This window comes from Canis lupus, chromosome 2 (assembly GCF_048164855.1).
Source record: "Canis lupus baileyi chromosome 2, mCanLup2.hap1, whole genome shotgun sequence".
Taxonomy (NCBI): Eukaryota; Metazoa; Chordata; class Mammalia; order Carnivora; family Canidae; genus Canis; species Canis lupus.
Window position 1 is genome coordinate 36,998,339 of NC_132839.1, and position 144,179 is coordinate 37,142,517.

Here is a 144,179-nt window from a genome sequence, read left to right on the forward strand (position 1 = left end):
TTATGTACATTGCCTGTCAGTTTTGTTGAGTGTTTCCTTCATGACACAGAAGCTTTTTGTTTTGATGAAGTCCCAATAGTTCGCTTTTGCTTTTGTTTCCTTTGACTCAGTAAAAAGTTGCTATGGCCAATGTCAAAGAGGTTACTGCCTGTGCTCTCCTCTAGGATTTTGAAGGTTTCCTGTCCCACATTCAGGTCTTTACATCCACTTTGAATTTATTTTTGTGTATGGTGTAAGAAATTGGACCACTTTTGTTCTTTTGCATGTTTCCAGTTTTCTTAACACCATTTGTTGAAGAGACTGTCTTTTATGATTGAGTATTCTTTCCTGATTTGTCAAAGATTAGTTGATCATAGAGGTGTAAGTCCATTTCTGGGTTTTCTATTTTCTTCTACTGCTTTATGTGTCTGTTTTTGTGCCAGACCATACTGTCTTGATGACTACAGCTTTGTAACATAGCTTGAAGTAAAAAATTGCCATGCCTCCAGCTTTGGTTTTCTTTTTCAAGATTTCTTTGGTTATTTGGGTTTTCTTGTGGTTTCATTCAATTGTTAGAATTGCTTGTTCTACCTCTGTGAAAAACGGTGGTGGTGTTTTGAGTGAGATTGCATTAAAAGTGTAGATTGCTTTGGGTAGTATAGATTTTTTAACAATATTTGTTCTTCCAATCCATGAGCATGAAATGTCTTTTCATTTTTTTGTGTCATCTTCAATTCTTTCATCAGCATTTTATTGTTTTCAGAGTACAGATCTTTTATCCTGGGTAAATTTAATCCAATGTATCTTATGAGTTTTGGTGCAATTGTAAATAAGAGTGATTTCTTCATTTCTCTTTTTGCTGCTTTGTTCTTTATGTATAAAAATGCAATAGTTTTCTGCACCATGATTTTGAATCCTGTTACTTTACTGAATTCATTTATTAGCTCTAGTAGTTTTTGGTGGAATCTTTACCATTTTCTTTCTTTTAAAGATTTTATATATTTATTCCTGAGAGACACACAGAGAGAGGCAGAGACATAGACAGAGGGAGAAGCAGGCTCCTCACAGGGATCCTGATGTGGGACTCAATCCCAGGACTCCAGGATCATGCCCTGAGCCAAAGGCAGATGCTCAAGCACTGAGCCACCCAGGAGTCTCACTTTACCATTTTCTAATGAGAATATTATGTCATCTACAAAAAAGGTTTTACTTTTTCCTTACTATTTTGAATGCCTTTTATTTGCTTTTGTTGTCTAATTGCTGTGGATAGGACTTCCAGTATTATGATTAATAAAAATGATGAGATTGGACATCCTTGTATTGTTCTTAATCTTAGCGGGGGCACTCTCAGTTTTCCCCCATCAATGATGATGTCTGCTGAGGGTTTTTTGTATATGGCCTTTATTATGTTGAGGTATGTTTGCTGTAAACCTACTTTGTTGAGGGCTTTTTTTCATGTATGTATGTTATATTTTGTCAAATGCTTTTTCTGCATGATTAAGATGATCATATGGTTTTTATCCTTTCTCCTATAGAAGTGATCTATCATGGTGATTGATTTGAAAATATTGAACTACCCTTGAATCCCAGGAATAACTTCTACTTGATCATGTTGAATAGTTTTTTAAATGTATTTTTGGATACTATTTGCTAGCATTTTTTGTTGAGGAATTTTGTATCTATGTTCATCAGAGATATTGACTTGACTAGCTCTCTTTTCTTTGATGCCTTTATATTTCTGGTATCACTTGCCTCATAGAATGAATTTGGAAGTTTTATTTCTTCTATTGTTTAAAGAGATTTGACTAACATAGGTATTAACTGTTCTTTAAATGTTTTGTAGATCATACAGGTAATATAAAAAAAGGGATTATAGGAGAAAGTAGAGAAAATGAGTAGGAAAAAATAGAGAAGATGACAAAATATGAGAGACTGCTAACTCTGGGAAATGAACAAGGGGTAGTGGAAGGGGAGGTGAGCGAGGGGATGGGGTGACTGGGTAATGGGCACTGAGGGGAACACTTGACAGGATGAGCACTGGGTGTTATACTATATGTTAGCAAATTTAAGTCCGATAAAAATATATTTTAAAAATGTAAAAAAATAGAAAAATAAATGTTTTATAGAATTTGCCTGTGAAGCTATCTTGTCCTTGACTTTTGTTTTGTTTGATTACTTATTCAATCTCCTTGCTGGTAACCAATCTGTTCAAATTTTCTATATTTTCCTGCTTCAGTTTCGGTAAGTTATATGTTTCTACGAATTTATCCATTTCTTCCAGGTGTCTATTTTTTGGTATATTGTCTTTAATAATATTTGTTTATAATTGTATTTATGTGGTGTTGGTTTTTATATCTCCTCTTTCATTGATGATTTTGTTTATTTTAAGTTCTATCTCTCTCTGTCTCTCATATGAGAGAGGCCAAATGAGAGAAGCTAGAGGTTATCATTTTTTTTCATATTTTCAAAGAACCAGATCCTAGTTTCATTGACCTGTTTGTTCTATTTTGTTTATAGTTTCCAGACCATTTGTTTCTACCCTAGTCTATAATTTCTTTCCTTCCACTGGTTTTTAGTTTTGTTTATTGTTCTTTTTCTACCTTCCTTAGATGTAAATTTGGGCTATTTATCTGAAATTTTTGTTGCTTCCTGAGGTAAGGTGTAGTGGCTACAAACTTCCCTCTTAGAACTGCTTTTGCTGCACTCCTAAAGTTTTGGACTGTTATGTTGTTGTTTTTAAAAATATTTTATTTATTTATTCATGAGAGACACAGAGAGAGAGGCAGAGACACAGGCAGCGGGAGAAGCAGGCTCCCTATGGGGAACCTCATGTGGGACTCAACCCCAGGACTCTGGGATCACTCCCTGAGCCAAAGGTAGACACTCCATCACTGAGCCACTCAGGGGTCCCTGGACTATTATGTTTTAATTTTTACTTGTTTCCATGTATTTTTTTTTGTTTTTTCTTTGATTTCTTGATTTATCCATTCATTATTTATTAGTATGCTATTTAACCTATGTATGTTTGTGGTCCTTCGAGTTTTTTTTTTTTTTCTGGTTGGCTTCTAGTTTCATAATATTTTGTTCAGAAAAGATACATGATATAATTTTGATTTCATATTTGCCTAAGTTTGTTTTGTGGGCTAATTCGTGATCTATCCTGGAGACTGTTACATATGCACTTGAATTAGAATATGTATTCTGCTGTTTAGAATGGAATGCTCTGAAAATATCTACTAAATCCATCTGGCCCAGTGTGTCATTCAAAGCCATTGTCTTTTTACTTATTTTCTATTTAAATGACCTGTCCATTGATATAAAGAGACTGTTAAATTCCTGCTGATTATTTCCTTTGTGTTTGTTATAACTGTTTTATGTGTTTGGGTGCTCCCATGTTGGGTGCATAAATACTTATAATTGGTATATCTTTTTGTCCAATTGTCCCCTTTATTATTATATAATAATTTCTTTGCCTTTTATTACAGACTTTATTTGAAAGTCTATTTTGTGTGATATAAGTTTGCTACTCTGGCTTTCTTTTGACATCTTAAAAATTAAATTTGTATGTTAATATTTGCATGTTAAATATTTGTATGTTACATATTTTCCCATGCCCTCATTTTCAATCTGCAGATGTAAAAAGAGTAGGCAGCATATTAGATGGGCTTTGTTTTTATACCCACTGTGACACACTCTGTCTTTTGATTGTAGTATTTAGTCAATTTACATTCAAAGTAATTATCGATATGCAATTTTTGCCATATTGTTACTTGTTTTATGATTGCTTTTGCAGTTTTTCTCTTGCCGTTTCTTCTCTTTCTCTCTTTCATGGTTTGCTTTGTTTCTTTAGTGTTATACTTGGATTTCCTACTCTATTTTTTCCATATGCATTACTGTATTTAGACTTGTGGTTATCATTCTGTTTTATTTTTTATATTATATATTTATAAATATATTTAATTTTTTTTATTGGAGTTCATTTGCCAACATACAGCATAACACCCAGTGCTCATCCCACCATTGCCACCCTCATTGCCCATCACCCAGTGACCCCAATTCCCCCTCCCACATCCTCTTCCACTACTCCTTGTTTATTTCCCAGAGTTAGGTGTCTCATGTTTTGTCACCCTCACTGATATTTTCACTCATTTTATCTCCTTTCCCTCTATTCCCTTTCACTAAATTTTATATTCTCCAAATGAATGAGACCATAAAATGTTTGTCCTTTTCCGATTTACTTATTTCACTCAGCATAATACCCTCCAGGTCCTACCACGTCGAAGAAAATGGTGGGTATTTGTCGTTTCTAATGGCTGAGTAATATTCCATTGTATACATAGACCACATCTTCTTTATCCATTCATCTTTCAATAGACACTGAGGCTCCTTCCACAGTTTGGCTATTGTGGACATTGCTGCTAGAAACAATGGGGTGCAGGTGTCCCAGCGTTTCACTGCATCTGTATTTTGGGCTAAATCCCCAGCAGTGTAATTGCTGGGTCAAAAACTAGCTCTATTTTTAACTCTTTGAGGAACCTCCACACAGTTTTCTAGAGTGGCTGTACCAGTTCACATCCCCACCAACAGTGCAAGAGGATTCCTCTTTCTCCACATCCTCGCCAACATTTGTTTCCTGTCTTGTTAATTTTCACCATTCTCACTGATGTGAGGTGGTATCTCATTGTGGTTTTGATTTGTATTTACCTGATGGCAAGTGATGTAAAGCATTTCCTCATGTGCTTGTTGGCCATGTCTATGTCTTCCTACTGAGATTTCTATTCATGTCTTATGCCCATTTCATGATTGGATTGTTTGGTTCTTTGCTGTTGAGTTTAACAAGTTCTTTATAGATCTTGGACACTAGTCCTTTATCTGATAGGTCATTGGCAAATATCTTCTCCCATTCTGTAGATTGTCTTTAAGTTTTGTTGACTGTTTCTTTTGCTGTGCAGAAGCTTCTTAACTTGAGGAAGTCCCAATACTTCATTTTTGCTTTTGTTTCTCTTGCCTTCATGGATGTATCTTGCAAGAAGTTGCTGTAGCCAAGTTCAAAAAAGGGTGTTGCCTGTGTTCTTCTCTAGGATTTTGATGAAATCCTGTCTCACATTTCGATCTTTCATCTATTTTGAGTTTATCTTTGTGTATGGTGTAAGAGAATGGTTTCGTTTCATTCTTCTGCTTGTGGATGTCCAATCTTCCCAGCATCATTTATTGAAGACTGTCTTTTTTCCAGTGGATACTCTTTCCTGCTTTGTCGAATATTAGTTGACCATAAAGTTGAGGGTCCACATCTAGATTCTCTATTCTGTTCCATTGATCTATGTGTCTATTTTTGTGCCAGTACCACACAGTCTTGGTGACCACAGCTTTGTAGTACAACCTGAAATCTGGCATTGTGATGCCCCGAGCTATGGTCTTCTTTTTTAATATTCCCCTGGCCATTCAGGGTCTTTTCTTAAGATGATTTATTCCAACTCTCTGAAGAAAGTCCATGGTATTTTGGTAGAGATTGCATTAAATGTGTCAATTGCCATGGGTAACATTGACATTTTCACAATATTAATTCTTCCAATCCATGAGCATGGAGTATTTTTCCATCTCTTTATGTCTTCCTCAATTTCTTTCAGAAGTGTTCTGTAGTTCTTAGTGTATAGATCCTTTACCTCTTTGGTTAGGTTTCTTCCTAGGTATCTTATGCTTTTGGGTGCTATAGTAAAGTGGATTGACTCCTTAATTTCTCTGTCTTCAGTCTCCTTGTTAGTGTATAGAAATGCCACTGACTTCTGGGCATTGATTTTGTATCCTGCCACACTGCTGAATTGCTGTATGAGTTCTAGCAATCTTGGGGTGGAGTCTTTTGGGTTTTCTAAGTACAGTATCATGTAATCTGGGAAGAGGGAGAGTTTGACTTCTTCTTTGCCAGTTTGAATGTCTTTTATTTCTTTTTGTTGCCTGATTGCTGAGGCTAGGACTTCTAATACTATGTTGAATAGCAGTGGTGAGAGTGGACATCCCTGTCTTCATCCTGATCTTAGGGGATAGGCTTCCAGGGGAAGGGGATCTTACGGGATAGGTTTCCCCACTGAGAATGATATTTTCTGTGGCTTTTCGTAGATGGCTTTTAAGATGCTGAGAAATGTTCCCTCTATCCCTACACTCTGAAGAGTTTTCATCAGGAATGGATGCTGTATTTTGTCAAATGCTTTCTCTGCATCTATTGAGAGGATCGTAGGGTTCTTGTTTTTTCTCTTGCTGATATGATCAATCACATTGATTGCTTTACGAGTGTTGAACCAGCCTTGCATCTCGGGGATAAATCCCACTTGGTCATGGTGAATAATCTTCTTAATGTACTCTGGCATCCTATTGGCTAGTATCTTGTTGAGAATTTTTGTATCTGTGTTCAGCAGGGATATTTGTCTATAATTCTCCTTTTTTGGTGGGATCTTTGTCTGGTTTTGGAATTAAGGTGTTCTGGCCTCATAGAGTGAGTTTGGAAGTATTCTATCTCTTTCTATCTTTCCAACAGCTTTAGTAGAATAAGTATTGTTTCTTCTTTCAATGTTTGATTGAATTCCCCTGGGAACCCATCTGGCCCAGAACTTTTGTGTCTTGGGAGGTTTTTGATGACTGCTTCAATTTCCTCCCTGGTTATCACCATGTTCAGGTTTTCTATTTCTTCCTGCCCTAGTTTTGGTAGTTTGTGGTTTTCCAGAAATGCACCCATTTCTTCTAGATTGCCTAACTTATTGGCGTAAAGCTGCTCATAATATGTTTTTACAATATTTTTATTTCCTTGTTGTTGGTGGTGATCTCTCCTTTCACATTCATGATTTTATTAATTTGAGTCTTTTCTCTCTTCTTTTTATTAAGGCTGGCTAATGGTTTATCTGTCTTATTAATTCTTTCAAAGAACCAACTCCTGGTTTTGTTAATCTGTTCCACAGTTCTTCTGGTCTCTATTTCATTGAGTTTTGCTCAAATCTTTATTAACTCTCTTCTTCTTCTGGGTGTAGGATCTATTTGCTGTTTTTTCTTCAGCTCCCTTAGGCACAAGGTTAGCTTTTGAATTTGGGTTCTTTCCAGTTTTTGGATGGATGCTTTTATTGCGATGTATTTCCCCCTCAGGAATGCATTTGCTGTATCCCAAAGATTTTGAATAGTTGTATCTTCATTCTCATTAGTTTCCATGAATCTTTTTAATTCTTCCCTAATTTCCTGGTTGACCCTTTCATCTTTTAGCAGGATGGTCCTTAACCTCCACGTGTTTGATATCCTTCCAAACTTCTTCTTTGATTTAGTTCTTATTTCAAAGCATTATGGTCTTATATTCAGGGGACAATCCCAATCTTTTGGCATCGGTTAAAACCTGATTTGTGACCCAGTATGTGGTCTATTCTGGAGAAAGTTCCATGTGCACTGGAGAAGAATGTGTATTCAGTTGCGTTTGGATGTAAAGTTCTGTAAATATTTGTGTAATCCATCTGGTCCAGTGTATCATTCAAAGCTCTTGTTTCTTTGGAGATGTTGTCCTTAGAAGACCTGTCGATTGTAGAAAGCACTATATTCAAGTCACCAAGTATAAGTGTATTATTATCTAAGTATGTCTTAACTTTGTTTATTAATTGATGGATATACTTGGGGCATAAAGATTCATGATTGTTAAGTCCTCTTGTTGGAATGATCCTTTAAGTATGATATAGTGTCCCTCTTTATCTCTTACTACCATCTTCAGGATAAACTTTTTTATCTGAAATAAGATGGCTACCCTAGCTTTCTTTGAGGACCATTTGAATGGTAAATGGTTCTCCAACCTTTTATTTTCAGACTGTAAGTGTCCTTCGGTCTAAAATGCTGTCTTGTAGACAGCAAATAGATGGGTCTTGCTTTTTATATCCAGTCTGAAACCCTGTGTCTTTTGATTGGGTCATTAAGCCCTTTCATGTTCAGAGTTACTCTTGAAAGATATGAATGTAGTGTCATCATGATACCTATTCAGTCCCTGTTTTTGTGGATTGTTCCATTGGACTTCCTCTATTATAGAATCCCCTTTGGTATTTCTTGCAGAGCCAGTTTGATGGTGACATATTCTTTCAGTTTCTGCCTATCTTGGAAGCTCTTTATCTCTCCTTCTATCCTGAATGAGAGCCTTGCTGGATAGAGTATTCTTGGCTGCATGTTCCTCTCATTTAGGACCCTGAATATATCCTGCCAGCCCTTTCTGGCCTGCAAGGTCTTTGTGGAGCAGTTTTCTGTTATTCTGATTCTTCTCCTCATAAAGGTTATGGATTTCTTTTCCCTTGCTGTTTTAAGGATCTTTTCTTTATCTTTGTAATTTGCAATTTTCACTATTAAATGTTGAGGTGTCAAGTGGTTTTTATCGATTTAAGGGGGGTATCTCTCTATCTCCTGGATCTGAATGCCTGTTTCCCTTCCCAAGTTAGAGAGGTTCTTAGCTATGATTTTTCAAATCCACTTTCTGGACCTCTGTTCCTTTTGGCGCCCTCGGGAACTCCAATTAAACAAAGATTTTTCCTTCTGAGGCTGTCATTTATTTCCCTTAACTTATCCTCATGATCTTTTAATTGTTTGTGTCTTGTTTTGTCAGCTTCCTTCCTTGCCATCAACTTGTCTTCTATGTCACTCACTTGTTCTTCCACCTCATTAACCCTCGTCGTTAGGACCTCCAGTTTGGATTGCATCTCATTTAATTGATTTTTAATTTCTGCCTGATTAGATCTAAATTCTGCAGTCATGAAGTCTCTTGAATCCTTTGTTTTTTCCTAGAGCCACCAGTATCTTTGTAATTGTGCTTCTGAATTGGCTTTGTGACATTGAATTGTAATACAAATTTTGTAACTCTGTGGGAGAGAGGACTGTTTCTGATTCTTTCTTTTGAGGTGAGTTTTTCCTTGTAGTCATTTTGCTCAGTGCAGAATGGCCAAAAACAAGTTGTACTGGAAAAAGGAGAAAAAGAGAAAAAAAGTAAAAAAAAATAAAAAACGGGGGGGGGTAGGGGTGGGGAAACAAACAGAAAACAAAAAACAAGGGGGAGTATCCTCTGATTCCATATACTGTAATTCCCTCGACTTCCCCTGAACTTTCCAGTACTTCTTGGTCAATAACTTGCTTTTCCCCTGTCCTTCTAGCTGGTCTTCTGGGTGTGGGGCCTGCTGTGCTGATTATCAGGTGTGTGCACCTGGGGGAGCTGCCCAACCCCCTGTCAAGTGCACGGCTCAGTGGGAGCTGTTTATCCTGTGAGGCCCCTGCTCGGTTCCAGGTACAGGGTGACACCAGGAAGAACAACAACAGTGGCAGTGTCGGGTTCTCCAACTCTGGAGGCAGTTTCCACAGTAACTACCCGCAGCTCCCAGTCTTCAGGGGCCTGGATGCTCCGGGGGCGGGGGAGCACCGATCTGCACAGCTCCGGGCCTCTGGCTGCAAGAGCATCCTTGCTGCCCTGTGTCCTCCTGACCTTTGCCTGTCTCAGGGGGAACACCGGATCTCCGTCTCTGTCCCCCAGCGCTCTGGGCTCTGGGGCCTGCACCGCTGGAATTGCACTCCCGGGGCTGCGCAGCCCCCTCCGTGTGGAGAGGCCGCCTGAGCCACCGCCCAAGCTGTTCCCGGCCCGCTGGGCGCATGCTCTAGCCCTTTAGGGAGCTCGGCCTGCAGTGTGTGGTGTGCTCTCCCCCAGGGCGCAGTTCCTCTGTTAGTGCCCCTGGGATCCTAAGGGCATCCCTGCCCATCCTAGGATCCTGCCTGAGTTCCTGCCAGTGCCTTTCCATCGGAAGATTGGTAAAGGTCCTGCCTCTCCGGGTCTAGGCTTTCCTGTCCTGGGGGCACTTGCCACGGGGCCTTAGCCCGGCTCTTCGTGGAGGCCCCTCCCCTTTGGATGCTTTTTTATTTATTTTTTTTCTGTCTTCCTACCTTGATAGAAGCGTAAATTCTTCTCACTGTAGCATTCCAGCTGTTCTCTCTTTAAATCTCAGGCTGAATTCATAGGTTTTCAGGATGATTTGAAGGTTATCTAGGTAATTTGGTGGGGACAGGTGATTTGGGGATCCTACTCTTCCGCCATCTTGCCCTGCCTCTTCATTTTGTTTATATATAACATTTTCTGCATATACCAGAATTTTGTACTCATTTCTTCTTTCTTCACCACATTTCAGATATTTGGTATCATATTTGATATCCTTTTATTCTGTGCTTTTCTTAAGTGATTCTTACTGATATATTGGTAAGATATTACTAAGATACATATTGCTTTTGTACTTTCTTTCTTACTCTTTCTTATGTTTTTTTGTTTTGTTTTGTTTTGTTTTGTTTTCCTCTCACAGTGTCCTTTAACACTTTTTTTGTAGGGCTGGTTTAATGGTCATGAATTCTTTTAGTTTTCGCTTGGTGAGAAACTCTTTATCTTTGTTTCTATTCTGAATGATATCCTTGCTGGATAAAGTATTCTTGAGTACAGATTTTTCCCTTTCAGCACTTTGATTACATAATGCTACTTTCTTCTGGCCTGCAAAGTTTCTGCTGAAAAATCAGCTGATAGCCTTATGGGGTTTCCTTTGTATGTAACTGTCTTCTTTTCTCTTTCAAACTTTAATATTCTTTCAGTATCACTATTTTTGCCATTGTAATTACCACGTGTCTTGCTGTGGACCTCCTTGGGCTGAATTATTGGAGGATTTCTATGCCTTCCAAATCTGGATCTCCATTCCCCTCCCCAGATTCAGGAATTTTTCAGCTTTTAATTCATCAAATATATTTTGGGCCCTCCTTTCTCTTCTTCTCCTTCTGGAAACTTTATTATGTGAATTTTATTATATTTGATGAGGTCAGTGAGTTCTCCAAGTTTATTCTTATTATGCGATATTTGGCTCTCACCTGTTCAGCTTATTTTTCATTATTCTCTCTTCCAGGTCACTGATAATTCCTCTGCTTCTTGTAGCCACTATTTATTCCATTTATTGTATTTTTAATTTTACTTATTGAGTTTTCCATCTCTCACATGTTATTTTTATCTCTTTGTCAATGATCTCACTGCTGCCCTCCATCCTTTTCTGAAGTCAAGTGAATATCTTTATCATCATTATTTTAATTATGTATCAGGCATATTACTTATTTCTCTTTCACTTAGATATCTTGCTGTGATTTTGTTCCGTTCTTTCATTTGGCACATATTCCTCTGTCTCCTCATTTTGTGTAGCTCTCCATTTGTTTCTCTGTGTTACAAAATTCAGCTATGTTTTCTGTTCTTGCAAGTAGTGGCTTTGTGAAGAAGAGATCTTGTAGTGCCCTTTAGTGCAGTGTCTCTTCTCTTGTTTACCAGAAACCAAACTTCAGTTCAATTTCCTATGTGTGTTGCCTATGTTGCTTTTGTGTCTGAGTCACTTTTCCTTTCAGTTCAGACATCTAGTGCTGACTCCTTGCTTGCTGTGGGCTGTGCTTGCTCTCTGTGATATTAGTGAGACCCAGGCAGTCAAGCTTTGAGGGGGTGTGACAACAGAAGAGCTTGGCATCGCATTCTGAATAAGTGGCTAGGCAGGTTGTATGTGGCCATCATGAAATTTATGGTGAGCTAAGGGCTGGGGTCAGTAGGTTTGGGGTGGGTGAGTCCTCAGGACAACTTATGCATGGGGTGTACTGCTAGCAGGTTAGGTAGCAGTTGTCTGTGCAGTGCTATCTCCCACAGGTGTCTCTATTTATGTTGGGGATAGAGGAGGAAAATGGCACCTGCTAGCTCCTTTGTTTCCAGAGAAGTCTCCCAACACATTGTGAAATCAGTATAAAGAGATCTCTTTCCCTTTCTGCAAGCTATTGCTTCTACGTTGCCTCTCTTTGGGCTGTTGTCTCTTTTTAAGGGCAGGAAACAGCTATCACTGGCCCTCTCAGCTTGCTCAGTGCTGAGTCAGCTGACTTTTAAAGTTCCAGGCTCCAAGTCTTGCTGGTTATACAAACTCACAAAACTAACCCCTCTGGTTTTCAAGGTCAGATGTTATGAAGATTTGTTTTCCCCATGTGGGCTCCCTGGTGCTTAACCTGTCCATGATTATAGCTCCCTCCTTCCTGTGAGCAGCTTTAGACCACCATTTTTCCTTTCCCAACCTCTCTATTGTGTATTCCTCTCTACATTTAGTTATGGAGTTTCTTTACTTGTCTTAGGATCACTCTCCAGTTTATTTATTCATACATGAGTGATACCCAGTTGGAAGCATGGGACAAGGTGAGCTTTGGGTCCTACTCTGCCATCTTTACATGTCTGTTTGATAACTGAGATATTTTCTTACATTTATATTAAGAAGACAGTGAGTTTTTTCAGACTGTATGGTGATATCATAGTTAAGGATATGGCAATGTTGGACACACACAAAAATTGTAATAGACTAAACAATGTGGCAGAAATTGATTTTCAAAATTTACGACTTAGATTATTGGAGCAAAAAGTGATCCACACCAAAACAACATTTTATATAAACTCGCTTTCAGCAACTTTTTCTCTCTTCTATATCCTAAGCCATATTTTCCCACATTGAAACAATATTTCCACGAAGTGCTCATCTGCTGATTACATCCCTAGAACTAGCTTTATATTTTTACTCAATCTGTGCTTATGGTTCCTTCTTTAAATTTTTGTCTCCATTAATATCAAAAACTTAAATTTAGTGGCATTATTTATATTACACACATGCACACACATAAATGGCTAAACTCTGTAGATAAAGAAGTTATATATATGCTTTCCTGCCATATATATTTTTCCAATTTTCTCTTAGATCATCTTAAGCCAAACCAAGAGCATCATTACTTACAGTTCAATATCTCTACCATCATGCCAACTTTGTTTTAATATCTCTATGTGGTTATCATTTTTTAAAAGTAAGCAAGAAAGCAAGTAATGACCTCAACACATACTAACGCAGGCCTGGAGAAATGACCTTGGATTTATTTTAACCCAGTATATTTGGCAGATAATAATTGTGAAGCATTGTGTGTAAAGAGACTTTAATCTGCTATCTCTACTTGGAATGCATGACCTGTAGGCTCAATCCAGAGGCATGGCTGATATGTAAGTCTGACTCAACATGACCCTGACTATATATATATATATATATATACACACACACACACACAAAGTACACTGGCAACCAGATTTTCTTGTTTCCCTGTACCAAGTTCTCATACACACACACACACACACACACACACACGCATGCACACCTAAGCCCTCACATGAATAAGTCATAAAATGTTTAAAGGGTGATTGATGTAAAACAAAACTTGTGTATTAGTAACTATTAGATATTTCAGTGAGATGATAATGTCCATTCTGTATATTCTATTCTACACATTTCTTTTTTTTAAAGATTTTATTTATTTATTCATAGAGACACAGAGAGAGAGAGAGGCAGAGACACAAGCAGAGGGAGAAGCAGGCTCCATGCAGGGAACCCAATGTGGGACTCGATCCTGGGTCTCCAGGATCACATCCCGGGCCGCAGGCAGCGCTAAACTGCTGCGCCACCAGGGCTGCCCTCTACACATTTCTATAAAGCTAAGTAAACATTACACTAGATTCAAATTCTCTGTATCCTACATGATTAATTTACTACCTCACTCAGGTAACATAATTTATGCACTTATATTTATTTTCTTATTTTTTCACTCTCAAGTATGCATTGCCAGCACTAAAGATAAACAAATGAAAAGTAAAACCCATATACCAAACACAAATCTCAAACTTACCTGAAAAGAAATACGCACAATGCTTGAATCTTAAAATTTTTCACTATGGAAGCTTGTCCTGATTAATTATCCATGGGAACATTTTTAAAATCAGTGTTATAAATTTTGTTTTCTCGTTGTCATCCTTGCATGTATTGTCAGAATATAAATTATTATAATAAAAATGTTATAAAAACTGTGATTTATCCATATAATGGCTTTATCAGAGCATATGAATCTTAATATACAAGTTTTGCTTTGCAATTAATAATAGTGCTTAAGTGATTGTTAATGAAAATCTATCTTGGTATGACTGTCAGTGTAATATTATGGTTTACTGAAAATGTCAGTGTTTGGAAGAGAATGCTCAACCTATACTGAAGACATCAATCTTTAGATCTTTAGATCCCAAGTTAGCACATTACCAATATTAGACAATATTCCTAGGAAATGTACTTTTGGACTAATTTGATGGGATATTTAAAACTTTCTATTAATATATGATATGTTTGTAGAAAAATCCATGAACATACATTGTACAGCTCAATAAATTTGATCATCCAAATAAAACAACTAACGAAGACACAGATCAATACACAAATATTACAAGCATTCCAGGAATCACCAAAGTGTCTTATTTCCATGACTATCTCCCACATGTCTTTCCATAAGAAACTTATTTTCAGATCATAGACTAGTAAATATACAACAGATATAGGTAAGGCAATTTCAAAATAGAACTAACTGACATATATAAAACACTGAATCCACAATGATAAAATTACATAATAATGTAATTATAAGTGCAAATAGAATATTTATTAAATTATGCCATATTCTGGACCATTATAGATATACATAATTATTCAAAAGTAATAAAATCAATTCAGAGTTTGTATTTCCATCATATGGAATTAGGTTAGAAATCATTAATAAAGACCAAGAGAAAAAGCCAAACTTCTTGGAAATTAATCAGTGATCTTCTAACTACTCCATAATTCAAAAATAAATCCACACAGAATTTAGAAAATATACTTATATTAGTAATAGAAAAGATGTAAATGCTAAACTTGTAATCATGCAGCTAAAAAATGCTTACAGGGAAATTTAGAGTGAAAAACTATATATTAGAGTTGAGGAAGGCTTAAAAAATCAATAAATTATATTTTACAAGAAGCTAAATTAAAAGAGTCAAATAAAAATCCAGAAAGGTATAAGGAAAAATTAAAGAGGTTAAGAGCAGAAATCAGGAAAATAGAAAGTAGACTTAAAAAGGAAAAAGTAACAACAGAAAATAATAATTTGAAGCAATTAATACGATTGAAACCCTCCTATCAAGAATAATCAAGAATGAGAGGTAACACAAAATATTAATACCTAAAAGATATACAAAATAAGAATATATTACTAAAAAACTTATAGTAATGAATTTGATATTTCAAATAGAATGCTCATTTGACTAGTAAGAATCTTAAGCAAATGATGTAGTCCCAAAGATATCAACACTATATAAGTGCCTTTTTATAAAGAAAAAAAAGGAAGAAAAAACCTGAAATTTGGGGCATTTGAGGCAAAGAGGGTGGAGTTGTTCATTAAGGAAGAATCTAATGTGTCAGTTATATTTTTCTTCTATATCTGAGTCCTGTGCTATTATGTAGCATCATCATATGGACAAGTTACTGCATAGATATTATGCATCAATATGCTATTACATTGCTTGGATTGAGACAGTAGCACCAACTTTATGAATGGGTGAATCTATTAATGGTAACAAATATACAAGTAGGGGCTTGTGAGAATATGCTTTTTAAATAAAAACAGGCCCTATTGTCCCTATTTATATGTCTGTTCAAAGGCTGTTCATGTTGAGGTTCTAGAGTTCACTTCAATATCTGGCAGAGCTAACTTCCTCTTTGATGTAAGACTATTTCTTAGTAGTTACTCAGTTCTTTAGAATCGTTCTATGGTTCTAGAGAATAAATGTAGATTTAAAAATTATAATAAATGAATACAAAAATAAGTATATTACTTGATGAGTTGTGACAGAACTTTGTCAAGAAAAAAAAGTTGCCTGCGCTTAAGGCAGTAACCACTAGGTCCCACGTAACATAAAATCTTCACCAAATCCTGCCAGGAAATATATAAACCACTTTTCTTAGGGATTTGTATTTCAAGTTTTAGTAAGAAATAATAACAATATGATATTTCCATATCTCTACATTCAATATCTCTAACATAATATCCTTTTTTAAAGGCCTAGAACAGTGTTGAAAATTGAACTATTTTGTGTTTCAAAAGAATTATTGCAACTTTTATCATATAAAAACTTAACAGTCTTAAAGAGATCTAACAGAATTTCACATACAACTTCCCATGTTGCAAAAACGAGAAACAACCCATGTCAATCTTCAAAGATTAAAGTAGAAGCAGAAATATAAGGCAATATGACCACAAAAACCTTATGAATCGTAGAATCTCTGTTCTTAAATTTCAATAATTAAGCAGATGAAATATGATAATATTTTGGCATATTTGGATTTCACTATAATAATTTTTGATCCAGTATGAAACTGCTAAAAAATTCTCTAGTATTCTGTATCCTTCTATTAAAGCAGAAAATAATTAAAATGAAAGAACAAATTTTAAGGATACAATAATGTAGGTAACCTTGATTAAGTCTTCAATGAGGAAAAAGGCACATTATAAGAATATTCTTGAATAAGCTTCTGAAAAAAATGAACATAGAGACCTCAAGACCTGGCAAACACAATATGACATATGAGCTTCAAAGTATCTTTGTTTAGTCACTCACCTCTATTCTCTGAAGTCAAAGCTCTGATCTCAGTTCTTCTAACTCAGCAAAACATGACAGAAAGAAAAACAGAGTATCAGAAAATATTCAACAGTAAAATTAACAAAAAGCTAAAGTTGGTTTCATTGTCATTATTTAATATAGGCATACAATCTTTTCTTCTTTTGGCCAAAATGAGAATCTCAGTATCCATTACAGTTGCTTCCTTCCTTCTTAATTCAAAATTTTTATTCCCTCATTGGTTACTCAAGAACATATTTTCTCTATGTAAGTATCTATTGGCAACTTTTGTTCAAAGTAACCAAAACAAAGGAAGTCTTGGATCACTGATTGTGTCTAAAGGTGAAGAGGATCCATGGGTGGCTCAGCGGCTTAATGCCAGCCTTCAACCCAGGACATGATCCTGGAGTCCCAGGATCCAGTCCTGCGTCGGGCTTCCTGCATGGAGCTTGCTTATCCCTCTGCCTGTGTCTCTGCCTGTGTCTCTGCCTCTCTCTCTGTGTGTGTTTCTCATGAATAAATAAATAAATAAAAATATTTTAAAAAGGCGATAGTACTTATAAAACAAGACACAAGCCCTGTTCTGGGGAAAAAAAAGAAAAAGCATGCTAACAGTGGTGTTATGTTGTCACTGAAGGGTTACTACAGACAGCCAGGTTCTGAGAGTCTTATTTGTCCTAGTAGAGGGCAACTCATCTGGACCTCAGATTGACATCTGGAATGAGTCCCTCAGCATCCTCAGACAATTGTGCTCATCATTGATCCAGACAAGCACCCTCCCAACAAATAAGCATTTCCATAGCCAGGCTTATGTTGTGCAGGTTTGAATAAAGAACAGTAAATGTGTGGTAGACACTTTGTTTAGTACCTAAATAATGAAACCCATATAGCTTTTAAAATGCTACTTTTGATTGGTCTAATAAAATTAGGTAAGATCTACAGGGGATATAAAGAAACCCTTTAGTCAACTAAAATTTTAAAGTGAAAATGAGGTACCAAAATAATATAAAATGTGATTATAGTGTAAATATTAGTAGAAGCATCTATGTTGCGAATATTTCAGATAAAGATAGAAAATCAGTATTTAGCACAGTTGAATTTCACTACACGATTATTTTCATCCAATGCGAACTTGTGAAAAAAAAAGAGGGAATAATCTCCTAAAGTTACTTGGGTTACTTTAAAAATATTTTTAAAAGGGTAGAAAACATGAGGATTCCTTGTTCCATGTAGGGATACTCACTGGGAAAAATATCTATCATAAAAATACTCTTCCTTAGGCCTCAGAAAGAATGAACTAACAGATTTGAAATATTGACATTACTAGTCATGAAACATATAATTTCAAAAGCACCAGGATAGCAACTCACCTTTCTTTCCTGAAAGTAACTTATTAACTTGAAAAAAACCAGACACCTCTTCTACCATTTGATCTGTAAAACATTACAAAAAAATAGGTCATATGAGACAATGCATGAAATTAAAATAATACATAATATTAGTTCTGCTTTAATTAATCATACAGACACCCCTTGCCACAAACACCACAGTTGCTAGATCCTTCGTCATTTCTGTCATATCATTTATTCATTTGTTTCCTCCTTGAGTTCTTTACTTTGCAAATGGCCAATAATTCTCTCTGCTGAGCTATTTAAATAAGTATATGGTAGTTATTTCTACGGAAATTCTAAAGCTGTATTCACTCAATAAAGACTGAAAATACCTTGTGATGTTAAAAATGCCCTGTGATGTGAAAAATGAAAAGAATATAGTAGGAGTATTGTGAGATTATTGAGGATTATTAGAAAGGGGTATATGAGAACTTTTATGAGGATTACTGATGACTTCATCAATTGAGCAGTACTAAAAGTGAGTTTTATTTGTCTTATTAGAAGGCCACTTAGCTGGACCTCAGCAACCCCAGGTACTTATGCTTATTCTTGATCCAGACAGGACCAGAACCAACCAATTATCATTCCTCATACCACACTAATGCTCTTAACAGTTTACTACTTGTCCTTATCTTACAGTAGAAAAAAGGACAGGTAGATATTGAACTTGACTTCAGTATATCTGGTTATAATGGCAGCTCCAGAAGCTTCCCAGAATCTTCATTAGAGTGACACATTAAGTGATATTGCAGTTGGAGAGTTTTTTTTAATAATAAATTTATTTTTTATTTATGTTCAATTTGCCAACATACAGAATAACACGCAGTGCTCACCCCGTCAAGTGCCACCCCTCAGTGCCCGCCACCCAGTCATCCCCAAACACTGCCCTCCTCCCCTTCCACCAGCCCTAGTTCATTTCCCAGAGTTAGGAGTCTTCCATGTTTTGTCTCCCTTTCTGATATTTCCTACCCATTTCTTTTCCCTTCCCCTTTATTCCCATTCACTATTATTTATATTCCCAAAATGCATGAGACCATATAATGTTTGTCCTTCTCTGATTGACTTACTTCACTCAGCATAATACCCTCCAGTTCCAACCACGTCTAAGCAAATGGTGGATATTTGTCATTACAAATGGCTGAGTAATATTCCATTGTATACATAGACCACATCTTCTTTACCCATTCATCTTTCAATGGACACCGAGGCTCCTTCCACAGTTTGGCTATTGTGGACATTGCTGCCAGAAACATTGGGGAGCAGGTGTCCTGGCATTTCATTGCATCTGTATCTTTGGGGTAGATCCCCAACAGTGCAATTGTTGGGTCGTAGGGCAGATCTATTTTTAACTCTTTGAGGAACCTCCACACAGTTTTCCAGAGTGGTTGCATCAGTTCACATTCCCACCAACAGTGCAAGAGGGTTCCCTTTTCTCCACATCCTACCAACATTTGTGGTTTCCTGCCTTGTTAATTTTCCCCATTCTCACTGGTATGAGGTGGTATCTCATTGTGGTTTTGATTCGTATTTCCCTGATGGCAAGTGATGCAGAGCATTTTCTCATGTGCATGTTGGCCATGTCTATGTCTTCTTCTGTGAGATTTCTGTTCATGTCTTTTGCCCATTTCATGATTGGATTGTTTGTTTCTTTGCTGTTGAGTTTAATAAGTTCTTTATAGATCTTGGAAACTAGCCCTTTATCTGATACGTCATTTGCAAATATGTTCTCCCAAACTGTAGGTTGACTTTCAGTTTTGTTGACTGTATCCTTTGCTGTTCAAAAGCTTCTTATCTTGATGAGGTCCCAATAGTTCATTTTTGCTTTTGTTTCTCTTGCCTTCATGGATGTATCTTGCAAGAAGTTACTGTGGCCGAGTTCAAAAAGGGTGTTGCCTATGTTCTCCTCTAGGATTTTGATGGAATCTTGTCTCACATTTAGATCTTTCATCCATTTTGAGTTTATCTTTGTGTATGGTGCAAGAGAGTGGTCCAGTTTCATTCTTCTGCATGTGGATGTCCAATTTTCCCAGCACCATATAAGAGACTGTCTTTCTTCCTGTGGATAGTCTCTCCTGCTTTGTCGAATATTACTGGAACATAAAGTTGAAGGTCCATTTCTGGATTCTCTATTCTGTTCCATTGGTCTATGTGTCTGTTTTTCTGCCAGTACCACACTGTCTTGATGACCACAGCTTTGTAGTACAACCTGAAATCTGGCATTGTGATGCCCCCAGCTATGATTTTCTTTATTTAAATTCCCCTGGCTATTTGGGGTCTTTTCTGTTTCCACACAAATCTTAAAATAATTTGTTCTAATGCTGTGAAGAAAGTCCATGGTATTTTGATAGGGATTGCATTGAATGTGTAAATTGGCCTGGGTAACATTGACATTTTCACAATCTTAATTCTGCCAATCCATGAGCATGGAATATTTTTCCATCTCTTTGTGTCTTCCTCAATTTCTTTCAGAAGTGTTCTATAGTTTTTAGGGTATAGATCCTTTACCTCTTTGGATAGGCGTATTCCTAAGTATCTTATGCTTTTGGGTGCAATTGTAAATGGGATTGACTCCTTAATTTCTCTTTCTTCAGTCTCATTGTTAGTGTATAGAAATGCCACTGATTTCTGGGCATTGGTTTTGTATCCTGCCATGCTACCAAAATGCTGTATGAGTTCGAGCAATCTTGGGGTGGAAGCTTTTGGGTTTTCTATGTAGAGTATCATGTTATTGGCGAAGAGGGAGAGTTTGACTTCTTCTTTGCCAATTTGAATACCTTTTATTTCTTTTTGTTGTCTGATTGCTGAGGCGAGGACTTCCAGTACTATGTTGAATAGCAGTGGTGAGAGTGGACATCCCTGTCTGGTTCCTGATCTTCGGGGAAAGGCTCCCAGTGCTTCCCCATTGAGAATTGTATTTGCTGTGGGCTTTTCGTAGATGGCTTTTAAGATGTTGAGGAATGTTCCCTCTATCCCTACACTCTGAAGAGTTTTGATCAGGAATGGATGCTGTATTTTTTCAAATGCTTGCTCTGCACCTATTGAGAGGATCATACGGTTCTTGGTTTTTCTCTTGCTGATATGATGAATCACATTGATTGTTTTACGAGTGTTGAACCAGCCTTGTGTCCTGGGAATAAATCTTACTTGGTCATGGTGAATAATTTTCTTAATGTATTGTTGGATCTTACTGGCTAGTATCTTCTTGAGAATTTTTGCATCCATGTTCATCAGGGATATTGGTCTATAATTCTCCTTTTTGGTGGGGTCTGTCTGGTTTTGGATTTAAGGTGATGCTGGCCTCATAGAATGAGTATGGAAGTACTCCATCTCTTTCTATTTTTCCGATCAGCTTTAGTAGAATAGGTATGGTTTCTTTAAACGTTTGATAGAATTCCCCAGGGAAGCCATCTGTCAGTGGACTTTTGTGTATTGGGAAGTTTTTTGATGACTGCTTCAATTTCCTCCCTGGTTATTGGCCTGTTCAGGTTTTCTATTTCTTCCTGTTCCAGTTTTGGTAGTTTGTGGTTTTCAAGAAATGTGTCAATTTCTACTAGATTGCCTAATTTATTGGCATATAGCTGCTCATAATGTTTTTAAAATCGTTTGTATTTCCTTGGTCTTGGTAGTGATCTCTCCTTTCTCATTCATGATTGTATTAATTTGAGTCTTCTCTCTCTTCTTTTTAATAAGGCTGGCTAATGGTTTATCTATCTTATAAGTTCTTTCAAAGAACCAACTTCTGGTTTTGTTGATCTGTTCCACAGTTCTTCTGGTCTCAATTTCTTTGAGTTCTGCTCGAATCTTTATTAACTCTCTTCTTCTGCTGGATGTAGGATCTATTTGCTGTTTTTTCTCTAGCTCCTTTAGATGTAAGTTTAGCTTTTGTATTTGAGTTCTTTCCAGTTTTTGGATGGATGATTGTATTGTGATGTATTTCCCCCTCAGGACTGCTTTTGCTGCATCCCAAAGATTGTGAATGGTTGTATCTTCGTTCTCATTAGTTTCCATGAATCTTTCTAATTCTTCCTTAATTTCCTGGTTGACCCTTTCATCTTTTAGCAGGATGGTCCTTAACCTCCACGTATTTGAGGTCCTTCCAAACTTCTTGTTGTGATTTAGTTCTAATTTCAAGGCATTATGGTCTGAGAATATGCAGGGGACGATCCCAATCTTTTGGTATCAGTTAAAACCTGATTTGTGACCCAGTATGTAGTCTATTCTGGAGAAAGTTCCATGTGCACTTGAGAAGAATGTGTATTCAGTTGCGTTTGGATGTAAAGTTCTGTAGATATCTGTGAAATCCATCTGGTCCAGTGTATCATTTAAAGCTCTTGTTTCTTTGGAGATGTTGTGTTTAGAAGACCTATTGTGTGTAGAAAGTGGTAGATTGAAGTCATCAAGTATAAGTGTATTATAATCTGTCTTAATTTTGGTTATGAATTGATTGATATATTTTGCAGCTCCCACATTTGGGGCATATATATTGAGGATTGTTAAGTACTCTTGTTGGATAGATCCTTTAAGTATGATATAGTGTCCCTCTTAATCTCTCACTACAGTCTTCGGGTAAATTTTAGTTTATCTGATATAAGGATGGCTACCCCTGCTTTCTTTTGAGGACCATTCGAATGATACATTGTTCTCCAACCTTTTATTTTCAGGCTGTAGGTGTCCTTCTGTCTAAAATGAGTCTCTTGTAGACAGTAGATAGATGGATTTTGCTTTTTTATCCAGTCTGACACCCTGCCTTTTGATGGGGTCAAAAGCCCATTCACGTTCAGAGTTACTATTGAAAGATGTGAGTTTAGTGTCATCATGATATCTATTCAGTCCCTGTTTGTGTGGATTGTTCCATTGGACTTCTTCTTAAAGGGGAATTTTAAGAGTCCCCCTTAAAATTTCTTGCAGAGTTGGTTTGGAGGTCACATATTCTTTCAGTTCCTGCCTGTCTTGGAAGCTCTTTATCTCTCCTTCCATTCTGAATGAGAGCCTTGCTGGATAAAGTATTCTTGGTTGCATGTTTCTCTCATTTAGGACCCTGAATATATCCTTGTAGCCTTTTCTGGCCTGCCAGGTGTCTGTGGAGAGGTCTGCTGTTACTAATACTTCTCCCCCATAAAAGTTAGGGATTTCTTGTCTCTTGCTGCTTTAAGGATCTTCTCTTTATCTTTGGAATTTGCAAGCTTAACTATTAAATGTCGAGACGTTGAACAGTTTTTACTGATTTTAGGGGGGGATCTCTCTATTTCCTGGATCTGAATGCCTGTTTCCCTTCCCTGATTAGGAAAGTTCTCAGCTATGATTTGTTCAAATACATATTCTGGACCTCTGTCCCTTTCGGTGCCCTCGGGAACCCCAATTAAACATAGGTTTTTCTTCCTCAGGCTGTCACTTATTTCCCTTAATCTATCCTCATGATCTTTTTTCGTCTCTTTTTCCTCAGTTTCCCTCTTTGCCATCAACTTGTCTTCTATGTCACTCACTCGTTCTTCCACGTCATTAACCCTCTTCAGTAGGACCTCTAGTTTGGATTGCATCTCATTCAATTGATTTTTAATTTCTGCCTGATTAGATATAAATTCTGCAGTCATGAGGTCTCTTGAGTCCTTTATGCTTTTTTCTAGAGCCACCAGTAGCTTTATAATAGTGCTTCTGAATTGGCTTTCTGACATTGAATTGTAATCCAAATTTTGTAACTCTGTGGGAGAGAGGACTGTTTCTGATTCTTTCTTTTGAGATGAGTTTTTTCTTGTAGTCATTTTGCTCAGTGCAGAGTGGCCAAAAACAAGTTGTATTGGGGAAAGGAGAAAAAGAGAGAAGAGAAAGAAGGAAATAAAAAGAAAAAAAGCAAAAAGAAAAAAAGGAAGAGAAAAAGGGAAACAGAAAAAAGAGAAGAAAAAGAGAGAATAAAGAAAAAATTGGGGGAGGAAGGAAGCAAACAGAAATCAAAAAGAAAGAAAAAACAACAAAAAAACAACCAAGGGGGAGTATCCTCTGATTCTGTATACTGTAAGTTCCTTGACTTCCCCTGGAACTTTCCAGTGCTGCTTGGTCAATAATTTGTTTTTTCCCTGTCCGTCTAGCTGGTCTTCTGGGGGAGGGGCCTGTTGTGCTGATTTTCAGGTGTTAGCACTTGGGGGAGCTGCTCTGCCCCTTGCCTGGTGCAGGGCTCAGTGAGTGATGTTTATTTTGTTTATTCGGTGCGGCCACTGTGAGGCTCAGTGGGGGTTGTTTACCCCGTGAGGCCCCAGGGGGAACAACCATAGTGGCAGCAGCCAGCTCTGGAGCCCTGTAGTCAGCTCCCACAGTAACTACAGAGCTCTCCATCTGCAGGGCCCGGATGCTCCAGGGACGGGGCCGCTGATCTGCTCAGCTCGGGACAGGAGCGTCCTTGCTGTCCTGGGCACTCCTGGCCTCTGCCTCTCCTGGGGGGAGGCCGGATCCTGGGCTGTGTCCCTGGCCCCTGTGCTCCCGGGCCTGCGCTCCAGCCACATAGACCCCTCCGCGGTGCCGCCCGATCCCCTCCCAGCTGCTCCCGGGTCCAGCCCTGTGCGCTGCAGCCTTTTAGGGAGCTCGGCGCACTCTCCCCGGGGCGCAGGCGTCTGTTAGTGTCCCAGGGAGCCTGAGGGCATCCCAGCCCTCCTGGGTCCTCCTCTAACTCCCTGGGAGCGCCTTTCCGCCCGGGAAGATTGGTGCAGTTCCTGCTTCTTTGGGAAGGGGCTTTCCTATCCTGGGGACACTCACAGTGGCCTTAGCCCGGCTCCTCCCCCTTGGATACCTTTTGTTTCTTTATTTCTTTTTTCCCCGCGTCTTCCTACCTTGATAGAAGCGTGAATTCTCACTGTAGCGTTCCAGCTGTTCTCTCTTTAAATCTCAGCCGAATTAATAGATTTTCAGGATGATTTGAAGGTTATCTAGGTAATTTGGTGGGGACAGGTGACTTGGGGACCCTACTCTTCCGCCATCTTGCCCCTCATCGTCCAGTTGAAGAGTTTTTAATCCTGATATATTTATTCAATAAGATAGAAAAAAAAAAGAATCAGGAGTTAACCAGGAGGTTGAGTTATATCTCTTAAAAGATTAATAAATTATGTTAGGATCTATCTGACAATGTGATAATACTTTCATTTGATCAATCTATAGTCTCTGGAGAGAAAATATATGTCCATATTGAAAGTATAGGACCATTACCCTATACCATTCTCTGTTTTATCTCACTTGGAGCAATTATTTTAATACACAACACATACAAACCAAATCTATTCTATGACTTGCCTTCATTAATCTGTAAATGCTCCCAAATATCTAGATATTTTAAAACAAAATCCATTCCTCATTACCATTATCCAAAATATATTTCCTTTTAGAAGTCACAAAAAATACCCTAAGAAAAGAATACTTTTGTCATTTTCCTGATCTGGCTGACTTCCCAATATCTGCATTTAGTTTAATGCAGTTTCTTATTTTTTTATTTTTTCTTCTTTTTAGTTTAATGCAGTTTAATGCAAAAGCATCAAATATTAACAGCAAATAATTGAAAATAAATAGATATAATAAATACATCTATTAATACATGTAAAATATTAACAACTACATTGACCAAGGGAACAAATTAGCAATAATTAGTATTGGTACTAATACCATTTAATTGCTACTTAAAATGCACTAGAAAGGTGCTAATATTCAAATCAAATTCCTCAATATAGCAAAATATCTAAAAAGTCAAGATAACATTTATGATTTACAAATATAGCATGCACACAAAGAAAAATATAGATGTACTTAAAAGGATGAGCAGATGATATAATATAAAAGCCATTCCTCAGCTCTAGATAAGCTGGACTTATGGTAAAATCAGAATAACTCCTTCTCCCTAAGCAACTAGATACTGTCTGAAAACAAAACAAAAAGGGCAGTGCAAGTAAGTTTCCATTCTTATTCTAGTCAAAATGTATAATGTACAGAAAAGAATAAGGCAAGATGAAGCAAAAAATGTAAACTGTAGTCCTTAAAACTGACAGGGAGATGACCATATTTTAGGAGGAACACAGAAAAAATTTTAAGTCTGTTCTGTAGAATGCATAGAAAATTATGACTATGTGTTAATAGATCTCATAAGAAAAATGGAAATTATAAGCATGAATAAAATAGTAATTCTAGAACTTAAAACTACAATATATTTTAAAAAAATAATAGATGGAGCAAAATGACAAAGTAGGAAATTCCTAGCTTGTGTGCCCCAAGACAAACAGTGGATGGCAGCCATCCATGGATAAAAATGGTTTTGTGAGAGCTTTGGGATCTAGGTAGGAGATTGTGAAATTCCAGTAGAGACCCAAGACTAAAGAAGGCTGCTTTAAGAAGGCAGGCTCATACCCCCTTAATGGTAAACTCACTAAATGTAGTCCTCTTTGCAGATTAAAAATAATATCATCCCACTATGGGTTCAGCTCCAACTCTGCTTCGTTGTGGTCTTGCATGCAGCCTCGTTCACCAAGAGACCCTAGAAGAGCTATGCTCACCTGTGACCCTGGTAGTAGTTTGTCAGTCTCAGACCTGACTGTGAATACTGAAGTGGCTCTATGGACTGGCCCTAGAACTGTCTGCCACAGTCTGGAGTCATTCTTGCCCACTCAGATACATGGGAGGAAACACACCCATCTCTGCTTCTGGTTACTGACCCACTGACTTTAGTCTCAACTGCAGATCCTCACATAGCCCTAAGACTGATCTACTGACAACAGTGTATAAAGAAAGGAAGACAATTTTTTCTGTCAAATATATGGACATCAGTGCTACTCTACATAAATCATGAATCAAGAATCAGGCAAACATGAAACCACCAAAGGTAACTAAACAAGCTTCAATAAATTAACCCCAAGTAAATGTAGATTTATGAATTTCCTGACAAAAAAGTCAAAATTATTGGGTAAGGGAAGATGGTGGTGGGCTAGGAGGATCCTAGACTCACCTCATCCCATGAACACAACTAGATAATATCAATCATCCTAAATACCCCAGAAATAGACCTTAAGGGTGACAGAACAAAATCCACAACTAAAGGGAGAGAAGAGGCCATACTGAAGAAGCTAGGAAGTGTAGAGACATGGTTTATGGGAGAAATGGGTTTCAGGTGCTTCAGAGAGAAGGGAACCATGGTCACAGAGAGCAGGGAGAGAGACTGGAGTACACAGGGGAATACACAAGGAGAACATTTCCCCAAAGCCATTGGCTTGAAAAATAAGGTGAGTTGAGCTTTACAAGTTCTTACAACCAGTGGGGCTTAAATACTGGAGTCTTAAAGGTTAGTATATTTGGCAGGGATAGAGTCCCAAGGACACTATTCTGCTCCTGGAGAGAAGGTAATCAAAAACAGTATAAAAACAGCAATATGAAGAAAGCCTGGGGCACACAGTGGGAAGATTATTTTCTCTTCTTGGAGCATACCCCTGATAAGGATTATTCAGAAAGATACCTCTTTGGGAACAAAGAGCTGGCCAGAGCCATTTCTGTCGCTAGACTCTCAGCAAAAATACACAGCCACCTGTGGGAATCAGCACTCATTGACACTGGATACATAACTTGCATGTACCAAGACCTACCACCCTGGGACTGGTGGTAATCTGTAATCTGGTGGGACTGCCTCCTCAGTCACACATGCATCAGGCCCAGTATAGTGAGCCCATTCCCCCAAAAGACCAGCACAAATTACTCTCACACCATGTCACCAGAAAGTTCTGTAGGGCTTCAGATCCAGTGGAAGTGGTGACAGGTATAATTTCACAAGCAAACAAAAGCACACCTAGTTAAAACTTGCCACATTAAGGTCAGGGACAAACATTGCCCATAGCAGGCAAGGAGAGCCTCTGCAGATGACTGACCTGAAGGATAGAACATCCAAAATGCAACAGCAGAGCACATACAACACACCAGACACACTCCTTGAAGTGCCAGGCTCTGGGCACTAAAAGACTTCTTCTTCATAAGGCTATTGCTTTCAGGAGTAGTACTCATAACTACCACAAGGAAGAAGGCAGAGACTTCGACAAAATGTGAAGATGGAGAAGGTTATCCCAAATAAAGGAACAAGCTAAGGTCATGACCAGAGATATAAGCAAAAGACATAAATAACATGTCTGATGGAGAATTTAAAGCAACAATCATAAGGATATTCACTGGGTTTGAAAAAATAATAGAAGATATCAGGAGACCATTATCAAAGATATCAAAAAGTTAAAAAATATCCAATTAAAGATGAAAAGTACAGTGTTTAAGATTGGAAATATACTTGATGAAATGAACAGAAGGCTGAAGGAAAAACACAAACAAATAGTGATGTAAAGACAAGGTAGTGGAAAGCAATGCTAAAGAAAAAATAGAAGTATGCAACACAAGAATAGACTTAGGGAACTTACTGACTACATCAAACATAATAGCATTCATATTATAGGAGTCCTAGAAGAAGAGAGAGAAAAGGGGGATAGAAATTTTATTTGAAGTAATAATACCTGAAAATTTCTCTAATCTGGGGAAGGAAACAGACATCCAAATCTAGGAAGCAGAGAGAACTCCCATTGAAATCAACAAAAGCAGGCCAACACCAAGATATATTGCAACTAAATTTGAAAATATATTAATAAGGGAAAAATCTTCAAATCAGCAAGACAAAAGAAGTCCTTGCCTTACAAGGCAAAAACCTAATAAATCTACCTGGAGATTTCTCAACAGAAATTTGACAGGCCAGAAGAGAGTGGCATGATATATTCAAGCACATATATTCATGTGCTGAATGGTAAAAATGTACAATCAAGAATACTCTACCCAGGAAGGATATCACTCAGATAGAAGGAGAGAGAGAGAGATAAAAAGTTTCCCAAACAGAAATGAAAGGAGTTGTAAGGACTAAACCAGTCCAGCAAGAAATATTAAAGAGGACTCTGTGTGGAAAGGAGAGACCCAAAGTGACAAAGATAAGAAAGGATCAGATCAGAGAAAAATCTCCAGAAACATTATTTTATTGTAATAGAATCATAATAAAAATATCTGTCAATTATTACTTTTTAAAATTTAAATTCAATTAGCCAACATATAGTATATACTTGGGTTAAGGTGGAGTGTTCCATACTTTATCAACTGTATATAACACTCAGTGCTCCTGTGCCCTCCTTTATGCTCATCACCAAATTACCCCACCCCACCACCTCTGCTCCAGCAACCTTCAGTTTGTTTCCTATAGTTAATAGTCTCTCTTGGTTTTTCTCCCCTGTGATGACTTCCCATTTAGCTTTCTCTTTTTTAATATGTATATTTTTATTGGAGTTCAATTTGCCAATGTATAGTATAACATCCAGTACTCATCCCGTCAAGTCCCCCCTCAGTGCCCATAATCCAGTCACCCCATCCCCTTGCCCGCCTCCCCTTCCACTACTCCTTGTTCATTTCCCAGAGTTAGGAGTCTCTCATGTTTTGTTGCCTTCTCTAATTTTTCCCACTCGTTTTCTCTCCTTTCCCCTATAATCCCTTTCAGTATTTTTTATATTCCCCTTATGAGTGAAACCATAAAATGTTTGCCCTTCTCCGAACTTAGCATAATACCCTCCATTTCACTTAGCATAATACCCTCCATTTCCATCCACATCGAAGCAAATAGTGGGTATTCATCATTTCTAATGGCTGAGTAATATTCCATTGTGTGTGTGTATATATATATATATATACCATATCTGTGTATATATATATATATATAAATATATATATATATATATACCATATCTTCTTTATCCATTCATCTTTTGCCCTATGATCCTTTGTGTTTTTGCTTGTATTCCCCATATGAGTGAAACCATATACTTGTCTTTCTCTGATTGACTTATTTAATTCAGCATAATACCCTCCAATTCCACCAACATTGATGTAAATGGTAAGTTTTCATCCTTTTTGAGGAGTAAGAAATATATATATATATATATTATATATATATAATATATATATATTTGATTTGTGAATGTTGACATTTTATAGACATTTTAATAATATTTATTTTTCCAAATATATATATTTTATTATCCATCTTTCTATCTCTATCTATCTCTATATAGATCTTCTTTATCCAGCCATCTGTCAATGATATCTTGTCTCTTTCCACATTTTGGTATTGTGGACATTGCTGCTATGAATATTGGTGCAGGTGCCTCTTCAGATCACTACATTTATATCTTTGGGGTAAATACCTAGTAGTTCAAAATTGCTGGGTAGATGTAATTTTAACTTCTTGAGGAATCTCTGTACCATTTTCCAGAGTGGCTGTACCAGCTTGCATTCCCACCAATAGTGTAAGAGTATTCCCCTTTCTCCACATCCCCTCCATTTGTTGCTTCCTGTCTTGTTAATTTTCACCATTCTCACTGGTGTAAGGTGGTATCTCATTGTGGTTTGGATCTGTTTTTCCCTGATTGTAAGTGATGTGGAGCATTTTTTCATCTCTTGGCCATTTCTATGTCTTCTTTGGAGAAATATCTGTTTATGTCTTCTTCCCATTCCTTGATTGGATTGGTTTTGGGGGGTTGAGTTTGATAAATTCTAGATCTTGGATGCTAGTTCCCTATCTGATATGTCATTTGCAAATATCTTTCATGAATAAATAAATAAAATCTTTTCCCATTCTGTAGGTTGCCTTTTACTTAGGTTGACTGTTTCCTTTGCTGTGCAGAAGATTTTTATATTGATGAAGTCTCAATTGATTCATTTTTGCCTTTGGAGATGTGTCTAGCAAGAAGTTGCTGTGGTCAAGGTCAAAGAGGTTGATGTCTGTGATTTTGATGGATCCCTGTCTCGCATTTAGGTCTTTCAAACATTATGAATTTATCTTTGTATATGGTGTAAGAAAATGATCCAGTTTCACTTTTCATAAGTGGCTGTCCAATTTTCCCAACACCATTTATTGAAGATACTGTAATATTTCCATTGTATATTATTTTCTGCTTTGTTGAAGTTTACTTGACCATAGAGGTGAGAGTCCATTTATGGGTTCTTTATTCTGTTCCACTGATCTGATCTGTGTGTCTGTTTTTGTGCCAGTATCATACTGTCTTGACGATTACATCTTTGTAAACACAGCTTAAAGCCAGACATTGTCATGCCCCTGGCTTTGGTTTTCTTTTTCAACATTCCTCTGGCTATTCAGGGTCTTTTAAGGTTCCATAAAAATTTTAGGATTATTTGTTCCAGCTCTGTGAAAAATGCTGATGGTATTTTGGTATTGTATACATAAACCACATCTTCTTTATCCATTCATCTTTAGATGGACACCGAGGCTTCTTCCACAGTTTGGCTATTGTGGACATTGCTGCTATAAACATCGGGGTGCAGGTGTCCTGGCATTTCATTGCCATCTGTATCTTTGGGGTAAATCCCCAGCAGTGCAATATCCACCATTTGCTTCTACCTGGATGGAACTGGAGGGTATTATGCTGAGTGAAATAAGTCAATCGGAGAAGGACAAACATTATATGGTCTCATTCATCTGGGGAATATAAAAAATAGTGAAAGGGAATAAAGGAGTAAGGAGAAAAAATGAGTGGGAAATATCAGAAAGGGAGACAGAACATGAGAGACTCCTAACTCTGGGAAACAAACTAGGGGTGGTGGAAGGGGAGGTAGGCGGGAGGTGGGGGTGACTGGGTGATGGGCACTGAGGGGGGCACTTGATGGGATGAGCACTGGGTGTTATTCCATATGTTGGCAAATAGAACACCAATAAAAATAAATTTATGTAAAAAAAGAGAATGATATTTGCTGTGGGCTTTTCATATATGGCTTTTATGATATTGATGTATGTTCCCTCTCCCTCTACACTGTGGAGAGTTTTAATCAAGAAAGGATGGTGTATTTTGTCAAATACATTTTCTACATCAATTGTATTATATGGTTCTTGTCCTTTTATTAATGTGATGTATCACTTTGATTTGTGAATGTTGAACCATCCTTGCAGCCAAGAAATAAATCTCACGTGGTCATGGTGAATAATTATTTTAATGTACTATTGGATTCTATTGGCTAGTATCTTGGTGAGAATTTTCATCCATGTTCATCAAAGATATTGATCTGTAATTCTCCTTTTTGGTGGGGTCTTTGTCTGGTTTGGGGATCAAAGTAACGCTGGTCTCATAGAATCATTTTGGAAGTTTTCCTTCCATTTCTATTTTTTTAAAACAGGTTCAGGAGAATAAGTATTATTTCTTTAAATGTTTGGGAGAATTCCCCCCAAAAGCCATCTGGTCCTGAACTATTATTTGTTGGGAGATTTTTGATGGTTCAATTTCTTTGCTGGTTACGGGTCTGTTCAGGTTTACTATTTCTTCCTTTTTCAGTTTTAGTAGTTTTTTTTTAATTTTATTTATTTATTAATGATAGTCAGACAGAGAGAGAGAGAGAGAGAGGCAGAGACACAGGCAGAGGGAGAAGCAGGCTCCATGCACCGGGAGCCTGATGTGGGATTCGATCCCGGGTCTCCAGGATCGCACCCTGGGCCAAAGGCAGGTGCCAAACCGCTGCGCCACCCAGGGATCCCTTTTTTAAAAAAATTTATTTAGTTTTAGTAGTTTTTAGGTCTCTAGGAATGCATCCATTTCTTCCAGATTGTCTAATTTGTTGGCATATATTTGCTTCTAATATGTTCTTAAAATTGTATTTTCTTGGTGTTGGTCATGATCTCCTCTTTTTCATTCATGATTTTATTGATTTGGGTCCTTTCTTATTTTTGATAAGTAATGCAAGGGTTTTATCAATTTTATTAATTCTTTCAAAGAAAGATATGTTCTACTGTTCTTTTAGTTTCTATTTCATTGATTTCTTCTCTAAACTTTATTATTTGTCTTCTCCTGCTTGGTTTTTAGGCATTATTTTCTGTTCTTTCTCCAGATCCTTTAGGTGTAAGTTTAACTCTAGTATTTGAGACTTTTTAAATTTTTTGAGAAAGGGTTGTATTGCTATGTGCTTTCTTTTTAGGAATGCCTGTACTGCATCCAAAATGTTTTGAACAATTGTGCTTTCATTTGTTTCCATGAATTTAAAAAATTCCTCTTTAATATCCTAGCAGATGCATTCATTTTTCAGTGACATGCTCTTTAATGTCCATGTGTTTGAGTTCTTTCCAAATTTACTCTTGTGTTTAAATTCAAGTTTCAAAGCATTGTGATCTGAAAATAAGCAAGGAATAATCCCCATCTTTTGGTATCAGTTGAGATCTGATTTGTGAACGAGCATGTGTTCTATTCTGGAGAATGTTCTATGTGCAGGCAAGAAGAATGTGTATTCTGGTGCTTTAGGAATGCTTTGTATATATCTGTGAAGTCCATCTGGTCCTGTGTGTCCTTCAAAGCCCTTGTTTTCTTGTTGATATTGTTGAAATGGTAGATTATCTATCCATTTCTCTGAGAGGAGTGTTAAAGTCCCCTACTATTATCGTATTATTATCAATGTGTTTATTTTTTTAATAATACATTTATTTTTTATTGGTGTTTAATTTTCTTCAGAGAGTTAGAACAAATTATTTTAAGATTTGTGTGGAATCAGAAAAGACCCCGAATAGCCAGGGGAATTTCAATGTGTTTCTTTAAATTTGTTATTAATTGGTTTATATAAGTGACTGCTTTTATCTCCATGTTCTTGTTGGATGGGCCATTTAGGTATGATATGCTGTTCCTCTTCATCCCTTACTACAGTCTGGTTTAGAAACTAATTTGTCTGATATAAGTATTGCTACCCCAGCTTTCTTTTGATGTTCATTAGCATGATAAGTCATTCTCTACCCCTTCACTTTCAATGTGGAGGCATCTTTGGTTCTATAATGAGTCTCTTGTAGATAGCATATGGATGGGTCTTGCTTTTTTATCCAACCTGATACCCTGTGTCTTTCAATTGGGACATTTAGCTCAATTACATTCAGAGTAACTATTGAAAGGTACAAATTTAGTGCCATTTTATTACCTATAAAGTCCGTTTCTGTAAATTGTCTCTGTTCCTTTCTGATCTATATTACTTTGGGCTCTTTCTTTGCTTACAGGATCCTCTTTAATCTTTCTTGCAGGGCTGTTTTAGTAATCTCAAATTCTTTTAGTTTCTGTTTGTCCTGGATGCTCCTTATCTATCCTTCCATTCTGAATGAGCCTTGCTGGATAAAGTATTCTTGGATGCATGTTTTCCTCATTTTGTAATCTGAATATATCATGCCAGTCCTTTCTGGAATGTTAGGTTTCTATGGATAGGTCCTCTGCCAGTCTAATATTTCTACCCTTGTACATTAAAGACCTCTTGTCTGAGTTACTTTCGGGATTTTCTCTTTATCTCTGAAATTTGAAAGCTTTACTATTATATGTCAGGGTGTTGGTCTATTTTATTGATTTTGAGGGGGTTTCTCTGTGCCTCCTGGACTTGACTGCCTGTTTCCTTACCCAGATTAGGGAAGATTTCAAGTATGATTTGGTCAAATATACCTTCTGTCCCTCTCCCTCTTTCTTCCTTTGGGACCCCAATAATTCTAATATTATTTCACTTTATAGTATAGCTGATTTCTTGAAGCCTTACCTAAAGGTGCATTAGTTGTTTTACTTTCTTTTCCTCAGCTTACTTCCTTTCCATCATTTTGTTTTCTATGTCACTGACTCTCTCTTCTGCCTCATTAACCCTAAGCTGTTAGAGCATCAATTTTAGGCTACATTTCAGTTAAAGCATTTTAAATTTTGACCTAATTAGATGTTATTTCTGCACTAAGAGATTCTCTACTGTGTTTTATGCTTTTTTTTTGCAAGCCCAGGTAGTAACTTTATCATCCTTATTCTGAATTCTAGTTCTGACATTTTACTTATATCCATATCAATTAGATCTATGGCAGAAAGTTATACCTCTGGTTCTTTCTTTCACCATGAATCTCTCCTAGTCATTTTGTCCAGAGAAGAATAGATGAGAGAACAAAATAAAAAATATCAGTGAAATACACACTAGACAAATCCAAAGAGGTCAGAAACCAAAGAAAAGAAAAGAAAATTAAAAGGGAAAAAAGACAACATATAATTTCACACGTGGACGAAACAGAGTGATCCACTTGGTCCTGGGTGTATTTTGGTCTGTGTCAGAGGACACGAAATCCCAAAATTGTAAAGAAAGTTAAATATATATATATATATATATATATAAATTGAATACAGGGCAACCCGGGTGGCTCAGTGGTTTAGCACCGCCTTCAGCCCAGGGCTTGATCCTGGAGACCCAGGATTGAGTCCCACGTCAGGCTCCCTGCATGGAGCCTGCTTCTGCCTATGCCTGTCTCTCTCTCTTTCTCTCTCTCTCTCTCTCTCTCTCTCTGTTTCTCATGAATAAATAAATAAAATCTTTTAAAAAACTGAATACAGTAAAAGGGAGCAAAAATGAATATATCTATAAAATATAGATGTAAAAATGAAAATTAGAAAAAGACTTAAAAATAGTTGATAAAATAAGAAATGAGTTGAAAAGAAAAAATTTAAACTGAAAGACTAAAGATTCATGAGAACAAAACCCTCAAATTCTATATACTATTTTCCCCAAACAGGAGTTTTTAAGTCCTGAATGATCCATATAATTGGTATTGGACTGATATTCCTGCTGGTCTTCTGAGAGTGAGGACTGTTGCACTGATTCCCAGGTGTCTTTGCCAGGGCAGGGTTGCACCACCTCTTGCCATGAGGCCAGGTTCAGTGTAAGTTTCTTTGGGTTGCATTATGTGGCTTTTGTTCCTTGATGGCTTTTTGCACCCTTTAGAGGATGGGGGGAGAAAAGTAAAAATTGCAGTGCCCTGCTCTCCAGCCCAGAGCTGAATGATCACCGCTCCCACTCTTCAGTGCACCCTTAGGGGAAAAGAGTCAATCTCTTTTGTGTTCATCAACCTCTACAGACTCTTGTGGTGCACACCCACACCAATTCCCCAGGGGAGGGTGGCAGGTCTCACTGTGGTCCCTGGCTTGCTGGGCCCCTGCTCAGGGAATGTTTATCAGATAGTGGGTGCACACATATGCTCCTCTCAGTGGAAGGAGCAGGGTCTCCCACTGGTATAGCTTGCTGGACCCCTGCTTTAAGAGCAGTTGCCCAATTGTGCTGTGACTTGTGGTTTATGGTACCACCTGGCTGAGGGGCTATCCAGGGCTCATTAATTGTAGCCAGTTTCCCTGTTCCCATGCTTGGTAATTCTGTCACACTCAGGCACCCCTGTCCTTTATGTGACCCTGGGGATCCTGAGACTACATTGTCCGACCTAGGATTCTACCCTGCTTTGCCACCTGAGCATTCTTCAGGCAGGGATATCCCTCAGAGGAACAGACTTTGAAAAGTTCCAATTCTGTATTCCATTGCTATATTACTTTACCATAGCTGGCTTGTGGAGGCTCCCTCCCCTCCGTGGTTTATCTTCCTATATATCCTCTCAGATTCACATCTCTGCACCTCTTACCTTTCAAAACGTCATCGCTTTTCACTTTTAGAATTGCAGCAATTCTTTTCTTAGATCTCAGGTTGAATTCACAAGTTCAGAATGATTTGATAGATAACTAGATGAATTCAAGAGACCAGATGAAATGTAGGCCCCTTATTCTGGTACCATATTCCATCCCTCCAGCATGGTAAAATGCTTCATGATGTGGTTCTTTTTAAATATAAGTTAATGCTAACTTGTGTCAAATAAATATCAAGGTAATGTTTAGTGAGTGTGTTCATGCTCAGGGGGTGCCAAAATTCACTCAGGCTCTTTCTGAACTGTGGTTCTGAAGATCTAAGAAGTTCCAATTCAGCAATAGAATTGAAGATGCAATTCACTCCTGCCTAGTTCTCTTGGAACACTTTCTCTTGAAATCCAGCCACTGTGCTGTAAGGAGACAAAGCCTGCAGCCTTAAGCATGATGGTCTACAAGACAGCAACTGAAGGAGGCCTCCCCATCTGAAAGCACAAGGACAAGGAGCAAGTTGGCAACCACTGAGGCTCACTATGGGCTTGGAGGATAAGCCACAGGCACACCTGACAGGCTTCTGTATGTGGAAGGCGGAATGGCAGAAGACAGTCACTGAGGAGATGGAGCCACTCCTTGAGGAGTAACAGGAGCAGCTCAGAGAGGAGCACCACCAGGAATACTGAAGATGCTGATGGGGAGATCCTGAAGGGGGCAGACAAACCACTAAAAATCACTTATTAAAACAAAAGTAAGAGAAAGCATAAAATTGTACCTTCATTCAACCATTTACAAATTTATAAAAATTATTAAGATGAAATAAAAGGGGGGGCAGGGCAAAATGGTGGAAGTGTAGGGTCCCCAAGTCACCTGTCCCCACCAACTTACCTAGATAACTTTCAAATCATCCTGAAAACCTATGAATTCAGCCTGAGATTTAAAGAGAGAACAGCTGTGAATGCTACAGAGAGAAGAGTTTGTGCTTCTAACAAGGTAGGAAGATGGAACAAAACTAAAAGACAACCTACAGAATGGGAGAACATATTTGCAAATGACCTATCAGATAAAGGGCTAGTTTCCAAGATCTATAAAGAACTTATTAAACTCAACAGCAAAGAACCAAACAATCCAATCATTAAATGGGCAAAAGACATGAATAGAAATTTCACAGAGGAAAACATAGACATGGCCAACAAGCACATGAGAAAATGCTCCGCATCACTGGCCATCAGGGAAATACAATCAAAACCACAATGGGATACCTCACACCAGTGAGAATGAGGAAAATTCACAAGACAGGAAACAAATGTTGGAGAAGATGTGCAGAAAGGGGAACCCTCTTGCACTGTTGGTGGGAATGTGAACTTGTACAGCCACTCTGGAACCTGTGGATGTTCCTCAAAGAGTTAAAAATAGATCTGCCCTATGACCCAGAAACTGCACTGCCGGAGATTCACCCAAAAGATACAGATGCAGTTAAAACCCGTGTGATTATGTCCACAATAGCCAAACTGTGGAAGGAGTCTCGGTGTCCATTGAAAGATGAATGGATAAAGAAAATGTGGTCTATATATACAATGGAGTATTAGCCATTAGAAATGAATACACACCATTTGCTTCGATGTGGATGGAACTGGAGGGTATTATGCTGAATGAAGTAGGTCAGTTGGAGAAGGGCAAACATTATATCGTTTTACTCATACAGGGCATATAAAACATAGTGAAAGGGATTATAGGGGAAAGGAGAGAAAATGAGTGGGAAACATCAGAGAGGGTGACAATACATGAGAGACTCCTAATTCTGGGAAATGAACAAGGGGTAGTGGAAGGGGAGGTGGGCGGTGGGGGATGGGGTGACTTGGTGACGGGCACTGAGGGGGACACTTGACGGGATGAGCACTGGGTGTTATAGTATATGTTGGCAAATCAAACTGCAATAAAATATACAAAAAAATTTTAAAACAAACAATGGAAGAATAAATAAATGAAAACAATATACAGAATAAATAAAGAGCTAAATATCTAACTAATGTAATAAATAGAAACATGAAGTACAGTGAGCTCATGGATTCCCCACTGAGCAAAAGGCCTAGCACATTGACATTATCAATGGGAAAATTTTCGAGATGTGTCTTTCAGAATTGAGAGTATCCTGCAAACCAATCTCTCTTTGCAAAATGAGTGGTATATGCATCATTAAGATTACCTTACTGCCCCAAAAGAAACATCAAATGATACTAAGAAGTCATATAAAATTTATTTTCTTGTAAACAGATATCTAAAGACATGTCCTAACCACATATCTAATATAAGCCCCTCCATGGGAACATTCTGGCTGAGGTAAAAAAGCTGTCATCATTTTATTTCAATGCCTGCAATGTCTTACTAATATCCTCAAGTGTGAACTCATATATTCTATTATTAGGATATATACACCTGCTCCTCTCATTTAGACAAATATGATCTTACTACAAAGAGGCTACCATGGTTCTGAATGAATGTCAAAATCATTTCCATGAAAGTACATTGAAAAGCAGTTTTGGACTTTCGAGGGAAGTCATTCAGAAAAAAATGCTAAAAGGGATGGACACCAGATGCCTCACTGGGCAAAGTTTAATCAATCAGAGAACACATCAGAAAAACCTGGCAAAACCAAGAAAGCACAGTTTCTTAAATTTATATGATGAAGAAGTAGTCAAACCTCAGCCTGCAATACAGCTATCAGAATCTTCAGATAGTCCCCAAGTGTAACCAATGGCATGAGTAAATTCCTACATCTAACAAGCTGGATGCCATAGGTGTAAAACCACGACAATAGAAACTCTATTATGACTCAAGTGAAAACCATGGCATTCATCATTGATGAAGCTTACAGAGTTACTGGCTTCAAGCTCACCATGCATGACAAGGGAAAATGTTAACTGGGGCCAGTGAGAAAGGAATGCCTTACATTGAGAGATGATTCCATTTAGGCAAGTTAAAAATGTTTCATATTTAAAAAAAAAAGTTTCATATTCCTGACATGATATATTGAAGGCCTAACACTCAAGAAAACTTTTAATCTATACTTAGGTAACCAGAAAAGTAAAAATTATTTATTGTTTTGTGTTTAATCTTTTTCTATTAAAGAGCATTCATTTTTTATTCAACTTTTTACTTAAATTCTAATTAGTTAACAAATGGTGTGATATTAGTTTTAGGTGTAGAATTTAGTGATTCAACACTTACATACAATACCCAGTACTTATCACCCTAAGTGTCCTCCTTAATCTCCATCACCCATTTAATCCATCTCCCCTTTGGTAACAATCAGTTCGTTCTCTATAGTCTGTTTCTTCATCCCCACCCTTGATGTTCATTTTTTTCTTAAATTTCACATACGAGTGAAATAATATGGTATTTATCTTGTTCTGACTGACTTATTCCACTTAGCATAATACTCTCTATCTATCCAGTTCATTGCAAGTGGCAAGGTTCATTCTTTTTGATGGCTGAGTAATATTCCATTGTGTATTTGTGTGTGTGTGTGTGTGTGTGTGTGTGTACACACACATCTTTTTCTATTCATCAGTCAACAGACACCTAGGCTATTTCATAATTTGGCTATTGTAAATAATGCTTCCATAAACATCAAGGTATATGTATCTCTTTGAATAAGTGTTTTTGTATCCTTTTAATAAATACCTAGTAGTGCAATTGCTGGGTCATAGGGTAGTTCTAGTTTTAACTTTTTGAGGAACTGTTTTCCAGAGTGGCTGCATTCCAAAATGCATCCATTTTGCACTCCCACCAACAGTGTAAAAGATTTCCACTTTCTCCACATCCTCACCAACACTTGTTGTTTCCTGAGTTGTTAATTTTAGTCTTTCTGACAGGTGTGAGGTAATATCTCATTGTAGTTTTGATTTTTTCCCCCGATGATGAGTAATGTTGAGTATCATTTCATGTGTCTGTTTGCTATCTGAATGTATTCTTTGAAAAAAAATGTCTATTCATGTCTTCTGCTCACTTTTAAACTGGATTATGAAACTTAATACCAAAAACCCAAATAAGTTCTTTATAGATTTTGGATTACTGGCCATTGGATATGTCATTTGCAGATATCACCTCCCATTCCATAGGTTGCCTTTTAGTTTTGCTGATTATTTCCTTCACTCTGCATAAGCTTCTTATTTTTATAAAGTCACAATAGTGTATTTTTCTTATTATTTCCCTTGTTTCAGGGGTCATATCTAGATCCTAAGTTAAGATAGTGGAGTAGTAGAGGGACCCTATTGTTGGCTCATCTCTTGAATAGTCAGTTAAATATAAAATCTTTTTGAGCACCCAAGAAATCTGAGGACAGAGAACAAATTGCATATCTAGAAAGCAAAATGGCCACATTGTGGAAGATAGGAGGTGCAGAGAGTTGATTTGGGGGACAAAAGAATTGTGGGTGCTGTGGAAGAGAGGGAGCCTCGATCACTGAGAGAAGAGAGAGAGAGAGAGAGAGAGAGAGAGAGAGAAAGCAGCACACACGTGGGATTGCACACACATGAAAAACTTCCCAAAACAATTGACTGGGAAAAGAGAGAATATTGGATGGATCCAAAAGGTGAAATGAAACCCGGAAGAAAAGGTATTTCCTTTAAATCCTGAGCAATGGAGCCAGCTGAAGGAACAGACTTCTGACATTGATGACGCAGTAAGAAAACTGTAAAATCAGAGCCATATAAAACTTGTACTGTTCTAGTTGTTTTAATCTGTTTTTTTTACATTGGCTTTTGTTTTCTAAACATTGTTTTCCAATATATTGTATATTTGGATTGCAGAACAATTTGTAAGATGAATACTTTCTTTTTATGTGTATTATTAAAAGTGTTCTGAGTGAAGCTAATTGTCAACTTGATTAAGGAATATTGCTTTGTGCCCACCACCTAGTGTAAAATAAAATTGAGTAATACAATCTTAAAAAAAAATTATCCGTTCAAAGCCAGCTCCCTTGCCAATGCTGGGAAAAGGAGAGGGATTAACTACCACAGTGTTTATATGCAACAGAGCTCAAAGTCTGAAGTTTTGTAAGTCAGTGCCATTGGTCAGGGTTGTGCCTAATGGATTTAGAGGGGGAAGGAGGGCAGAGACCTGGGAGTATGGGCAGTGTGGTTGGAGGATCCCCTGGATCACATCGGGAGAAATAGTTCCCCTCCTTGGAGTGCATTTGGAGGACCTAGCTTCTTTTAGCAAGCTAAACAAAGCACAACTAGTTACAACTTGCCACACACTGGACAAGGTCTAAACATTCCTCACTGCAGACAAGAAGCAACTCTGAGAGGACAGACCTGAGGGAAGGATCAGGCAAAACACAACAGTAGAGTGCACACTCTGAAACACTTTCTGAAGACCAGGTCCAAGAAAGACAACACAGGACCTCTTCTTAATATAGTCATCACTCTCAGGAGCAGGGATAAAACAGGTTTCCTGATACACAACCCCCACCCCACACATACAGTGACCTAGACAAAATAACAACATGGAGGGATTCACCCCATAAGAAATATCAGGAAGAAGTCTCAGACAAGATTTAATAAATCAAATGTAAGAAAGATGCCTGAACCAGAATTCAAAGCAACAATCATAAGGATACTCGTCTTGAGAAAAGCATAGAAGACACTACAGAATCCCTTAATGCAAATATCAAAGACCTAAAAACTAGTCAGGCTGAAATTTAAAAATGCTATAAACCAAGACACAATACCTACTAGATGCAATGACAATGAGGATGGGTGAAGCAGAAGAAGAAACCAGTGATACAAAAAATAAAATTATGGAAAATCATGAAACTGAAAAAAATAGGGAAAGGAAAGTATTAGATCATGAATGTAGACTAAGGGAATTTAGTGACTCCTTAAAATATAATAACTTTCACATCAGAGGAGTTCCAGAAGAAGAAGAGAGGGGGAAAGGGCAGAAGATTGGAGGAAGGGTTAAGATGACAGAGAAGTAGGGGGAACCTGGGTTCTCCTTATTGCTCAAACATAGCTGTATTGAGATAAGATCACTTGGAACAACCAGTAAATCAATCTAAGGACTGGGAGAAGGATCTCCATGATTGGAGAGAGACAGACTCACAAGTGTGAGGTGTGTGGAAGTGAATTTTGGTAGAGTAAAACTGCATTTCTGTGGAGAGAAGGTAATCCTTTCCGTGGGGAGAGAAAAGGGAGAGAGAGAGGGAGGGTTTGAGAAAGTGCAGTGTCAATGCAGTGTTTTATACAGGATGAAAACCTCCACAGAACTTGGACTGGGGAGTGAGAGTGAGGGAAACTGAGTGTCACAGGTGTTTGTTTGTTTGTTTTTTCAGATAGTGTGTGAAGCACAAACTCTGAGGTTTTGGAAGTGTGGGACTTTTTCCAGAGCGGAGCTGTGGTGTGCACTCCTGGGGAGAGGGCCTGGAATGCACAGAGTGGTGTAGGGTTCTCCTGGGTTGCACTGGGACAGAATATTTATTCCCCTTCCTGAAGTACATTTGGAAGAGGTAATATTGACTCTCCAAGGACAAAAGATCCTACAGACACTCCTCTTTCATTGTCAGGGGACTGCACAGGCACAGGACTGTTTTTCTTGGATGAAGGACACCAGACATAGGACAGCGAGGCTGTGCTTCTGAGGGTGGGGAATGGTTCCCCATGGTGGCTGGTCTGGTAATATTTGGTTTTTAATCCCAGCTACATGCTGAAGATAAAACACAGGAAAGCTGTGATGCTGGGTGCACTGACAGCCCTCACTTTTCCGTGAGGGCTTCCTGAATGGTAGGGGGTGTGAGATCTCCTGTCTGGGACAAGAGAGTGGAGTGAAGCCATTTCCCCCCTCACCACCAAAATGAATGGACTTCAGAGAGCAGCACAGCAGCCCCCTGTGGAGATAGAAGCTGCTTACACTAAACACAGCCCTTTAAGCCTGTCAAATATGTATTCAAGAATACTTTATCTAGTAATGCTGTCATTCAGAATAGAAGGAGCAATAAAGCACTTTCCAGACTAACAAAAACTAAAGGAGTTCATGACCATTAAGCCAGTCCTGCAAGAAATAGTTAAGGGGACTCTTTGAGTGGGAAAGAAAGACCAAAAGCAGCAAAAACTAGAAAGTAACAAAGAACATTACCAGAAACATCAACTCTACAGGTAACACAATGGAACTAAATTCATTTGTCTATAATAGTTACTTTGAATGTAAATGGACTAAATGCTCCAATCAAGATACAGGGTATTGATTAAAAAAAACAAGACCTATTTATATGCTGCCTAAAAGAAACTCATTTTAAACCTAATGTCATCAGCAGACTGAAAGTGAGGGGATGGAGAACCAACTACCACATTAACGGATGTGAAAAGAAGTCCAGAGTAGCCATACTTATATCTGAGAAACTAGATTTTAAACCAAAGACTGTAACAACAGGTAAAGGAAGGCACTATATTATATTAAGGAGTCAATCCATCAAGAAGATATAACTGTAAGTATGTATGCCCCTAAATTGAGAGCATCTAGATACATAAATCAATAAAAACATAAACCTCAATCATAATAATACAATAATAGTAGGAGACTTCAACACCCCACTTACAGTGGTGGACAGATCATTTAAGCAGAAAATCAAGAAGGAAACAAACAATGGTGTTGAATGACACGCTGGACCAGATGGATTTAATAGATATATTCAGATCATTCCGTCCTAAAGTACCAGAACACACATTCTTTTTGAGTGCACATGGAACATTCCCCAGAATAGGTCACATATTGGGTCACAAATCAGGTCTCAACTAATTCGAAAACATAGAGATCATGCATGCATATTTCCAGACTACAATGCTATGAAACCTGAAGTCAACTACAACAAAAAACTGGAAACACCACAAATACATGGAGATTAAAGAACAACTTGCTAAGGAATGAATTAGTTAACCAGGAAATTAAAGTAGAATTAAAAAAAAAGACATGGAAGCAAATGTAAATGAAAACATGACAATCCAAAACCTTTCAGATGCATTAAAGGCTATCCTAAAAGGGAAGTATATTGCAATACATGCCTACCCCAAGAAGCAAGAAAGGGAAGTATATTGCAATACAGGCCTACCCCAAGAAGCAAGAAATGTCTCAAGCACATACCCTATACTTAAAATTAAAATAAGTAGAAAAGGAACAGCATATATAGCCTAAAGCCAGCAGAAGATGGGAAATAATAATAATTAGAGCAGAAATAAATGATATAGAAACAAAAACCAGTAGAACACATCAATGAAACTAAGAGCTGGTTCTTTGAAATAATTAATAAAATTGATAACCTTATAGCCAGACTTATCAAAAAGAAAAAGGAAAGGAAGCAAATAAAGGAAGCAAATAAAAAGATCACAACACCAAACAAATGCAAACAATTATAAGAGAATCTTATGAAAAAAATACATGCCAACAAACTGGGCAATCTGAAAGAAATGGATAAATTCTTAAATACATACAAACTGCCAACACTGAAACTGAAGGAAATAGAAAATTTCAACAGACCAATAACCAGTAAAGAAACTGAATCAGTAATCAACAATCTCCAAACAAACAAGAGTCCAAGGCCAGAGGATTTCCCAGAGGAATTCTACCAAACATTTAATGAAGAGTTAATACCTATTCTTCTAAAATTATTCCAAAAAGTAGAAATGGAAGGAAAACTTTCAAACTCATTCTATGAGGTCAGAATTACCTTGATTCCAAAACAAAGACTCCACCGAAAAAGAGAATTATAGAACAATATCTCTGATGAACATGGATGCAAAAAATCCCAACAAGATACTATCAGATCAAATCAAACAGTACATTAAATAAATTATTTACTATGGGGCGCCTGGGTAGCTCAGTTGGTGAAGTGTCTGACTCTTTGTTCCAGCTCAGGTCATGATCTCAGAGTCATGAGATAAAGCCCCATGTTGGACTCTGGGCTCACCATGGAGTCTGCTTGGGATTCTTTCCTCCTTCCTCTTCTTCTCCCTCCCTCTCTGATTGTCCCCCCTCATCTCCTTCTCTCTCAAAATAAATAATTGAATAAAATTTCTTAAAAAAGAATATTTCATTATGATTAAGTGGGATTTATTCCTGGGCTCCAGAGGTGGTTCAATACTTGCAAATCAATCAATGTGATACACTCGTCATCAGGGAAATACAAATCAAAACCCAATGAGATACCACCTAACACCAGTCATAATGGCTAAAATTAACAACACAGGAAACAACTGGTGTTGGCGAGGATGCAGAGAAAGGTGAACCCTCTTCCACTGTTGGTGGGAATGTAAACTGGTGCAGAGACTCTGGAAAACAGTGTGGAGGTTCCTCAAAGAGTTAAAAATAGAGCTACCCTATGACCCAGCAATTGCACTACTAGGTATTTACCCCAAAAATGCTGACGTAGTGAAATGCTGGGAAACCTGCACTCCAATGTTTATAACAGCAATGTGTGCAATAGCCAAACTGTGGGATGAGCCTCAGTGTCCTTCAACAGATGAATGGATAAAGAAGATGTGATATATATATCACATGTATATATATATATATATATATATATATATATATATATATATACACACATATATATATATATATATACACACAGAGTACAGGTCTTTTACCTCTTTAATTGGGTTTATTCTTATGATTTTGGGTACAATTGTAAATGGAATTGATTCCTTTATTTCTCTTTCTGCTGCTTATTCATGTATAGTAAGGCAACAGATTGCTGCACATTGATTTTGTATCCTGTGACTTTATGAATTTGTCTATCAGTAATACCAATCTTTTGGTGGTTTTGGCTTTTTATATAGAGTATCACGTCATCTGAAAATATTGAAAGTTGACTTCTTCCTTGCTGAGTTGGATGCCTTTTATTTCTTTTTGTTGTGTGATTGCTTCCAGCTCACCAGTCCAGTGGTGAGACTGGACATTCCTGCCTTATTCCTGATCATAGATGAAAGCTCTGTTTTTCTCCACTGAGAATCTGGGTTTTTCATTTATGGCCTTTATTTATGTTGACGTATGTTCCCTCTAACTCCATTTTTTTGAGTTTTTTTTAAATCAAGAATGGATATTGTACTTTGTCAGAAGCTTTTTCTCCATCTATTAAGATCATATGGTTGTTATCCTTTCTTTTACTAATGATCCTTTCTTTTACACATTGATGATTTGTGAATAATGTTCTACTCTTTAGATCACACCAATCATCTTGAATGATTCTTTTATTTGATTTGCTAGTATTTTCTTGATAATTTTTTCCTCTGTTTATCAGTGATATTGGCCTATAGTTCTGTTTTTTAGTGGAGTCTTGATCTGGTTTTGGTATCATATAATGCTGTCCTCATATATTGAATTGTGAAGTTTTCCTTCCATTTCTATTTTTTTGGAGTAGTTTGAGAAGATAACATATTAACTCTTCCATGAGTATTTCATAGAACTTAATTGTGAAGCCACATAGCTGTGGATTTTGTTTATTGGGAGATTTTTTATCACTGATTCAATTTTTTTTTTTTTTTTGCTGGTTATCCACCTGCTAAGGTTTTCTATTTCTTTCTGTTTCAGTTTTGGTATTTTATATGTTTCCATGAATTTATCCATTTCTTCCAGGTTGTCCCTTTTGTTGCCATGTAGTTTTATATAATATCCTCTAATAATTCTTTGTATTACTCATCTCTCATTTGTGATTTTACTAAGTCTAGCTAAGAGTTTATCAATTTTATCAATCTTTTCAAAGACAAGCTACAAGTTTTATTGATCTGTTGTGGTTTTTAGTTTCCATATAATTTATTTCTGCTGTAATCCTTATTATTTCCCTTCTTTGGCTGGCTTTAGGCTTTATTTGTTATTCTTTTTGAGCTCCTTTAGGTGTAAGATGAGGTTGTCTGATATTTTTCTTGCTTCTAATGCAGGCCTGAAGTGCTATATACATCTGTCTTAAGACCATTTTGCTCCATCACAAAGATTTTGGACTGTTGTGATTTCATTTTCATTTGTTTACATGTATGTATTTTTTTTCTTTGATTTCCTTGTTGACCAATTCATTGTTTAGTGGCATGTTGCCTAATCTTCATGCATTTGTGGTCTTACCATTTTTTTTCTTGTGTTTCATTTTGTGTTTCATAGAAACATATGAAACATGAAAATATGTACAGGGGATACCTGGGTGGTTCAGCGGTTGAATGTTTGCCTTCAGCTCAGGACACGATCCTGGGGTCTGGGATCAAGCCCTCCATTAGGCTCCTTGTGGGGAACCTGCTTCTCCCTCTGCTATGTCTCTGCCTCTCTCTCTGTCTGTGTCTCTCATTAATAGATAAATCTTTTTTAAAAAGAAAATATGTATGGTATGATCGCAGTCATTTTGTTCTGCTGAGATCTGATTTGTGAACTAGTATGTGATCTATTCTGGAGAATGTTCCATGTTCACTCAAAAAGAATCTGTATTCTGCTGCTTTAGAGTGAAATGTTCTGAATATATATGGTAAGTCTATTTGGTAGACATTCAAAACCATTGTTTCCTTATTGATTTTCTTCACAGATATCTGTTCATTGATGTAAGTGTGGTGTTTAGGTGCCCTACTATTATTGTATTATTATCAGTGAGTTCTGTTAAACTTGTTATTGTTTTATTTTTTTAAGGATTTTATTTATTTATTTATTTATTTATTTATTTATTTATTTATCCATGAGAGACACAGAGAGAGAGGCAGAGACACAGGCAAAGGGAGAGGGAGAAGCAGGTTCCCCCCAGGGAGACTGACATGGGACCCCAGGATCACACCCCAAGCAGAAGGCAGAGCCCAACCGTTGAGCCATCCAGGCATTCCGTTATTAATTGTTTTATATATTTGGGTCCTCCAGTTTGGGAGCATAAATATTTGCAAATGTTAGATCTTCTTGTTGAATAGATCACTTTATTATGATATAGTACCTTTCTTCACCTCTTGTTAGAGTCTTTGGATTAAAATCTACTCTATTGAACATAAGTATTACTATTCTGTCTTTCTTTTGATGTGTTATTGCATGGTAAATGTTTTTCCACCTCTTTACTTTCAGTCTGGAGATGTTTTTAGGTCTAAAATGAGTTTTTTGTAGGCAGCATATAGATGGGTCTTGGATTTTTATCCATTTTGACACCCTAGTCTTTTTTTGTGACTTTATTTTTATAAATTTATTTTTTATTGGTGTTCAATTTGCCAACATATAGGATAACACCCAGTGCTCATCCTGTCAAGTACCCACCTCAGTGCCTGTCACCCAGTCACCCCCACTCCCCGCCCACCTCCCCTTCCACCACCCCTAGTTTGTTTCCCAGACACCCTAGTCTTTTGATTGTGGTATTTAGTCCATTTACACCCAGAGTAATTATTGTCAGATATGTATTTAATGCCACTTTATTACTTGTTTTATCATAGTTCCTGGAGATTCTCTCTGTTCCTTTATAGTTATTGTCACTTTTGGTATCTCCTTTCCACCCAGAGTCCCCTATAATATTTTTTGAAGGGCTGAGTTAATGATCATGAACTTCTTTAGTTTTTGTTTGTCTGGGAAACTCTTCATCTCTCCTATTCTGAATTATAGGTTCGGTGAATTCTTTGCAGTAGATTTTTCTCATTTTTAAAAAGATTATTTATTTATTTATTATTTATGATAGTCACACACAGGGAGAGAGAGAGAGGCAGAGACACAGGCAGAGGGAGAAGCAGGCTTCATGCAAAGAGCCCAATGTGGGACTCGATCCTGGGACTCCAGCATCATGCCCTGGGCTGAAGGCAGGTGCTAAACCACTGAGCCACCCAGGGATCCCCAGATTTTTCCCATTTAGCATGTTGTATATATCCTGCCTTTTTTTCTGGCTTGTCAAGTTTCTGTGGAGAAGTTTGTAGCTAGCTTTATGGGTCTTCCTTTGTAAGTTAGGTACTTCTTTTGTCTTGCTGCTTTACGATTTTTTCTTTATCACTACAATTTGGAAGTTTAAATATGATGGGTCTTGGTGTTAGCCTGCTTTTGTTGATTTTAATGGGAGGTTTCTGTTCCTCCTGGATTTAGATATCTGTTTCTTCCCCACATTGGGGAAATTTCCAACTAGTATTTCTTCAAATAAATTAGCTGCCCCCATTTTTCTCTGTTCTTATTCTAGATACCTATAATATAAATGTCATTACATTTTATGAAGTCCTTGAGTACATAAGTCTATTCTTGTGTTCTATAATTCTTCTTTCTCTTTTTTCAGCTTCATTTTTTCCCATTATTTTGTCTTCTATAAAACTTATTTGTCCTCTGCTACTTCCATTCTTTTTTTTTTGCTACTTCCATTCTAATGGTCATTACATTCGGTCAGTTTTGAATCTCGGTTATTGCATTTTTAATTTCTGACTTTTTAAAAACTCTTTTATTTCTGTGGTAATGGTCTCCCTGATTTCTTTCATGCTTTTCTCAAACCTAGTGAGTGTCCTCATGATTATTGCTTTCAATTCTTCATAAGGAGTATTACTTATATCTGTTTTGATTAGATCTCTGGCTGAGGCCTTATCTTGTTCTTTCTTTGGGGATGAGTTACTCTGTCCTGACATTATGTGTAAGTCTCTGTCTTCTCTGAGTTAGAAAACCTGTTATGTTTTCTGCTTCTGGAGGTAATGGCTTTGTTAAGAAGAGATCATATAATGCTCAGGGCCTGGCACTTCAGGAAATGTCTCTGATGTGTGCTGTATGCACTCTGCTGTTGTGTTTTGGCTGGTCTATCCTGTAGGCCAGTTGCCTGCAGATGATCTTCTTGCCTGGACTGGGTAGTGTTTGGAACTTGGTAGTGATTTGACTAGGTGTGCTCTAGTCTCCATGTTAAATGATGTCTGATACTACTTCCACTAGCAATGAAACTTTGTAGAACTCTATGGTCAGATGTTGTGGTGTGACTAGGGGTTTATGTTCATCTTCTAAGGAAGGTGTCCACCACACTTGGAATGGGGCAAATTTGAACAATAAGGGCAGTATTGGAAATGTGAAGAACTGTGTGACCTGGTTTAAGCAGGTTAGGCAGTAACTGTTGGCATTGTGCTATTTATGGAAGGTGGTTATGTGTTTGTTCTGAGGGGTGGTGGAAGAGAAACAGTGCCAGCCAGATGCTCTTGCCCTGGAAAGGGGTTTTAGTGCTTGCTGTCCTCAGGGAGGCACCCTAAGGGTGAATTATCTCCTCCGTGAGTGTCTCAGCTATTTTTCAGTGTCTGTTTTCATACTGTATGACTCCATGTAGTTTACTTACTTTCTTGGAGCAACACAGTATTGTCCATATGCTATCTAAACCAATCCAGCTATCACTTGAGAATCCAGACTTTAGGGACACTTGGGTGGCTCAGTGGTTGAGCATTTGCCTTTGGCTCAGGGCATGATCCTGGAGTCCTGGGATTGAGTCTTACATCGGGCTTCCTGCATGGAGCCTTCTTCTCCCTCTGCCTATGTCTCTGCCTCTCCCTCTCTCTGTCTCATGAATGAATGAATAAATAAGTAAATAAGTAAATCAATCAATCAATCAATCAATCTTTAAAAAAGAATCCAGACTTTAGGTACATGGTATGGGCAGAAGCCTGTCCTGGTCTTCTGGAAGAGGGATTCAGTGTGCTAAAACTAAGGGAGTTTTAACCAAGAAGGGCAGTCTTGTCAGAGCACAGGGCACTAGAATGAGGAAGAAGCAACTATGCAGCCAGTAATGGGGATGAGCTGCACTTGGCAGGTGACTCTGCATAGATGCACTTGCACAGCAGAAAAATGGAAATCACTGGATCCTTTGTCCACTGAAAGGCCATTCTATGAAAGTGACCTATCAGAAGTATGGTCAGAGAGGAGTAAATCATCTCTCACTACTGTGACCCACATGATACTCAGATCCCACCATTGGGCCAGAGATTTTGCTTACATTTTTGCCAAGAGAATGGCAATGCCTTCAAATTTCTATCACAAAAAATGCCTGCTGACTATAAAACTACAGTTCTCAAAACCATCTGGTTACAAAAATTAGTCTTTATGCTTTTTCTAGGCAATGTATTGAGAGATCTGTCTCCCTATGTGTTTCCAAGTGTACTCCATTATATTTGTCTTTTCTACAAGAGCTCCAAACCAGTCATATATCAGTGATAAATTTCTACCAAAACCATCATATTCACACAATTTAATTTTCTCCATATGGCATCCTTTCTCTTCAATGCTGTGGAGAAGGATAAGTCAGTATTTACTATGATTTCCTGCTTATTCAGAATGATTTGACAATTATCTGTTTCACTCAGAGATTACAACTGGATTTGCCTGAAAAAACAGTGTTGACCTAAGAAAATGTGAAGCACACAAGAAATGCCAAGTTCATGTTTCAGAACACTGGCTAAAGTGCTCAGCTGGGAAGTTCCAACTGGGAAGCCCCGCACAATTCAATTCCCTTCAGTGACTCCTATGGTTGTCTTTGGCACACGTCAGTTCCACGACACATAACACGATGAAACAATGAAAACTGAAAGAAACATAATTACTCAAGCACAGCATTCTATAGTTGGGCATTTAGATTGAGGAGAAAGAGGCCAAAAGACCAGGGGTGGAGTAGACTTCTCCAGATATTCCAGACATTGTCAAATGTACAGGGAATATTTGACATCTGGGCCAAAAGCAAGAACAGAATTGGTGTATAGTGTCCAGCAGGAGGCCTGGAACTCCTGCTTACCTATATGGACAAACATTGGCATAGATGGTGAACCACTTGGCAAGCAGTGATAGGAAGGGCCAGGAAAAAGTTGATGTGATGTGAAGAGTGGGGCAGGGCAGGATGGTCATGTGGGTTCAGGATCTGTGGGGAGGGAGTTAGGCCAGATGTCCAAGAACCCCAACAGCATGGCAAATGCACTAGGGGCCCTGAGATGTGGGAACACAATGCAGGGCAAAGGTTTCCAGGCTTGAGACCGGTGGCCTACCTTGGGGGACCTAAGGGAGGCCATGGGGGATTGAGGCATGGAGCCCATGTCAGGATACCCAAAAATCAGGATGACTGCTCCACCAATGGGGGCCGAGCATCTGGGACCACTGCCCAGCAGCAACACCCTGGCACAGGGGCTTCACTTGGGGGCTCGCCTTGGGTCAGAGGGCAGGGTAATGCTTGGTGGGCCACGACAGGCAGGGGTGGGACCTGGCCTTATCCCAAAATCTGGTCAGGACAAGATGCCCAGGGTGGGCCCACAGCCCTAGAAGACTTGGGAATCCAGGCCACCCAGCACCACAGGAGAGCTGAATGAAAACTAAAGTTCATGCAACCACAACATGCTTCCCAAGCAGACAGAGCCCTATTCAGGATTGGGAGTGAGGGCTCCCCTAACAGCCGCTGGAGTTGATGTCCAGGACTACTGTCCAACACCATCCCCGATGGCCTGAAGGCATGCCCGGGGGTGCCTTCATGGGCCCTGGGTTGGTGTTACCATTCCAGCAGCCAAGGCCAGGTCCCTTGATGGTGCAGGCCGCTCTGAACATACTTCAGAGCTGGCTAGCTGTAAGGGGAAGTTCGTGTTATCTGTGCCCACGGCACCCTCCAAGGTAGAAGTAGCTCCATCAGCATGGCACAGAACAGGGACTTGGCTGAAACTGGCCAAGGAGATCTAACGTTGACCCAGGAGGTCCACCATCATTCTCAACAGGGAGCAGCTGAAGCACACAAAGCCAAATGGCCTGGCATGGTACCTCCCTATATGGCACATGCAAGTGACTCTGGGCTGCCCTGGCCACATTTGGCCAGCATGTTCCAGTGCTCTAGGGAGGGGGAGATCTTCCTAAGGCACTAAACCATTTCAGGTATTGCAGCAGTCCAAGCTATACATCTGGGCACGAGTCTCACAAGAAAAGATTCTGAAAATCGAGGTTGGTTGCAGCCTGTAGACTATAAATATGGCATACAAACCTATATGATTGAAGTAGAAGCGAGACCCCAGGAGGCATGGTACAATAAGACACAAAGGAACCAGAGAGGCAGAGCAAGAAGCCAGGGGGAGGCATGACTGAAAAGCAATGGGTTGGGACCAACCCAAAGGCCTGAGCCAGCTCAGGCACCTAGAGGCCCAAAGCCACGACCTTGCCATAAAGGGCAGTTTGGAAAGATTGGTAACCTCAAGGCCCAGGCGGAGGGGAAGCATACCCAGTACCAACTGTAGGTCCAGAATACTAAGCATGGAACAATATCTTCCATTGGTCCAAAGCTTAATCCTATTGAGCATGATCTTCATGTCATCATCTCTCTTTGAGACAATATGAGTTCTCATCACTGACACAAGCACAGTACTGGTCATGTGTGTGGGCCTCTGCCCCTGAAAAGGCTTACCGGTGGTGCTTCATGCTGAGCTGCATGCCTTGTGGACTGGAGCATTTGGGCCTCTTCTCAAGACTGGACCCAGCTGATGTAGTGTGTAGAAGGGTGCAGTGGCATGATCCACTGGGTTCAGGGTCTGTGGGGCTACGAGGCCCTCCATCAAGAAGCCCATCCCGGGGGCAGCTAAGTTTCCAACTGGAGCAGACCCGTGGGGGCTCAATGAGGGTTTTGGGGTTCAAGATGAGGTGAATGGCCTGCATGGTGGAAGCAAAAAAGGGCCCAATAGGGCATGTGGCCCCAAATCTGTGCTGGGATACACGAATAGTCCATTGAGGGCTTCCCTGAGGGGGCTGAGGAATGGGACCCACTGACCGGCAGCAGGTTGGGCACCAGGGTTTCTCTTGGTAACCCTCAGATTGTGGTGGTAGGCAACACGGCAGACCAAGAGTAGGATGGCTGGGACCTGGTCTTGGTCAGCAATCTGTTTAGGATCATATGGCTGCAGTAACCTTGGGGCACTCGAGGACATGGTGAGCCAGGCCTTTGGGCATCTTGGGAGGCCACAGGGCATGCGGAGTTCTTGTAACCCCACCTTCTGCCCAAGAAGGGAGAGCCCTGTCCGGAAATGGGAGGAAGGGTGCCCGGGATGCCTGCAAGCAATTGAGGGCCCAGGGCTGGGGCCCTGCACCATCCCTAATGGCCCAAAGGCATGCTTGGATACCCACCCCATGGCCCCAGCTAGCCCTTGCCTTTCCAGATCCAAGGCCAGTTGAAGGAACCAAGCTGCCACCCTGGGCAGCCAGTTCAAACCTCCTTGGGAGGCGGCAGGTCCAAGGGGAGGTCAGTGCCCTCACAGGCCAGGAAAACACCCAAAACAGCAGTGGCTAGATGCAGCAAGGCCCAGATGATGGCTCCAGGGCCCCAAAGGAGAGGGGACCCCAAGTCCACCGAAGCAGAGCCCCATAGTGATAAGCAGGGAGCAGCAGGAGTCCGCTGGCTCCCGTGGCCTGCAGTTGCCCCCCAGCTGTGCACACTGGGGTCCCACTGGGCTACCCTGGCTACATTTGGGCCCATTCTTCCCTGCACCTTAGGGATGGGAGGCCTTCAAAGGCAGCAATGTTATGTGTCCCTGCACAGGTGGGCCTGCACACAGGGACCCAAATCACCCTCAGGCTTGCCTCCCGAAGGCCCCTTGGTCCCCTGGACTTCGACTCGCCTCGTGGCATCAACTCACCAAACTTAGTTGAGGAGGGGGTGAGAGCCTGGACAGCGCAGCCCCCTGAAAAACACAAGGACACCAGAGAAGCTTAGTAAGGGTCTCAGGGCAGGTGTGGTGGGAGGAGCAAGGGTTGGCCCTCAGGCCCAAAGGACTAAGTTCTTTAGGGCAGACAGAGACCCATGTCCAGACCCTAGCCAAAAAGGGCAATTAGGCAGGACCCGTAGCCTGAAACTCCAGGCTGAGGGGAAGCACCCCCAGCACAACTGGAGCACCCGATTCCTCCACCCAGGACAGTCTCCTCCATTGGACCTCAGCATAATACTATTGAGCATGATTTTTATGTCATCATCTCTCTTTGAGACAATATGAATTCTCATCATTGACCCAAGCACAGCCCTTGCCAGGTGTGTGGGCGTCTGCCCCTGAAACGGCTTACTGGCGGTGCTTGCTGATGAGCTACATGCCTTCGTGCTGGAGCCTTTGATCCTCCTCTCAAGACAGGAGCCAAGAGATTTGGTGGGCAGAAGGGTGCAGCAGCACGATCAACTGGGTTCAGAGTCTGTGGGTATACGAGAAGCCCTCCGTCTAGACACCCATCCTGGGGGGACCTAAGCTTTCAACTGGAGCAGACCCATAGGGGATAAACGAGGGTTTGGGGGTTCAGGATTGAGGTGGATGGCCTGCCTGGTGGAAGCAGAGGAGGGCCTAAGAGTACAAGTGGCCCCAAAGATGTGCTGGGATACACAAAGAGCTAGAGGAAAGCTACAAAAAGGGGACTAAAACATGGGGCCCACACCCCAACATCCAGTCGGGCACCAGGGTTTCCCTTGGGTCCCTTCAGGTGGTGGGTAGTGGGCAACATGGCAGGCAAAGACTAAGATGGCTGGCACCAGGACTTTGTCAAAATTCTAGTCAGGGCGGAATGGCTTTAGTAGATTAAAGGCCGGCAGGACTGGGGAGCCAGGGATTTGGGCATCAAGGGAGGGCCCCAGGGCGGTCTGACTTCTGCAACCAGGCCCTCCGCCCAGCATGGAGAGCCATGAGTGGAACTGGGAGTGAGAGCGCCCGGGATGGCCTCCAGAGGTTAGGAGCAAGCCCCCCGTCTAGACGCCCATCTGGGTGGCTGCTATGCTTTCCTGTGGAACAGAGCCGTGGGGGCTCAACGAGGGTTTGGGGTTTCAGGATTGAGGCGAGAGTCCTACCTGGTGGAAGCACAGAAGACCCAATAGGGCAAGTGGCCCCGAAGCTGTGCCGTGGTACACAAAGAGCCAGACGAGGGCTACACCAAGGGGCATGAGCAAAGGAGCCCAACGCCAGGAAGCAGGTCAGGCACCAAGGTTGCCCTTGGGAACCCCTGGGGTTGTGGGCGGTGGGTGGCGGGCAGCCTGGCGGACTAAGTCTAGGATGTTGGGGACCGGCCACAGCTGGGCATCTGGTCAGGACAGTATGGCCTTAGTAGACTCGAGGGCCTCAGGACTGGGGAGCCAGGGCTTTGGGCATCAAGGGAGGGCCCCAGGGTGGTCTGACTTTCTGCAACCAGGCCCTCGGCCCAGCACGGAGAGCCATGAGTGGGACTGGGAACGAGAGTGCCCGGGATGGCCTCCAGAGATTTAGGGCCCAGGACTGGGGCACTGCACCATCCCCAGTGGCCCAAAGGCACGTCCGGATGCCCAGTGCAGGGCCCTGGCGAGCCCTTGCCTTCCACAATGCCAAGGCCATGTGAGGGAATCAGACCCCGGACCTGGGCAGCCATTGCCAACCTCCTTGGCAGGGGGCAGGCCCCAGGGGATGTCCGGGGGATGCCAGCCGAGGGCACCACCGCAAGCAGCGGTGGCTAGACGCTGCACGTCCCGGTTGAGGGGCTCCAGGTATCCACAGGAGAGGGGACCCCAAGTCCACCGAGGGGCACCCCATAGTGATTAACAGGGGGCAACAGGAGTCCACCTCCTCCCGCAGCCTGGTTTTGTCCCCCATCCCCCACCCCAGCCGCACACGCTGGGTCCCTCTGGGCTTCCCTGGCTACATTTGGGCCCATTCTTCCTGCACCCAGGGGATGGTGGCCCTTCAAAGGCAGCGACACTATGTATCCCTGCACGGGTGGGCCTGGCCTTCACACAGGGACCCAAATCACCCTCAGGCTTGCCTCCCGAAGGCCCCTTGGTCCCCTGGACTTTGAATCGCCTCGTGGCATCAACTCACCAAACTTAGTTGAGGCGGGGCCGAGGGCCCGGACAGCACGGCCCCCTGAAAGACACAAGGGCACCGGAGAGGTTGAGCAAGGGTCCCAGGGTAGGTGTGGTGGGAGGAGTGGTGGGTCGGTCCCAGGCCTGAACGACTAAGCTCTCTCGGGCCGACAGAGGCCCACGTCCAGATGCTAGCCGCAAAAGGCAATTTGGCAGGATCCGGGGCCTGAAACTGCAGGCTGAGGGGAAGTACCCCCAGCACAACCGGAGCACCCGGATCCTCTGCCCGGGACGGTCCACTCCACTCCACTGGGCCTCAGCGTAATCTTATTGAGCATGATTTTTAAGTCCTCATCTCTCTTCGAGACAATATGAATTCTCATCACTGACCCAAGCACAGCCCTTGCCACGTGTGTGGGCGTCTGCCCCTGAAACGGCTTACTGGCAGTGCTTGCTGATGAGTTTCGTGCCTTCTGGGCTGGAGCCTTTGATCCTCCTCTCAAGAGTGGACGCAGCTGACGTAGTGTTCAGAAGGGTGCGGCGGCACGATCGACCGGGTCCAGCCTCTTTGGGATAGGAGCAAGCCCTCCGTCTAGACGCCCATCTGAGTGGCCGCTAAGCTTCCCTGTGGACTTCCCTGAGAGAGGAGGAGGCTCAACGAGGATTTCGAGGTTCAGGATTGCGGGGGGCAGCCCACCTGGTGGAAGCAGAGGAGGGCCCAAGTGTTCACGTGGCCCCGAGCCTGTGCTGGTATACACGAACAGCCACACGAAGGCTCCCCCAAGGGGGTTGAGCCACGGGACCCACAGCCTGGCACAGGTTGGGCACCAGGGTTTCCCTTGGGTACCCCTTGGGTGGTCGGGCTGTGGGCAACTTGGCGGGCTGAGACCAGGATGGCTGGTACCTGGCCTTGGCCGGCATTCTGGTCAGGGCAGTATGGCCTTAGTAGATGCGGAGCCCTTGAGGGCTCGGGGAGGCAGACCTTTGGGCGTCATGGGAGGGCCCCATGGCACGTCGAGTCCCGGCAGACCCACCGTCCGCCCAAGCAGGGAGATCCCTGTGTGCCCAGAGAGCGAGAGCTCCCGGGAAGGCTGCCAGAGCTTGGGTGCTCATGGCTCTTGCCCTGTGTCAACCGGACTTGCAGAGGGCATCGGGCTTGTTGGTGGATGTGGCCTGGACACACTGGTGCTCTGAAAGACACAAGGGGACCATAAAGTTTGAGTAATGGTTCCCTGTCATGATAGGACGGATGCTCTGCAGCCAGGATCGAAGGCCTCACCCCACTCAGGCAACTGGAGCCCCATGGCCAGGCCCCAGCCCTCCTTGCAATTTGGCAGGACCTGTGGCCTGCAACTCCAGGAGAAGCACCCCCAGCTCCCTTCTAGCCTCCATATCTTCAGCCTGGGATGGTCCCCTCCATTGGGCCTTAGCATATTTTTTTGAGTTGGTTTTTATGTCATCATGTCTTAGAGACAATATAAGTACTCATCATTGGCCAAAGTACATTACTGGTCATGTGTGTGTGCATCTACCCCTGAAGCAGCTTACCTGTGTTGTTGCTGACAAGCCATGTGCCTTGTGGGTGGAGCCTTTGGCCTCCTGTCAAGACTGGACCCAGCTGTCGTGGTGTGAAGAACAGTGCAGCGGCATGATCGACTGCATTCATATTCAGTCCAGATCGGAGCAAGCCCTCTATGTAGTTGACCTTCCGGGTGGCTGCTAATCTTCCCTGTGGAGCAGAGATGTGCGAGCTCATTGAGGGTTAGTTTCAGGATGTAAGGTGGGAAGCCCACCTGTTGGAAACAGAGGATGGCCCATGAGGGCACGTGGCCCTGAAGCTGTGCTGGGATACATGAATAGCAGATGCGGGCCCCCCAGGGGTTCTGAGCAATGAGGCGCAACACCAGGCAGCAGGTCTGCACCAGGGTTTCCCTTGGGTACCCCTTGGGTTGTGGGTGGCCAGCAACTTCATGGGCAAGACTAGGATTGCTGGGCCCTGGCCTTGGCCGGCAATCTGTTCAGGGCAGTATGGCCTTAGTAGGTTCAGGGCCCTCAAGGATTTGGGGACCCAAGACTTTGGGTCTCATAGGAGGGCCCCAGGGCATGTCAAGTTCTTGCAACTGCACCCTCTGCCCAAGCAGGGTGTGTCCTGTCTGGGACTGGGAGCCAGAGCACCTGGGACAGTCGCCAGGGCTTCAGTGTCTAGGGGCTGGAGCCCTGGGCCATCCCCACCACCCAAAGCCCTCCAGGATGCCCACCCCAGGGCCCCAGCTAGCCCTTGCCCTCCCAGTTGCCAAGGCCAAGTCAGGGAACTAGGCTCCTGCCCTGGGCAACCAGTCCCAACCTCCTGGGTGGCATCAGGTCCAAGGGGAGGTCAGTGGATCCCAGCCCAGGGTACCACCCCAAGCAGCAGTGTCTCAACCTTGCACGGCCCAGCCATGTGTCTCATCAGTCCACCACAGGAGGGGGGACCCAAGTTCCAACAAGGTGGCATCCCTTGGTGATCAGCAAGGAGCAGCAGGAGTCCCCTGCTCTCCGTGGCCTGGCTTGGCCCCCCATCAGCCCAACGTGGGTTCCCTCTGGCCTGCCCTGGCCACCTTTGGGCCCATTCCTCCCTGCGCCCTGGGGATGGTGGGCCTTCAAAGGTCAGTAACACTATCTGGCCATGCATGGCTGGGCCTGCATGCAAGGGACCCAAGTCGCCCTCAGGCTTGCCTCCCAAAGGCCCTCTCGTCACCGTGGCCTGTGACCCACTTCACAGCATCCACTCACCAAGCCTTGTTGAGGTGGTGGCGAGATCCTGGCCAGCGCAGTCCCCTGAAAGACACAAGGGGACCAGAGAGGCTGAGCAAGGGCCCCAGGGGAGGCATGGTGGGAGAAGCGATGTGTCTGCACCCAGCCCAAAGGCCTGAGCCCTCTCAAGCACCCTGAAGCCCATGGACAGGCCCCAACCCTGATGGGCAGTTTGGAAGGTTTGGGGGCCTCAAGGCCCAGGCTGAGGGGAAGCACCCCTAGTGTCACATGAAGACCCGCCCGGTATTTGCAGCCCTGGGCAGTCCCTTCCATTGAGCCTCAGTGTAATCCTAGTGAGCATCATCATCTGTCTTCAAGACATTATGAGCTCTCATCATTGACCCAAGCATAGCACTGGGCACGTGTGTGGGCGTCTATCCCTGAAGCAGCTTACCAGTGGTGCTTGCTGCCAAGCGGCATGCCTTGTGTGTTGTAGCCCTTGGAACTCTTCTTAAGACTGGACCCAGCTGACGTGGTGTGCAGAAGGGTGCAGTGGCATGATCAATTGGGTTTGGAGTCTGGGGTGATAGGAGCAAGCCCTCCGTCTAGACGGCCATCCAGATGGCAGCTAAGCTCCCCTGTGGAGCAGAGCCATAGGCACTCAGTGAGGCATTGGGTGTTCAGGATTGAAACTGGCAGCCCACCTGGTGGAAACACAGGAGATCCCAGAGGGCATATGGCCCCGAAGCTGTGCTGGGAGACACAATAGCCAGACTAGGGCTCCCCAAGGTGGCTGAACAATTGGGCCACCACCAGGCAGCAGATTGAGCACCAGGGTTTCCCTTGGGTACCCCTTGGGTTGCGGGTGGTGGGCAACTTGGCGGGCCAATACTAGGATGGCTCAGACCTCGCCTTGGCCCAGAATCTGGTCAGGGGTATATGGCCTTAGTAGACTCGGGGCCCTCGAGGATGTGAGGAGCCAGTCCTTTGGGCATCATTGGAGGGCCCCAGGGAAGGTTGAATTCCTGCAACCCCTCCCTCCACCCAAGCAAGGAGATCCCTGTCTGGGACTGGGAGCAAGAGCACCCGGGATAGCCACCAGCTCTAGAGGGCCCAGGCCTGGGTCCCTGGCCATCCCCAATGGCCTGAATGTATGCCCGGATGCCCATCCCAGGGCCCCAGCTTGCCCTTCCCTTCCGGAATTCCAAGGCCAGGTGAGGGAACCAGTTTCCCCCTGATCAACCAGTCCCAACCTCCTTGGGAGGCGGTAGGCCCCAGGGGACATTGGTGGCTACCAGCCCAGGGCTCCACCCCAAGCAGAGTTGGCTAGATGCAGTACGGACCAGCCAAGAAGCTTCAGGTTCTCACAGGAGAGGGGACCCCAAGTCCACTGAGGTGGTGCCCCTGTTGATCTGCAGGGAGCAGCAGGAGTCCCCTGCTTCTTGTTGCCTGGTGTGTCCCCCCAGCCACCCACACTGGGGCCCCTCTGGGCTCCCCTGGCCACCTTTGCGTCCACTCCTTCCTGCTCCTTGGGGGATGGCAGGCCTTCAAATGGCAGGAACGCTATCCATCCCTGCATTGGTGGGCCTGCACAGAGGGACCCAAGTCCCCCTCAGGCTTTCCTCTCTAAGACCTCCAGGTCACCTAGGCCTGCAACCGGCCTTGTGGCATCCACTCACCAAGCTTAGTTGTGGCGGTGGTGAGACCCTGGCTAGCATGGCCTCCTGAAAGACACAAGGGGACCAGAGAGGCTGAGCAAGGGCCCCAGGGGAGGTGTGGTGGAAGGAGCAATGGGTCAGCACCCAGGCCCGAAAGCCCTAACCTTCTCAGGCACTCGGAAGCCCATGTCCAGGCCCCAGGTCCAATGGGCAATTTGAAAGGATTGGGGGCCTCAAAGCCCAGGCTGAGTGGAAGCACCTCCAGCACCATTTGGAGTCCCCATATCCTCTGCTGGGGTTGGTCCCCTCCATTGGGTGTCAGTGTAAGCCTATTGAGCATGATTTTTATGTCATCATCTCTCTTCGAGACAATATGAGTTCTCATCATTGACACAGCACAGCACTCTCCACGTTGTAGGCCTTTCACCCTGAAGTGGCTTACTGGTTTTGCTTCTAGGGCTTGGTTGGCTGGAGACTTCAGTTCACCTTGACCAAGCTGAGGTGGCCTTGGGAGGGCTTGGCAGGATGGGTTAATATATTTGGTGTCCTTTGGCAGAGAGAATGCCAGTCGTCTAGAAGTCAGCCTTGTGGCAGCTATCCCAGGGTGCAGAGCTGTGGTGGGTCAAGCATATTTCAGTGCTCTGTACGTTAATTTCAGGCCCATCTTCGGGACCAGAAGTATTTTGATAGGGTGCAACCCTGGACCCCATGTCAAATTTAACAAGCCTCAGTTCAAGGGTTCCCCCAAATGGTGCTGAGCATATGTGCCTACCATCCTGCAGCAGCCGTCCAAACACCAAGGCTTCCCATTTGGACCTGTGTTGGGTCTTGGGCTATGCCAGGGAGGGGATGGACTTGGAATTAGCCCTCATTCTGGTCATAGCAGGATGGTCGGGGTGGGCCTTGGGCTTTGGAGGACTCTGGGACCCAGGGCACAGGGCAGCATGGGATGGCCCAGGGCACGCTGAATTCTAGCAACTCCACCCTGCCGCCCAAGCTAGTGATCCCTGTCTGAGATTGGGAGGGAGGGCTCCCTGAGTGGCCCCGTCAGTTTAAGTACCCATGGTTGGGGCCCAGCACCATCTCCATTGACCCAAAGGCTCACCTGTGTGCCTCCTACCAGGTCCAGGGTCAGCCCTTGCCATCTTGGCAGCCAAGGGCAGTAGAAGCCCATAGCTCCACTTGGTCTGGCACAGCCGCCCTGCCTGGGACACTGGGTTCCCTCTGGGCTGTCCTGGCCACCTATTGGTCCACCTATTCCTGCACCTTGGTGATGCCAGACCTTCCTGGAACTGTCAACATTTTCTGGTGTTGCAGGTGTTTCACCTGGATGCTGGGTCTCGTGTCACCTTCAGGCTTGCCTCCCCTTGGCCCCGAAGTTGGCTGCAGCCTGTGTCCTAGCCCAGAGACATTTGCTCACCTCACGTGTTTGTAGCAGAGTTTAGAGTCTGGCCAGCGTGTTCCACTGCAAACCTCAAGGGTACCATCTATGCTATTCAACTGCATCTGTATAGGAATCTTGGGTTGAGCAATGGGTGGTTACCAAGGTGAATAATTGAGTTTATCTTGTTCACTTGGTGTTCTTCAGACATGTCCCTGCTACAGAGGGGAGTCTGAGGTATCATTTTTCTTATTCCAAATCTACAATGCCCTCCAGGTCATATTGGCAAGGATACAATATGGTATTGTCCTGTACATTCATTCTCAATAGAATTTCTTCAAGCATGATTATGTCATCCTTTCTCTTCGAGTGAACATTTTTTTTTTGCTAATGTCCTATGCAAAGCAGGTCCCATTCATAAGGAATTCCCCCTTGAATCTTCTTACCATGGTTTCTTAATGCATATCATGATGCCCAGGTTGTTCCTGATTGGGCTGCTTCCCTCCCTGGTCTGGAATTAGGTGATATGGAGTTCTCCATGGGATCTTCATTTGAGGACCTGTTCTCAGAGTGTTAGGCTTGCTCTTCAAATATCCTAGGCAGTTTCAGTTGTCTTTGTGTGCCAGAGTTGCTTGTTCTTAATTTTTGGTGCTGGGATTCAACATGTGATACCATCTTGCAACCACAGGAGACCTGAGGGAAACATCAGAGTGCAGAAGATCCTGTGCCCTTGCCTTAAATGATATACCATGGAATGTGGGACCCCAATGATGAGCTGAGTATGATTGATTCACCACCCATCAGTGGTCCAGGGTTACTACAGGGCATGATGCCCCAGTACACACAATTTTGGTCCTCTTCTGGTAGCTTAGCAGTGCTGATATATGCTTGAGTATTTTGGATTTCTTCCTTCTCCAGAGCCATCTGTTTAATGAGAAGTAGGGTTTTTTTTCAGAAACACCTTTACAGCTGTGTCATTTTCCCAATGCATTTTCTTTATATGTGTATCAACCATTTAATACACAAATGTGTCCAGAATAAGTGAACTAATGGATGTTTTATTAGAATGTAGCAATAAATCCATATATACCTACTTTCCTAAATACATGTTAAATTTGCCCATAGTCTTCTTTTATGTTTATAGATTTACCCTCATCTATAGGCCTATCTCTTTTGATTCATTATATAAACTCCGCTGTTTTAATGATTTTACTTTTTAGATTTTTTAATTTTTGGCTTCAATTTTGTTTTCTTTGAAGAACAATTTAATATATCTCTGGAACACTTGTGAACTGACAATGTAATTTAATATAGATTTATTTTTCAGGAAACCATATCTCCCATCATTAAGAGATACTTTCCTTAAGATCAAATCCCTGCCCTGGAACTTTCAGTCCATTTTTCAAAAGCCATGTTTCTTTTGTTCATATCAACCTTTGAAGTCCTGCTAACAGTATTTAAATTCTGATTAATATACTCCATCATCCTAGTGTACAGGTGAACTTATGTGATCCACAAAATATGAGGTCATGAGGGAGTTGCTTTAATATTTTGAAGAATTTCCCAATTTATTTCTACAAAGGTACTTTTGAAAAAGTTTTTTTTTTCGTATTCCTGATTGTTTCATTTTTTAAGACATACATTTTCCCCAATAAATTTCCCAAGTGATATGGACACCAGTGCCCTTTTTTGGTAAAATGTATTTTGTCAGATTTCCCATCATGAAAATCTGACAATACCAATAGTTCACAATTGTTTTCTTAATTTAAATTGAATTAGCCAACATATAATACATTACTATAAACTATCACTAGTTTCAGATGTGGAGTTCAGTAATTCATCAGTTGCATATAACACCTGGGTCTCATCATGTAACATGCCCTCCTTAATGCCCATCACTCAGTAACCCCTTCCCCCTACACAGCAACCCTCAGTTTGTTTCTTTTATAGTAAAGAGTCTCTCGTAGTTTGTCTCCTTCTTTGATTTCCGTGGATTCAGTTTCCCTTCCCTTCCCCTATGATCCTCTGTGCTGTTTCTTATATTCCGCATATGAATGAAACCATATGATAATTTTCTTTCTCTGATTGACTTACTTTGCTTAGCATAATACCCTTCAGTTCCATCTATTTTGATGAAAATGATAAGATTTTATCCTTTTTAGTGACTAATAATCCATTTTATATATATGACATCTTTATGCATTCATCTGTCAATGGACATCTGTAGCCCACAATTTCTTAAATTGTCATAGGAAGTTTTATCAATCCACCAGAGTCACAGGTAAGCTATCTGAATCTTTTTTCAGTGTCCACCAACTGAAATACATGGTATGAATTTTTGCTTCTCATCTTCTGTACACCATGGAGGTCAATCTTTTCTAGAGGAAGTGGTCTGAGACACAAATGCAGACTTCTGCTGTTGTCAACTATGAAGTTTATTTGAGATATTTTCCTAACCTGGACACATACTGACTTGCATCATGTTTCCCAGTGGCCATGAAGGACAGATATCCTCCTCTGCTATCTTATACATTTCTTTGGAAATGACAAAGTTAGGCTTTCCAGAGATACTATCTTGTCAAGATGATACAGGAAGAAATCAATCCTCTATTATTTCATTTTGCAAAAGGAATAAAATATATTTATTGACTCTACATAGGCATTCTCTTTTGTCCTAGCTTCTTTCTTGGCCTGTATCTATGATCAAAAGTATCATCTCACCTTGTATCACTATAATAATCATTGCCTGAATGTTCAACTGAAGACACAATGAGGGAAAAAGAGGTATGGAATTGTTCCATATAAAGGCTCCTTTGAGGAATCATGGATCATGTAACAAAGACTAAAATATGAGCATTTGTTAGGTACATTGAATATTATAGACATTGTATACCACAAAGGATTGCCATGAGGGATTGGTTATCTCCTGTCTGAAATTCCATAATTTCTCCAGTGATAAGAGATAAATCAATAAATGAATGGTTAATCAATTAATTAATAACAGAAGAAACAAATATAAATTTACCTTATGAAAATGCTGAGCACCACTCATTCACCATAAAGGAGATGTCCATGTAAACAAGCTCCTAGATAGGAAAAGCACTCAGGATGTGTATGGTAAAATCAAGTTCCCTATGGTTCATTTTTTGGTCTATACAGCAATAGTGTTATGTAGAAAACTGGGCTTGGTTATTGGCCTTGAGTATCCACAAAATGATCTTGTAAAATTATGCAGAAGTAGTTTTATTGAGATAGATATCTGGAATCTTAAAAATGTGCCCACTACCATCCCTGAGGCAAACCCTGCATGAGGCTTTTTAGGCCATGGCCTGAATGACATCTTCTTTTTGTTCAGACTCCTTTTTTGTGTTCTTATCTGAAGATCTTGCTGATATTCCAATCAGCAATGCAAATTTTTTCTTTGTAATATATATCTTTATTTCTGTACTTTGGGCAGACAAAACCTCATGATGGAGATGATACCATGGCTCCAACAATCTCAACATTATATTTATATAAGCACTTCCAAAATTGTTTTTGTTTTTGTTTTCCCTTATGGTGCCATCTTCTAAAGGACTTGTGTCTTGAACTTCAAATGTGAAGCTAGTGTTCCATTTGGCAAAGCTAAATAGATTAAGGAGCCAATTAGAAAAACTGGCATCACCAATAAACCCGTAATTCCTTAAATTGACATTTTAAAACCCTAATAATCCTCCAAGGCCACAGTCCCTTTGAGCCAAGACCCAATGGCAGATTAATTCTTGCATTTCATTCTCTGGATGCCATGGGCATGATTCTTCCTTAGAGGAATTTGTTTCGAGTATCCAGTAAAGAGCCCAGCAGTTATTGTCTCTTATGTATATTAGATAGTTTCTAACCTGTGCACACACAGATGGTAATGTTTCCTGGTAATGTTTCCAGGAGTAATGAAGGAAATATTTCCTTCATTTGGAGTGTGAGCCATTTCAGGTATAACTTAAAATGTTTCTAATTATGCTACTCCAATGGCCTACCTCCCAAACAGAAATTAAACATCTACAATACTTAGCTTTCTGAAAGGATCCACTTATTTATCTTCTTAAGTCAGGCCTCTTATATAGTGTAATTTTCTATGTCACCTATATCTATGATCAAACATGTCCATTCACCTTGATTTTAATGCAACAGTGAAATTCTTTCCAGAACTTCTAACTGAATAAACTGATGAGAAAAATATAGGTAAGGATTAGTGTTGAGGATGGCCCTCTGTGACTAAATATGGCTCACCAAAGATAGCCTAAACTTGAGGATGTGTTGTTATCTTGAAAACTATAGAGAAGATTCCCTGAAGGGACTTGTTGCCTGAAGACTCAAATCCTATTACTCTATAAGGGAAACATGGAACGTCAACATTTTGCTTTGGCATTACTGACTACATTGTACTTCAGTGTAAAGTTATTAAACATGATTTTTAGGCCATCATTTCTCTACAAGATAATATGAGTTCTCATCTTTGATTAAACCACAGCATTACCTGACAATTTATACACTTTGACATGTATATGCTCATCAGAGATAGATTTTAGAATTTGCGATGTCAAAATAGACATGACTTTTGTCATTTACTATCATGAACACCTGGCCGACATAGGCTCATTCTGTGGCAACAGTCAAACTATCCTTTTTTAAAGAGTCATTTTCTGTGTGGACAGTTGTAAGACAGATAAAATATTTTACTGCATATTTCATGGTCTCATGATTTATCCATACTCTATGTTAAGCAATTACTATGATCATTTCTGCAAAAATGACTTATTACAGAGTTGGTGCAGCTTTCATTCACTCAGCAGAAAAAGGACAATATATACAGGCTTCTTAACTTTGTATAAACATGCAGGTGATGTTTGTAGACATGGGAGACATTCATTGTCAATCTTATTCTATCTAGTCAAGAGGTCATCAGGATATTTGCCATGGTTCATTGCATATAAACTCAAATAAAATCATACTCTTTCAGCCACATCAAACTCTGGATCTAGAAATCAGATGTCAGGACACTTGAAATTGTGATCACTTTATGAATCCTTTGGAACCATATATGAAACTTTTACATGATGGCCAATAAGCCATTGTGTTATATTGTAAGTCCTCTTCAATATCTTACAATCTTGACAAGAGCAGAACAAAGAAAAATACAATAATTAATGTAAATATGTATACTTGTATACTTAGACCAAAGAAACTAACAAAATGGAGTAGGAACCATACTCAGAAAAATTCTATACTTTCAATAAACTTTCAGGAAAACAGTAATGTTTTCTGACTTATCATCAGGAAAATACAAATAAGATACCACCCACACCTATCATAATGGCTAAAATTAACAATACAGGAAACAACTAACATTTACAAGGATGCAGAGAAAGAGGTACCCTCTTGGGATGCCTGCGTGGCTCAGTGGTGGAGCATCTGCCTTCAGCTCAGGGCATGATCCTGGGGTCATGGGATCAAGTCCCACATAAAGCTCCACTCAGGGAGCCTGCTTCTTCTGCCCATGTCTCTGCCTCTCTCTGTGTGTCTCTCATGAATAAGTATATAAAATCTTAAAAAAAAAAGAGGTGCTCTCTTATACTGTTGATGGGAATAAAAACTGCTTCAACCACTCTGGAAAACAGTATGGAGGTTCCTCAAAAAGTTAAAATAGAACTACTCTATAACTCATCAACTGTGCCACTGGGTATTTACTTAAAGGATACAAAAATGCTGATTTGAAAAAAAATACTGATTTGAAGGGACACATACACCCCAGGGTTTATAGCAACATTATCAATAATAGCCAAATTATGGAAAGAGCACAACCAAACCTCCATTGATTGATGAAAGATAAAGAATACTTGGTACACACACACAGAGGAATATTACTCAGCCATGAAAAAGAATGAAATCTTGCCATTAACAATGTTGTGTGTGGAGCTATAGTGTATTATGCTAAGCAAAATAAGTCAGTCATAGAAAGGTAAATACCATATAAATTCACTTGTATGTGGAATTTAAGAAACAAAACAAGTGAACTTAGGGGAAGGGGATAAAAGGGAATCAACTATGAGAGACTCCTAACTATAGTAAACAAACTGAGGGTTGCTGGAGGGCGGGTATGTAGGGCCTGGAGTAATTGGGTGATGGGAATTAAGGAGACCACTTGATGTAATGAGCACTGGATGTTATGTGTAACTGATGACTCACTAAACACTACCGCTAAAACTAATACTACAGTATATGTAGATAACTTGATTTAAATAAAATCTTGAAAAAATAAAAATAAAAAATAAAATTATAATGGTCAAGATAATTAAGAAGAAATTAAGAAATCAGTTTATCTATCCTATTAGAGTAAGTTTCTCTTTAGCTCAAAGTCCTTAATGATAATTAAACCCTGCTCAATTATACTTATTAGTCTCACATATGACGTTTGCATCCACTTGGGTTTCTCCTTTACCTTAATGGTAATGTGTTATCAACATCACCTGGTAGTACTCTGTTTAATGGATGACTGTCAGTCTATCAGTGTAACACTTTAATATGGACCAGGTCTCCTGTTCAATGATGATAACTCATCTCCTCAGGAGGATTTTTTTCAGCATCTGGTCAAATGATGACATAATGAGCCCAAGGAAACCCACAAACTCTAAGTATTTTATATGATAATGACTTGTTTTTCTTGTATCAGATAATAGGGTAGGCTTAAACCCTAAATTTATAGATTTTCCAAACTCAAAGAAAGAAATGCCATACTTACTACATGGAGTTAATATTATTTTTAATAAAGTCAAGTGGTAAAAAAAAAAAAAAAAAAAAGTCAAGTGGTAAGGCTTGGGGCTACTATGAAAAAAATGGCTTGGTATAATTTAGCCAAATAATTACTTCTCGTATGGTTTATTCATTTCACTTGTCCAGAAATTTGCAGATGATTAAAAGTAGTCAAATGTTGAGTACTTGTAGAATATTACAAAGCTCCTGAATTACCACAGATATAAATTCTACATGTTTAAGAATTCCAAGTTTAGGTGATATAATTTAGTAAGGTACTGTTCACAATTTGACTATCAGCTTTAGCCTACAGACACACGCATGGCCATATGGACATTATATATAACATTACTAAGAATATTTAATACCTTCTAAAGTTGGATTCTCAATAATGTCCAATTGCCATCATACTCCAGGTAATATTGGACCTCAATTTGACTTATCTATGTGTTCCCTGTAAAGAATTTTCCTGACAGCACTGTTTCCTGAATTATCTAATCCTATACAAGTGTTAAAAGATTCCAAAATGTTCAGCCTATTCCTTCTGTATGAATGACTTTGTCGGTTTTATGAAAAAGCCACCCATTTAATTCCCATTTTCCTATGGTATTCTTCTTAGGTCCTCTTGATTTCTAATTTTCTAATTCTTAGAGAGTTTGATATTTCTAGAGTTGTCATTTAGAGTCCCTGGATATGAGTAATAGGCATTTCATTTTATGTTCCAAAACTTAGTACCTTTTTTCAAGCTTGGTCTACAAATTTCTTTTTTAAAAAATATTTTATTCCTATTTTCAAGTATAGGTTTTAAAATAAATAATATAAATATTTTAGAGAATCTTCTATGATTCAAATAAATCAGTAATCTCCCATATAATATTTTAGTTGCCGTCTATTCTTCAAAGTTGGATGGTTGCAAAACAGACCACAAACCATATTTATTAACAATATAAATATTTACTTTAAGACTAAAGGCTAATATACAGTGACATCTGCAAGATGGCAAAATAGAGGTCTCTGGTCCTAATTCACTCACAGAAAAAAATGCCTTTATGAGAATCCGAGACCTCAAAGGTAGTGTTTTAGCACATTATAGGAGTGCAAAAATTAATTTTAAAATATTTAAAATGGTCAGAGTGAAGGTTTTACTTCATACTTTCACCTTTCCTCAAAGCTGACACAGAACTACACAGAGAAAGATCTCCTTGGCACATGATTTCTCCACGGGGGGAAAGAGACTAAGACATACATCCAACTTTTCCAGTGTTTTTGAACACTAAGATACCTACACTTATCTCTTCTCACATCGAACAGGGGGGATTAGAATTAGTAGACTACATAGGACCATTAGAAACAGGGAAAAACGATCTGGGCTCACAGGAAAATGAGTTCATGGGTGCTGCAGATATTAGCAGAAGCTCTGTACCCCCAACAGCAGTTTGGAAAACCAAAGCTCTTTCCAGCATCATTGCTACAACAAGGACTATCCCCAACTATCCTCATCTAAACAAGGAGCCCCGGCTGACCCCACTGTAGAACCCAATCACTTCTGCCAGCCTAAGAGCTGTGTCACAAACACACACAAAGGTGTAGCCCCACCAGCAGTCCTGTCTATGCAGGAAGCTCCAGTGAAACTTAGAACCCAACTACTGGCCCTACAAATTCCACTCCACCTAATGAAGGAGCCCAGCCAGAATCACCATCTGACTAGACAACCCATCAGGGTCCCCACCTAAATGCAAAGCCCAACCAATGGCCCCTGCAACTGCAGGGCCCAGACAGCATCCCCACCCAATTTCAAAGCACTGGTAGCTTGCCCTACTGTTCGGTGGATGCTAAAGCTGGTCTACTCAGAATCCTAGGCTTGGGTGATTGGTAAAAGACTTTTCCTTGCTAAGCCAAGCTATAAAGACTGGAAAAGGTTACTACTTTCTCAAATGTACAGACACCAATACAAGGACACAAGAGTCAGAAAGAATCAGGGAAATATAGCACTATGAAAGGAAATAAATAAAGCCAGTAACCAATCCTGAATAAACAGAACTACAAACATCCTGATAAAGAACATAAAACAATTGACTTAAATAAACTCAGCAAACTAAAAAAAAATAACATACATAGACAACTGAATGAAATCAAGAAAATAATAAATGAATGAGTTCAATTAAAATAATTTAAAACCATAAAAATCAAACAGAAATCTTAGAGATTAATAATACAATGACCGTACTAAAAATTTCAATAGAGAAATTCAACAGCATGCTCAGAGGAAGGAATTAGTGAATTTGAAGACTAATCACTTGAGATTACCTGGTTAGTGGGACAAAAAGGTAAAAGAATTTAAATGAGTATAGAAAGCCTACAGAAATATAGAATGCCATAAAAAAAAAAACAATATTTGCATTATGGGAGTACCAGAAAAAGGGAGACCAACTGGGGAAGAAATTCTATTTAAAGAAATAGTGGTTGATGGGGAGGGAAATGAAATTAATGAAGCCCAAAAGTCACCAAATAGATTGAATCCAATAGGTCTAACCAAGATACATTATAATTAAATTGTCAAATTCAAAGACAAAGAGGTTTTTTTTTGACAAAGAGTTTTGAAAGAAGCAAAATATAAGCAATTTAGCACATATGAGGGAACCCCCATAAGACTATAGATTTCTCAATAGAATTCTTCCATGTCAGATGACAAAGGGATTATATATTTAAAACACAGAATGAAAAACATTTGCTAACCAAGAATATTAAACCGGGAAAAACTTTTTAATATTTTAAAATAATTTTAATTTATTTTTATATTTTAACATGTGACATTTGCAAGATTCCTTTAAAAAGAATAAACATATTTTTCCCTTTTTTATTTGACTATAGTAGAGACACAGTGTTATGTTGGTTTCAGGCATACAACATAATGATACCACGTTTCTTTATGTTATGCTATACTTACTATAAGTGTAGTTACTATGTGTCTTCAAACAATGGTATGAAAATTTAATTGACTATATTCCTTATACTATACTTGTATTCCCATGACTTATTCATTTCATAACTGGTAGCCTGTATATCCCACAAAACATTTCAGTGAAAGAAAAATACTTTCACAATTAAACAAAACAATGAGGGAGTTTGTCAGCACTAGATTTGCCTTACAAGAAATGATTAATGGAATTCTTCAAGTTGAAAAAATAAACACTAAACAGAAACAAAAAGTATATGAAAGTACAAGTCTCACTAGTAAAGTTAAGATATAGACGAAGAGAATACTGCAATAATGCACAATAGCATATGAATTACTTTAACCCTAGTAATAAAAGTATAGATCTTTTGTATGCAATTGAAATTAAATTGTTATCAGATTAAATTAGACCATTATAACTATATGTAGTTCAATGTAAACCTCATGGTGACCACAAAGAAAAACTTATAATAGATATACAAAAGCTGAAGAGTAAATAAACCATATAACTACAAAATATCATCAACCACAAAGAAAAGCAGTAAGAAATGAATAAAGGAACAAATGAAACAAAATAATTAACAAAATGGCAATACTAAATCCTTACCTGCCAATAATTACCTTCAATGTGAATGAGTTAAACTAATGAGTTAAAAGACATAGAGTGGGAAACCCCTGGGAAGATGGCAGAGCAGTAGGGCCTTGAGTTCACCCCATCCGACATTTTCAATTAGATATCCTCCACATATAAATCAACAAACCAGAAACCAATCCAAAGACTGGAAGAATGAACACCACAACTAAATATAGAAAAGAAACTGCAGCTAAAAATTTAGGAAGTTCAGAAAGCCAGAGCTAGAATTTGACCACAGCAAGGAGGGAGTTGTGCATGTGCAGAGGGCAGAAAATGGGTGTTTGTACCAGGGAGCTCACACAGGGAAGACTAGCTCCCATGTTTGGCTTTAAAAACCAAAGGGAGACAGAACATAAAGACTCCTAACTCTGGGAAACGAACTAGGGGTGATGGAAGGGGAGGAGGGCGGGGGATGAGGGTGAATGGGTGACGGGCACTGAGGGGGGCACTTGACGGGATGAGCACTGGGTGTTATTCTGTATGTTGGTAAATTGAACACCAATAAAAAATAAATTTATTATAAAAAAAAAACCAAAGGGACTAAATTCCATGAGTGTATAAAACCAGTGGTACTTGGAGCCTAGAGCCTTAAAAGTCTGCTGACTCAGGACTGAGCCATCAGGGAAGGTGAGTGATAGCTGGGTTAGTATTCTTAAAGTGACAACAGCTTGCATAGAGAGGCAACAACAAAATAATGTCTGTTTGCACATTATATGATCTATTCATACTACTTTTGGAGCACGTTGGAGGGACTTCTCTCAAAGTGTGGGAGTTGACAGGTGCCATTTTACTCTTCTGCCCCCAGCATAAACACAGAACTACTTGCCAGATGTAGGGCTGTACAGACACTGGCTGCCTGACATTATGCCAGTGCACCATACCCACGAGTCCTTCTGTGGACTAGCTCACTACAAGCATGTTGGTCTTGGCCCTGAGAGCTCAGGGAAAATTTTGTAAAAGCCATTCATGTGCCCTGACCAGCCACCAGGTGCACATACACAACAGTGTATGTTCCCAGCCACTATACAAGGCCCAGGCACTGTCTCATACCCACCCTTATGCCCTGGCAGCCCAGGCATTCAGCCCCAAGGTACCAAAACTATTCCAAGGATCCAGCATAGAGCTAGTATCCCAGCACAGATTTTGCTACTAGCTATGCCATTCCCAAGTTCTCTGGTGGGCACATACCCTCAGACCTATCCTGACTAGGACCTACTAACACCACAGAGAGAAAGCATAGCCCACAACAGGTAGAAAATCAATGAAGACAATCTCACTGAAAGGAAAAGTGACTCAGACAACAGCAGAATGCAAGCAATACATAGAGGATACTCTCCTGAAGTGCCAGGTTCTGGTGAACAGGAAACACTGCACTGCAGGGCACCCTAGGACCTCTTATTCATAATGTCACTATTTTCAATACCAGAAGACATGGCTGACTTTCTTAACACAAAGAAACAGACACAGAGAGGCAGATAAAATGAAGGGATAGAGAAATTTATCCCAAATAAAGGAACAGGGCAAGGCCACAGCTAGAGATCTAAGTGAAACAGATATAATTAACATGTTTGAAAGAGAGTTTAAAGTAATTATAATAAAGATACTCACTGGACTTGAAAAAAGAGTGGATGTATCAGTGAGATCTTTAATACAAATAAGGAAAACCATAGCAGAGATAAAGGACTCCGTAAATAAAATGAGAAATAAACTTGATGTAATGAATAGAACAATGGAAGAAGTAGAGGAATGAATTAGTAACCTGGAAGACAAAGTAATGGAAAGTAATCAGCTGAACAAAAGAGAAAAGAAATAATTACACAAAATAAGAATAGACTTGGGGAACTTAATGACTCCATCAAATGTAATATCATTTGTATTGTAGGAGTCCCAAAGGAAAAGAGAAAAAAATTAAAAGGGCAGAAAATGTGTTTGAAGAAATACTAGCAGAAAATGTCTCTAATCTGAGAAAAGAAACAGATATCCAGATCTGGGAAGCACTGCAAAGTTGCATCAAAATCAACAAAAGTAGACCCACATCAACACATAATTAAGATTGCAAAATATTGGGTAACTCCAGTGGATCAGCGGTTTAGTGCCACCTTCAGCCCAGCACATGATCCTGAAGACCTGGAATCGAGTCCCACATCTGGCTCCCTTCATGGAGCCTGCTTCTCCCTCTGCCTGTGTCTCTGTCTCTCTCTGTGTCTGTGTCTCTCATGAATAAATAAATAAAATCTTTTTTAAAAATTGCAAAACATTGTGATAAAGAAAAAAATTTAAAGTAGCAAGTGTAAGAAGTCATTAATTTACAAGGGAAAACCCACAGCAGGAGATTTATATCAGAAACTTTTCAAGCAAGAAGAGAATGGCATGATATATTCAAAGTGCTAAATGGGAAAATCTGCAGCCAAGAATACCATATCTGGCAAGGCTATCACAAGAATAGAAGGAGAGAAGAGAGTTTTTCAGACAAACAAAAACTAAAGGAGTTTGTGACCACTAAACCAGCCCTGCAAGAAATACTAAAGGGGACTCTCTGAATGGAAAACACAGACCAAAAGTGACAGTATAAGAGTGGGAAACATGAAAACAGTGAAAATGAATATTTCTATAAAAAATAAATCTTTTTATTTATTTAGTTCCTTTAGTCAAGGAACTAAAATAAAGATATAAAATATAATAACATATACTTAAAGCAAGGAGTAGAGGTGGAAAGAATGGTTTCAAACTTAAATGACAATCAACTTAATACAAACTTTTTAATGCAGAATATGTTATATACAAACCTAAGAGTAACTACATAACAAAAAAACACTAATAAGCATGCAAGGAATAAAGAGAAAGAAATCCAAATATATCACTAAGTAAAATCAGGAAACCATGAGACAGACAAGAAAGAATGAAAGAAAATCTACAAAGACAACCACAAAACAAAAAATAAAATGACAATAAACAAATACTATCAATAATTACTTTGAATGGAAACGGACTAAACACCCAAATCAAATAACAGAATGGATTAAAAAAAAACCATCTATAAGTTACCTACAAAACTCATTTGAGAATAAAAGACAACTCAAAATTGAAAATGAAAGAATGGAGAAACATCTATTATGCAAACGTTAGTTAGTAGAAAGCTGGAGTAGTAATACCTATTTCAGAGAAAATTGACTTTAAAACAAAAATTAGAGACACCTGGGTGGCTCAGTGGTTGAGTGCCTGCCTTTGGCTCACATTGTGATCCTGGGGTCCTGGGATTGAGTCCCGCATTGGGTTCCCTACAGGGAGCCTGCTTCCCCCTCTGCTTATGCCTCTGCCTCTCCCTCTATGTCTCTTGTGAGTAAATAAATAAAATCTTTTTTAAAAAAATAAATAAAACAAATACTAAAAAGAGACAATGAAGGATATACAGTGATAAAGGAGACAACCCAACAAGAAGATATGACAATTGTAAAAATTTATGAATGCAATCCAGGAGCACCTAAATACATAAAACAGTTAATAAAAACATAAAGAAACTAATAGATAATAATACAAAAGTAGTAGGAACTTTAACACCCTACTTACATCAAAGGGCAGATCATCTAAACAGAAAATTAACAAGGAAATGATGACTTTGGGGGGCACACTGGAACTGATGGGTTTAACAGATATATTCAGAACATTTCATACTAAAGCAGCAAAATACACATTCTTTTCAAGTACACATTGAACATTTCAAGGAATAGATTGCATATTAGCTCACAAACCCAGTCTCAAAAAACTCATGAAGATCAAAGTCATACTATGCATCTTTTCTGACCACAATGCTATGAAGATAAAAAAAATCTGAAAAGACCAGAAATACATGGAGGTCAAATGACATAGTACTAAACAATGAATGAGTAAACCAAGAAATAAAATAAAAAAAATTTAAAAGTCCCCATGGAAACAAATTAAAATGGAAACACAATGGTCCAAAGGCTCTGGGATGCAGCAAATGTAGATTTAAGAGGGAAGTTTACAGCAGTACAGACCTACCTCAGAAGTAAGAAAAATGTCAAATAAACTACCTAATCTTGCACCTAAAGGAGATAGCAAATGAACAACAAATGAAGGCTAATCCAGCAGAAGGAAGAACATAATCAAGGTTAGAGGAGAAATAAATGATATAGAAACTAAAAAAAAAACAAAAAACAAAAAAACCAACAATATAAAAAATCAATGGAGATCCTCCAGGGTGGCAGAGGAGTAAGGAATCCTTGTTTCATCTGGTTTTTGGAAATCAGCTAGATGATTATCAAATCATTCTGACAATTTACCAAATCAACCATAGATCTGAGAAAAGAATTGCTACAATTCTACAAATAGAAAAGTGACCACTTTTTGCAAGGTAAGAGGTGTGGAGATGTGAATCCAAGGTGATATCAGAAGATAAACAGAGGGGGAAGGGACCCTCTGTAAATTAGGTACTGGAAGTGTTACAAGAAGTGGAGCTCAAAATTGGAACTTTTATAAGTTTACCTGAAAAGTGCTCAGAAGGTGAAGTGGGGATGAATCTCAGTGGAGGACAATGTGGTCTCAGGATCCCCAGGGTCCCAAAAGGACAAGGGTGGCAGTGTGGCAGAGTTCCCAGGCATTGGAGCGGGAAAGCTGATTGCAAGCAGTAAGACCAGGCACCAGCTTTCTACCCAGTGTTGCCATAAGCCACAAACCGCTACACAGTTGGGTGACTGTTCTCTGAACAGGAGCCCATCAAGAGGCAGAACTGTGGTGAGATCTCACTCCCCACCCTGGGAGGAGCAACACAGGTGCCCACCAAAAGAGTCCATAAAGTTTAGAGCCTGGAAATGGGGTCACACGCTTGAGATAAAAATGCCCAGTCACAAGCTGGGTGAATAGAGTTCTGACAGAAACCAGGAAGACAAGAGTGATTGACTGCTTTTCTGTGAGGGTTTGTTGAAGAGTGGGGGAGCTTGATATTTCAGCTATTGGGCTAGAGATCTGCCCACCACCATTTTAATCCCTCCCTCACCAGCTCTGGAGCTGCTTAAACTGAGCTCAGCCCCTTGAAAGGGCAGTGCAATTCCCAGGCAAAGACATCTGAGAATCAGCCCAACAAGCCCCTCCCCCAGAAGACCAGCAGGCACCTCCAGCTAATACAAATTTACTGATTATACAGAACTGTAAAACCCCTGCTCTTGGGGAAAGAAGTATGTGGCATTCATGTGTTTTTCTTGTTATTCTTTAGTCCTTCAGTTTCTTTATCGTAGTTCACTTTATTTTTTGTATATATAAATTTTTCTTACCTATTTTGGGGTCTAGTTTCTTCTAACAAACAGACCAAAACACACTCTGGATCCAGTTTATTGTTCTGTTCTGTTCAATTTCTTGTCTTACTTTACTCCCATTTTTATCCTTTTTTTCCTATTTAGTTAGCTTCTGTTCTCTTCGGATTAGTGTAGTGTATCTCTCTGTGGTAGAGTTATTCATTAGTCCTTCAGTTTTATATTTTTTAAGCTTTTCAGCTATTTTCCTTTCTCATTAGTTTTAAATATTTTTTATTTTTCATTTTTACACTGAGTATATATACTAGAATTCAAAACAATGACTATAAAGTTACTAGCTGGGCTTGAAAAAAAGCATTGAAGACTCTAGAGAATCCATTACTAGAGAAATAAAAGAACTAAAATCTAATCAGGTTGAAATAAAAAAGGCTGCCATGATATTGGAGGCTCTAATAGGATAAATGGGGCTGAAGAAAGGGTGAGTGATATAGAAGACAAAATGATGTAAAATAAGGAAACTGAGAAAAAAGAGTTATAACACTACTGGATCACCAGAGAAGAATTAAAGAGATCGGTGATACTATAAAGCAATACAATGTTAGAATAGTTGAGCTCCCAGAGGAAGAGGAAAGAGAGAGAGGTACAGAAGGATTATTTGAACAAATTATAGCTAAGAAGTTCCCTAATCTGAGGAGTGAAACAGGCACTCAAGTCTAGGAGGCACAGAGAACTCTCTCAAAAATCAATAAATATAGATCAACACACTGACATATAATAGTGAGGCTTGAAAATTTCAGAGACAAAAAATTCTGAAAGCAGTTTGAGACAAAAGGTCATTAACCTACAAGGGCAGGAACATAAGGCTGACAGCAGACCTGTTCACAGAGACCACAGAGGCAGAAGGGACAGCCATGATATATTCAAAGTGCTAAATGAGAAAAAATATGCAGCCAAGAATACTTTATCCAGCAAGTCTGTCATTCAGAGTAGAAGGAGAGAAAAAGAGTTTCCAGGATAACCAGAAACCAAAGAATATGTGATCACTAAACCAGCTCTGCAAGAAATATTATGGAGGATCCTGTAAGAAGTGAGAGTGAGCCCAAAAGTAACAAAGACCAGAAAGGAACAGAGACAATATACAGAAACAGTGGCTTTACAGGTAATAAAATGGCACTAAATTAATATCTTTCAATAGTTGCTCTGAATGGAAAAGGCCTAAAAGCTCCAATCAAAAGATATAGGGTATCAGAATGGATTAAAAAAAACAATACACATTGATATACTGTCTATGAGAGACTCATTTTAGACTCAAAGACACTTCCAAATTGAAAGTGAGAGAGTATGGAACCATTTATCGTGCTAATGGATAACAAAAGAAAGCTAGGGTAGCAATCCTTATATTAGAAAAATTAGATTTTAAACCAAAGACTTTAATAAAAGATAAAGAGGGACACAATAGCATAATAAAAGGGTCTGTCCAACAAGAAAGTCTAACAATTATAAATATTTGTGCCCCTAACTGGGAGCAGCTAATTATATAAACCAATTAGTAATAGAATTAAAGAATCATATTGATAATAAAAGAATAATAGTAGGCAGCTTTCACACCTTACTCAGAGCAATGGACAAATCATCTAAGAAGAAAATCAATAAGAAAACAAGGACTTTGAATGACACACTGGACCAGATGGACTTCATCTTAAAGCAGAAGAATACACATTCTTCTCAAGTGCACATGGAACATTCTCCAGAATAGATCAAATTGTGAGTCACAAATTAGGTCTCAACCAGTACCAAAAGATTGGGATTATTCCTTGTATATTCTCACACACAATGCTTTAAAACTTGAATTTAATGAGATGAGCACTGAGTGTTATACTATATATGTTGGCAAACTGAATTTAAATTTAACAAAAAGAAACCAGGATTTTTAAAGTTCTCAAACTCATTAATTTACACCACACTGACTCTGAACTACTGCTTTTTGCTTATGTAATGGAAATAAATATTTATTTTAAGTAAAGGAACCTCAGATGATAAAAAAAAACTTGAATTTAATGATAAGAGAACATTTGGAACACAAATACATTGAGGTTAAAGAGAATCCTACTAATAAAAAAGAGAAAAAATGAGTGAAAATATCAGTGAGGGTGACAAAACATGAGAGACACCTAACTCTGGGAAACAAACAAGGGGTGGTGGAAGAGGAGGTGGGCAGGGGGTTGGGGTGACTGGGTGACAGGCACTTGAGGGGGGCACTTGGCGGGATGAGCACTGGGTGTTATGCTATAAGTTGGCAAATTGAACTCCAATACAAAAACAAATGGATCGAGGCACCTGGGTGGTTCAGTGGTTAAGCATCTGCTTTTGGCTCAGGTGATGATTCTGGGGTCCTGGGATTGAGTCCTACAGCAAGCTACTTGCTGGGAGCCTGCTTCTGCCTCTGCCCATGTCTCTGCCTCTCTGTGTGTGTCTCTCATGAATAAATAAATATTTTTAAAAAATGAATGGATCAAAAAGGAAGTTTAAAAATTTCATAGGAGCAAATGAGAATGAAAATACAACTGCTCAGAACCTTTGGGAGGTAAGAAAGTCAGTCCTGAAAGGGAAGTATACAGCAATACAAGGCTTTCTCAAGAAACAAGAAAAGTCTCAAATACACAACCTAAAGTAAGTGGAGAAAGAACAACAAATAAAGCAAATAAAGCTTAAATCCAGCAAGAAAAGAGAAATAATAAAGGTTAGAGCATAAAACAGTGAAATAGAAACCAAAAGAAGAGTAAAACAGGTCAACAAAATTAGGAGCTAGTCCTTCGAAAGAATTAGCTTAAATTAATAAACCCCTCGCCAGACTTCTCATAAAGAAAAAAGAAAGAACCCAACTAAATAAAATCAGAAATGAAAGAGGAGAGATCACTACCAAAACTGAAGAAATATGAACAATAATAAGAACATATTATGAGTAGTTATATGCCAACAAATGACTTAATCTGGAAGAAATGTATTCCTAGGAGCATATAATCTACTAAAACTGAAAACCTGAAAAGAGCCATAACAAGCGAAGAAATGGAAGCAGTAATCAAGAATTCCCAGGAAACAAGGTTCCAGAACAAGATGGATTCTCAGGGGAATTCTACCAAAAATTTAAAGAAGAATTAATAGCTATACTTCTGAAGCTGTTTCAAAAAAATGGTAATGGAAGGCGGCCACCTAGGTGGCTCAGGGGTTGAGCATCTGCCTTTGGCTTGGACCTGATCCCAGAGTCCTGGGTCAAGTCCCACATCAGGCTCAGGTGATGGCTGATGGAGAGCCTGCTTCTCCCTCTGCTTATGTCCCTGCCTCTCTTTCTGTGTCTCTCACGAATAAATAAATAAAATCTTTAAAAAATAGTAATGGAAGGAAAACTTCCAAACTCACTCAATCAGGCAAGTATTACCTCATTTTCAAAACCAAAGACCTCACTAAAAAGGAAAATTACACAAATAACCTTGATGAACCTGGATGCCAAAATTCTCACCAAGATACAAGCTAATAGGATCCAATGGCATACTGAAAGGATTATTCACCACAACCAAGTGGGATTTTTTTCCTGAGCTGCAAGTGTGGGTTATATTCACAAATCAATCAGCATGATACATCACATTAACAAAAGAAAGGACAAGAACCATGTGATCTTCTCAATAGATGCACAAAAGCATTAGACAAAATACAGCATCCTTTCTTGATTAAAATTCTTCAAAGTGTAGGGATAGAGGGAACATACCTAATATCATACAAGCCATATATGAATAGCCCACCACGAATATAATACTTAATGGGGAAAAATTGAGAGCTTATCATCAAGGTCAGGAAGATGACAGTGATGCCCACTCTCACCACTGTAATTCAATATAGTACTAGAAGTCATACCCTCAGACAACAAAAAGAAATAAAAGTATTCAAATTGGCAAAGAAGTCAAACTTTTCACTCATTGCAGGTGAAATGATACTCTAAGTAGAAAACCCAAAAGACTTCACCCCAAAATTGTGAGCTGTCAACCAGAAATTCAGTGACGTGGCACAATATAAAATCAATGCACAGAAATCAGTTGCATTTCTATACACTAACAATGAGATTGAAGAAGAGAAATTAAGGAAATGATCCCAATTACAATTGCATCTTTTGATGCGCCATAATATACCAAGAAAGAAATCTAACCAAAGAAGTAAAAGATCTGTACTCTAAAAACTACAGAACATGTATGGAAGAAATTGAAGAAGACACAAGGAAAAGGAAAAATATTCCCTGCTCATAGATTGGAAGAACAAATATTGTTAAAATGTCTATGTTACACAGAGAAATCTACATATTCAATAAATCCCTATCAAAATACCGTCAACATTTTCCACAGAGATGGAACAAAAAATCCTTAATTTGTATGGAACAACAGAAAGACCCTGAATAGCCAAAGCAATATTGAAAAAGAAAACCAAAGCTGGAGGCATCACAAGAAAGCTGTGATCATCAAGACAGTATGGTACTGGCACAGAAGCAGACACATAGATGAGGTAGCATAGAATAGAGAACCCTCACTCTATGGTCAACTAATCTTAGACAAAGCGGTGAAGAATATTCAATGGAAAAAAGACCATCTTTTCAACAAATGCTGTTGGAAAAATTGGACAGCCATCTAGAGGAGAATGGAACTGCACCATTCTCTTACATAATACACAAAAATAAACTCAAAATGGATGAAAGACCTAAGTGTGAGACAAGAATCCATCAAAATTCTAGAGGAGAATCTAGGCAGGAACCACTTTGACCTCAGCCACAGCAACTTCTTGCTAGACATGTCTCCAACGGCAAGGGAAACAAAAGCAAAAATAGACTACTGGGAATTCATCAAGATAAAAAGCTTTTGCCCAACAAAGGAAACAGTAAACAAAACCAAAAGGAAATCTATAGAACAGGAGAAGATATTTGCAAATGTCTTATCAGATAAAGGGTTAGTATCCAAGATCTATAAAGAATTTATCAAAGTCAACACCCAAAAAGCAAATAATCCAGTCAAGAAATAAGTAAAGACAAGAACAGATATTTTTCCAAAGAAGACATGCAAATGGCCAACAGACAGATGAAAAAAATGTTCAACACCACTTGGCATAAAGGAAATACAAATCAAAATCACAGACAAGATACAGCCTCACAGCAGTCAGAATGGCTAAAATTAACAATTCAGGAAATAACATATGTTTGCAAGGATGAAGAGAAAGGGGAACCCTCTTATACCACTGGTGGGAATGCAAGCTTGTATAGCCACTCTGGAAAAAGGCATGCAGGTTCCTCAAAAAGTAAAAAATTAAACTACCCTACAACTCAGAATTTGCACTACTAGGTATTTAACCAAAGGATACAAACAGTGATCTGAAGGGACACCTGCACCCCAGTGTTAATAGCAGCAATGTCCACAATAGCCAAACTATGGAAGAACCCAGATGTCCATTGACAGGTGAATGGATAAAGAAAATGGAATACTACTCAGCCATTAAAAAATGAAATCTTACCATTTGCAATGATGTGGATGGAACTAGAGGGTATTATGCTAAGCAAAATAAGTCCATCAGAGAGAAATAACTATCATACAATTGCACTTATATGTGGAATTTATGAAACAAAACAGGATCATAGGGGAAGCAAGGGTAAAATAATGTAAAACAAAATCAAAGAGAGAGAAAACCATAAGAGATTTCTATCTATAGGAAATGAACTGTGGGTTGCTGAAGGGCTGGCCAGTGGGTGGGGAGAAGGGGTAACTCAGTGATGGGCATTAAGGAGGGTGTGTGATGTGATGAGCACTGGGTGTTATATGCAACTAATGAATCACTGAACTCTACTTCTAAAACTGATAGTACATTATATGTTAATTAACCCACCATTTGCTTCGACATGGATGGAACTAGAGGGTATTATGCTGAGTGAAATAAGTCAATCGGAGAAGGACAAACATTATATGGTCTCATTCATTTGGGGAATATGAAAAATAGTGAAAGGGAATAAAGGGGAAAGGAGAAAAAATAAGTGGGAAATATCAGAAAAGGAGACAGAACATGAAAGAATCCTAACTCTGGGAAATGAAGTAGGGGTGGTGTAAGGGGAGGTGGGCTGGGGGTGGGGGTGACTGGGTGACGGGCACTGAGGTGGGCACTTGATGGGATGAGCACTGGGTGTTATTCTATATGTTGACAAATTGAACACCAATAAAAAATAAATTTATTGAAATAAATAAATAAATAATAAATTAATTAATTAATGAAATTTTAAAAAATTTTAAAAATTTAAAAGTCAAAATGAAAAATCAATATAACTAGGAGCTGGTTCTTTTTAAAAATTAGTAATATTGATAAATCTCTAGGCAGACTGTATCAAAGAGAAAAGAGAAAGGAGCCAAATAAGTAAAATCATGGATAAGACAGTAGAAATAAAAATAAATGTCACAGAAACAAAAAAAAATAAGATAATATTATGAAAAACTATATCCAAACAAATTGGACAACCTGGAAGAAGTGGAGAAATTCCTAGAAACATATAAATTACCGTTTTTGAAACAGGAAGAAATAGAAAACTTGAACTGACTGATAACCAGCAAAAGATATTGAATCAGTAATAAAAAAATTCCCAAGAAACAAAAGTCTAGGACCAGATGGCTTGACAGGCAAATTCTACTAAACATTTTTTAAAGCTTTTTTTCCCCTCAATTCCAGTTAGTTTGTAGGCAGAGTAATCTTAATATCAGCTGTAAAGTTTAGTGACTCAACAATTACATAAAACACCTAGAAGCACACTCCTTGGGCAGCCCGTGTGCCTCAGCGGTTTAGCGCCGCCTTCCGCCCAGGGTGTGATCCTGGAGAACCGGGATGGAGTCCCATATCAGGCTCCCTACATGGAGCCTGCTTCTTCCTGTGCCTGTGTCTGTCCTCTCTCTCTCTGTGTGTCTCTCACGAATAAATAAATGAAAAATCTTAAAAAAAAAAGAAACACACTCCTTTGTCCTTATCACCTATTGAATACATCCCTCTACTCTCCTCCCCTTTGGTAACTATCAGTTTATTATCCATAGTTAAGAGTCAGTTTCTTGGTTTTCCTCTCTCCTTTTTTTTAAATTTATTTTTTATTGGTGTTCAATTTGCCAACATATAGAATAACACCCAGTGCTCATCCCATCAAGTGCCCCCCTCAGTGCCCGACTTTATGATCATTCATTTTGTTTCTTAACTACCACATATGAGTGAAATCATATGTATTTGTCACTTTCTGACATTTCATTTAGCATAATACTCCATAGATCTATCCACATTGCTCCAAATGGCAAGATTTCATTCCTTTTTATGGCTGAGTTGTAGTCCTTTGTTTATATATAACACATGTTCTTTGTCCATTCATCTTTTTTAAAATTGGAGTTCAATTTGCCAACATATAGCATAACACCCAGTGCTCATCCCGCCAAGTGCCCCTCTCAGTGCCCATCACCCAGTCACCCCAAACCCCCGCTCACCTCTCCTTCCTCTATCCCTTGTTCATTTCCCAGAGTTAGGTGTCTCTCATGTTTTGTCACCCTCACTGATACTTTCACTCATTTTCTCTCCTTTCCCTTTATTCCCTTTCACTAATTTTTATATTCCCCAAATGAATGAGACCATATATGTTTGTCCTTTTCCGATTGATTTATTTCACTCAGCATAATACCCTCCAGGTCTATCCACGTCAAAGCAAATGGTGGGTATTTGTTGTTTCTAGTGGCTGAGTAATATTCCATTGTATATATATACCACATCTTCTTTATCCATTCATCTTTCGATGAACACTTGAACTTCTTCCATTATTTGGTTTTTGTAGATAATGCTGCTATAAACAGGGTGCATTGATCCCTTCAAATCAATATTTTTGTGTCTTTTGTATAGTGCAACTGCTAGGTTGTAGAATAGTTTTATTTTTAAATTTTTGAGGAACCTCCATATTGTTTTCCACAGTGGTTGCACCAGTTTGAATTCCTACTAACAGTATAAGAGGATTCCCTTTATCCACATCTTCGCCAATATTTGTTGAATCTTGTATTGTTAATTTTAACTACTCTGACTGTTGTGAGGTGATATTTTCTTGTGATTGTGATTTGTATTTCCCTGATTATGAGTGATGTTAAGCATCTTTTCATTTGCCTGTCAGTCATCTGTATGTCTTCTTTGGAGAAATGTCTGTTCATGTCTTCTGCCCATTTTTAGTTGGATTATTTGGTTTTTAGGTGTTGAATTTGATAAGTTCTTCATATATTTTGGATACTAACCCTGTATCAGATATGCCATTTGCAAATATCGTCTCCTATTCTATAGGTTGCCTTTTAGTTTTGTTATTGTTTCCTTTACTGTTCAGAAGCTTTTCATTTTCACGCCGTTCCAATAGCTGATTTGCGCTTTTGTTTCCTTTGCCTCGGGAGACATATCTTGAAGGCAGTGCTACAGGTATGGCCTCTGTCAAAGAGATTATTTCCTGAATTCTCCTCTAGGATTTTAAGGGTTTCCTGTATCACATGTAGGTCTTTAATTCATTTTTATTTATTTTTATGTGTGGTACATGAAAGTGGTTCAGATTCATTATTTGCACATTTTTGTCCAGTTTTCCCAACACCATTTGTTGAAGAGACTGTATTTTCTCCATTAGGTAGGCTTTCCTGATTTGTCAAAGATTAACTGACCATGTAGTAATGATGCACAAATTCAGTAAAGTCACAGGATATTAAATCAACATACAGAAATCTCTTACATTTCTATACACAAATAATGAAACAGCAGAAAGTGAAATCAAAGGATGGACCCCATTTAGAATTGCATTAAAATACATAAGATACATAGGAATAAACCTTTGCCAAAAAGGTAAAATATCTGTACTCTGAAAACTACAGAATGCTTGTGAAAGAAACTGAAGATGAGACAAAGAGATGTAAAAATATTCCATGCTCATGGATTCAAAGAACAAATATTGTTAAAATTTCTATATTGCACAAAGCAATCTACACAGTTAATGTAATCCCTACAAACATACTGACAGCATTTTTTAACAGAACTAGAACAAATGATCCTAAAGTTTGTATGGAAGTACAAAAGACCACAAATAGCCAAAACTACCTTTAAAAAACAAGAGTGCAGCTGGGTACATTTCTATTTTGATCTTCAAGCTATATTACAAAGCTGTGGCGATCAAGCCAGTATAGTACTGGCACAAAAATAAACACAGAGATAAATAGAACAGAGTAGAAACCCCAGAAATGAACCTACCAAACATTTAAAAATAGGTAATACCTATTCTCAAACTATTTCAAAAAATAGAAAAGGAATGAAAACTTCCAAATTCATATTCTGAAGCCAGCATTACCTTGATGCCAAAACCAGATAAAGATATTACTGAAAAGGAGAACTACAAGCCAATATCCCCGTTGAACATGCAGCAAAAATTCTCAATAAAATATGAGCAAACCAAGTCCAATAATATATTTAAAAAATCATTCACCACAATAGAGTGAGATTTATTCTTTGGTTGTAAGTGTGGTTCAGTATTCACAAAACAATCAATGTGATACACCACATTAATAAAAGAAAGGATAAGAACCAAGTGATACTTTCAATAAATGCATAGAATGCATTTGATAAACATCCATTCAAACTAAAACCCTCAACAAAGTAGATTTAGAGAGAACATACCTCAAAATAATAAAGGCCCTCAATGAAAAACCCACAGACAATATCATTCTTAATGGGAAAAAACTGAGAGCTTTCCCCCTAAGGTGAGGAACCAGACAAGGATGTTAATTCTCACCATTTTATTTATCATATTGCTGGAAGCAACAATAATCAAACAACAAAAAGAAATAAAATCAGTAAGGAAGAAGTAAAACTTTCAGTATTTGCTGATGATATGGTATTTTATATAAAAAACCTGAAAGGCCACCAAAAAACTGCTAGAACTTATATAAATTCAGTAAAGTCACAAGATACAAAATTAATGTGCAGAAATCTGTTGCATTTCTATGTATATAATAAAAGAAGCACCAGAAAGAGAAGATAAGAAAGCTATAACATTCATACCTTCACCCAAAATAAAAAGATACCACGAATAAATCTAACCAAAGAGGTAAAAGCTCAGTAGTCTGTAAACTACAAAACACTGATGAAAGAAAATAAAGAGGCCAGAAAGAAATGGAAATACATTCCATGCTCATGTATTAGAAGAACAAATATTGTTAAAATGTATGTATTACCCAAAGCAATCTACAATTTTATGCAATTCTTACAAATTACCAGCAACATTTTTCACAGAACTAGAACAATCTTAAAATTGGCATGAAACCAAAGAAGACTCCAGACAGTCACGCAATTTTGTAAACTAAAAGAAAAGCAAAACCAGTGGCTGTACCAGTTCATATTCTGACCAACAGTGCAAGAAGCTTCCCCTTTCTCCACATTCTTTCCAACATTTTTCGCTTCCTGTCTTGTTAATTTTCACCATTCTCACTGATGTGAGGTAGTATAAGAAGATGTGGTCTATGTATACAATGGAATATTACTCAGCCATTAGAAACGATGAATACCCATCATTTGCTTTGACATGGATGGAACTGGAGGGTATTATACTGAATGAAGTAAGTCAATCAGAGAAGGACAAACATTATATGGTTTCATTCATATGGGGAATATAAAAAATAGTGAAAGGGATTGTAGGGGAAAGGAGAGAAAATGAGTGGGAAATATCAGAGAGGGTGACAATACATGAGAGACCCCTAACTCTGGGAAATGAACAAGGGGTAGTGGAAGGGTAGGTGGGCAGAGGGATGGGTTGACTGGGTGATGGGCACTGAGGGGGTCACTTGACAGGATGAGCACTGGGTGTTGTATGTTGGCAAATCTAACTTCAATAAAAAATATACAACAACAAGCAAACAAAAACCAAAAAAAAAGAAAGAAAGAAAAGCAAAACAAGAGGCATCACAATTCCAGATTTCATGATATATTACAAAGCTGTTGTGATCAAAACAGTATGGTACTGACACAAAAACAGACACATAGATCAACAGAACAGAATAGAATAGAAAATCCAGAAATAAACCCACAATTATATGGTCAATTAGTTTTTGACAAAGCAGGAAAGAATATTCAATGGAAAAAAGTCTCTTCAACAAATGGTGTTGGGAAAAGTGGACAGCAATATGCAAATGATTAATCTTGACCACTTTCTTATACTATACACATAAAATAAATTCAAAATGGATGAAAGACATAAATGTGAGACATGAAATTATAAAAATCCTATAAGACAATGTAGACAGTAACCTCTTTGACAGAGCATAGAAACTTCATTCTAGATATATGTCATAAAGTAAGGGAAGCAAAAGCAAAAATAAACCATTATGATTACATCAAAATAAAAGCTTCTCCACAACAAAGGAAACAATTAACAAAACTAAAAGGCAACCTAGGGAAATAGGAAGAGGATACTTGCAAATGACATATCTGATACACGGCTAGTATCCAATATATATAAAGTATATACAAAAATCAATACCTTAAAAAAATCAATACCTTAAAAAAATCCAATTCAAAATGGGCAGAAGACATGAAAAGACATTTTTTTCCAAAGAAGACATAGAGATGACTAGCAGACACATGAAAAGTTGTTCATCACTCACTCATCATCAGGGAAATACAAATCAAAACCACAATGAGATGCTATATCACACCTGTCAGAAAGTCTAAAATTAACAACACAAGAAACAACAGATGTTCACAAAGGTGTGGAGAAAGGGGAACCCTCTTACACTGTTGTGAATATATTCTGGTGCAGCAACTCTGGAAAACAGTATGGAGGCTCCTCAAAATGCTCAAAATAGAACTGCTCTATCACTCAGAAATTGCAGTACCGGGTATTTACCCATAGGATACAAAAATACTGATTCAAAGGGGCATATGCACCCCATTGTTTATAGCAACACTATCAGAAATAGCCAAATTATAGAAAGAACCCAAACCTTCACTGACTGATGAATAGATAAAGAAGTTGTGAGATAGATGATGATGATGATGATGATGATAGATACATACATACAAAGATACATACATACATATATCTATATCAACCATCAAAAAGAATGAAATCTTGCCATTTGCAATGATGTGGATAGAGCTAGAATGTATTATGCTAAGCAAAATAAGTCAATAAAAGAAAGGCAAATGCCATATTAATTCAATCATATGTGGAGTTTAAGGGAAAAAAAACAGATGAACATAGGGGAAAAGGGAAAATGAAAGGGAGACAAATCATGAGATACGTTTTACTATAGAGAACAAATTGAGGTTTGCTGGAGGGCAGTTGGGTGGGGCATGGGCTAAATGTGTGATGGGTATTAAAGAGGGCACTTGTGATGAGCATTGTAAAGGCACTTGTGATGACTCTCTAAATTCTCCCCCTGAAACCAATATTATGTTATGTTAGCTAACTAGAATTTAAATAAAAACTTAAAAACAATGTAACTGACTACAACTCTGTTTTGATATTAAAAGGGAAAATCATTTAAAAAGTTTAAAAATTGATGAAAGAAATTGAAGAACAAAATAAAAGAAAAATACTTCTATGAAAATATATTTTATGTTCATGGACTGGAAGAACAAATATCGCTAAAGTGTCCTTATGACCAAAAAGGATCTTCAAACTTAATGTAATTTCTATCAAAATCCAAATTACAATTTTCACAGAAACAATCCTAAAATTTATAAGGAAAAGAAAAAGACCTCAGAAAGCCAAAGAAATCTTGAAGAAGAATAACAAAGCTATAGGCATCACACTTCCTGACCTCAAACTACATTACAAACTATAGTAATTAAAACAGTTCTCTATTCATTTAAAAGCAGATACAGAAACCAGTGGGACAGAATAGAGTGCCCAGAAATAAATCCATAAACATAGAGTCAACTAATGTGCTCTTCAACAAGGGCACCATGAATATAAATAGGGAAAATATGACTATATTCATTCAATAAATGATGCTGGGAAACTAGGTACCTATATAAAAAGGAATAAAATGGAACCCATATGTTATACACATAATCAATGCTTAATGGATTAAAGACTATATGCAACTGGTAAATCATTGAACACTACAACTAAGTACGCACTTTATGTTGGCTAATTGAATTTAAATTAAAAAATACTTAAATGTAAGACTAGAAACTGTAAAACTCCTGGACAAAACAGAGGGAAAAGCTCCTTGACATTGGATTGGGCAGGGATTTATCACTTATTTATTTAGTTTTGCAAATAACATGAAAAACACAAGTAAGAAAAATGAAAAGAAACAAATGGGACATCAAATCAAAAGCTTCTGAGGAGAAAAAAGTAATCCATAAAATGAAAAGGGAAAAATATGCTTGCAAACTATGTATCTGATAAGGTGATAATATCCAAAATATATTTTAAAAACTTCTTCAATAACAATAAATGATAGATGATAGATAAGATGGATAGATAGATGATAGAGATTACACAGATAAATCAATACAGATAACCAGAATATACATTTCTCCAAAGAAAACATACAAATGGTCAACAGATAAATTAAAAGATGCTCAACATCATTAATCATCAGAGAAATGCAAATCGAAATTACATTGCGATATCCTCTTACATGTATTAGAATGACTATTTTCAGAAACACAAATTACAACAGGTGGTGACAAAGAAATGAAGAAAAGAGGAGCCTGGTGCTTTGTTGGTTGGAATGTAAATTATTATAGCCATTATAGGTAATACCATAAAGTTTCATATATATTCATCTATATGTTTCATATATATTCAGATATATTTTATATTATATATATAATATATATTATATATCTCACTTCTGATTGTATATTTATTTATTTTTTCAGATGTAGTAGATTAGTGATTTATCAGTTACTATATAACACCCAGTGCTCCTGGTGTTATATCACATAGCACATGCCCTCCTTAATGCCCATCACCCAATTATCCCATCCCTCTATCCACCTCTCCTGCAGCAATCCTCAGTTTGTTTTCTATAGTTAAGAGTCTCTCATGGTTTTTCTCCCTCTCTGATGACTTCTCATTCTGGGTGTATATTTAGATCAGGATCTAAGAGATGTATCTTCACTACCATTTGAATTGAATAATTATTCATAATAGCCAAGATATAAAAACAACCAAAATATCCATCAATTTATCAATGGATTACAAATATACATACGATAGAATATTACTCAGCCTTAAAAAAAAAGAAATACTATCATTTGTGACAAAATGTACAAACCTGGAGGACATTATGCTAAGTGTAATAAGTCGGTCACAGAAAAACAAATTCTGTGTTACTCCTCTCATATGTGGTGTATAAAATAGCCAATGGTATAGAAACATACAATAGAATGATAATTTGCCAGGGACTTGGAGGAGAGAGATCTGAGTAGTTGTTTGATGGGTGTAAAGTTTCTGTTACACCAGATGAGTAAGTTCTGGAGGCCTGACATACAACATGGTGCCTGTGGTTAATAATAAGGTAATGTGTATTTACAAATGTGTTAGGAGGTGGATTTCATGTTAAGTCTTACCACAAATGAAAAAAAAAACAGAAAACAAATATATATGCAAAACAATACTTTTGGAGGCAATGAATATGTTTACTGCCTGTACTGTGGTGATAGTAACATGAATGTATATGTTCAGAGTCATCAAATTGTATACATCAATTATTTTTTTTGCATGTATACACCAATTATATAGAAGTTTTTGGGTTGTTTTTGTTTTTGTTTTGGTAAATGAATACCTCAGAAATATTGTGGATTGGTTGCAAATGGCTACAATAAAACTAATATTGCAATAAAGTGAAACAAATATTTTTTTTCATTTCACAGTGCATATAAAAACTATTTTATACAAGATTGTAGTCTATTCAGTGTGTAATAGCATTTTGTCTAAAAAAGTGTATATACTTTAATTGAAAAATACTTTATTGCTAAAAAATGCTACCATCATCTGAGCTTTCAGTTGCAATCACTGATCACAGATCACCATAACAAATACAGAATAATGAAAAGGTTTGAAACATTATAGGAATTATCAAAATGTGGTACAGAAACACAAAGTAATTACTGTCAGAAAAATGGCACCAATAGACTTGTTTGATGCAGGATTGCCACAAACCTTCAATTTGAAATAAATACAATATTTGCAAAGCACAAAAACACCCACAAAGCACAGTAAAATGAGGTATGTCTGTGTACCAATTACACATCAATAAGGTAGGAATTTTTTTTAAAGACTGATTGATGGTTAATATAACAGCTGGTTTAACAGCCAAACATGAATGATTTTATGTTGGGAAAACAGAAGCCCCTAAAATTTCATGAAGTTTGACTACTTCATAAGATGCTTTTATATTCCTTTGTGGGTCTCTAACACAGGACATACTAGTGAACAAAATTAAATCATAATTGGCATTAAGAATAACAGGCAAATCATAGCAAGGTTTAGTATCTACCTCAATGACTGTGAGACAGTCATATTCAACCTATTTTATCAGGACCTTGCAAAATAGGAGGGTTTAAAAGGTTTTACTTGCAAAGTATAGCACTAGGATTAGACAGTAATATCTGTTTATAGCTAATCAGGCAGCACACTAAGAAATGAATGAGTCTTAAGAACTTGTAAAATAATAATAGTGTGAGATATCTGTTAGTAAGTTAAGTGTCCTAAAGTCAAAGTCTGAGCTTTCCAATTAGGAAAGTGGTTGCTACTATGCACTGATAACACTCTTGCACTCTCAGAGCAACAAAATCCAACAACACAGAAGAGTAAGCAATATGCCTATAACCAGGGCCTAATTTTTGAGTAAGTACACTATTAGAAGTACCCTTAATCTCATGACAGAAAATGTAGAAGGTTTTATTAAAGTTAAAAACTGATACATATAAAGAAACAATTATTTTAAGACTAAAAGCCTTCTTCAGCTTATTTTGTCTATGATTTTGAAACCTCATATAACATCTCAGGAGAGACTTAGCCTTTTCATAAAAGGTAGGAACCTATAATCCTCAAAACTGTTGGAGGTTTATTTTATGTGTGTATGTGTGGTACATTGTTTAGTTGGTGTATTAGCTTGAATTCAGGATGCAACTATCTTCCATCTGTTGGTCGATAATACATATATCAAATATTTGGCTTCAGTTTGATGATATTGCAACTTATCCAAGAAGGCTTTCATCATGGGAGACTAAGAAATTTAAAGCTACAGCATCTGTTTTACTAGCATGTAAGGTATTAGCAGCTAACAAAAATTAACCAGTACTGAATTAGTACAGACACTTGAGGTGGAGAAAATTCTTTAAGCTTTCTTATAAACGCCTAGAGAATACAGTACATGAATCTTTGAATCCCTGGGGAATCAATTGACACAAAAATCTAAAGCTTCTATAGGTAGACTTAAGCAAGAACCTTGACTCCTTAGGTAAAGGTAAAAAAAACTGAACATGTCTATTAGAGAAAAATATTTAACTGACTCGGCCACAGTGGGTAAGAGGATGGCAAGATTGAGTACCATAGTTGTTAGAGGAATTGTCTCTCTTAGATTATATACAAATCTATAAACAAATTTACTTCGTTGCCATTTCTTTCCTTTCTGACAGATAATACGGGAAAAATATAAGGTAAATGCCCTTTTTATTATTTATTTATTTATTTATTTATTTATTTATTTATTTATTTATTTTTAAAGATTTTATTTATTTATTCTTGAGAGAGAGAGAGAGAGAGAGGCAGAGACACAGACAGAGGGAGAAGCAGGCCCCATGCAGGGAGCCTGACATGGGACTCAATCCTGGGTCTCCGGGATCACGCCCTGGGCTGAAGGCAGCGCCAAACTGCTGAGCCACCCAGGCTTCCCTAAATGCCCTTTTTAAATTACACCCTGTTTATGCAGTTTTCTGATTGCTTGTTACATACACTTGATCTAGAAATAGATAACATGTCCTATATGTGGCCATGTTTTTTTCTTTATTGTTAATTTGCAACAATGGAATCAATCCCTTTTAATAAACTACTATAATTTGTTCTGGGGGCCCATTAAGATAGATCTATTTTCTGTAATTTGGGTATAACTCAGCGTTGGGTGAGACTGCCACTTTCCCACAGCCTATCTTTTTGTTTCAGAAAGCATGTAAGATGCTCCAAAAACACTACACCCATGGTATGGGATATCATAGCCTGTAGTTTACACAACTAGACAGCAGTTTCCTTCCTGACCGATTATGAAGCACATTGAAGCACACATCTTCTATGGGAAGACCTACTTGCACAGAAACTTTAAAAGAGAAAAATAAGGTAGAAGATTGTCCAAAAACACCCACACCTTGGGTGTTTTTCTGGGTTAGGGAAAACAAGAAAGATCAATAGAAGTTGCAGAATTCATGGCTTCAGCATACACACACACACACACACACACACACAAACACGGAAAAGATTAAGTTCGGGAAAATAAACAGACCTATACATTTATCCCATTCTCAGTTTTGTGGTTCCTTCATTTTTGCACATTTACTTCAATTTGCCTATTAGTTTTGCACAATTTGCCAATTATTTCCTGTCTGAATTATTCCTGGGGTGGGGAGGATCTTGTTGAGAAGGTGGTAAAGATTCGGTGAACCTGTATCCCTTACATCATCCTCAGTCTCTTCCTTTTTCCAACATCTTGACTTTCCAATAAGGACTTCCTGACTTTACATTATAGCTTTCATTCTTTCTTTGTTGGTGGCCCCAAATAAAGGGATTTGCGAATTATTATGACTTATTCACAATATCTTTTGTGAATAATTGTACGTGGGCAGCTAATTGCAGTCTTCAGCTTATATCTTATATTTCTATGCATTTTTTCTAGAACTGGGTTACTGCCACTAAAATCTGAGAAACTATCTTTCCTTGCTATCAACTTACTTTTTCTCCCAATTTTGTTGAATTTCTGGAAACAAATACCATAAAATGGAGATGCTCAATAGTCTGTTATAATTCTCACATGGATTTATATATTTAAATTTAGAAAATACCTCAGTGAAAATCAGTGAGGGACTCATCCAGGTTCTGAACAGTATTTAACTTCTCTTGGTTCATCTTCTGTAGAAATATTTCAGGGACTCCTGCCAGCAGTCCCTCATGTGGGTTTCTAGGGTACGAAGAATAGGCTGAGTTGTGCAGGAAGTGTATAGTTGGATTCCTGTGGAGTTGTTACCTACTGCCTGATGTGGGTCTTACCATTTTGCTTCCATTGTGCCTTTTCCTTTGTCAGTTTGTGGCTTTCCAGGAATGCGTCCATTTCTTCTAGATTGCCTAATTTATTGGCGTATAGCTGTTCATAATATGTTTTTAAAATCGTTTGTATTTCCTTGGTGTTGGTAGTGATCTCTCCTTTCTCATTCATGATTTTATTAATTTGAGTCTTCTCTCTCTTCTTTTTAATAAGGCTGGCTAATGGTTTATCTATCTTATTAATTCTTTCAAAGAACCAGCTCCTGGTTCTGTTGATCTGTTCCACAGTTCTTCTGCTCTCGATTTCGTTGAGTTCTGCTCGAATCTTTATTAACTCCCTTCTTCTCTTGGGTGTAGGATCTATTTGCTGTTTTTTCTCTAGCTCCTTTATGTGTAAGGTTAGCTTTTGTATTTGAGTTCTTTCCAGTTTTTGAATGGATGCTTGTATTGCGATGTATTTCCCCCTTAGGACTGCTTTTGCTGCATCCCAAAGATTTTGAATGGTTGTATCTTCATTCTCATTAGTTTCCATGAATCTTTTTAATTCTTCCTTAATTTCCTGGTTGACCCTTTTATCTTTTAGCAGGATGGTCCTTAACCTCCACGTGTTTGAGGTCCTTCCAAACTTCTTGTTGTGATTTAGTTCTAATTTCAAGGCATTATGGTCCGAGAATATGCAGGGGACAATCCCAATCTTTTGGTATCGGTTCAGACCCGATTTGTGTCCCAATATGTGGTCTATTCTGGAGAAAGTTCCATGTGCGCTTGAGAAGAATGTGTATTCAGTTGAGTTTGGATGTAAAGTTCTGTAGATATCTGTGAAATCCATCTGGTCCAGTGTATCATTTAAAGCTCTCGTTTCTTTGGAGATGTTGTGCTTAGAAGACCTATCGAGTATAGAAAGAGCTAGATTGAAGTCACCAAGTATAAGTGTATTATTATCTAAGTATTTCTTCACTTTGGTTAATAATTGATTTATATATTTGGCAGCTCCCACATTCGGAGCATATATATTGAGGATTGTTAAGTCCTCTTGTTGAATAGATCCTTTAAGTATGATATAGTGTCCCTCTTCATCTCTCACTACAGTCTTTGGGGTAAATTTTAGTTTATCTGATATAAGGATGGCTATCCCTGCTTTCTTTTGAGGACCATTCGAATGGTAAATGGTTCTCCAACCTTTTATTTTCAGGCTGTAGGTGTCCTTCTGTCTAAAATGAGTCTCTTGTAGACAGCAAATAGATGGGTCCTGCTTTTTTATCCAGTCTGAAACCCTGCGCCTTTTGATGGGGTCATTAAGCCCGTTCACATTCAGAGTTACTATTGAGAGAAATGAGTTTAGTGTCATCATGATATCTATTCAGTCTTTGTTTTTGTGGACTGTTCCACTGAACTTCTTCTTAAAGGGGAATTTTAAGAGTCCCCCTTAAAATTTCTTGCAGAGCTGGTTTGGAGGTCACATATTCTTTTAGTTGCTGCCTGTCTTGGAAGCTCTTTATCTCTCCTTCCATTTTGAATGAGAGCCTTGCTGGATAAAGTATTCTTGGTTGCATGTTCTTCTCCTTTAGGACCCTGAATATATCCTGCCAGCCCTTTCTGGCCTGCCAGGTCTCTGTGGAGAGGTCTGAATGTCAACTAAAGGCAAAAATCCATGTAGCAGTCAGTATGCATCCCCATGTACAGGGCTTTCAATTGAAAACAAACTTCAGAGTACCTCAGGAAATTTTGGTGGATATCTCCAGAGCATTTGAATTCTTAGAATAGCTTAGTTGGGGTAAAGAATATATGGACTCTTACCATTTTCAGTTCTTGCAGCAGTCTTGGATACATTCTAAATGGCATTTGAGTTGCTGGAATTACAAAGAATAGGGCTGCTATACTGTATATTGAAATTAAAAATAAGTTGGTTTCTTTTTTTTAAGATTTTATATATTTATTCATGAGAGACACAAAGAGAGAGAAGCAGAGACAAGCAGAGAAAGAAGCAGGCTCCATGCAGGTAGCCTGATGTTGGGACCCAATCCGGGACTCCAGGACCACACCCTGGGCCGAAGGCAAGCACTAAACTGCTGAGTCATCCAGGATCCCCAATAAGTTGGTTTCTATGGTACTATACTTCAGTTCTAATTTTGCCATTTAATGGCATACCTGTTTTATTCCATTTTTTAAATTTACTAGGGAAATCACTGTCTAATTTGATGCATTCATTCTGACAATGTCTTCTCCAAATTTTTGATGACTACTTGTTTTTATTATATCTTGCTTTCATAGCTATGTTTTCATAGCCTAGAACACTCTTACATCCTTTCCTAAGAATGGCACCTATGCTGGTGTCAGCACAATTTTTATGTTCTCAAATTTTCTTATGACCCCAAACCATGGTATTCCCATTATAGATCTATTTGATCCTGAAAATTCTAACTAGAGTTGGCATTCTTAAATCCTTGTGATAAAGTGGATTAGAGTTTGAGAAGATTCAGCAAAGAGTCTGGATAGATTCCATGTGTCTGTAGTGTACAATATCAGAAGGCACTCTTCTTCAGTAGTCTTTATTTAAGAGGACAGGAGTAGGAGAGTAGTCACAGTTGAAAACTATCTCTTGGGAACTGTTCCTAAATAGTAAATAGTATACCAAGAAGCTTCTAATTTTATTGATTGTTATATCTATGGGCAAACAAATATCTGACTCTCAATCCTTTGGCCAAAATTGTCAGGAGACTTAAATATTCATAGTTCAAAAATGACCCATAAATACAATACATTAAAAACAAAGTACAGGATGCCTGGGTGGCTCAGTGGTTGAGTGTCTTTAGCTCAGGGTGTGATCCCGGGATTCTTGGATTAAGTCCCACATTGGGCTCCCCAGAGGGAGCCTGTTTCTCCCTCTGCCTATGTCTCTGCCTCTCTCTGTGTGTCTCTCGTGAATAAATAAAATCTTTAAAAAATAAAATAAAAAACATAAAGTAACATAATGGCTGTTTTTACTTGAGCATTTAGACTCAAGCCAATATTACACCTTAGAAATTCTAAATGAATCATAAAAATGTCTCAACTTTCAGTTAAAGCAAACTCAGGTGAAAAATGAAATTCTTCTGTTGAAGATCCCACCATACACATGACCTTGGGAGAAAAGGAACTCATCATAATTGTTATGTTGTTGAAAAGAATGAATATAAATGCCATAGAAGTAAGTCTTCACTAGTTTAAAAATCAATTTGAAACTTCAAACAAACTTTGAAACTTTACTAAAGATAACTAGCCATAATTCATGTAATATTGCATACCATGTCAGTTCAGATTACTGCAATACACAATATAAAAAAGAAGTAAAGTATAATTTCCAAAAAAAAATAGGAGACTAAGCATCAAAATTCAGTAATATAGGGATCCCTGGGTGGCGCAGCGGTTTAGCGCCTGCCTTTGGCCCAGGGCGCGATCCTGGAGACCCGGGATCGAATCCCACATCGGGCTCCCGGTGCATGGAGCCTGCTTCTCCCTCTGCCTGTGTCTCTGCCTCTCTCTCTCTCTCTCTCTCTCTCTGTATGACTATCATAAATAAATAAAAATTAAAAGAAAAATTCAGTAATATAAAAGAGTATTTCTCACTTGGAAGGAGAAAGGATGAGGTGGATGAACAAGTTTTCTACAGCGGATTTATTAACTGAAGCCCATCATTACAATTTCCACTCTAATGAAGCTAAGACCCCCATCCTACACTTCACAATATGGGATTCTCATTCTTTCTGGGCCCCAATGTAATCCTTATGAACATGATTTTTATGTTATCACACCCCCTCAGGACATCAACATTCATTCAAATCATGGTACTGTTTCCATGTACAACTTCTTTTTCCTGAAAACTCTTAAACTATGGATGGTATCCTTAATCTCTAGTCCCCAGTGAACTGGATATATGACCGATTCAGTCCAGAGGAACTGGGTAGTTAATTGTGCTCTAGAGGAAGTGAGCTAAATGGTTCTCTTCTCCATTTGCCTTTGTCTATGAGGACAGGGTTGGGACAATAGTCAAAGATGAAATATATATCTGCACTGTTCATGTGTTCCTCTGTGGTTCCTACGTGAGAGACATTAGTTGCCTTACTCAAAAAAGGCCACATTCCTTGAGTATAGATCAGAGGTTCACTAAGCATAGTCAAGTCAGAGCAAATAAAGTACCTTGGTCTCAAAACCTATCAGGAGTATTTATACAGAAACAATATCTTACTAGTAACCAGTCCTTATATCTTCTGGTATCTTCTAGGATGCCAGAGCAGAAAAAAGAATGGCATCACTCATAGCATATATTTTCTTTCTAAAGGAAACCTAATGATAGCAGGTGATAATAAGAAGCTAGGTATCAAGTATTAGGCTGCTTATAATTTTATTCAATCTTATGTATTATGATCAAAGCATATCCCTGAATCTCAAACTTCTGTCTGCAGATTCCAAGGTCCTTCAATTGTGAGTTGTTCATTTATGATCCACATATTTCACAACACCTTAGAAAACTCAAAATAATCTAACAGAAATAATATCGTATATGTATGAATTTACATCCAACCCAATAATGTATCATGAAAATAATATCAAAGAATTATAAGGTTTTTCAACTTTAATCAGAGCAAAATTTCAAGTATAAAGTTCTCATGAGGATATATCATCTATGTGAGTCACTCATGGAGAAAGATTAGCCATCATAATATCCATGTTTCCTTATAAAATGAACCTAAATATCTTACAGGCTACTCTTCCTTTGTCTGTACATATATTTGAAATTCTATCACTCTGTAATTATTGAGGGAAATTCAGATTAATTTTAATTTTTGGTAATTATCATTTTACCAGTTTTTCATACCTGTTGCTACTGCAGTTTCCTTATTTTATTATTTTTAAGGATTTGCTTATTTATTCATTTTAGAGAGAAAGAGAGCACAGGGGAAGGGACAGAGGGAGAGGAACAGAAAGAATATCCAACAGACTCCCCACTGAGTGAGGAGTCGAACATGGGTCTCAATCCCAGAGCTCTGAGATCATGGCCTAAGCTAAAATCAAGAGTTGGACACTTAAACAACTGAGCCACCCAGGCATCTCTGCAGTTTCCTTTTTAAACTCAGCTCTGTAAACTGTGGATAATTTATCCCTGTGATAAAAAAACATTAGCTTAGCACTTTAGCTTTTCATTCCACATAGTTTAGGTATTTGTTATGTGTATCCTTGTACAACCCAGAATTTGGTAAAGCAGCACTATGCTCATTGGTTTAGCTTCAACAAATGTGTTCATTCTGCATGTGGTCATTCATCTTTTCCACAAAAGTTCCTTGCATGGGCAAAACATATTTAATATTCTCAGTATAAGAAAAAGTAGCAAAGACAGCTCTCCTGTAGATGCTCTTCCCATCTCCTATTTTAGTACCTCCATTTTAATTTAATGTATTGTTTTAAAATGGGACTAATTTTTTTATATTAATATCCAGTGTATCTAGCACAACTGTTGAACAGACCATAATTTACTCATTATGCAACAGAAGTCCATTTGTTATAAATCAAGTAATCATATATCTGTTTGTTTGTGGAGGTATTTTATTCCCCACTGGAGTAGTTTACTATCTTTTGTCAGTATACAATCTTAACTACTATAACCTATAAAAAGCTTTGGAAATTTATAATATAATTCATGAAACTGTCATTTCCATCAAGATGACTTTGAGCTTTTTTTTTTTTATTCTTTGCATTCTATATAATTCATGAAATTATACTGACAATTTCCAAAAAACGTAACAGGATTTGGATTTGGAATGCTATTGAATTGAATCTTTAAAATGAATTTGGGGGAAGGAATTAAAATCTATATGTACTGAATCTGCCAATTTGAATATGTTACATCCCTTCATTTGTAAGATATTATTCACTTTCTTTCAATGATGTTTTGTAATGTTATGGATAGATCTTTTCTTATGCAATTGATGTTTCTCATATTCCTGAAAGTGTTATATTTGTCATTCTACATTTTTAATTTGTTATTTCACATAGAAAGACATATCAATATAGTTATTTGCTTATTAATACAGCATCTTTGCTAAACTCTTAATTTTTCACATTCAGATTAGACAGACAATAGATAGATGATAGATAATTCCCACACACAATTTTGTTGTCAGTAAATAAAGAAACTTATTGCATGCATCAGGACATACAGTATAGTGCTTAATAGAATTAGTGACAAAATTTTTTATTCCCAATGTCACAGGGAAAGTTTTCAATATATTCATTATCAATTATTTTGAAATTGATTTCCTTTGTAAATTCTTTTTATCTCATTAAGTAATTGTGTTCAATTCTTATTCCCAGGGGATTTATGAGGAATAGGTTTTATACTCTATAAAATAGTTTTCCCCTTATTTTTGAGATGATCACATAATGTTTTCCCTCTTTTGTATTACTATGATGAATTACATGGAATGATTTTTAATTTCTTTTTAAATAAACTTACTTTAGAAGTTTTAGATTTATAAAGGATGTGAAGATAGCATAGACAGTTCCCAAATATATCATACATTATTTCACCTATTATTAATATTGTATATTAGATATTATTAACATCTTATATTAGTATGTTATATTTGTCCTACAATTAATCAATATTGACACATTATTATTAACTAAAGTCTATATTCTATCCATATTACTATTGTTTTTATCTACTGCTGCTCCAGGATCCCATTCAAAATGTCATATTGCATTTAGTTTTCATGTCTACTTAGGATCCTCCTGACTGTACCCTTTTTTTCAGATTTTTCTTGTTTTTTAAAATTTTATTTATCTGTTTATTTTTTGTTTACTGTTTATTTATTTATATTTTATTAAGAAGTTTCCATGACCATGTGGGGCTTGAACTCATGACCTTGAGATGAAGAGTTGCATACTCAACCTACTGAGCAAGGAAGGCACCTTATATTCTCCTTATTTTGATGATCTTAATGGTTTTGAGAACTGGCCAAGTTTGCTGTAGAGTGTCTCTCAAGTGTGATGTCTAATTATTTTCTCATGATTAATAAGTGGGGTGATGGGTTTTGGGGAGAAAGACCATGAAGATAAAGTACCATTCTCATCATATCAGATCAAAATACATATTATCACCATGCCTTATCACTATCTATTTTAACCTTTATTACCTGAAGTAGTGTTTCTCAGGTTTCTCCACTCTGAAGTTGCTTTTTTTCCCACATGCAATTTTCATGCTGTACTCTTTGGAAGGAAGTCACTATGCAAGCCCAATTTGAGGAGTGAGGAGTATTAATGCACCTCCTTGAGACCAAAATATCTACAATTATTATTTTGAATTATTTTTACAGGAACTATATCTCTTCTCCACAGTTTATTCATTCCTATATTTGTGTGGATTCACAAATATCTTTTTTTCTTTTTTAAAAAAGATTTTATTTATTTATTCATGAGAGACAAAGAGAAAGAGAGAGGCAGAGACACAGGCAGAGGGAGAAACAGGCTCCATGCAGGGAGCCCGACGTGGGACTCAATCCCGGGTCTCCAGGATCATGCCCTGGGCCAAAGGCAGGCACCAAACCACTGCCACCCAGGGATATTTTTCACTTTGGGTAATACCATGCCATTTATTTTGTTCAATTGCTCTAATTTTGACAATAAGAAGCTCTTTTGGTTGGTTCCTTTCTCACTTGACATGCAATTATTAATGTGTGTGTGTGTGTGTGTGTGTGTGTGTGTGTGTAGTACTTCATTACTTTCCAGTACTATAAGATGTTCAAGGCCATCTTTTAAATTTCACGTCCTTCACTATATCATACTTAAAGGTACTATCCAAGAAGAGGACGTAACAATCCTCAATATATATGCCCTGAATGTGGGAGCTGCCAAATGTATCAATTAATTAATAACCAAAGTTAAGACATACTTATATAATAATACACTTATACTTGGTGACTTCAATCTAGCGTGTTCTACACTCGATAGGTCTTCTAAACACAACATCTCTAAAGAAACAAGAGCTTTATTTTTTTTTAAATTTTTATTTATTTATGATAGTCACAGAGAGAGAGAGAGAGAGAGGCAGAGACACAGGCAGAGGGAGAAGCAGGCTCCATGCCGGGAGCCCAACATGGGATTCGATCCCGGGTCTCCAGGATCACGCCCTGGGCCAAAGGCAGGCGCCAAACCGCTGTGCCACCCAGGGATCCCGAAACAAGAGCTTTAAATGATACACTGGACCAGATGGATTTCACAGATATCTACAGAACTTTACATCCAAATGCAACTGAATACATATTCTTCTCAAGTGCACATGGAACTTTCTCCATAATAGACCACATACTGGGTCACAAATCGGGTCTGAACCGATACCAAAAGATTGGGATCGTCCCCTGCATATTCTCAGACCATAATGCCTTGAAATTAGAACTAAATCACAACAAGAAGTTTGGAAGGACCTCAAACACGTGGAGGTTAAGGACCATCCTGCTAAAAGATGAAAGGGTCAACCAGGAAATTAAGGAAGAATTAAAAAGATTCATGGAAACTAATGAGAATGAAGATACAACCATTCACAATCTTTGGGACGCAGCAAAAGCAGTCCTAAGGGGGAAATACACGCAATACAAGCATCCATTCAAAAACTGGAAATAACTCAAATACAAAAGCTAACCTTACACATAAAGGAGCTAGAGAAAAAACAGCAAATAGATCCTACACCCAGCAGAAGAAGAGAATCAATTAAGATGCAAGCAGAACTCAACGAAATCGAGACCAGAAGAACTGTGGAACAGATCAACAAAACCAGGAGTTGGTTCTTTGAAAGAATTAATAAGATAGATAAACCATTAGCCAGCCTTATTAAAAAGAAGAGAGAGAAGACTCAAATTAATAAAATCATGAATGAGAAAGGAGAGATCACTACCAACACCAAGGAAATACAAACGATTTTAAAAACATTTTATGAAAAGCTATACGCCAATAAATTAGGCAATCTAGAAGAAATGGACGCATTCCTGGAAAGCCACAAACTACCAAAACTGGAACAGGAAGAAACAGAAAACCTGAACAGGCCAATAACCATAGAGGAAATTGAAGCAGTCATCAAAAACCTCCCAAGACACAAAAGTCCAGAGCCAGATGGCTTCCCTGGGGAATTCTATCAAATGTTTAAAGAAGAAACCATACCTATTCTACTAAAGCTGTTCGGAAAGAGAGAAAGAGATGGAGTACTTCCAAACTTGTTCTATGAGGCCAGCATCATCTTTATTCCAAAACCAGACAAAGACTCCACCAAAAAGGAGAATTATAGACCAATATCCCTGATGAACATGGATGCAAAAATTCTCAAGAAGATACTAGCCAATAGGATACAACAATACATTAGGAATATTATTCACCATGACCAAGTAGGATTTATCCCCGGGATGCAAGGCTGGTTCAACACTCGTAAAACAATCAATGTGATTCATCATATCAGCAAGAGAAAACCAAGAACGATATGATCCTCTCAATAGATGTAGAGCAAGCATTGGACAAAATACAGCATCCATTTCTGATCAAAACTCTTCAGAGTGTAAGGATACAGGGAACATTCCTTGACATCTTAATAGCCATCTACAAAAAGCCCACAGCAAATATCATTCTCAATGCAGAAGCACTGGGAGCTTTTCCTCTAAGATCAGGAACACGACAGGTATGTCCACTCTAACCACTGCTATTCAACATAGTACTGGAAGTCCTAGACTCAGCGATCAGACAACAAAAAGAAATAAAAGGCATTCAAATTGGCAAAGAAGAAGTCAAACTCTCCCTCTTGGCCGATGACATGATACTCTACAAGAAAACCCAAAAGACTCCACCCCAAGATTGCTAGAACTCATACAGCAATTTGGCAGTGTGGTAGGATACAAAATCAATGCCCAGAAGTCGGTGGCATTTCTATACACTAAAAATGAGACTGAAGAAAGAGAAATTAAGGAGTCAATCCCATTTACAATTGCACCCAAAAGCATAAGATACCTAGGAATAAAGTTAACCAAAGACGTAAAGAATCTATACCCTAAAAACTATAGAACTCTTCTGAAAGAAATAGAGGAAGACACAAAGAGATGGAAAAATATTCCATGCTCATGGTGTGGAAATGTGAATGTTACCCAGGGCAATGTACACGTTTAATGCAATCTCTATCAAAATACCATGGGCTTTCTTCAGAGAGTTAGAACAAATTATTTTAAGATTTGTGTGGAATCAGAAAAAGATCCTGAATAGCCAGGGGAATTTTTAAAAAGAAAACCATAGTTGGGGGCATCACAATGCCAGATTTCAGGTTGTACTACAAAGCTGTGGTCATCAAGACAGTGTGGTACTGGCAGAAAAACAGACACATAGATCAATGGAACAGAATAGAGAATCCAGTAGTAGACCCTCAACTTTATGGTCAACTAATATTCGACAAAGGAGGAAAGACTATCCACCGGAAGAAAGACAGTCTCTTCAGTAAATGGTGCTGGGGAAATTGGACATCCACATGCAGAAGAATGAAACTAGACCACTCTCTTTCACCATACACAAAGATAAACTCAAAATGGATGAAAGATCTAAATGTGAGACAAGATTCCATCAAAATCCTAGAGGAGAACACAGGCAACACCCTTTTTGAACTTGGCCACAGTAACTTCTTGCAAGATACATCCACGAAGGCAAAAGAAACAAAAGCAAAAATGAACTATTGGGACTTCATCAAGATAAGATGCTTTGCACAGCAAAGGATACAGTCAACAAACTAAAAGACAACCTACAGAATGGGAGAAGATATTTGCAAATGACGTATCAGATAAAGGGCTAGTATCCGAGATCTATAAAGAACTTATTAAACTCAACAGCAAAGAAGCAAACAATCCAATCATGAAATGGGCAAAAGACATGAAGAGAAATCTCACAGAGGAAGACATAGACATGGCCACCATGCACATGAGCAAATGCTCTGCATCATTTGGCATCAGAGAAATACAAATAAAACCACAATGAGATACCACATCACACCAGTGAGAATGAGGAAAATTAACAAGGCAGGAAACCACAAATGTTGGAGAGGATGCAGAGAAAAGGGAACACTCTTACACTGTTGGTGGGAATGTGAACTGGTGCAGCCACTCTGGAAAACTGTGTGGAGGTTCCTCAAAGAGTTAAGAATACCTGCCCTACGACCCAGGAATTCCACTGTTGGGGATTTACCCCAAAGATACAGATGCAATGAAACGCCGGGACACCTACACCCCGATGTTTCTAGAAGCAATGTCCACAAGAGCCAAACTGTGGAAGGAGCCTCGGTGTCCATTGAAAGATGAATGGATCAAGAAGATGTGGTTTATATATACAATGGAATATTACTCACCCATTTCTAATGACAAATACCCACCATTTGCTTCGATGTGGATGGAACTGGAGCTTATTATGCTGAGTGAAATAAGTCGATCGGAGAAGGACAAACATTAAATGGTCTCATTCATTTGAGGAATATAAATAATAGTGAAAGGGAATAGAGGGTAAGGGAGAAGAAATGGGTAGGAAATATCAGAAAGGGAGACAGAACATGGAAGACTCTTAACTCTGGGAAACGAACTAGGGGTGGCGGAAAGGGAGGAGAGCGGGGGTGGGGGTTACTGGGTGGCGGGCACTGAGGAGGGCACTTGACAGGATGAGCACTGGGTGTTATTCTGCATGTTGGCAAATTGAACACCAATAAAAAATAAATTTATTATTACAAAAAAAGATAAGAAGCTTTTGCAAAGCAAAAGATACTGTCAACAAAACTCAAAGATAATCTACAGAATGGGAGAAGATATTTTCAAATGATGTATCAGATAAAGGGTAGTTTCCAAGATCTATAAAGAACTTATTAAACTGAACAGTGAAGAAACAAATAATTCAATCATGAAATGGGCAAAATACATGAACAGAAATCTCACAGAGGAAGACATAGACATGACCAATAAGCACATGAGGAAATGTTCCGCATCACTTGCCATCAGGGAAATACAAATCAAAACCACAATGAGATACCACCTCACACCAGTGAGAATGGGGAAAATTAACAAAGCAGGAAACCACAAATGTTGGAGAGGATGTGGAGAAAGGGGAACCCTCTTGCACTGTTGGTGGGAATGTGAACTGGTGCAGCCAGTCTGGAACACTGTGTGGAGGTTCCTCAAAGAGTTAAAAATAGACCTGCCCTACGACCCAGCAATTGCTGGGGATTTAACCCAAAGACGCAGATGCAATGAAACGCCGGGACACCTGCACCCGGATGTTTCTAGCAGCAATGTCCACAATAGCCAAACTGTGGAAGGAGCCTCGGTGTCCATCGAAAGATGAATGGATAAAGAAGATGTGGTTTATGTATACAATGGAATATTACTCAGCCATTAGAAACGACAAAGACCCACCATTTGCTTCCACGTGGATGGAACTAGAGGGTATTATGCTCAGTGAAATAAGTCAATCAGAGAAGGACAAACATTATATGGTCTCATTCATTTGGGGAATATAAAAAATAGTGAAAGGGAACAAAGGGGGAAGGAGAAAAAATGAGTGGGAAATGTCAGAAATGGAGAGAGAACATGAAAGATTCCTATCTCTGGGAAACGAAGTAGGGCTAGTGTAAGGGGAGGTGAGTGGGGAGTGGTGGTGACTGGGTGACAGGCAGTGAGGTGGGCACTTGCAGGGATGAGCACTGGGTGTTATTCTATATGTTGGCAAATGAACACCAGTAAAAAATAAATTTATAATAAAAAAATAATTTTCTTGTCGTTTCATACAATCAGCCACTTTTAAAATGATCCTGATTTGTTTCCTGATATTAGAAACAAAGATCTGGGTTTTAGGTGTACCTTTTGTCACTGGATTGTCATTGCACTCTCAGGTAACAAAGTATGGAAATATGTATATTTATGATTGTATATATACATATATAAATTATTATATGTGTATACATACATACACACAATATCAAGTATACGAAGTTAAACATGACTTATACTGATGTTTCCTACTGAAATCCATTATCACATGAATTATTTAACCTCTCTTTGCTGATCTGTAAACTTCTGCCTCAACAATGGGAAGCTTTACACCATCTGCCAACCATTTACTTAAGTGTTTAATTCCAGTTTGTGTATATAGTGTTTTCAATGTACTTAACCAAATACCCATTTTAAACAACTTCATCAAATGCAGTGCTATGTACAGCCACTTTGCTGTTAGTCCTGCAAATTCCACTGAGTCCCCTAGTTACTGAAGTCAGCTCCTTATCCTTCAAACCCTGTCAGGTGAGGTTATTTTATACATTTATAATGCAGTAGGTTATTTTTTATTTACATTCTGCATTGATCCTAGGATTTCCTAGCCCGCTAGATATTTTTTAATTTGTATATATTAGGTTCACTCTTAGTGTTGTAAATTTCTACGGTTTTTGACAAATGCGTAGTGTCATATATATGCTACTACAGTACCATATATAATAGGTTCACTGTGCCTTATCCTCAAAGGTTTTAACCTCCACTGCCAGCCACTTATATGTTTACTATAACTTTTATTTTGCCTCTTTCAGAATGTCATATAAAGAGAGCATGCTATGTTTCCTTTTCCAACTGGCTTCTTAGCAAAATGCATTTATCTGTGTCTTCTTTGTAGATGTGGATGTACCACGATGTTTGTATCCATTCACCTATGATGAATGTCTTTCAGTTTGGGGCAATTATAAATACGCTGTTAAATTCCCTAGCTAATTTTTGTGTGGACACAATTTTTCAACTCCTTCAGGTAAATACGTAGGAGCACAGTGGCTGAATGTATGGTAGAACACTTAGCTTTGTAGGCCTTTGATGTCATATCTAAAAACTCATCACGGGGACTCCTGGGTGGCTCAGCGGTTGAGCATCTGCCTTCGGCTCAGGGCATGATCCTGGGGTCCCAGGACGGAGCAGGGGAGCCTGCTTCTCTCTCTTCCTGTGTCTCTGTCTCGAATGAATGAATGAATGAATGAATGAATAAATAAATAAATCTTTAAAAAAATAAAAACTCATCACAAAACCCAAGTTCACATGGATTTTCTCATTTTTTTCTTCTAGAAGTTTTACAGTTTTGCATTTAACATTTATTTCTATTGCTTATTTTGAGTTAAATTTTGTGAAACTTTTAAGGTCTGTGTCTAGCTCCCCTTTTTGCATATGGATGTCCCTTTGTTCTAGCATCATTTATTGAAAAGATTATTTTTTATACATTTAATTACCTTTGATCTGTCGAAGATTAGTTAACTATATTTGTGTGTATCTATCTCTGGGTTCTCTATGCTGTATTATCAATTTATGTGTCTATTCATTGCCAATACCATGCAGTCTTCATTATTCTACATTTATAGTGAAAGTCTTGAAATAAGGTAGTATGAAACCCACAAATTTGTTCTTCAGTACTGTGTTCACTCTTATTCTTTATTTTTCCATATAAACTTTAGAATCAGTTTGTTGATATCTACAAAATAACTTGTTGGGATTTTGAATAGGATTGCACCAAATTTGTAGATCAAATTGGGAAGAACTGACTTCTCAACAACATTGAATTCTCCAATTCATGAGCACTAAACATCTGTGAATTATTTACATCTTGAGTTTTTTCATCTTTTTTGTACTTTCTACATTTAGATCATAGGAATATATCTTACATAATACATATTTCCTTTTTGATACAATTATAAATGGTATTTAATTTTTTTCAATTTCCAAATATTCATCACTTGCTTTTATATTAACCTCATATTCTTTTACCTTGGTATATTCCTTTAGCTCTTGGAGGTTTTTTTTTTTTTTGCTTTGTATATTTCTGAGAAGTTTCTACACAATCATGTCATCTCTAAATAAAGACAATTTTCTTTCTCCATTTTACTTATTGATTTAAAATATTTTATTTTTAAGTAATCTCTACACCCAATGTGGGCTCAAACTCACAACCCTGAGATCAATAATTGTACACTCTACCACCTGAGCCAGCCAGGCAACTCTCTTTATCCCATTTTAAATCTGTATGCCTCTTTATTCATTTTATTGTCTTATTACACTAGATAAGACTTGCAGTATGATGGGGATAGAAGTGGTGCAAGAGAATATCCTTGCCTTTTTCCTGAAATTAGCATAAAGTCTCTCACTAGTAAGTGTGATGGTAGCTATATGGTGTTTTGTTGATGTCCCTGATCAAATTTAGAAAATTTCCCTGTATTCCTAGTTTTCTGACAGTTTTATCAAGGATTTTGTCAAATGTTTTCCAGTGTCTACTTAAATAATCATGATTTTTCTTTGGTAGACTTCAATATGATGGATTACATGGATGAATTTTGAATGTTAAAAAAGTCTTGCATAACTGCAATAAATTCCAACTGGTTATATAATTTTTTCCTATAATTTCCCTATAATTTTTCTACTTACTAATCTTTTCTGGATTATTTTTATGTAAATGCTCAGAATGGATATTGTTTTGTAGTTTTTCTTTATTGTTAATGTCTTTAACTGATTATCGTGTTGGGTAATAATGGTTTAATGCAATGAGTTAACAAGTGTTTCCCTCTCTTTCTATTCATTGGAAGTAATGGTAGAGAATTGGTATTATTTCTTCTTTTAATGTTTAGTAAATTTCACCAGTAATAGTATCTGAGCTTAATGCTTTCTTCTTGGAAGGCTATTACTTATGAATTCAATTTCTTTGATAGATATATGACGATGCAAGATTATATATTTATTCTTATGTGAAGCTTGATAGTCTATGTCTTTCAAGGAATTCGTCTATTTCATCCAATTTATTCAATTTGGGGGCATAGGGTTGTTCTTAGCATTCTGATAAGAATGCTTAATAATAAGAATATTCTTATTTCTGATATTGGCTATTTCTCTCTCTCTCTCCCTCTCTCTCTTACTTAGCCTGGTCAGAGTTTAGCAATTTTATTGATCTTTTACAATAAGTATCTCTTGTTTTTATTCATTTTGTCTATTGCTTTCCTGTTCTTAATTTGACTTCTATTTTATTTTTTATTATTTATTTTCTTCTATTTGTTTAGTCTTTTTTTTAATTTTTTTAATTTATTTATTTATGATAGTCACACAGAGAGAGAGAGAGAGAGAGGCAGAGACATAGGCAGAGGGAGAGGCAGGCTCCATGCCGGGAGCCCGACGTGGGATTCGATCCCGGGTCTCCAGGATCGTGCCCTGGTCCAAAGGCAGGCGCCAAACCGCTGCGCCACCCAGGGATCCCTGTTTAGTCTTTTTTTTAAAGATTTTATTTATTTATTCCTGAGAGAGAGAGAGAGAGAGAGAGGCAGAGACATAGGCAGAGGGAGAAGCAGGCTTCATGCAGGGAGCCTGATGCAGGACTCCATCCCCGGATGCCAGGACCACTCCCTGACCAAAAGGCAGATGCTCAACCATTAAGCCATCCAGGCATCCATATTTGCTTTAGTCTTAAAGTGTTCTTTTCTAAGGTAGAAAATTAGGTTATGGAATTTAGTATTTAAAAAATTCTTCAAATGAATGTATTAAATGTTATCTTTTTCTCATTAGGAGTGCTTTAGCTACATCCCACAAATTATGATAAGTAGTATTTTCATTTGGATTTAGTTCAAAATATCTTTTAAGTTTTAAAATTTCTCTAAGGACTTGTTCTTTGATATACTTATTTAGAAAGTATATTGTTTAATTCAAACATTTAGGGACTTTCCAGTTATACCTTTCTTATTTATTTTTAATCTATTGTTGCCAAAGAAATTACTTTGCATGGTTTTTTTAATCATATAAATCTGTTACAGTCTGTTTTATTGCAGATATCATGATATATTTTGGTGAATATTTTGAGTTTTAGAAAAAATTGTGTATTCTCAATATGTGAAGTAATCTATGTCAATCAGGCAAAATAATTGATAGTGATGATTAGATCACTTATATCCCTACTATTTGTTTGTTTTGCCTATTTAATCAATAATTGCCAGACAGGTGTTAAAATATCCAAAAATAATAGTGAATTTTTCTGTTTTTCCTTTCAGTTCTTTCTGCCTTAACCTCATGTAACTTGATACACTGTTGTTGGTATACGCATTTATGATTGCAATGTCTTCTTAAATAATTGGTTTTTTATAATTATGTAATGTTATTCTTCATGCCTGATCACCTTCCTTGTTCTGAGGTTTGCTTCTTCTGAAATCAATATGGCTTCTCCAGTTACCTTTTGATTCATCTTAGTATGGTATTTCTTTCTGAATCCTTTTGCATCTATCCCATCTAAATTTTTATTTTTTATTCCATCTAAATTTTTAATTTCAAATTAGGTTTCTTGTTGAATGGGTGTCGAATATCTACTTTGTACACCTGAAACAATTATTACACTGTATGTTAACTGGAATTTAAATAAAAATCTAAAAAACCAAGATAATAAAGTTATTCCAAAGGAAAAAATTAAAGTAGCTATCTTGCAAGCAACATTTAGTTGAGTCTTGTGGTTTTTTTTAAATATCTGTTCTGAAAATCTCTTTTAATTTAAAACATCCACATTTTAAATGATTATTGTTGGGGTGTCTGAGTGGCTCAGTCAGTTAAGGATATGACTCTTGATCTCAGCTCAGGCCTTGATCTCAAGGACATGAATTCAAGCCCTGTATTGAGCTCCATGCTGGGTGTGGAGCCTACTTTAAAAAATAAATAAAAATAAAATGATTATTGTTATAGCTAGATTAATATGTTTTGTGCTTTTTTAAAAGATTTTATTTATTTATTCATGATAGACATAGAGAGAGGCAGACACACAAGCAGAGGGAGAAGCAGGCTCCAGGCCAGAAGCCCGACGTGGGACTTGATCCCGGGACTTCTGGATCATGCCCCGGGCCAAAGGCAGGTGCTAAACCACTGAGCTACTCAGGGATCCCCACCTTTTGTGTTTATAACAGTTTTCTAGTCATTTCATTTTGTTTACTGCCTTCTCTGCTTTTAGTTGATCCGTTTATACAATTATATTTTATCTTCTCTCTTAGCATATCAATTATTCCTTCTTTTTACTTTTTTTTCACTGGTGTCCCTAGAATTTACAATATACATTTTCAACTAATCCAAATTTACTTTCCAACTTATACCACACCATCTCATGTGAAGTGAAAGTCTCTTATATCAAATGATTCTCAATTTCTCTCTCTCATCTCTTATGATATTGCTGTCCTTTCTTTTATTATCCATGTGCCATAATCATCCAGTACATTGTTACTATTATTAACTTGGAAATTTTTAATTATTTAAGAATGATGGAAATAATAATTCCTTTTACCTCATTTATTCCTTCTCTGGTAGTCTTCTTTTCTTCATAGAGATCCATGTTTTAACCTGTAGAATTTACTTTCTTCCAAAAGAACTTCTTTTGACTTATTTTAATTTTTTGAAGGGCAAGTCAGTTAGCAAGAATTCTCTTATTTTTTTGTTTATCAGAGAGTATTTATTTCTCCTTTACTTTTGAAAGATAATTTTCCTGGTATAGATTTTTAGATATATTATTTTTCCTACAATACTTTAAATATTTCACTTTTTCTCTTACTTTCATGATTTCTGATGGGAAGTCCACTACAATTTTCTGAAATTCTCTATAGATAATGTATTGTGGGTTTTTGTAGCTATATTCAAGATTTCTCTTTTGACTGTGGCTTCCTAAAGTTGAATATATATGTCTAGGCTTTAATGTTGTTACTGTTTTTCTTTTTCTTTTTCCTCCCTCTTCTTTGTGTTTTCAAAATTCCCTGCATCTGTAGTTTGATATCTGTCACTCTTTATGGAACATTCGTGGCTATTATTACTTCAAAAATCTTTTCTGCTCTGCACTTTCTAATCTCATTCTAGTTATGTCTGTTATATTTTTGTTTAACAGTTCTTGGATGTTCTGTTCTAGTTTTCCATTATATTTTTTCTCTTTGCATTTAATTTTGTGAAATTTCCATTCATCTTCAAGTTCACTGATTTTTCTTCAACTGTGTTGAGTCTAGTGATGAACCTGTTAAAGGCATTTCTTAGGTTATAGTGTTTTTTTATTTCTAGTATTTATGGTTTTGCTTCTTATAGTTTCATTTCTGTTTATATCACCAAACTTCTATGTTGTCTTATTTTTCAGTAAGAGCCCTTAACATATCAATCACAGTTACTTTAGATTCTTATTTGATCATTTCAGCCTCTGTGTTTTGAGTCTGGTTCCACTAATTGCTTTGTCTCTTCAGACTGTCTTTTGCCCTCACCATACGGCATGCATTATAATATTTTTTGTTTAATTGTATCTGATATTAGGGATTGAGATAAATAGGGTTTTAGTGTGATATTTATTTTAATCTGTCTAGGAGTTGTGTTCTGTTTAATGTTTACTGTTGATAGAGGTATCAGAAGTGTCAAATTCCTTTACTGTGTTTTTTTGTCTCTTCTTTTTACTCTGGACTTCCTCAACTTCTCTTCTGAGAGAGTTGTTATTTTCCAGCTCTTTCAACTGTAATCCACTGTTACTTTATTGAAAACTGTGGGATGGTAAGATGCAGGGGAGGAACTGGTGAGATGTTTTAATTAAGTCTGTATCTTGTAGTTGTGAACTTCACAAGTATTTCTCCAGTATCATAGCTGTTTTTTTCCTTGACCCCTACTCTTTTGTCTGACTCTAGTGTTACCCATCTATGTCCTCAAAGCACTAAACTGTATTGATGTGTGTGTGTGTATGTGTGTGTGTGTGTGTGTGTGTGTGTGTTTGTAAGATAGGGTTCCTTGAGTAAGCTGGAGTAAGGGGAATACCCTTCCCCCAACTGGAATAGATTTGTCCAAGTCCTTCCCCTGAATATTAGGCCTTTGTTGTGGAGAATTCTTGGGATGTATTGATTCATCTTCTCCCCTTTGCAGAATCATGAGGGGGTCTTTCTCAAATATTTGCCATGAAAAATATGTGAGCTTCTTTATGGTAAAGACCATAGACATGAGGGAGTTCCTAGGAGTTTCCCTCCTTTCATTCTAGTCCACATCAGTTCAGCTATGTATCTAAATTGCCATTGAAGTGTTTCTACTGGTTTGTGGCTTCTATTTTGGCAAAGCAGATCTCACTCATATTTCAATGGGTGACTGTCCACATTTTGGAGTGACAGTCTACCCCACATCCTTAGGTCTCTGATTGATTCCTCAGTTGTTCCACCTTTAACTTATTCCAAGGGCAGAAATGGTGACTTCCAGGTCTTTACATGTCAGAGTTAAAATCAGAAGTCTTAAATTTTTTTAATATAAAAGAAAAACTTTCATTACTTTAAGTACACCCAAAATAGTTCTGATGCATTTTTAAAAATAGCTCATTTAATTATGATTTATTGTTATTGCATTTAGAATGCTTGCTCCTGCATTCATAGTAGCCATATTTTATAAATTTATTTTTAGGGACACCTGAGGTGGCTGCCTTCAGCTCAGGTCATGATCCTGGGATCTGGGATTGAGTCCCGCATCAGATTCCTGTGAGGAGCCTGCTTCTTTCTCTGCCTGCCTCTCTCTCTGTCTCTCATGAATAAATAAATAAATATTTAAAAAATAAATAAATTTATTTTTAACAGTATCATTTCCTGGTTTAGTTACTATAATTAAGCTAGTCTGAGAAAGTGATAGTTAAAATATACTTAAACACTCATAAAATTCACTAGTAATAGTATTTATGTCTGGAATATTCTTGTTTGGAAATATGTTCATTATGGATTCCATGCTTTAGCAGATATAGAACAATTTATATTTTCCATTTTTTACAGTTTTTATTTAAATTTCAGTTAGTTAACATATAGTATAATATTGATTTCAGGTGTACAATTTAGTGATTCAAAAGTTACATACAGCACCCAGTGCCCATCAGAACAAGTGTATGCCTTAATTTTTTAATCCATCCCCTTATCCATCTCCCCTCCAATAGCCACCAGTTTGCTTTCTTCCTTTTTGTGTGTGATTTTTTCACTGGTTGTGTTTTTCAGGATTTCCCCATTTTATTAATAATTTTTAAATGATTGGCAAAAAATTACTCTTCAAATGTACTTCATGTTTAAAAAAAATTATGTTAGGAGATTTTCCAGCAACCTACAAAGGCAAATAGAGCATCTAGATGACTATGAGCATTTTTATACATTCCCCATACATTGCCAGGTTTTGATAATAAGATGAAAATGCTACCTTGACTAAAGGATAATTTCTACATGTACAAAAGTATCTGCAAATTCTACTCTTACCTGAACAATAGGATTTCCCAGTACTCAGGAAGTTGCAAAAAGGTCAAAAATGATTTTTAGATAAATATCCATTATTAGCAAATACTACTTTAACTGACCTGTTATATAGTTCTTTCAATTAACTCCATTTGGCTTTAATCAAATAAAGTCCATCCAATCATCTTAATTTTACCTAACTAAAATACTACTTATTATAAATTTAACCTAAATTCCACCCTTTATCAAAATTCTCTATAACATTGCTTCTTTCTGTATAGCCAGGGCAAGATGGCGGAAGAGTAGTTTCCCCAAGTCACCTGTCCCCACCAAATTACCTAGGTAACTTTCAAATCATCCTGAAAACCTACGAATTCAGTCTGAGGTTTAAAGAGAGAACAGCTGGAATGCTACAGTGAGAAGACTTTGCCCTTCTATCAAGGTAGGAAGACGGAAAAAAAATTAAGAAATAAAAAAGCATCCAAGGGGGAGGAGCCCACACGAGGAGCCAGGCTAAGGCCTGCCCGAAGAGTGCCCCCAGGACAGGAAAGCCCCGTCCTGGAGAAGCAGGAGCTTCACTAATCTCAAAGGCACTTGTAGGGAGTTGGAGCTCACAGGGAGTTGGAGCAGGATCCCAGGAGGGGCAGGGATGCCCTCAGGCTCCCAGGGGCGCTAAAAGAGGACCTGCGCCCTGGGGAGAGCGCACCACACTAGGCAGCCGAGCTCCCTAAAGGGCCCAGGAGCAGTTCGGGTGACAGCACCATACAGAGGGGGCTGCGCAGCCCAGGAGCGCGATTCCAGTGGTGCAGGCCCCAGAGCTCAGGGTGCTGGGGGAAACAGGCCAAGATCTGGCGCTCCACCTGGGACAGGCAGAGGCCGGGAGGGCACAGGACAGCAAGGACCCTCTGCCGCCCGGCGGCCCGAGCTGTGAAGATCGGCGCCCCCCACCCCCAGAGCAACCAGGCCCCTGTGGACTGAGAGTTCAGGTAGTTACTATGGGAGCTGACTCCAGGGATGGAGAGCTGGCTGTCGCCACTGTTGTTGCTCCTCCTGGGGCTTCACAGGATAAAAAACTCCCATTGAGCATCACCCTGGCCTCAGAGGATAAACAACTCCCACTGAGTGGAGCACCAGGCAGGGGGCTGAGCAGTTCCCCAGGTGCATACACCTGAGAATCAGCACAGCAGGCCCCTCCCCAAGAAGACAAGCTAGAAGGACAGGGGAAAAGCAAGTTATTGACCAAGCAGCACTAGAAAGTACCAGGGGAAGTCGAGAGATTTACAGGACATATAATCAGAGGATACTCCCCCTTGTTTTTGTTTTCTGTTTGCTTCCCCCTCACCTTTTTCTTCTTTTTTTCTTCTTTTTTTTCTTTCTTATCTTCTCTCTTTTTCTCCTTTTTCCAGTACAACTTGTTTTTGGCCACTTGCACTGAGCAAAATGACTAGAAGGAAAAACTCACCTCAAAAGAAAATCAGAAATAGTCCTCTCTCCCACAGAGTACAAAATTTGGATTACAATTCAATGTCAGAAAGCCAATTCAGAACCACAATTATAAAGCTACTGGTGGCTCTAGAAAGAAGCATAAAGGATTCAAGAGATGTCATGACTGCAGAATTTAGATCTAAGCAGGCAGAAATTAAAAATCAACTAAATGAGATGCAATCCAAACTAGAGGTCCTAACGATGAGGGTTAATGAGGTGGAAGAATGAGTGAGTGACATAGAAGACAAGTTGATGGCAAGGAGGGAAACTGAGGAAAAAAGAGAAACACAGTTAAAAGATCATGAGGATAGGTTAAGGGAAATAAATGACAGCCTCAGAAGGAAAAAATCTTTGTTCAATTGGGGTTCCCGAGGGCCCCAAAAGGGACAGAGGTCCAGAATATGTATTTGAACAAATCATAGCTGAGAACTTTCCTAACTTCGGAAGGGAAACAGGCATTCAGATCCAGGAAATAGATTCCCTCCCCTAAAATCAAGAAAAACCACTCAAATCCTTGACATTTAATAGTGAAACTTGCAAATTCCAAAGATAAAGAGAAGATCCTTAAAGCAGCAAGAGACAAGAAATCTCTAACTTTCATGGGGAGAAATATTAGATTAATAGCAGATCTCTGCACAGAGACCTGGCAGGCCAGAAAGGGCTGGCAAGATATATTCAGGGTCCTAAATGAGAAAAACATGCAGCCAACAATACTTTAACCAGCAAGGCTCTCATTCAGAATAGAAGGAGAGATCAAGAGCTTCCAATATAGGCAGAAACTGAAAGAATATGTGACCACCAAGCCAGCTGAGCAAGAAAAACCAAGGGGGACTTGGTAATAGAAAGAAGAAGTCGAAGGGAACAATCCATAAAAACAGGGACTGAATAGGTATTATGATGACACTAAATTCATATCTTTCAATAGTAACTCTGAATATGAATGCGCTTAATGATCCCATTAAAAGATGCAGGGTGTCAGACTGGATAAAAAAGCAAGACTCATCTATTTGCTGTCAACAAGCGACTCATTTTAGACCTAAGGACACCTACAGCCTGAAAATAAAAGGTTGGAGAACCATGTACCATTCAAATGGTCCTCAAAAGAAATCAGGGGTAGCCATCCTTATATCAGATAAATTAAAGTTTATTCCAAAGACTATAGTAAGAGATGAAGAGGGCCACTATATCATACTTAAAGGATCTATCCAACAATAGGACCTAACTATCATGAATATTTATGCCCTGAATGTGGGAGCTGCCAAGTATATCAATCTATTAATAACCAAAGTTAAGACATACTTAAATAATAATACGCTTATACTTGGTGACTTGATGTAGCGCTTTCTACAATTGACAGATCCTCTAAGCACATCTTGAAAGAAACAAGAGCTTTAAATGATACACATTTAAATGATACCAGATGGACTTCACAGATATTTACAGAACTTTACATACAAATGGAACTGAATACACAAAGTCATCAAAATTCTTCTCAAGTGCACATAGAACTTTCTCCAGAATAGACCACATAGTGGGTGACAAATCAGGTCCTAACTGACACCAAAATATTGGGATCATCCCCTGCATATTTTCCAACCATAATGCTTTGAAATTAGAACTAATCACAAGAAGAAATTTGGAAGGATTTCAGACATGTGGAGGTTAAGGACCATCCTGCTAAAAGATGAAAGGGTCAACTAGGAAATTAGGGAAGAATTAAAAAGATTCATGGAAACTAATGAGAATGAAGATACAACCATTCACAATCTTTGGAATACAGCAAAGCAGTCTTGAGGGGGAAATACATCGCAATACAAGCATCCATTCAAAAACTCAAATACAAAAGCTAACCTTGCATCTAAAGGTGCTGGAGAAAAAAACAGCAAATAGATCCTACATCCAGCAGAAGAGAGAGTTAATAAAGATTCGAGCAGAACTCAATGAAATAGAGACCAAAAGAACTGTGGAACAGATTAACAAAACTAGGATTTGGTTCTTTGAAAGAATTAATAAGATAGAAAAACCATTAGCCATCCTTATTAAAAAGAAAAGAGAGAAGACTCAAATTAATAAAATCATGAATGAGAAAGGAGAGATCACCACCAATACCAAGGATATACAAATGATCTTAAAAACTTATTATGAGGAGCTTTACGCCAATACATTAGGCCATGTAGAAGAAATCGATGCATTACTGGAAAACCACAAAGTACCAAAACTGGAACAGGAAGAAATAAAAAACCTGAACAGGCCAATGACCATGGAGGAAATTGAAGCAGTCATTAAAAACCCCTCAAGACACAAAGAAGAAACCATACCTATTCTACTAAAGCTGTTCGGAAAGAGAGAAAGAGATGGAGTACTTCCAAACTCATTCAATGAGGCCAGCATCACCTTAATTCCAAAACCAGACAAAGACCCCACCAAAAAGGAGAATTACAGACCAATATCCCTGATGAACATGGATGCAAAAAATTCTCAAGAAGATACTAGCCAATAGGATCCAACAGTACATTAAGAAGATTATTCACCATGACCAAGTGGGATTTATCCCCGGGAAGCAGGCAGGTTCAACACTCATAAAGCAATCAATGTGATTGATCATATCAGCAAGAGAAAAAAGAACCATATGATCCTCTCATTAGATGCAGAGCAAGCATTTGACAAAATACAGCATCCATTTCTGATCAAAACTCTTCAGATTGTAGGGATAGAGGGAACATTCCTCAACATCTTAAAAGCCATCTACGAAAAGCCCACAGAAAATATCATTCTCAATGGGGAAACTCTGGTAACCTTTCTCCTAAGATCAGGAACAAGACAGGGATGTCCAGTCTCACCACTGCTATTCAACATAGTACTGGAAGTCCTAGCCTCAGCAATCAGACAATGAAAAGAAATAAAAGGCATTCGAATTGGCAAAGGAGGGATCCCTGGGTGGCGCAGCGGTTTGGCACCTGCCTTTGTCCCAGGGCGCGATCCTGGAGACCCGGGATCGAATCCCACGTCGGGCTCCCGGTGCATGGAGCCTGCTTCTCCTTCTGCCTATGTCTCTGCCTCTCTCTCTCTCTCTCTCTCTCTGTGACTATCATAAATAAATAAAAAAAAATAAAAAAAAATTGGCAAAGGAGAAGTCAAACTCTCCCTCTTCGCAGATAACATGATACTCTATGTAGAAAACCCTAAAGACTCTACCCCAAGATCGCTAGAACTCATACAGCAATTTGGCAGCGTGGCAGGATACAAAATCAATGCCCAGAAGTCAGTGGCATTTCTATACACTAGCAATGAGACTGAAGAAAGAGAAATTAAGGAGTCAATCCCATTTACAATTGCACCCAAAAGGATAAGATACCTAGGAATAAACCTAACCAAAGAGGTAAAGGATATATACTCTAAAAACTACGGAACACTTCTGAAAGAAATTGAGGAAGACACAAAGAGATGGAAAAATATCCCATGCTCATGGACTGGAAGAATTAATATTGTGAAAATATCAATGCTACCGAGGGCAACTTACACGTTTAATGCAATCTGTATCAAAATACGATGGACGTTCTTCAGAGAGTTGGAACAAATCACCTTAAGATTTGTGTGGCATCAGAAAAGACCCCTTATAGCCAGGGAATATTAAAAAAAGAAAACCATAGCTGGGGGCATCACAATGCCAGATTTCAGGTTGTACTACAAAGCTGTGGTCATCAAGACAGTGTGGTACTGGCACAAAAACAGACACATAGATCAATGGAACAGAATAGAGAAACCAGAAGTGGACCCTCAACTTTATGCTCGACTAATATTGGACAAAGGAGGAAAGAGTATCCACTGGAAAAAAGACAGTCTCTTCAGTAAATGGTGCTGGGGAAATTGGACATCCACATGCAGAAGAATGAAACTAGACCACTCTCTTTCACCATACACAAAGATAAACTCAAAATGGATGGAAGATCTAAATGTGAGACAAGATTCCATCAAAATCCTAGAGGATCAAAATCCTGTGTTAGGCAACACCCTTTTTGAATTCGGCCACAGTAACTTCTTGCAAGATACATCCATGAAGGCAAAAGAAACAAAAGCAAAAATGAACTACTGGGACTTCATCAAGATAAGCTTTTGCACAGCAAAGGATACAGTCAACAAAACTAAAAGACAACTTACAGAATGGGAGTAGATATTTGCAAATGACGTATCAGATAAAGGGCTAGTTTCCAAGATCTATAACAACTTTTTAAACTCAACAGCAAAGAAACCAATCATTAAATGGGCACAAGAAATGAACAGAAATCTCACAGAGGAAGATATAGACATGGCCAACATGCACATGAGAAAATGCTCTGCATCACTTGCCATCAGGGAAATACAAATCAAAACCACAATGAGATACCACCTCACACCAGTGAGAATGGGGAAAATTAACAAGGCAGGAAACCACAAATGTTGCAGAGGATGCGGAGAAAAGGGAACCCTCTTACACTGCTGGTGGGAGTGTGAAATGGTGCAGCCACTCTGGAAAACTGTGTGGAGTTTCTTCAAGGAGTTAAAAATAGATCTGCCCTACGACCCAGCAATTGCACTTCTGGGGATTTACCCAAAGATGCAGATGCAATGAAATGCCGGGACACCTGCATCCCGATGTTTATAGCAGCAATGGCCACAATAGCCAAACTGTGGAAGGAGCCTCGGTGTCCATCGAAAGATGAATGGATAAGGAAGATGTGGTTTATGTATACAATGGAATGTTAGTCAGCCATTAGAAACGACAAATACCCACCATTTGCTTCGACGTGGATGGAACTGGAGGGTATTATGCTGAGTGAAATAAGTCAATCGGAGAAGGACAAACATTATATGGTCTCATTCATTTGGGGAATATAAATAATAGTGAAAGGGAATAGAAGGGAAGGGAGAAGAAATGGGTAGGAAATAAAGAAAGGGAGACAGAACATGAAGAATCCTAAATCTGGGAAAGGAACTAGGGGTAGTGGAAGGGGAGGAGAGAGGGGGGGTGACTGGGTGGTGGGCACTGAGGGGGGCACGACTGGATGAGCAGGGTGTTATTCTGTATGATGGCAAATTGAACACAATAACATATAAATTATTAAAAATATTATGAATCTAGGATTTATGAATCACCTCTGATTTTAGACTCTACACTACCATATGCAATCATGGCCAGATATTGCAGGTGATTCAGGCAATTCATCTGGTTGTAATTATAATAAAACTTTCTTTTTTAAAAAAGAATTTATTTATTTATTTATGAGAGACACACACACACACACACACACACACAGAGGTAGAGACACAGGCAGAGGGAGAAGCAGGCTCCATGTCGGGAGCCCGATGTGGGACTTAATTCCAGGACTCCAGGATCTCACCCTGGGCCAATGGCAGACGCTAAACTGCTGAGCCATCCAGGAATCCCCTATAATAAATCTTTCTACTGTATATAAGCAGTTTGGACAAATCCCTTGGTGTTATGACAACTTCATCAGAATCCTCAGAGACCAGCTTACTAAAATATCTGTCTTGATCCAGGGGAAATAGTCACAGTAGCTAAATTAATGAAAATTGCTGGCTTGGTTTTAGATTAGGGCTTCTTATAAAAGCAAGAGTTACAAATAACCTTTCTTTAATATCTGCCTAAGTAACCATTAAATTTTAAAGATCTGTTCTAAAACTTAGGAAGACAGCCTTCCAACTTCAAGAAGATCCAACCAGGTACAGTTGAATTAGTGTACAAATAAGGCTGATACCTAGAATGATGCCTTTCACTCAAAGAAGAATAACCATCTTAATTGCTGGAGACCTTAAGCTGAGAATTCTTAGAAATTCATTAGAAGCAGATGGTCTTTGGAAGAAAATAGCTTCTACCTAAGACCTTGTAACCAAATAGATGAGTGTATGAAATGTAGATAGCTTTCACTCAAGGCCCACAGAACAATATTATAAATTGTCATGTTTTAACCTCATTCCTTTATTGTTCATATGCTTATCTATCTGGTTTAAAGTTACATTTAACTATGTAACTTATAAAACTATTATTTGTATTGTTTTATTTATTTTGCATTTTAGTTACTCTTTAGTATAAGTCTAGTACTTGGTTGGGATTTATGTATTAAGTGATTAGTGCAATCACATTGGCTGTTGGGTTTGTACACATTTTCCTTTGTGAAGCACCCAATTTTTCTTGGTTCCAATCAGTAACTGAGGCATAACTAATATATGGCAAGGCAAACACAGCAACTTGCTCAACACCCAGAAATCTAAAAATTCCTATCCTATTATACCTGGAAAATGAGTTTCCTGTGTCTACCAAAACAATACTGGAGGATTTTTAGTGGAAGTCAGATTTTGTAACTAAACTTTCTGAGGACTAGAATTTACATGAGTGAGAACTTGAGAACAGATAGTATTTATTCAGAGGTATCTAAATTTCTCAGATCTTATAAGTAAGATCCACTGCTTTGTTATTGTTTTAGATCTATAAATGGTATCAATAACAGAATTTATTGTCTGGTACTAAACTATTTTTGATGAGTAACACTGAAAACATTACTGCCTTATGTGACAATCTTATAGGAATTTTTTAAAAGAGATTTTATTTTTTATTTAGGGTGAGTGGGTGGGGGAAGGGGGAGAGGGGGAGAGAGAATCTCAAGCAGACTCTACACTGAGCATGGAGCTTGACATGGGGTTCCGACTTATGACCATGAGATCATGACCTGAGTCAAAATTAAATCAAACACTTAACTGAATGAGTAACCCTGATGCCCCAGGAATATTCTGATTTCAAACAGATCACTGGGTAGCTCTGAAAGACTTTTTATTGGACTAGTGAAACAAAAGTCTCTTGAGCTGTGTCCTGTACTCTGGAAGGGAACCAATTATCTTAAAGTCTGCCTTCAGTTTAGTCTCTGACATCACCCAGATTCTAATTTGGATAATTAATTTCTCTTCTAAAGAGAAGAGATCCTTATATAATTCATTTAAGAAAAAGAAAAACTAGGTCTTGGTGTTAGATCCAAAGCCCTACCATTCAAGAATTGTGCATTGTTTTCTTTTTTATCTTCAAGCTTCTCACACTGTCGGGCCCACCTTCAGTGAAACTTCAAAATGTCTTCCCTTTTTTGATACTTCTGAGACACCGCTAAATGGACTCACTCTTGCTATCAAAAGACAGCATGGTAGTTTTGATGATATTTTTCAGGAGCCAGAATTTGACATACATAACATAAACAATGATTGTTAAATGTATGCTTCCTTAAAGAGTCACAAGGAATATTTATTTATTGAACACATAATGCAACAGATACTGTGCTAAAATAAAACTTTCACCAAGAGATCTCATTTAATTTTGGTAATGTTTGATCTATCTCATCTCTCACCACAGAAACAAAAGGGAAGACATGGCAAATGGAACTTTGAATCCAGGCAGTGTATTCCAGTATCCATTTCCATAATGAATATGCATTTGTATCTATTAATATATTCTACTTTCTTTTTTTTAATTTATTTTTTATTGGTGTTCAATTTACTAACATACAGAATAACCCCCAGTGCCCGTCACCCATTCACTCCCACCCCCTCGCCCTTCTCCCCTTCCACCACCCCTAGTTTGTTTCCCAGAGTTAGCAGTCTTTACGTTCTGTCTCCCTTTCTGATATTTCCCACACATTTCTATTTTCTTGATTACTGAGAGCTTTACCCTCTTGCTTATACCTATTTCCCTGCTACCTAGAACATTTTCTGTCTCACACTATATGCTCCACAAATATTTTTAGGGTAAATGGATTTAAGACATATTCCATGTTGGTAGACTTAGTGGTAGCTGAGAACACAGGTTTTGAATCCAGTAGTCAAAATTAGACTAATATGTATGCTATTTAGTAATTATCTTGTTTTTCTCATATTTGTAGTGAAGGAAATATTTAGGTTCATGTTAAAGGTTATATAGTAGAATTATACAAATCAACAACCATAGGTGCTAGAGTAGACTTGATTCTACAAAGTGTGTCTATTATGATAAATATTGTTATATCATCTTCACGCCAGCACTTTTCTTCCTATATGATTAAGTGGCATATTCCCTTACTTTCTTCAGTTTGCTCATGGTTATTTAGTAACAAAACAAAATCTGTACTATAGTTTTTTTTTAAATTTTTTACTTAAATTCAATTTAATTCACATATACTGTATTATTATTTTCAGAGGTAGAATTTAGTGATTCATCAGCTGCATACAACACCCAGTGCTCATAGTTTTCATTTTGTTTCTTTTTTTTAATGTTGGAGGTTGTCATCAGTTTCTGGAGATTACACATGAAAGTTGATCATAATCGCTTAGTGCCTAACATCCTGCCCAGAAGTAAAAATTTAAAAAGAAAAGTAGATGGAGTATATGAGGGAGTAAGTTAGTATTTCTATTCTAAAGAGGATTCCTTGCAGATGTTGGAGGTAAGCTGCTTTGCTAGGTCAAAGTATATTCCAGATCACTTTCTTGATCTATAAATACTGGAGTTTTTTCTCAATTAAGTGAGTTTAAGACAGATGGATAGATGATATATATGATGATAGATATGTAGATAGATGATAGATATTGTAAAGAACTCATTAAAATATGTTCAAAATAGTTGAAGGAAAAGATGCTCATAATAAAGGAATAGATGGGATTATAAGCAGATAAATAGAAATTTTAAAGTGAACCAAATGAATATCCTAGAGCTAAAAAAGATATACAAAGTAAAAAAAAATATGAAGTAAGATTGGGAAAAGAAGAAATAGTCTGTGAACCAGAGTCCAGCTCAATAGGAATGAGTGAATTGGAAAATCTCACCAGAAAAAAATGAAAAAAATTGAAAAAATAAATGAACACAGGAGCACTTGGGTGGCTCAGTTAGTTAAGCTTCCAACTCTTGATTTTGGCTCAAGTCATGATCTCAGGGTTGTGAGACCAAGCCCTGCATCAGGCTCTGTGCTGAGTGTGAAACCTGCTTAAGATTCTTTCTCTGCCCCACCTAAATAAATAACTAAATAAACAAACAAATGAATAGAAAATGAGCACAGCATCACTAATCTATGTAAAAATATAAAGTATTCCAACTTAGGTATAGTTGTAGTCTATAATGAAATGAAGGAAGTGGTAAGGAGGAAAAATGCTGGAAGAAAACGAAAGGCACAATTTTTTCAAATTTCATGAGGAAAATCAGTTTATACATCAAGAAATTTGAATACCAAATAGGATAAATACAAATAAAACTATACTTAAATAAAAAATAGAGAAAAGGGATCCCTGGGTGGCGCAGCGGTTTGGCGCCTGCCTTTGGCCCAGGGCCCGATCCGGGAGACCCTGGATCGATTCCCATGTCGGGCTCCCGGTGCATGGAGCCTGCTTCTCCCTCTGCCTGTGTCTCTGCCTCTCTCTCTCTCTCTCTGTGTGACTATCATAAATAAATAAAAATTTAAAAAAATAGAGAAAAACCTTCAAAGTAGACTGAGGAAAATGGATAAAATAAACATAAATAATGATTCAAGGGATGGTTATATTCTCAAAAACAGTGGAGTCCAGAGAACAATAAAATTCCATACTTAAATTGCTAAAAGGAGAGAAAATGTCAGCCTATAACTGTATATTCAGTAAAAATGAAAGCAAATATATTTTCAAAACAAAGAAAGGTGAGAAAATTTGCTATTAATACCCCCCCCCCCCCCCCCCCCCCCCGCCCACTGCTAGAATACTAAAGGAAGTTTTCCAGGCTGAAGGAAAAGACAAGATGGAAACAGAAAGGAAGAAAAAGTTTTTCAAGTGTCCCAGAAAATTCTTTTCAAAATGCTCAACATCACTTGTGATCAGGGAAATACTGATCAAAAATCACAGTGAGAGGGACACCTAGGTGGCTCAGTGGTTGAGCATCTGCCTTTGGCTAGGGCATGATTCTGAGGTTCTGGGATTGAGTCCCATATCAGGATCCCTGCATGGAGCCTGCTTCTCCTTCAGACTCTCTCTTTCTGTGTCTCTTGTGAATAAATAAATAAAATCTTTTAAAAAATCACAATGAGGTACCACCTCGCAGCAGTCATAATGGCTAAAATTAACAACTCAGGAAACAGCAGATGTTGGTAAGGATGCAAAGAAAGGGGACCCCTCTTACAGTGCTGGTGGGAATGCCAACTGGTGCAGCCACTCTGGAAAACAGGGTGGAGGTTCCTGAAGAAGTTAAACATAGAGCTACTCTATGACAATTGGATTTCTAGCAATTGCATTTCTAGGTATTTAGCCAGAGGACACAAACATAGTGATGTGAATAGGCATCTGCACCCCAGTGTTTACAGAAGCAATGTCCAAAATAGCCAATGGTGGACATTAATGATGTATAATTAACATATATTGTTATATTAGTCTCAGAGGTACAGTGTAATGATTTAACAATTCTATGCATTTCTCAGTGCTCCTCAAGGTAAGTATACTCTTAATCTCCTTTATTTCACCCATAACCCCACCCATCTTCTCTCTGGCAACCACCAGTTTGTTGTCTCTATTTAAGTCTGTTTTTGTTATTTTTTTATTCATTTGTTTTGTTTTTCATATGAAGGAAATTATTTCTGATTTACTTCACTTAGTATTATACCCTCAGCTCCATCCATGTTGTTGCAAATGGCAAGATTTCCTTGCCTATGCTTATGAAACATTATTTATAATAGCCAAGATATGAAAACATCACAAATGCCCATTAATAAATGAATACATAAAGAAACGTACACAGACACACACACACACACACACACACACACACACATATATGCACTATATGTTAACTAACTAAATTCAAATTAAAAAGAGACAAGCAAAATCTCAAGTAAACAACCTAACTTTATACCTAAAGGACTAGAGAAAGAAGAACAAACAAAACTCAAAGCCAGTAGAAGGAAGGAAATAATAAAAATAAGAGCAGAAATAAATGAAATAGAGACTTAAAAACAGCCATAGAACAGATTAATGAAATCAGGAATTGGTTTTTTTGAAAAGATAAACACAAATGATAAACCTTTAGTCAGAGTCATTAAGAAAAAGGGAGAGAACTTTGAGTTCTCTCTCAAAATAAAAAATGAAGAAATGACACCAAGGGATAAAATGAAAATGTAGAAAGAGAGTAATAATTGCTGTATTTCTTCAGTAAAAATGTTAATATGAAAAAAAAATATCTGCACATCTCTTTACAACATACTTATTAATTACAAAAAGAAAAACAGCAACTTTGCCTAGAGAAATATCATATTCCATTTTAACCAAGTGCTTAGATTTAACATCAGCAGAAATAAAACACAATGACATCATGTACTTCTGATATGAAAACACACACCCCGATATTGACACTGTTATTTTTACCAGAAGTGCATAACCACAATCTAATCATGAGAAAATATGAAAAAATCCAAATTGAAGACTATCATACAAGATTACAATCTAGTCTTCCTCAAATGTGTCAAGATTGTAAAATGCAAAGGAAGACTGAGGAACTCTCTCAGATTGGGGCAGTGGGTGGGTACTAAGAAAAGGAAATGCAATGAATAAATGTATGTGGGATCTTGGATTCTGGACTAGAAAAAGTTAATAGTAGTAGGCAACTAGTAAAATTAAAATACGGTGTTCAGACTAATATTATGTAAATTTTAGTTTCTAGATTTCAATAATTGTTATATGTACTAATGTTATAATAATGATTACATAAGATGTTAACATTAGGAAAGCTGGGTAAATAATATATACACTATTCTATTCCTGCAAATTTAACCCTAAAATTACTTCAAAATAATAAATTACATATCTAGTAGTGCAATTGCCAATCACAGGGTAGTTCTATCTTAACTTTTAAAAAATTATTTATGTATTTACTTATTTAAGAGAGAAGCAGACTCCCTGCTAAGCAGGGAACAGGATGTGGGGCTCAATTCCAGCACCTTGAGATCATGACCTGAGCCAAAGGCTGATGCTTAACTGACTGAACCACCCAGGTGTCCCTATTTTTAACTTTTTGAGGAACTTGCATACTGTTTTTCATAGTAGTTCTACCAGCTTGCATTCCCACCAACAGTGCAAGAGAGTTTCCCTTTCTCCACATCCTTGACAATACTTGTTTCCTGTTTGTCAATTTTAGCTGTTCTAACTGGTGTGAGGTAATATTTAATTGTAGTTTTGATTTGTATTGCCCTGATGATGAGTGATGTTGAGTATCATTTCATGTGTCTGTTGGCCATCTGTATGTCTTCTCTGGAAAAATGTCTATTTATATTTTCTGCTCATTTTGTAACTGGATTATTTGTTTTTAGGTTTTGAGTTTTATAAGCTCGTTACATATTTTCTATACTAACTCATTATCACATATGTCATTTGCAAAGTACCCAAAGGATACAAAAATACTAATTTAAGGGGATACATATACCCCAATGTTTATAGCAGGATTATCAATAATAGCCAAGTTATAGAAAGAGTCTAAATGTCCATTGACTGATATATGAGTAAAGAAGATGTACACACACACACACACACACACACACATGAATATTACTCAGCCATCAAAAAGAAGGAAATCTTGACATTACCAACCCCATGAATAGACCTAGAGGGTATTATACTAAGCAAAATAAGTCAAGTCAGTCAGAGAAAGACAAATACCATATGACTTCACTCATATGTGGAATTTAAGAACTAAAACAAATAGAGGGAGGGGAAAAAAGAGGAAAATCAAGAAACTCAACTATACTCTCAATTATAGAGTAGAACTCTCTCAACTATAGATAGAAACTGAAGGTTAACAGAGTGGAGGTGAGCGGGGGAATAGTCTAAACATATGATGGGGAATTAAGAAATGCGCTTGCTGTGATAAACATTGGGTATTGAATGTAAGTGTTGAATCTCTAAATTCTAACCTGAATCTAACATTTCATTGTATATTGCTAACTGTAATTTAAATAAAAACTTGGAAGATAAATTAAACTTTGGAAAAAAGAAACAAATTTTACCACATAAGATTTATGACTGGCAGCTAATCTCATAAAAAAATTTTTATCTAAGTAACCACATTGAAAATTGAAGTCACAATAAGATACCACTTTATGTCCACTGAAATAGATAAAATTTAAAAGAATGACAATGTCCAGTGTTAGTGATGATGGATAGTAACTGAAAATATCTTATAGCACTGGCTGAGAGTGTAATAATTTCCAATATTTAGAGTATATTTTGGCAGTTTCTTATAAAGTTAAGCAAAATCTATCTTATGATCATGCATATTCCATTTTTTGGGTAATTACATAAGACATCTGCTAACATATTCAAAACAGCTAAAAACCGGGAAGAACCCAAATGTCCATCAATAGGAGAATGGGCAAATAAATTATAATATGCCCAGTCAGTGGACTGTTACTCTGCAATTAAAAGGAAAAGGTTTGAAAATAATTTAAAAAGGTTTAACAATCTACCAACATACAGAATAACATGAGTGAATTCCAATATCATTATGATGAGTGGAAGGAAATAGGTATATTGCTGTGTAATTCCATTTACATTAATCTCAATAAACAGACAAAACTCATCTATTATGATAGACATCAGAACATTGTTTCCTATGAGAATTAGGTGTGGCTGGAATGAGGCAGTAGGGGAGGTTCTCAAGTGATAAAAACATTCTATTTCCTGAATAAGGTAGTAGTTAACATGAGTATACACTTAAGAAAACTCATTGAATTATACAGTTTAGATCTATGCATTTAAGTATGGAAATGTTAGCTCTGTAGGTATATATTTGAAAAAAGCTTCTCGATACTGATATGAATTGATCTGTTAGAAATAGTAAAATATTAATACATTACACAAATATAGAAAATAAAGTCACAGAATATTAGAAAAGTGTGTGTGTGTGTGTGTAGAAACAAAAATCTGTAACACTAGTTTTCTCTAGAAAGGGGTAGTTATAAAGGAGAGAATTGAGGTGAATTACCTTTCACTGAATATCCGCTTGTAAATTTTGAGTTTTGTAACATATTATCATTTTTAAAAATGATTCTAGGGAAAAATAAGTTTTATCATTTCTTTGAGGTGTTTGAAAATATCCTATAATTAACATTAAGTAAATCTTGCAACTGTGGATAATGGTGGAACCTGGTCTCCTGGTGTCTGTGTTTACTGTTCTTTACTTTTTATGGTCTGTATGTTTACACTGTGTTCATAATAAGAAGTTTTATAAAATTTACAACAGAACGAATCTTTCATTACCAAAAACAAATGATAAGTGGATTATACATGTTTAAGAATTTATTTTAAAAAACACAAGGACTACAGAAAAATATATAAATAAATTATAATATTAAAAATAAAAAACATTATTAAGTTACAACAAAAAGCAGATTGAGGGAGAGGAAAAAGAGGAGATAATTCTGTTAAATATCCATGAATCAGACTTAACTTCATTAAAAAAAAAGCAGAGCAGAAATAACCAAAACCAGAATGAAAATGAATATCAACTGAAATAAGAAATCAATAGAACTGTAAAACTTCATGATACTGTGTTGAAAAATCTGCCTGGATTGTGATTTTCTAGAAGAAAAGTTAAATTGAAGATGCAAAACAAAAAGCAAGGAATCACCATAGAAAATAGTGAGAACATTTTCTAGGTAGCCTCAGTTCTACTCCAAACAACCAAAAACAAAGGAGAGTTCAGGTGATTTAATTGATGTGTTCACTTAACCATTCATAATAATACTAAAGTTTGTCGACCCATTCTATAGCATAGAGTAAAAAGAAAATCCTCCAAATTAATTTAACACAACCAGAGCACCTGAGATCAAAATATGACAAAGAACAGAAAACTACAGATCAACTTCACTTAATAGTATACTTGCTAAAAATCCAAATCAAGATACTCATAATTTAGTAGTGAATTCATAGCGAATTTAACAAATAGGGTTTGTTCACTCAAAGAATAAATAGAATTTCAGTAATATAATTATTTCACAATAATAAAATTTAATTGGAAGAATACAACTGGTTATGCAAAAGGATTTATTATATCTACCACCTGAATTTGATTAAAATTTCTTAGAAATATATATAAAGTGGGAGACTTACCCAACATGACACACAAAAATATCTCAAATTTAAAATTCATGTATTGCATTGATGATTGACATGACCTAAATCAAAATAACTTACCTATTGGTTCTAGGACCTGATACCACCCCTAGTAGAGTTCTAAACACAAGATAGAACTGCAAACAAATAAATACATTCAGTTTTCTCATCTAAGCTAAAACCTCTTCTTTCATTGAAAACATCTTACTCATATAGGCAAATAACTCATTTATCAGACAAAAATTTGATTATCTAGACTCATATCAAGGACTTCATGTTAGTCTTTTGCCAACCTTAAACTACTGCATGACAAATTTTTCCATTCTTAATCAATTCTATGTTTTTTTTTGAAAACCCCACCTTAAATCACATCAGCCCAGACCCCAGGCTACTTTTGGAACACACTAAACATTGTCAAAGTGGTGTTTTCCCTTGCTGCAGTAAGTTTAACACACTTAGCTTTCTTGATTATAGTTTTTTCTTGGAGTCTTTGGGAATAGATCAGCAACAATGTACTGGTCAAACCCAAGAAACATTCCATCAAAAACTGATTAAATTAAGGATGGTTAATAGTTCCATGTTTAAGTGCTCTAAAAGTACCAGTTAGTGAACTTTATCAACCTAATTAAATCAAGATCATTTGGAAGAAGAGAATCAAAATCATCAGTATTTGCAAATGTTTTGGCATGTACTTTGACAATATCTGAAAAGTCATGAGAAAGAGTAAGGTAAGCACATATCTCCTAAAACAAAACTTTCAGATATAGAAAAAATTATCGAATAAGAAAATAAACTGAAATAAAATTCCCCATCACAGTGAAAATATTAACAGTACTAAAATTGTTCAATAAAAAGAAAGACATACCTTGTTCTTGAATAGGAAGACTTACATTATTAAAAATAAATTCTCCCCTAAATTAATTTATTAAAGTTGGTGAAATTGCAGTCTAAACTGTAATTTCTTCCAACGAGAAGACACATGAGACAGGAGGCAGAAGAAGAGACACACAGACCCACAGAACAAAAATGGTGCCAGTCACAGATGAGAATACAGCACATGTGCAAGATGGTATTACAGATAAATGGGCAATTATTGGCAAATAATCGCAAGTAATGGCAAATAACTTGGCAACTTTAAGATTTCAAATCAAAAAAATTTCTCATGATTTAAGAATTTGAATAAAATAAAGACAAAAGAATAAGAAGTTAACATAGGTGAACGGTTTTATGAAATCAGTATAAATATTTTTTTCCAAAATGACATGAAACTCAGAAGCCATAAAAGCAAACATGGTTATACTTGGACAAGTAACAATCATACACATTCTTATAACAAAAATGAAGTTTTAAAAGTGCATAAAAATATCTGTAAAGCTTGACAATCCAAAGCTTATTTCCCCAATAATAAATGGGCTTTTCAAAATCAGAAGACTACACCCCCACGCTCAAAATTGGACATAAAGAGGAAATTAAAGAATACAGATGGCTAATAAACATATGAAAAATGATCAAACTCAAAAACAAAAAAATACAATTTAAGACAATAGTTTGGGCTATCACATTTGCAAAAAATTTAAATATTTATAAAATCCATTATCAGTGAAGTCGTGGGAAAGCTGGCAATCTTATTCATTGCCATTTGAGGATAAAGTTATTACCATATTTTAAGGAAATCTTGTAATAATTTGAAATGTGCATATCCTTAATCCCAGTATTTCAATTGTTAAGTAATTTATTATGATATAATAGACAAATGCAAAATTATTGATAGGGAGATTCATCGCACAGAAATTTTGTGCTAACAAATATCTATGGATGAGAAATACTTATAACAATTAACTATATTTCATCTACAAAACAGTCATGCAGTCATTCAACAAATGACACAGATGTATATTACTGAAATAGAAAAGGGTATTGAAAACTGTTAAATAAAAGGCAATTTGAAGAATGTGTACAGTATGGCCCCATTTCCAGAACACCCCAAAATAGTTTTTGCGTATATGTGTCTGTGTGTGCATCTATCCATTTAAAGAATGCACACAACTCTCTTAAGAGAAGAAAACTCGGGGATAGATTGGGAGAGAGGAGGGCATTTAATTTATATATTAGATATTTAAATATGCTTTAAATTTTTGAAAAAAATGTTCAGTTTCTTTTTAATATATCCTATTTAAAATTTTTACCATATGGCAAATAGAAAGTATAAATGTGTATTTATGGGAGCACTGAGTAATTCCACCATATTGAGCAATAATATTTTCTTGTGCAATAATATTTCCTCTACTGAGGCTCCTGGGATTGAGTCAAGTGGCAGCAAGGGAAACAGTCACCATGCCCAAATTAAAGTCTCATCGATGATATCCCAACATGAGCATTTCTCAGTTAAGCATTTCTTATCTGCAGGAGGTATCCACTGCAACACAGGAAAGAGAGGAGTCACCAAGCATAAAGGAGACTGTATCACTGTTTTGGTGAAGCTGGTGGTAGAAGTAAGCACCCTCAGAAACAAATCCACCTCACATTCGTGCTCATCACCTGTAATTACACAAAGAGTAAAATTGGCAAAGATGAGTGACACATTTTCTAAGGAGTCCACTGGAGGCTATGAGATTCTTATTTACTCTATTTCTACATGTGCTGTGTACGAATCTACCCAGAGGACATAAAGAAAGCCACGTTTTCAGCTGCTGCATTAACACTGTGGCCAGAAAAATGACCTTAAATCTTCCTAAATCAAACATAAATGCTACTTTCTCTTCTTTGCTAAGCCAAAAAAGTAAAAGACACCTCCAGCTATCTCAGATTATTATCTCTTTCCCCTCTGTATTGGCTCTCTAAGTTTTAAGTCACTCATTCATTTGATCAATTATTTCAGACAAAACTAGTTTTCTTCCCTCCAGTCTAATAGAACTGGTTCTATTGAGAACCACTGAATCTCATGCATACAACATTAACACAATCAATCCAGCCAAGTAGGAGCCTAGTTTATTAGATAGGAAAAGTTAAGGAACTCTTTCATATTCACCATAAATATACCGAAATATAGAAAATCTATGAAAGTATATAAGAAAAGCTCTATTTCTTTTTTTAAAATTATTTATTTATTTGAGAGCAAAAGAGAGAGAATGGGAGGAGGGGCAGAGAAAGAGGAAGAGAGTTTTAAGCAAACTCTATACCGAGGGCAGAGCCTGATGCAGGGCTTAGTCTCAGAACCCTGAGATTACAACCTGAGTGAAAAACCAAGAGTTGACTGCATCACCCAGGTGCCCTGAGAGGCTGTATCTCTTATCTCACGATGCATTCTGGCCCTTGAGGTCAATTGGAATGTATCCAAAAGTCACCAATCTTTAGAAAACTAACATCTGATTTTCTACCCAGATATGGTTGCTCCTAGAAAGCAAGGACTATTCTGACAAAACCTTACCGTCAGAGCATGGCCCTCGGACCACAGTCTCCTTGTCTGAAGAGTCTTATTTCATAGATTTTCTGGTATCATTTACTCCCAGGAGTTCCCAAGAAGTAATCTTCTGATGGGGAAAAATGAGAAATGCCACTTCGAGTGAAAAAGGTCAATTGACTGGAGGCTAGGACGTTATTCTTTGGTACTCTTTCACACTGATTTAATTTGGATGCTGCTTCTTACTCTCACACGGCTCTGAAACTACAGCTAGCTGTAACTTAGCTCTATACATTTCAACATTAGCACATTGTATCAGAGCCTTCCTTTCCTGTGCATTTCCAAAACTGACTGGATTTCCAGAATCCCACTGAAAATTATGTCTCTTTCCCCATCATTTGTCATTTTTTTACCTGGCTAGGTTATTTACAAAATCACTTAAATATCTATATACTTATAGATATCTACATATATATCTATTCTCAATGAAAGTTAATTATTGAGAACCTATTCTATTCCTGGCAATCCATAGATACTTGTACAACAAGAGTAAACTAAAAATGTCAGGCCATAAGAAACTAGAAGCCCATTTGATTAATCAAACAGAAATAAAGGCCTGAGAAGCAACTTAGTAAGTGGTCTTATAGAAGTTGATACAGTTTTAGGAGTGGTTGTTGAGAAAGTCCCCCATTTAGGAAGACCTGTTATGACCCACAGATATAACTCCCAATTACTGTGTCCACTATTATCTGGATCTTGGATGAGTTTTTAGTGATATTTAGCTACAATCAAATGTCACCAAACTTAAGAAGACCAAAATCTGTCAACTCTTATCTATCTTGGGCTTTTTTTCTCAGTAAATATGCAGTTCCCCTGAAAATATAGTCATACCTGCAAGGATGTCCAAAAGACTACAGGTAGAAATGGAGAACCATTGATTCAAAATTAAGTGGTCATCTCACTTTCTGGAGATGGCATTCAAGAAAGGCAAAGACATAGACAGTTTCTCTTCCCTTCTCGAAGGCTGGAAGGGGAAAAAAAGAGGAAAAATAACATTTTGAGAAAAAGTATGCAGATATAAATATAAATATACCTATTACATGTGCATGTAATCGAATTTAACAATAAAACATTCACAAATTGTCGGTATCATGCAATACAGATTAGAAAGGGTACATATTGTTAAGTCCTGGTTATGTCACAGGAACAACTTTCAGATGTGCACTGCTCTCCCTTCTCCTGACACCCAACAGACTCAAAAAGTAACTGGCTAATAATTATTTTAGAAAGGTAAAATATTCTTATTCTATTAAGAATAAATGTTATAAAACATTTTTTTGCTATTATATGTGACCAATAAAAACATGGTTTCTCTATTACTATCTGCTGAAGTTCAAGTGAAGCTCCCAACAATTCCACTTGCAAAAGAAAATCGTTTCTAGCTTATATTTATCAATTTTCATAAGATTATCTTCATTTATAATATCTAAATATTTGGAAATATTGGACTAAACTAAATTATTCTTTTATAACAACAGTATAATATTTGTCCCAAAGAAATAATCTAGTGAAAGGGTACATTCCTGTGTAATAATCATGAGTCCTAACCATTCTTCATTTAAAAGAATTCATAAATACAATATTTTTATCTATGATTTTGAAGAAAGCATATACTGTAAATCATCAGTTTTATAGAACTTCAGTATAGCAACAAAGTGTAGAACTGATAAAATGAAAAATACATTTGATTACTCTCTTGAGAGTATCCTCAAAACTGTACAGAACAATGGCTTACACATTATTCACTGATCTCAAATGAGCTGATTACTTAGCGAAAAATAAAGAACTGTATATTAAAACAATGTCCTAAAAATGTCTTTCTGAAGTCATCTGCAGAACATCATATAAATAAATCAAATATGTTTAGGTTTTCTTTTTTTATCATGCCAACCTTTAAAATATATTTAATAATACTGGATTTATGCAAAGGCATAAAATGTTAACCTTTACATTAAAGAAAAACTGAGCAAAACCCATAATTGTTAAAACATGAAATTGTCTTCTGAATATAAACATATTGATACAATACCATTGTCTTTTTTTATTTCATTTCCTGTTTGCTGACAAATTTAGAAATATTTATTAGCTTATAATTCTGTTTTCAAACATATTTCCCCCCAAACAATCTTACCGAAGATTTCAACAACAGATATTTTAAAGACATTATTTTTATAAGATCTATATATTTCATAACACATTGGCAGTATATGCTAGTAGCTCTAGATAATTTTTTCTAGTAGAACTTTGGCTCCTTCTGAACAAAAGTTTATAAATCTCAGGGCCAGGATAATGGTATATCATTGTGCATACATAACTCTTTGGTCTTAGAGTAAATTTGGTTCTGAAAATTGCTGTTGGCAAATAGACATATGTGGACCTCATTGTTTTCTGAAAGTCCCAATGAAAGACAAGCAGGCTTTCCCTTCAAAGGAACAACACTGACATAGTTTTTCAGAAAATATTTAAGATCTAGATTAGGATAATGTATCCTGGAAGAGAAAGATATTAAGTGAGTCTAAATGGGAAAAGAAACACAATCTTCTAAAATAACTGTCTCTGCAAGACCTGCTACTCCTGAGGAAATCCTGACAAACTGTAGCAAATATTTTGGCTTCCATCACATCTGATTTTTACACAGCTAAATAGCAGAACTAGATTGATTTCTTTAGACTTGAATTATAGTGTTTCTCAACCTTTTATTATTATTATCACCTGCATGGATATCCTTTTTTAGACATTTCCCCCTACTTTTCACATGCCCAATTTTTAATACCACATATATTCTCTATATGTGCTTATGTATAGTGGGCCATGAACCACTGTAATATTTAAGATTTCTTTTGTTCCCAAGAACTAAGTTTTACCTCAGAAGTATGATATCGACTATGTTGAGAATCATGGTGTACCATAACCCAGAAAAATAACTAAATAGTTAGGGAAGGCATAGAGTCTTCCAGCTTGTCCTGAAATGTGTTTCCCATTCTCTTCTAATGCTCATATTCAACAGGACAGACCATTGAAAGCTCAGATGTATTCTCTCAATCACATGTCTTACTTTGGTCCAATATCATCTTCATGTCTGAAGATGGAAAACTTGGGAGGACTCACCATAATATTAACATATATGTCTGATGTTGAGATTACAAAAGTTCCCCTAAAATAGATAAAATTATTGACTAGTTAAAAGAAACATTGTCTAGAAGCATAGATAAGTTTGAATGGGTGATATTGTAATGTCAAGGGACCTCCTGGAAGCTTCACGGAGATAAGCACTGATGTCAGTGGAAATCTAAATATCAGTGATGTGTTGCTGACTTTTAAGTGCAATTACAACCTTGGATTCCTCCATATCCATTTCCTCTCAAGAAATCACAAGACAGATATTTCTGATAGAATCTACAGAATTAGTAGTGCTGCCCCTCTTTCATTCCTAGCTTTAGTGATTTATGTCTTCTTTGTTTCTTGTTCAGTCTAACTAAAGGTTTGTCAATTTCATTAATCTTTGTAGACATCTAACTTTTGGTCTCATGGGTTTTCTTCATAGTTATCTTAGGTTTTATTTTTATTTCATTGATTTTTGTGTAAACCTTTATTATTTACTCCCTTACATTTGATTTTATAGTTGAGAGTTGAGTCTTTTTCTTGTCTCTTTGGTAGAAGTTTAGGCTATCTATCTGATATATTTACTCTTTTCTCATAGTCATTTAAAACTATAAATCTTGGTGCAGCAGAGTGATTCAAACAGTTAAGTGTTGGGCACTTGATTTTGGTTCAGGTTGTGATCTTAGGGTCATGAGATGAAGCCCTGTGTTGGGCTCTGCACTCATTGCAAACTCTGCTTGCAATTCTGTCTCCCTCTCTCAAAGAAATAAATAAAAATCTTTTTAAAGAAACTATAAATATCCCTCTAAGCATATCTTTATATATATCCCATTCAGCTCTAAATGAGTTTCTGTTGTGATTTTTCTTTGACCCACAAGTTCCTCTAAGTAATCTCCAAATTATTATTAATAATAATTAATATAATTATTAATAATTATTAATTTCCAAATACTTGATCTCCCAGATTTCTTTGTTTTGATCTCTAATATAATTCCCCTACTCTCATAGACCAAAATATATGATTTTAATCTTTTTAAGTTCATTGGGACCAGTTTTATGACTTAGTACATGATCTACGTTGGAGAATTCTCCAGATGTGAAATGTCTCCTTTTAACCATGCATGTTTTTGCTTTACATTATTTGAGGCACAATATAATACACATGTTATAGTGTGCATATATATGTGTACATATACATACATATATGTATATCATATAAATAACAGATTAAGCTATTATTATATAATATCCTTTTTCATTTCTAATAATATTTTACCTTATAGTTTACTTTCTCTATCAGAATAGTCAGTCCAGTTCTCTTCTGGGTATTCTAAGCATAATATAGCTTTACCCACCATTTTACTTTCAAAATATTTGTATATTCTGCTCTAAATTGTCTCTTTCAAACTATTTGTATCTTTTGCTCTAAATCGTCTCTTTCATAAATAATGTATAGATGTTTAATATTTAATGGAATCTCCCAATTTCTGTCTTTTAAAATTAATATAATGGTCATATGGTTGGATTTATGTCTGTTTTTCTGTTTTCTAGATGTCTTACATCATTTTGGCCCCTCTATTCATTCTTAGCTGTTTTCTTTTGTATTAAATGGGTATTTTGCTACTATATATATTATTTAAATTCTCTAGTGATTATTTTAAGATATAGATATAGATATATACTTAAATAGACTCTATGCCCAGCATCAAGCCCAATGTGTGGCTTGAACTTACGACCCTGAGCTGAAATCAAGAGTCCAATGATTAACTGACTGAGCCACTTACGTGCCCTTTTTTGATAATTTTGTGTTATTACTTACTACTTATCCTATGGTTTACAAAATAGAACTTAAATGATCATAATTTATTTCAGGTTAACACTAACTCAGGTTAACGCTAACAGCCTTTATGTCTTCAACTCAGTTTTAAAGAAGTGCTTCTGACAGTTATATTTCCCATATTCTCAAACAGATGAGTTATTGATGTCATCATCGACTCAGGCATGCTTACAAGTGACTGACAGACTGAGATAGGTGATAGATACTAAACACTAAGGTTGTCACCCTTGGACACTATGATCATATTTTGAAATCAGAGAAACCAGCAAACACAGTCAATGGCTGGTTAACATAGGCAGACTCTCACTGTCACTTGGAGCATTATAATTCCCTAAAATATCAATATTTTTCAGATAAAATGTTTACCTACTGTTGAATTTTCATATATTTGTTTTCACTTACTAGAGAAAAGAAAAGTAAAAATCCATAATCTGTTTGGATTTTGACCATCTTATATCCCTCAAGAGACCAATCATCACTGAAAAGGTTCCAATAGCTCAGACAAACATATAAATGGCTCCTGTGTAGGCACAACCATTTCTCAAATTTTCAGTACTCATGTGCTAATTCCCCAGGTCGCTTTCCTATAAGTGCATATAGTTAAGCACTCAAATAGATACAGTTTCACCCCCAAATTAGATATGTATAGACCACAGTACAATTTAATTCCTCTAATGCATGCAGTGACTTAGTCTTCCTTTTTATCATTTACAAATATTTAAATTTTAGTTAACATATAGTTTATTACTATTTTCAGGAACACAACAAATGCCCTCCTTAATACTAATTAACCATTCAGCCCATCCCACTCCATCAACCCTCAGCTTGTTCTGTAAAAATAAAGAGTCTCTTAAGGTAGAGGGAATATGGCAGAGGAGTAGAGGACACTTGTTTCATTTGGTCTCTTGAATTCAGATAGATATCTATCAGATCATTCTGAATACCTGTGAATTCAACCTGAGATCTAAGAAGTAAATTACTGCAAGTCTACAAATAGAAAAGTGACCACTTTTTGCAAGGTAGGAAGTG

General features: G+C 37.9%; 1 long non-coding RNA gene and 8 other non-coding genes across 9 annotated transcripts; all 9 read right to left on the reverse strand.

Moving 5' to 3' along the window:
- Positions 1-15,066: 15,066 nt before the first annotated feature.
- On the reverse strand, positions 15,067-60,719 carry LOC140610093 (uncharacterized). Its single transcript, XR_012011884.1, has 11 exons — positions 60,317-60,719; positions 59,902-59,946; positions 58,678-58,858; positions 57,572-58,319; positions 57,146-57,190; positions 54,962-55,006; positions 53,740-53,981; positions 24,726-24,908; positions 17,887-17,949; positions 16,517-16,554; positions 15,067-16,430 (listed from the first exon to the last, which is right to left on the reverse strand). It is a non-coding gene; the product is annotated as an uncharacterized lncRNA (long non-coding RNA).
- On the reverse strand, positions 17,215-17,281 carry LOC140623957 (small nucleolar RNA SNORD109A). Its single transcript, XR_012023523.1, has one exon. It is a non-coding gene; the product is annotated as a small nucleolar RNA SNORD109A (small nucleolar RNA).
- On the reverse strand, positions 53,610-53,689 carry LOC140623786 (small nucleolar RNA SNORD115). The gene has a single exon (XR_012023317.1). It is a non-coding gene; the product is annotated as a small nucleolar RNA SNORD115 (small nucleolar RNA).
- LOC140623771 (small nucleolar RNA SNORD115) lies at positions 55,252-55,332 on the reverse strand. The gene has a single exon (XR_012023308.1). It is a non-coding gene; the product is annotated as a small nucleolar RNA SNORD115 (small nucleolar RNA).
- Positions 57,441-57,521, reverse strand: LOC140623770 (small nucleolar RNA SNORD115). The gene has a single exon (XR_012023307.1). It is a non-coding gene; the product is annotated as a small nucleolar RNA SNORD115 (small nucleolar RNA).
- On the reverse strand, positions 58,551-58,627 carry LOC140623792 (small nucleolar RNA SNORD115). The gene has a single exon (XR_012023319.1). It is a non-coding gene; the product is annotated as a small nucleolar RNA SNORD115 (small nucleolar RNA).
- Positions 60,197-60,266, reverse strand: LOC140623778 (small nucleolar RNA SNORD115). The gene has a single exon (XR_012023313.1). It is a non-coding gene; the product is annotated as a small nucleolar RNA SNORD115 (small nucleolar RNA).
- Positions 60,720-61,833: 1,114 nt separating the features above from the next.
- LOC140623773 (small nucleolar RNA SNORD115) lies at positions 61,834-61,914 on the reverse strand. The gene has a single exon (XR_012023310.1). It is a non-coding gene; the product is annotated as a small nucleolar RNA SNORD115 (small nucleolar RNA).
- Positions 61,915-67,320: 5,406 nt separating this feature from the next.
- Positions 67,321-67,400, reverse strand: LOC140623789 (small nucleolar RNA SNORD115). The gene has a single exon (XR_012023318.1). It is a non-coding gene; the product is annotated as a small nucleolar RNA SNORD115 (small nucleolar RNA).
- Positions 67,401-144,179: the final 76,779 nt, after the last annotated feature.